Consider the following 144,179-nt stretch of genomic DNA (forward strand, 5'->3'; position numbering starts at 1 on the left):
TTTATTGCAAAGTGCTGAGCAAGGATAGTGGACAGCTAACACTATAATCCCAAACTCTCAGAAAAGCTACAAGTAAGGGTCTTTATTTAGGGTTTTATGTAGGGGAGGGAGAGCCTGTGGCCTTGCTGGTCAGCGTTGTCCCACCAGCCTGCGTTTGGCCTTGTGAGGCTGCTTGCAGCAAGGAGGATGGTGAGATAAGGGAGTCTATGGATGAGCGTCTTTGGTTGTCTGCCTGGGGTCGATGATGGATTCTGATGCTAGGAAGTCGAGGAGTTGGGCTCTGGGAAGCTTCAGCTTCTTGATAGTCTCTGGATATTGGTTTCCCTGTAATAAAACCATAAAGGACCTCTAACTAGCCAAAATATTAGCATGAGGCCATCTGGGTTCTAACAATTTGTAACTTCTATTTGCCCTGTGAAGTTCAGGGATACAAAGGTTTGAAACAACGGATATTTAAATATGAATGTAACTTAAAGAAGCAGGTGAGGGGGACAAGTGCTTTTGGTTTTAACTCCATATACGCTTGGTTCAATGTAGGGGAACTGATATCAGGGCCGGTATCAGGCCTTGTGTGAGACAAGATGTGGTAGATTCTGCTCAGAGCAGATAGCTACTCCCAGCTCTGTGAGAGTCCTGTCATGGTGGGAAGCTAATGTCTCTTTTTGCCTACTTCCATTCTTAGAGGATAAACTCCAGAGAAGCTGGCATCCTAGGGACTGATATCCATCCCAGGTGGAATCAGTCTTGGGAAAGGAGTCTGTCTCCATTGGGTTCATGACTCCGTAAAATTGAGTCTGTACAACTGGTTCTCAGATACTGGCTACCCCTGTGGTTTTTTTTTTTTTTAGATTTTATTTTTCCTTTTTCTCCCCAAAGCCCCTCACTGCATAGTTGTATATTTTTTAGTTGTGGGTCCTTCTAGTTGTGGCATGTGGGACACCACCTCAGCATGGCGTGATGAGCAGTGCCATGTCCGCATCCAGGATCTGAACCCGTGAAACCCTGGGCTGCAGAAGCGGAGCATGCGAACTTAACCACTCAGCCATGGGGCCAGCCCCTACCCCCATGTTTTGCAGGTGGAACTAGGGTCACAAATCTTCAGGAACCAACTTTCAGAGACTTCCATCAAAAATAGATACCCTAGGGGCTGGCCCCGTGGCCGAGTGGTTAAGTTCGCGCGCTCCGCTGCAGGCGGCCCAGTGTTTCGTTGGTTCGAATCCTGGGCGCGGACATGGCACTGCTCACCAAACCACGCTGAGGCAGCGTCCCACATACCACAACTAGAAGGACGCACAACGAAGAATATACAACTATGTACCAGGGGGCTTTGGGGAGAAAAAGGAAGAAAATAAAATAAAATCTTTAAAAAAAAAAAAAAAAAAAAAAAAAAAAAATAGATACCCTAAAGGAAGAGATGGATGAAGCTGGAAATAAAGTAGAAGAGTGCAAGGTAGGAGAATTTCCTAATAAATATGTACTTACATGAAAATTCATCAAAATTTTGTTCCGCAAAAGACCCTGTTAAGAGGACTCAAAGACAAAGTACAGACCGAGAAAAACATTTACAAACCACATATCTGACAAAAGAATTATATTTATAATACATAAAGAACTTTGAAAACTGAACAGTAAAAACAAAAACAAAAAACAATTAGAAAATGGGCAGAAGGGATGAACAGACATTGCATTAAAGAAGATACACAGATGTCAAATAAGTACACAAAAAGATGTTAGCCATTAGAGAAATGCACATTCAAACCACAGTACTATCACTATACATATATTACAACAGCAAAAATAAAAAATAGTGCTAATACTAAACGCTGATGAGGATGTAGAGAAACTGGATCTCTCATGCATTGTTCATGGGGGCATAAAGTGGTGCACCCACTATGGAAAACAGTATGGCAGTTTCTTATAAAACTAAACATACACTTGCCCTATGGACAAAGCGGGTGCACTCTTGGACATTTATCCCAGAGAAATAAAAATGTATGTTTATACAAAACTTGTACCTGAGTTTTCATAGCCACATCACTCATAATAGCCCCAAACTGGAAACAGCCCAGGGTCCTTAAATGCGTGAATGGTTAAACAAACTGTGGTACATCCACACAATGGGAATAATCCTCCACAGTAAAAGGGAACAAATTATTTATACATATGACAACTTGGGTGAATCTCAATGGCATCATGTTGAGTGGAAAAAACCCTAGTATCGCAAGGTTACATATCTTACAATTCCATTTATATAACAATTCTAAAATTGATAAAATTATACAGATAGAAAACAGATTAGTGTTTGCCAGGAGATACGGACAGAGGCATTGGTGTGACTATAAAGTGGTACTGTAAGAGTCATAACTCTCTGGTGATAGACCAATTCTGTATCTTGATTGTGGTGGTGGCTACACAAATCTATACATGGGATAAAACTGCATAGAACTATACACGCACACACAAATGAATTGCATGTAAAAACTAGTGGAACCAAAGGTCTGTAGGTGCCTCACAGAAGTGGAATCATACAATATTTGTCCTTTTGTGTCTAGCTTATTTCGCTAAGCATAATGTTTCCCAGGTCCATTCATATTATAGCATAAATCAAAATTTTACTTCTTTTCATGGCTGAATCCATTGATTGTATATACTGTGTTTTATTTATTCATTCATCTGTAGTATGTATATACTACATTTTGTTTAACCTTTCATTCATTGAAACTTGGGTTGTTTCCACCTTTTGGCTGTTGTGAATAATTCTGCTATGAACGTTGATGTAAAATACCTTTTCGAGTACCTGCTTTCAATTCTTTTGAACATATACCTAGGAGTGGAATTCCTAGGTCATATGGGAGTTCTATGTTTAACCTTTTGAGAAACTGGTCAACTGTCTTCCACAGTGGCTGCATCATTTTACATTCCCATCAGCACTGCACAAGGTTCTGAATTCTCCACATCCTTTCCAACACTTGTTTTCTATTCTTTTATCATCCCATCCTAGTGGGTTTAAGGTGGTGTCTCACTGTGGCTTGAATTTGCATTTCCCTAATGACTAATGATCTCAAACATATTTTTCATGTACTTGTTGGTCACTTGTATATCTTCTTTGGAGAAATATCTATTCAAGTCCTTTGTCCTTTTTAAAAATTGAGTTGTCTATTATGTTGTTAAATTATAAGAATTCTATATATATTCTGGATACTAGACTCTTATCAGGTATATGATGTGCAGATTTTTCTCCTGCTCTTTAGGTTGTCTTTTCACTTTCTTGATAATATCCTTCAGTGCACAAAAGTTTTTGATTTTGATGAAGTCTAGTATACCTGTTTATTGTTGCTTGTGCTTTTGGTGTCATCTTTAAAATTCCATTGCCATATCTGTATGTGATGGAGATTTATCCCTGTTTTCTTCTAAAAGTTTATAGTTTTAGCTGTTACATTTAAGTTTTTGATCCATTTTGAGTTAATTTTGTATATGGTATAAGGTAAGGGTCTAGCTTAATTCTTTTGTATGTGGATATCCAGTTTTCCCAGCACCGTTTGTTGAAAAGACTATCTTTTCCCCATTGAATAGTCTTGTTACCCTTGTATAATTGACCACATATGTAAGAGTTTATTTCTGGGCTCTCTATTCTATTCCATTGATCTTTACATCTGTCTTTATGGCACTGCCATGCTGTTTGACTACTGTAATTTTGTAGTAAGTTTTGAAATCAGGAAATGTGAGCCCTCCAACTTGGTTCTTTTTCAAGATTTTTTTTGGCTATCCAGTGCCCTTTGCAATTCCATACAAATTTTTAGGACCAACTTTTCCATTTTCCATCCTGCAAAAAAACATGCTGGTGGGATTTTGATAGGGATTGCATCAAATCTGTAGATTGCTTTAGATAGTACTACTGCCATCTTAACAGTTTAAATCTTTCAATCCATGCACATGAAATGTCTTTCCATTTATTTAGATCTTCTTTAATTTCTTCCAGCAGTGTTTTGTTGTTTCCAGTGCATAAATCTTGTACCTCTTTAGTTAAATTTATTCCTAAATATATCATTCTTTTTGATGCTATTGTAAACGGAATTGTTTTTCTTAATTTCGATTTTTGGATTGTTCATTGCCAAATATGTAGAAATACTATGGATTTTTTTGAGGTTGTCTTTTTTTTCAGCTTTATTGAGGTATAGTTGACAAATAAAATCGTAACATATTTAAAGTATAGAACATTATGATTTGATATAAGTATCCATTGTAAAAGGATTCCCATCACTGAGTTAATTAACACATCCATTACCTCACATTTACTCTTTTTTGGGGGGGGGGGTGAGAACACTTAAGTTCTGCTCTCTTAGCAAATTTCAATTATACCATAAGGTATTACTAACTGTAGTCACTGAAATACTATTGATTTTTATATAGTGATGTTGTATCTTGCAACCTTGCTGAACTTGTTTATTAGTTCTAATAGTTTTTAGTGAATTGCTTAGGATTTTTTATACACATACAAGATCACATCATCTGCAAATAGCTTTACTACTTCCTTTCTAGTCTGGATGCTTTTTCTTTCCTTTCCTTGCCTAATTGCCCTAATCATGTATAAAGAAAATGTGGTATATTCATATGATGAAATATTATTTATATGAAATGTCCAGACTAGGTAAATTTATAGTGATAAAAAGTAGATTACTAGTTGCTTTAGAGGTGGGCTGGGCAGAGGTGATGTGAAGATAGGGTGCAATACCTGATGGCTATGGTTTTTGTTGTTTTTGTTTGTTTTGCCTGCATACAACTCAGCATTTATTACACGTAGGGGAGGAGGGTTTCACTCTGTCCAGCAGTGGCCAAAGCATGGGGCCCTGGTAGTACAGGCACTTGGTGTCCTCCACCCTGGCATTGTGTGACTGGAAGAACACTGCCTCTTTGTGGCCACACTTTTGGCACAGGCGGTCCTTGTTTCGCAGCAACGTGGGGTCTTGAGACACTTCAGCGATGATCTGGATCAGGTTGTCCACTTCCTGTGTGATTTTTTTTTTAGCTTTTATTGAGATTATGATAGTTTACAACCTTGTGAAATTTCAATTGTACATTATTGTTTGCCAGTCATGTTGTAGGTGCACCAGTTCACCCTTTGTGTCCACCCCCACCCCTTTCCCCTGGTAGCCACTAATCTGTTCTCTTTGTCTACCTGTTTAACTTCCACATATGAGTGGAGTCATACAGAGATTGTCTTTCTCTATCTGGCTTATTTCACTTAACATAATTCTCTCAAGGTCTATCCATGTTGTTGTGAATGGGACGATTTTATCCTTTTTTTTTTTTTTTAAGATTTTCTTTTTTTCCTTTTTCTCCCCAAAGCTCCCCAGTACATAGTTGTATATTCTTCGTTGTGGGTCCTTCTAGTTGTGGCATGTGGGACGCTGCCTAGGCATGGTTTGATGAGCAGTACCATGTCCGTGCCCAGGATTCGAACCAACGAAACACTGGGCCGCCTGCAGCAGAGTGCGTGAACTTAACCACTCGGCCATGGGGCCAGTCCTGATTTTATCCGTTTTTATGGCTGAGTAGTAGTCCATTATATATATATATATATACCACATCTTCTTTATCCAATCATCAGTTGATGGACACTTAGGTTGCTTCCACATCTTGGCTATTGTAAATAATGCTGCGATGAACATAGGGGTGCATGTGACTTTTGGAATTGCTGATTTCAAGTTCTTTGGATAAATACCCAGTAGTGAGATGGCTGGGTCATATGGTATTTCTATTTTTAATTTTTTGAGAAATATCCATACTGTTTTCCATAGTGGCTCCACCAGTTTGCATTCCCACAAACAGTGTATGAGAGTTCCTTTTTCTCCACAACCTCTCCAACATTTATTACTTTTTGTTTTCAATATTTTTGCCATTCTAACAGGTGTAAGGTAATAGCTTAGTGTAGTTTTGATTTGCATTTCCCTGATGATCAGTGGTGATGAACATCTTTTCATGTGCCTATTGGCCATCCATATATCTTCTTTGGAGAAATGTCTGTTCATGTCCCCTGCCCATTTTTTGATTGGGTTGTTTGATTTTTTGTTGTTGAGTTGTGTGAGTTCTTTATATATTATGGAGATTAACCCTTTGTCAGATATATGACTTGCAAATATTTTTTCCCAATTGGTGGATTATTTTTTTGTTTCAATCCTGTTTTCCCTTGCCTTGAAGAAGCTCTTTAGTCTGATGAAGTCCCATTTGTTTATTCTTTCTATTGTTTCTCTCATCTGAGAAGACATGGTGTCCGAAAAGATCCTTTTAATACTGATGTCAAAGAGTGTACTGCCTATATTTTCTTCTAGAAGCCTTATGGTTTCAGGTCTTACCTTTAGGTCTTTGATCCATTTTGAGTTTGTTTTTGTGAATGGTGAAAAAGAGTGGTCAATTTTCATTCTTTTACATGTGGGTGTTCCGTTTTCCCAGCACCATTTGTTGAAAAGACTTTCTTTTCTCCATTGTATGCCCTCAGCTCCTTTGTTGAAGATTAGCTGTCCATAGATGTGTGGATTTACTTCTGGGCTTTCGATTCTGTTCCATTAATCTGTGCACCTGTTTTTGTACCAGTACCATGCTGTTTTGATTACTGTAGCTTTGTAGTATGTTTTGAAGTCAGGGATTGTGATGCCTCCAGCTTTGTTCTTTTTTCACAGGATTGCTTTAGCAATTCTGGGTCTTTTGTTGCCTCATGTGAATTTTAGGATTCTTTGTTCAATTTCTGTAAAGAATGTCATTGGGATTCTGATTGGGATTGCATTGAATCTGTAGATTGCTTTAGGTAGTATGGACATTTTAACTGTGTTTATTCTTCCAATCCATGTGCAAGGAATGTCTTTCCATCTCTTTATGTCGTCATCAATTTCTTTCAGGAAAGTCTTGTAGTTTTCGTTGTATAGGTCTTTCACTTCCTTAGTTAAATTCACCCCAAGGTATTTTATTCTTTTTGTTGTGATTGTGCATGGTATTGTGTTCTTGAGTTCTTTTTCTGTTAGTTCGTTATTAAAGTATAGAAATGCTACTGACTTATGTAAGTTGATTTTATACTCTGCAACTTTGCTGTAGTTGTTGATTATTTCTAAAAGTTTTCCAATGGATTCTTTGGGGTTTTCTATATATAAGATCATGTCATCTGCAAACAGTGAGAGTTTCACTTCTTCACTCCCTATTTGAATTCGTTTTCTTCCTTTCTCTTGCCTAATTGCTCTGGCCAAAACCTCCAGTACTATGTTGAATAAGAGTGGTGATAGATGGCATCCTAGTCTCATTCCTGTTCTCAGGGGGATGGCGCTCAGTTTTTGCCCATTGAGTATGATGTTGGCTGTGGGTTTGTCATATATGGCCTTTATTATGTTGAGGTAATTTCCTTCTATCCTCATTTTGTTATGAGTTTTTATCATAAATGGCTCTTGGATCTTCTCAAATGTTTTCTCTCCATCTATTGAGATGATCATGTGGTTTTTATTCCTCAATTTGTTGATGTGGTGTATCACGTTGATTGATTTGCAGATGTTGAACCATCCCTGTGTCCCTGGTATGAATCCCACTTGATCATGATGTATGATTCTTTTGATGTATTGCTGAATTCAGGTTGCCAAAATTTTGTTGAGAATTTTTGCATCTACGTTCATCAGTGATATAGGCTTGTAGTTCTCCTTTTTCGTGCTGTGTTTGTCAGGCTTCGTATTAGAGTGATGTTGGCCTCGTAGAATGTGTTAGGAAGTGTTCCATCCTCCCTACTTTTTTGGAATAGCTTGAAAAGTATAGGTATTAAATCCTGTCTGAAAGTTTGGTAGAATTCCCCAGGAAAGCCATCTGCTCCTGGGGTTTTATTCTTAGGGATGTTTTGATTGCTGTTGCAATCTCTTTCCTTGTGATTGGTCTGTTCAGATTGTCTGTTTCTTCTTGACCTAGCTTTGGGAGGTTGTAAGAGTCTAAGAATTTATCTGTTTCCTCTAGGTATCCATTTTGTTGGCATATAGTTTTTCATAGTATTCTCTTATAATCCGTTGTATTTCTCCTCTTTCATTTCTGATTTGTTTATTTGAGCTTTCTCTCTTTTTTTCTTTGTAAGTCTGGCTAGGGGTTTGTCAATTTTATTTCTCTTCTCAAAGAACCAGCTGTTTGTTTTATTGATCCTTTCTACTGCCTTTTTTGTTTCAATAGCATTTATTTCTGCTCTGATTTTTATTATTTCTCTCCTTCTGCTGACTTTTGGCTTTGTTTGTTCTTCTTTTTCTAATTCAGTTAGGTGTAATTTGAGATTGCTTATTTGGGATTTTTCTTGTTTGTTAATGTGTGCCTGCATTGTGATGAATTTCCCTCTTAATACAGCTTTTGCTATATCACATATGAGTTGGTATGGCATGTTATCATTTTCATTTGTCTCCAGGTATTTTTTGATTTCTTCAATGCTCCATTACTTGTTGAATAGCATATTGTTTAGTCTCCACATCTTTGTCCCTTTCTCAGCTTTTTTCTTGTAATTAATTTCTAGCTTTATAGCATGATGATCAGAGATGCTTGTTATTATTTCAATTTTTTAAAATTTATAGAGGCTTGCCTTTTTCTCAACATATGGTCTATCCTTGAGAATGTCCCATGCGCACTTGAGAAGTACATGTATTCTGCTGTTTTTGGATGGAATATTCTACAAACGTCTATTAAATCCAACTGTTTTAGCTTTTCATTTAATTCCACTGTTTCCTTGTTGATTTTCTGTCTGGATGATCTCTCCAATGATGTGAGTGGGGTGTTGCGGTCCCTTACTATTATTGTGTTATTTTTGATATCTTCTTTTAGGTTTGTTAATAGTTGCTTTATGAACTCTGGTGCTCCTGTGTTGGGTGCATAGATATTTATAAGCGTTATTTCTTCTTGATGTAGTGTTCCTTTGATCATTATATATTGCCCCTCTTTGTCTCTCTTTACCTGGCTTATCTTGAAATCTACTTTGTCTGATATGAGTATTGCAACACCTGCTTTCTTTTGTTTGCCATTAGCTTGGAGTATCATCTTCCACCCCTCCGCTCTGAGTCTGTGTTTGTCCTTGGAGCTGAGGTGTGTTTCCTGGAGGCAACAAATTGTTGGATCTTGTTCTTTAATCCATCTTGCCACTCTGTGTCTTTTTATTGGAGAGTTCAATCTGTTTATGTTGAGGGTGATTATTGATGTATGAGGGCTTAATGCTGTCATTCTGTCACTCATTTTCTGGTTTTCCTGCATTTTCTTTTGTTTCTCGTCCTGTATGTTTTGGTCTAACCATTGATTTCTGCAGTTTCTTATGTTGTGTTTCTTAGTTTTTTCCTTATTTATTTTTTGTGTCTCTGTTCTGCTTTTTAGTTTAGTGGCTACCCTGAAGTTTGTATTAAGAATCTTATGCATAACATAGTCCATTTTCTGATGGCCTCTTATTTCCTTAGTCTAAACTGATTCAGTTCCTTTCCTCCTCCCCTCCTAAGTTATTATTCTCATATCTTATTCCAACTTGTGTTGTGAGTTTGTGGTTAAAGTGACATGATTGTCATTATTTTTGGTGTTTTCCTTCCCTTTATGCTAATGTTGTTGTTGAATATTTGCTATCCTATTCTGATTCTATTTGTCTCCTTACTCTGTGTTTTGTGACCCCTTTCTCCCTTTTTTTCTTTTTTCAGGTATGAGGGCCTTCTCGAGGATTTCTTGTAGGGGGTGTCTCGAGACTATGAAGTCCCTTAGCTTTTGTTTGTCTGGGAAAGATTTAATTTCTCCCTCATATCTGAAGGATATTTTTACTGGATAGAGTATTCTTGGCTGAAGATTTTTATCTTTTAAAGTTTTGAATATGTCATTCCATTCTCTCCTAGCTTGTAAGGTTTCTGTAGAGAAATCCGCTGAAAGTCTGATAGGGGTTCCTTTGTAGGTTATTTTCTTCTGCCTTGCTGCCCTGAGTATTCTTTCTTTGTCATTCATTTTTGCCAGTTTTATTGCTATATGCCTTGCAGTAGGTCTTTTTACATTGACAAATCTAGGAGATCAGAAAGCTTCCTCCACACATATTTCTCTCTCATTCCCTAGATTTGGGAAGTTCTCCACTATTATTTATTGGAGCATGCTTTCTGCTCCATTCTCCTTCCCTTCACCTTCTGTGATACCTATAATTCTTATGTTACATTTCCTCATTGAGTCGGATATTTCTCAGAGACTTTCTTCATTTCAATTTAGTCTCACTTCTCTCTCCTCCTCTGTCTGAAGCAATTCAGCATATCTATCTTCGATTATGTTGATCTGCTCCTCTATGGTGTCCACATGAGCATTCAGGGAATCCATATTTTGTTTTATCTCTTCCATTGTGTCTTTTGTCTCTAGTATTTCTGATTGATTCTTCTTTATAGTTTCAATCTCTTTTGTGAAGTAGCTCCTGAACTCATTGAACTGTTTATGAATATTCTCTTTTACCTCATTGAATTTTTTGACGATAGGTATTCTGAATTCATTGTCATTTAGTTTACTTATTTCTGCATGCCCAGGACTAAATTCTGGGTGCTTGTCATTTTCTCTCTAGTCTGGAGTTTTGGTGAACTGCCTGATGCTGGAAGTATGGGTTTTTCCCATTGTGATATTATTTGGTTGTAGTTACAGCCTATTGCCACTGGATGGGGGTTGAGAGCCGTGTATTCTGAGCCCGTTGCCTTCAGCCGAGATGGCATGGCACAGCACTGGGGTGGGGGTGGGGGGCATTTTCTCTAGCATGCAGTCCCAGGTTTCCTGATCAGCTCTCACTATCTGGTCTTCTGGGGTCTTGGCTTGATGAGGTCACCCCACGCAAAAGCTTTCGCCCCATTAGAGGGCTTCCCTCTAGGCTGCAAGGGCACTACAGAGTCCTGGGTGATCCTGTGGATGTGTGACCTCTCCTCCACTCCTTCCCTCACAGAGCCTCCCACGGCAGCAATCCCAGTCTTTAGGGGAGGGAGTGAAGTTCTCTTATCCCATTCCAGCTCCTCCAAGGGGGGCTCCAGCCTCTCTGCCCTCCATCATTTGGCTGTTGTGACTCTCCAAGGATGCCTGTGATATTAGGATATTTTCTGTTGGAATACGGTTGCTTCTTTTTGTTGTATATTGGATGGGAGAGCCCTGGGCAAGCTCATTCTGCCATGACACTGATGTTCTTCCTGCATGATTTTAACGACCTAGATGCAGCTGTTATTGACTTCCTGCTAGTAATCACAATTTTGGCACTTGTAGAGTGCGATTTTCCTTGTCCTCCTTGGGGCAAAGCATGTTGTTACATATCTGGTAGAACTGAATACCCATGAAGCCAGGCTTATAGGTCCTGTCTGATTCCATAGCAACACCTATGGGTTTTAAAAAGGTTTTGGTAAAATACACATAAAATTTGATATCTTAACCATTTTTAAGTATACTGTTCAGCAGTGTTAAGGACATCCACACTGCTGTGCAAACAATCTCTAGCACTTCTTTTCATCTTGCAGAAGTGAAACTCTATGCCTATTAAACAAGTCATTTCCCTCCTCCCCTCCCCTCTACTTTCTGTCTCTGTGAATTTGACTGCTCTAGGTAGCTCATGTAAGTGGAATCACACAGTATTTATCTTTTTGTAACTGGCTTATTTCACTTCGCATGTCTTCAGGGTTCATCTATGTTGTAGCAAGTGTCAGCAGTTCTTTTTTCTTTTTTTAAAGATTTTAGTTTTCCTTTTTCTCCCCAAAGCCCCCCGGTACATAGTTGTATATTTTTAGTTGTGGATCCTTCTAATTGTGGCATGTGGGATCTTGCTTCAGCATGGCTTAATGAGTGATGCCATGCTCTCACCCAGGATCTGAACCAGTGAAACCCTGGCGCACCAAAGCAGAGCGTGCCAACTTAACCAGTTGGCCATGGGGCCGGCCCCTAGAATTTCTCTCCTCCTTAAGGCTGAGTGATATTCTATTGTATGTAGGGGGTCCCCATTCCTAGCATTTCTGATTTAGCAGGTTTGGGGTGAGGCTGATGCTGCTAGTCTAGGGACTATACTTTGAGAATCACTCCATTAACTCACAGAAACAATAGTTTCCTGAGGAACTTCAAAGTAGTTTTCTTTCACCGTCCTTCAGAGACACAGGGATAACTGTGGTTTGTACATGGTTCTTACATCCAGGTCCTGACATATTTTAATCTTATCTCAGTTTTCAAATAGGTGGGTGTTTCCAGAGGAAGCTTTCTTTGGTATGTCTTCAAAGGTCTATTGGATACATGGTAAAAACACTTTTCACTTCATAAAGAGACACTGCTTAAAAAAGATTGCATATAATAAACTTATTTTAATAGTGCAAAAAATAATCTGCTTCCAATAAGTGAAAGAAAAACTTCCAAAAATGTTTAATAAAAACAGCCAATACTTTGAACAAATACAAATAACTAGGTAAATAATACAATTATGTACTCCAAACCCAAGAAAGCAGAGACCATCTTTACAAGCCAAATCATTCGTGGAGCTGGTCATTCTAGGTTACCAAAATGCAGAAAACAAAACTTCTACTTTTTAGGCTTACAGAAAAGAAAGAAAACAACTCTAGCAAGAAAAGTAAGTTTCACCAGAAACAGCCCATATTGATAACTTTAAAAGTTTTTCAAGGCGTTCATACAAACGGAACATTTACATCTTTATTTTTATGGCAAATGACTTCTGTGTTCATTTTTGAAGTTTAAAAGACCATGTGATCTTTTGACTAATAGCTCAGAAGTAAAAGCCAATCAAGAGGGAAGATAACATTCATGGGACCCAGAGGACTTTAACCTGATCTTAAAATATAAAGCAAAATTTTAAGATGAATTAGTTTAAAAATCCAAATACATTGTAGTTTAGAATTAAACACAAAAGAAACAAAAATTACCATGATTAGGATTTGAATGAAGTTTGGGTAAAAGTTTTTTCATATTTATCTATCTCACAGATAATACTGATCATTCAATATCAATGAATATGTTCATTTTTGTGTATGCAAAAGGTATGGCTTCAGAAACCAATACTCATATTAAGTTCATTACTGCTGCAGGAACTTGACAGAACTGGCATTTTGAATGTGGCATATAATTATTTAAGAAAAGGAGCTTGAGAATTTTGCTGTAAGGCATACTTCAGAAAGACAGAAACTTCCAAGGTAGAAGGGTATCTCTCTATACATCTCTGCGCATTTCTATATATCTCCTTACTACATCACAAATACAAAAACAATATTAATATATTTACATGTATGAGTTGGACTAAAATGAATTAAATTTCCTACAAAATTATACTTATTAAGAAAACACTAATAGACACTATATAATAAAAGGAGGCAAGGCCCTCAAGAATAGATCATTCCAAAGGTTGAGTGCTATTGCTTTCTCTTAATATTTCTTGAATGGAGAAAAAAGAGGATGAGTAGTTTGTAGACAGACCTGTGTCTACTCTAGAAATATCTGCTAGACAGAAGCCAGGCAACCTAAAAATCATAGCTCTACATATGGGGAAATGGCTAATATTTTTGTCCGTGGTGACACCTTCTCTTACATTTAAAAGTTACTCCTTCAGGTTTGTACTAAAGCAGAAAGCACCACTTTGGTTAGGGGAAACTTTCCCTAAGTGTTCTATTACTTAGACTTTTGGTAGAAAGATGATCAAGTTGATTAGCAGGTTATTTGAGGCCTTTCATCATTCCTGACTGTAGAGATTTAAAAACTAACCATACAAATTAACTATAACATCATCAGAAGGAATTTTACTAGGCTTCTCTCCATGACCTAAAGACAAAGATTAAACAGCAGTGGAGATTCTGACATAATGTCATTATTAAGTATACTGTGCTTGGTTGTTACAGCTGTGGTCCATGGTTCTAGTGGGAGAAATGGCAGTCCTGAAGAAGATCTCGGTAAACTTGCTTGACTACATTCTTTAGGTAGTTGTCCTCCAGTGGCACTTTAGATAGAATGGTAGTGATTTCATTTTGGCTGGAAAGAACAAAATGTTAATTAATTTTTCTGGAAACTTACACTTATCTCCATTTCAGTGGAATTCATGTTTTTGGGTACCTTCTCTGAGTCTCCTAGGAAGCACAAATAGGATTTCCAGAAATAATTAGACTGTCCAGTTTGAACTTAGATTCCAAAGCAAGGCCTAAGAACCAATTCTTATGTAAGTGTGAGGTATCTTGACCTAATTGTTTTCCCTGGCTATAAAAATCTAAACTGTTGGTGTTTCCTGATGGATTTGAGGTGAGCATATTTTAAGCTCTGCCATCTTACAATCTGTCAGCAATGTGTCTAAAGGGTCACAAAATATATACTAGACATGAAATATTTTTAGTTCTGGTTCCACAGACTAATTGAGAAAAGCATTATGACTGCACAGATTTTTAAGTGATTATTCTGTTAAGGCCATAAAAGTTATTCACATATGATCTGGGCTAAGCTTATGCAAGACTTTTTTCCCTTCTTGATTCCTATTTTATGTAGGAGTGTTCAAAAAGTAGAACAAGTATAGAGCTAGGCCATGTGCTCACTTCGGCAGCACATATACTAAAATAGAGCCAGCCCTGATGGCTTAGCAGTTAAAGTTCGGCGTGTTCTCCTTCAGTGGCCCAGGTCCTGTTCCTGGGCGCAGAACAACACCAACTTGTCTGTCAGTAGCCATGCTGTGGTGGCAGCTGACACAGAAGAACCAGAAGAACTTATAAGTATAACCAACTATGTACTGGGGCTTTAGGGGGGAAAAAGAAAGAAAAAAGGAGGAAGATTGGCAACAGATGTTAGCTTAGGGCAAATCTTCCCTTGCAAAAAACCCACAAAAAACAAAAAGTGGAGCAAGTTTAAAAAAAAAGACCAATGGTCTCCAGCAGCCACTGGAGATAGCAAAGTTCACTGACTTTAAAAGAACAAATTCTTCAGAATGAAGTCAGAGAGAAGCGACATTTGGCTCTCAGTATGGTCTATCCATTTGCTGACCACTTTGAGGGATCTTTCAAATTATAATGTAAAGTAAAAAAGTAGTTGGGAGCCCCATCCTGCTGGCCTTTTACTCACCCAATGTTTCCAATGTGATTTTGAATGGAAAAAGTTAACGGGACAGATGGATAAAGGGCTGAGAGAGACAAAGTTATCTCAAACTTTGAAAATGCTGCAGAGCTGGAGAATAAAAGCCTCAATCTGTAAAAGACAAGATCCTCAATTAAAAATACAAAACAAAAACAGAATGAAACACAAGTACATTTTTTTTTACATTGGCATGTGCAACTTAGGTGTACATTATTTCTTGTCCTTATCAAATGGACAAAAGGTAAAAACATCTAGGACAAAGTAGTATTATGGTTGTTTTTTTCATTGTTAGTCATAAAACTCATTAACAAATTATTTTAACAAGTTTTTGACTAATTACTTATTGTTATGGGTTGAAATGTGTATCCCCTCAAAATTTATATGTTGAAGTCCTAATCCCCAGTACCTCAGAATGTGACCTTATTTGGAAATACAGTCATTGAAGATTTAATTAGTTAAGATGAGGTCCTACAGGTGTAGGGTGGGCCCCTAATCCAAAATGACTGGTGTCCTTATGAAAAGGGGACATTTGGACACAGACATGCACACAGGAAGAATGTCACATGAAGATGAACGCAGATATTGGGGTTATGTATTTATAAGCCAAGGAACATCAAAGATTGCTAGTAAATTACTGCAAGTTAGGAGAAAGGCATGAAACAGATTCTCTTTCACAGCCCTCAGAAGGAACCAATCCTGCTGACACCTTGATCTCAGATTTCTAGCCTCCAGACCTGTGAGACAATAAATTTCTGTTGTTTAAGCTGCCCAGTTTGTAGTACTTTGTTATGGCAGCCCTAGGGAACTAATACACTTACTCAGTATTATTTACATCTATGTTCATTAAGTTATAATTTGGTCCCCATCTCTTTAAAAACTCAATCTCTTCTCCAAGGAGTCTGCAGTGGCTCACTACCAGTGAGATTTCTTGAAGCATCTGGGAAAACGAGGAAAAAAAAAAAAAAGATGAAATTATGAAAACATTTCAGTGTTTATGGGTTTTTTAGAAAGAATGCCCCAAAGTTAAATAATTTAATATATTTATGATTTCAGGATCCACTATTACATATGTAAAATTTCAAGTCTGCTTTTTGGAACAGATAACATAAATTTCCTTTAAATACTTCAATCAGAATTTACCTTGGGTACCTGATGCTGTGTTGTACATTTCTTTTTCCAGGATTCTTGTTCCTCAATGTACTGGAAAATAAGCTTATGAACTAAAAGGGAGGAAGGAGGAGCTTTGTCCTCTGAGGAGGAAAAAAAGGAAATCAAAAGCAGTGTATTACTTATTCATATAGTATATATACAAAAGCTATAAATATTATATAAACTAGAAATACCTTCAAATTACTCGTATCTAAATACCTTCTCTGTTTTATTTTCAAACACCATAGATCAACATATATGGTGAATATAAGACATTCTTATAAAAACTCAGCCTTTATCACATACAAAATAGAACTTGGTTAAGAGCATGGGATTAAATGTTAACATAAACCTGAGTTTAAATCTTAGCTCTCCTTAATAGCAGAGTGATCCTAAGCACAACACTTCTTTTGAGCTGTAGTTCCCTAATTTGTAAAACATGGAATAATACCTACTTCACAGTGTAGAGGTAACACACATGTCTGATACAGAATAAGTACTCATAATGGTAATTTTTATATTATGGAAATAGCTATTATTAATCATTGCTCAAGATCTAGTAATAATTAAAAAGAAAAAAACATTTCTTTTAAAACCCACCTAATATTTGGAACATTACCTAGCAGTTTTTTAAATGTGTTGAACTTACCATCTAATAAAGATTGAAAATTCAGGTCAACAATCTTCCTATGAGCATTGCCCAGGAAAGAGAGACCAACTAGGAACAAACAAAATAAGGACAGTATTTCTTTTTATTATGTGATTTTAAGCCACATAAAATTCAGTACTTTAGAATCCTATTCTTTCTGGGTAGCAGGGTTTTTTCATAGGCATTTGAAGGTTTATCCTTGAATCATATTATTCTCTGTCCATGGCAAAGGCTCCCCTGAGACGGCTGGACTACACTGATTGGCAGCCCTTTGAAGGAAATTGAAGGTGTAGTATATTTGTAGTAAATTTATCAAGCCTCCACCTTTGACCCCTAGCTTCTGTGCAAAGATATTATTTTCATGAACCATATAAGGAAAATGGCTATGACCTCTTACACCTGCTGTCTTTGCACAAATACAATAAAAATAATTTGTGCTTTTAGTATTATAGTAATGAGTTTTAGGTAGCCAGGATAGTTGCTTGTTCCTCCACACTCTAGAGTTATCTCCTGTCTCTCAAATTCTAATTTTTTTCACCTTGTTGAATATTTTCTATATGTTAGGCATTGTGGATACAATAGTGAGACAAACAGACATGATCAACCTATGCTCTCAAGAAGCTTACAGCTCAGGAGGACTCACAGATAATTGCACTACTAAACACACCAAGAACTACAAACTCTGATAAGTGCTATTAAGGAAAACTGCAGGAAGCAATGAGAGCAAATAACAGGAGGGCAAGTAACAGAGGGAGTAGGTAAAAGGAGAGTCATGGAAAACTTTCCTGAGAAAGTGATAGCTGAGCTGAGCTCTTAAGGATTATTAGTAGAAATTTATTTAGTGAAGAGGGGGTGCTATGGTCTGAATGTTTGTGTCCCCCTCAAATTCATATGTTGAAATCCTAATGCCCAATGTCTTGGTTTTAGGAAGTGGGATCTTTGGAAGGTGCTAAGGTCATGAGGGTGGAGCCATTTTAAGTGGGATTAGTGCTCTTATGAAAGAGACCCTGGAGAGCTAGCTCAGCCTTCCATCATGTGAAGATACAATGAGAAGTCTGCAACCTGGAAGAGGGCCTCACCTGACCATGTCGGCATCCTAATCTCAGATTTCCAGCCTCTGGAACTGTGAGAAATAAATTTCTGTTGTTTATAAGCTATCCAACTTATGGTAATTTTGTTATAGCAGCTTACACGGACTAAGACAGGGGAAAGAGCTTCCAGGCATAAGAAACATCAGTATGAAGGTCCTGAGGTAGGATGGAATATGACTGAGCATGAAAGGCTATGACCTTTTAAGGAAATGAAAGAAATTCATTGTGGCCAACGTGCAGAGAACAGTATAAGATGAGGCAGGAAAAATTCAATTCATGCAGGACTTTACAGGCTATATTAAATCTTTTGATAATTAGTCTAAGAGTAGTAGGTACATGATCAGATTTTCAACAACCACTGTAGTTTCAGGAAGGAGAATGAATTGGAGAGGAAAAGGAGAAGATCCAGAAAGACCAGCTGGAATGTTACTGTAGTCATCTAGGTTAGAGACGACTACTGACAGAAGAGATGAAGAAAAGTGGTTGAATATTAGGAAATTAAAATTTATGTCTTATTGATGATTTAGATATGCCTAGTGATGGAGAAAGAGGTATAGAATGATTCCTAAGTTTTAATTTTGGACCCAATGGAAGTTGATGGTATTCTTTGAGAAAAGGAACTTTTAAGGAGAATCAGGTTTGGGAGCTGGAAGATTGTGAGGATTCTCAGTTCCAATTTGGCCATGTTTAATCATGGTTGGCCATGCTGAAGCTAAGTGTTTCAAGAGAAAAGACCTAAACATACTGACAGGAAACCCCAACAAAACAGCTAGGACTCTGTCTAGTCACCATATGGTGATGTCTACCTACTGTGATAAGCCCACCAATAAACAGAGAACTTCCAATTAACCTTTTAGGTTAATTTAAGTAAAAAAACCAGTCAAGAGTCACCAGCCATTAGAGTAAATCCTCTATCACAAAAGACAGATGGAAAAAAGGAACTCAGAGTAAATAATGTGAAGAGCATGTTGATCCATTGTTTGGATAGGCAAAATTTCTACAGTCTAATGTAATTCAACAAAGGGCAACATTCACTAGCCGAATTTTCATTTTACTTTTTATCTAACAAAATAAAATACTATAATCACTAATTAAAGTGATTGCCTCTTCTAAGAATTTCAGCAGTGCTTTCATTATGTCAATAGTTATTATTGCATTAAAACAAAGATTTGAATCTTTAGTGAGTTTGAGCCATACATTTTTCTGCAGAAGAATTATCTTACTTTTGCTACTCACCTACTGGCTCTCCAAATGTGATGGTGAGTTCTATTGTGTCATAAAGAAAGGTGAATACAGCTTGATCATCACTCCACTCAATGACATCCCACTCAGACAAGCTGGAAAGAGATAAACAAGACAACCATTTTTGGGGGATAAAGAAGAGAGTTAACTTCTGATACCACCCAAACAGTATCAGCAGCAGCTGCTGGAGTTTTTCTACTGGCTTGGGAGACAATCAATATTTTAATTCAAATATTGAGAATGTACAAATTTATGCTTTTGAAAGAAATAAGAATTGATTCAATCTTGAGTTGTATATCGGAGAAAAACCAAGTCTAGGCAATATAAAGTGTTAAATATTTTAAAATTATAATTCCACAGCACTCCCACCTTGTATATTTTCAGCTTAGTGTTGAGTACCTTGACTCTTTTTGAGGCTGCATTGTACTGTAGGTTAGAATCAGTGATACACATTACAAACACATGCCAACTGCTCTAGTTGGTTTAGATAACCATGAAGGCACACGATAAAACACAAACTAATGACATCTGCTTTTCCTTACCTCAACTGATCCAGTAGCTCTTCAGTTCTATTTGTTTGTTTTTGCACAAAGTCTATTTGAGCTAGGGTCTGCTCTTTCTGTACCTCCAGTTCTAAGAGATTTCTGCAAACCAAATCAGGTATTCAGAGAAAGGTAAGGCCATCACTAAGAGAATTTGAACTCCATTAAAATAAAAGGTTTATGACAAGAAGCCACATGCTAGAAGGCTCCCCAGTGAGATGAATGGCATCCAAATTTTTGCACTCTTAGTTTTTTGTTTGTTTGTTTAAAGATTGGCACCTCAGTTAACAATTGTTGCCAATCTTTTTTTTTTCCCCTTGCTTTTTCTCCCCAAAGCCCCTCAGTTGTATATTTATGTGTATATATAGTTGTATATTTTAGTTGTGGGTGCTTCTAGTTGTGGCATGTGGGACGCCACCTCAATGTGGCCTGGTGAGTGGTACCATGTCCGCACCCAGGATCCAAACCAGCGAAACCCTGGGTCACCAAAGCAGAGCGCGCGAACTTAACCACTAGGCCAAGGGGCCAGCTCCTCTTTTAGTCTTATACTTAAATAAAATCCATAAGTAGAAGAAATATATACTTCATTTTATATGTACTTATGTATAATATAAAAAACAGTTTAATGCTAGGTTTATTTTCTTTAAAAGGATCCTGATATCATTCAAGCTTGAGAAATACTGCTTTGGATTAATGCCCTGTAAACAATAAATGCTTAGAAAATATTTTTGACTAAGATGGCCTCCAGGGTCGAGTTCAAAGTGGAGCAGAAGCCCTGAGTCAGCTTTAGCCAATACTCATGTCCACAGTTTCTGAAGGTAAGAAGTCATTTAGCCTTGTGAAGTTTAGCATGTTTTCTAACACTCAAATTGAAGGCTGACCTTTGAAGCACTTCTTCTTCAGTTTTCAGCTGTTCCAGTTCTTTGAAAGGAAAAACAAAAACAAATCTATCAAAATGAACACATTAAAATGTCGCAACAAAAATCATGTATTATATTGAAAATTCTATCTCATTTAATCTCACCTAAATAAACAAACTAGCAACAAAAGTGTTTTTTTTTTTTCATTTATCTACTTAATTAATTCAGTTACCTTTCTCTGCAGCTCTCATTTCAGAATCCCATTCTTCCACAGGATTGTCTTTCTCTTCATCTTCCAAATTCTTAGTTTCTAAAGTAGACAACGAGCATTAGAATAACTCAGTCAAAAATAAACAACCAGAGATAAAAAGAATAGATGGTCACAAACACTCATTTTTCCCCACTTTTCCTTGCCAATATAGTGAGGAGCTATAGTTATAATTTCATACAATGACTTGCTTCTAGTGGCAGACAAGTGAACTTTGAGCCATATGGCAATGATCTCCAATAACAGCTTCTCAGGGGTCACTTTGAGATGGAAATTGTTTATGTGTAATTTGCATATATCAAAGTTATTGTCAGGCAACATGGACTAAGCAGGAGCAGATACTCATATATAAACACATGCACACACATTTTAAAATTTTGTTTTTGAAGGATTGGGAATCATCCTTAAAATCCCCCCTCTCTCCCCACATCCAAACCAAGCTTATTTTTACCTCAAAAATATTTTTTGAATCTACTTTTTTTCTTTACCACCAGCTTACCTAAATATAAGGTACTGTCTTTTCTAAACCATACTAGTCCAATAACTACTTAACTTCTTACAGTTACTCTTGATCTATTCAAACCCAATCTCTACACTGCAGCCAGGGCTTGACATCCTTCAAATGGCTCTCACTATTCTTAGAAAAAGTCAAAACTCCTTAAGAGGCTGTCCTTGGCCTAGTCCCTAGTAACATCTCCAGCTTTATCTCAGACCATGTTCCCTTTTGCTCTGTTCTAGCTACATTAGCCTATTTCAGACCCTTATAATTGGTATTCTCTTTCCCATAGAAGGCCTTATGCGTGTATTATTCATTTTGAATAGTCTGCTCTCCCTTCCCTTCTCACTTTAACTCCTACTCATTCTTTAGATCTTGGCTTAAATGTCACTTCCTCAGAGGGAAGCCTCTCCTGACCTGACTAGGTCAGATTTCTGTTTCAGGACCTTATAGCACCATGTAACCTCTCTTCCACAGCACTTACCTTAAAATTATTTATTTAATTCTTATATTCTCTTCTAGGCTAGAAGCTCCATAAGGGCATAAAGTTTTTGTTTTTAATCACCATAATTTTCTTAGCACTGAGCACTGTACATGGCATATAGTATGTACTCAGTATATTTGCTCAAGGAATAATGATGGACAAGAAAGAAATAGGGAGCTATTCAGTGGTACTGGAGAGGGAAGTGTGGTTGTTGGTATTTTTAAAGACGAGAGAGAGGTGAATATATCCAGTAGAGGAGGCAGAGAGGTTGAATACCCAAGAGATAAGGGAAAATCAGTGATATACAGTTCCTGAGAAGGGGATTCAAAGTTTACATGGAAAGATTGGTCTTAGGGAAAAGAAAAGAATGATGCAAGGATAGATATAGACATATTAAAAAGTTTAGTTTGTTTGGTAGCAGAGAGTTTAGAAGTTCTGGCCTAACGGCTTCTCTTTTTTTTCCCGTTAAGTAGAAAGCAAGGTAATAAATAAAGGAGTGGGGCAGTCTACAACAATGGAACTCATATACTTATCAATTCATGGAACTCATAAACTCATTATCAATTCAATGCAGAAAACATGTACTAGGCACTTATTCTGTGCAAAGCACAGTGCTAGGAACTTCAAAGGATATGGAGAAAAATAAAAACTTACCTTTGCCCCCACAGAGCTTACAACTTAGTTAGGAAAATAAACTATACAAAAGTAACTACAATTACAAGTAGATGTGATAGGTACTATAAAAAGTAATAACAAAATAGCCATAGAAGCTCAAGGGAGACAGAGACCACTTCCTTTGGCAGAAACCAGAAAGAGAATGCATTAGCAAAGACCAAGTGGCAGGACTGCATAGAAATGACAAGACTTGGTGGGAATTTAGGATGTGTACGAGAATAATAGTAAATCATGTAAGAAAGGAAGATCTGAAAAGGATTGTAAAGAATGTTAAATGTCAAGCTCAGGAATTTGGACTTTATTTGGTAATAAATGGAAAGACAGAAAGTTTTTCAGGGTAGTAACATAATGAAAACTGTCCTTCATAATTATTAATCTGGCAGCAATGTATAGGCTGGACTGGAAGGAGATAGAATGAAGTTAAGAGTATAGAAAGATTAGTTAGAAGACTTGAAATAGCACATTTCAGAATTAATAATAGCCTTAATGGGAATGGGAAAGAATACAAAAGATGTTGAAGAAGCAGATATGACAGGACTTGATAAGAGAGACTCTAAGACTGCAAGTTTTGAGCTGTTTACAATGTGTAAGAATGGTGATGCCATCAATAGAGATGAGAAACATTATAGGGAGAACAAATTTTCAGATTTTATTTTGGAAATGGGAGATGACAATAAATTCTATTGTATTCACACAGAGTTTAAGATGTTCAAGGACACTGAAGCAGAGAGGTGCCATAGGAAGCTAGAAATGTTAACTCTGGAATTCAAGAGAAAGAGGCTAACGATGCCCTCACCCTAAATAATTACAAGCTACTTAACGGCAAAATCTGTGTTTTATATATCTTTTTTCTGATGCTAAGCACAGTATCTGGCATGCAGTAGGTGCTCAACATATGCTTGATGAATTTAACTGAATTTGGGAATCATTCATATAAAGAGAATTGTTAAAGCAGATGAAAACATTAGGGGAGAGAATATAGAAATGAGTAGATGATAAAATCTAAATGCTTACACAAGAGGTTAGTTAGAGAGAGGCCAACAGAGGAGCTAGAAGGAATAGCCTGGCAAAAAGAATAGGGTCAGGGTGCAATATCATGGAGGTTTAGGGAGATGAAAGTTTCAGGAAGAAAATAATCACCAGTGGTGTCAAATTCTGAAAGAGGTCAAGATGGCTAAGGACTGAGAGCTACCAAATTTGATTAGGTGGAATTTTGTGATCTTTGAGAAAGCAGTTTCTGGACAACAGTACTAACAAGTTAGGATTACAAGAGGTCAAACTGAAAGGATAGAAAATTTTCAAAAGGAGATAAGTTCATCTAATTTAAAAAAATAACAAGATTATGGTCTAGAGACTTATCTTGGGCATCTCTTGTTGATTGTGTTATGGACGGCCACAGCAAAGGAGCTTTAATTTTCTCTAATTTAATGTCTCAAGCTACTAACACAAGGCTTCAGCAAAGTGATACCAGAAATCTGTGCTATAGGGAAACATTTAGATAAAATTAAATTTTCTTTTGGAAAAGTATTCAAAATACTTTACCTATTTCCACCGCAGTGAGACAGTTATCAATCTTCTTAAGTATATTGTCCATCTCATCTATCCTCATGTGAAGTTTCTCCCTCTCATTCTAAACACACAATATTATAGACTGTCAAATTAAACCTCCAAACAAAACATTCTAACATTATAAATGGTTCAAATTGCTGACATAACTGCTATGTCTAAATCATGAACAGGCAAATCTCAAAATGAAGGTTAAAACTTCAAGTCTGGACTTAAAAATTTTTAAAAAGTAAAAATATCAGGTTAATATACAGTTACACGTTGCTTATTGACGAGGATATATTCTGAGAAATGCATCATTACACGATTTCATCATTGTGCAAACGCCAGAGTGTACTTACACAAACCTAGACAGTGTAGCCTACTACACACTTAGGCTACATGGTACTAATCTTATGGGACCACCATTGTAAATGTGGTCGGTCATTGTCCGAAACATCATTGTGTGGCTAATGACTGTGAAATCATTTTTTGTACTTTCCTTTATTCAGCATTTTCATGTAATATAAGGTGTTAATATACATTACTTTAAAAAAGAGTTCTTAAAAAAATGTTCTATGGTCAAATAAATACGGGAAACACTGGTCAAACAGAATTATAGCATTTTTTTCTTTTTAGGCTTAAAAAAAATGATTTCTGACTTTAGACTTTAATATGCTAGCTATTATAATTCTCCAAAGGGGGGATATTGCATGTAACATTTCTCAGACTGATTTGCCAATGGAAAGTTTTTTTATGCAGAGCCTTTCTTAAGGATGATCATCTTGGGAAATGCTACTTTAAACAAATACACACACACACACACAGAGCTGAGTATGGACTATGAAGAAGATAATACTACAGTATAGTCTTTAGCAATGGAAGATCAGAATCCTATATTGTTCTATTTCTATATGTATAATGGATAAGAAATTTGAGATAAGGCACAGGCCCGTATTAGTAAATATATTCTAGAATTACTCAAGATGCCAGGATTTGCCACTTTTGACAAATTGAACCCCACTTCTTATGAACAATTCTAAGTTTTTGCCCAAGTCTCATTCACTTGTCTCCTAAGGAACATTCTTCATATTCCACAACCACTATAAAGTAATTTTAATAGCTCTTTCTTTCTATGCTAACTGTCTCAAATTACCTGAGCTGACTGCACCAGCTTGCTGTACAGAGCCACTTTTCCTTGGTGAGTGAAGACTTTAGTCATCTTGGTAAAATGTGATTTCATTTTGTTTAGGTAAATTCCAAAGGCCTTCAGCTGCAAGGGAAAATCAAAAGCTACACTGCACTAAAACAAATGAGTTAGAAAAGGCAAATGGTCTGGGAAGCCTGGGTCAGCTGCTATGTGCTAAGCTTTGCCCATACTAGACTCTGATTCCTAAGGTAGGGCACTTTTCACTTGGAAATTTAATTCCATTTAATAGTTTCAGAACAGAGCCAAAGATTTCAATTTTGGTTCCTGCTTTTAATTTACTTATTCTTATTACAAATTAGGAAATGACAAGATTTTAGTTAATAAAACTCTTTTAACACAGTAGAGCACATATAAAATGCTTATTATTTAATCAATTAAAGTAATTCTTTTCCTCATGTAAGTCTAAGAGAAAGGCAAAAAAGAAGGAGGGAACTCTAAATAAACTTCAAATATAGTTCATATTTAAAATTGATCATTTCAGGTTTGAAAAGATTATATATTAACAATTCTCATGTATAATTAAAACTTACCTGAGAAGTAAGTTAAAGAACTCATCACTAAGTAAGTAACAGTTGCTTATTTCACAATAAAACATTGTTCAAAATATCTATACTGATTCCCATTCAGAAATGAGACCAAAGTACCTCCTCATCAGAGCAGTGTCTCATTTTTTCCCACAGATTCTTATTTACACAAGTCAACAGTTTATCTTGGTTTGATGCAGAAAGCTTTAATCTAAAATATAGAAAAGTTAATTAGCACAGAGTTCAGAAGTTAGCTTGAATGAATCAATTCAGATCTACAGGCACACTTAATTTAATTCTTCCTAGTTCTTTTCTACATAAAAAGAGCAGAATTCATTCAAGAACAGTGGCCAGCCTGATTATTTTAATACTAGTAGAACATGTAAAAAATGTTATGAACCAAAAACACTTCCCTCACAAATAGAATTCTCGTCTCAATGTATCAACTTGTTCCAACATGAAAACATATTGCTTAAGAATCCTTAAGGCCTGTCAGCGTATAACTGTTGTGAAGTTGTAGTTATTATTTTAAGTAACAGTTCCCAATTCAGTTCAAAGTCTTCTCTCACCTTTACAGAACAGCATTTATAAAAGCAGCAAAGTTATCTATTAGTCTTTTGTTGATAAGAAATAAACATCTATTAGAGTTAGAAGATACAGGAACACAGGTACAAACTCAAACAATAGAGCACATCTAAACAGACTGTTCATTGTATGCAAGATCCTATTTCATTCAAAATAAAACATTCTCAGACAAATCCTGAGACAGCCAACTCTTTTAAACAAGATGAAGACAAGAAACTTGTCTGTCTTGTTCAGTGATGAACCCCAGTACTTAGTACAGTGCCTGGCATATAGAAGGTGCTCAATATATATTTGTTAATCTGCAGTACTATAATTTAACGGCATCTTAATTTTCTTTCTTTTTTTCTTTTCCTGCTTTTTTCTCCCCAAATCCCACCAGTACATAGTTGTATATTTTAGTTGTGGGTCCTTCTAGTTGTGGCATGCATCTTAATTTTCTAATTTTAAAACTACAAAGTTATTAAAAGATTATTTTATTTCCTTTCTTTTTGTTAGACTGGTTCAAACTTAGTTGGATAGTTCTGGATAAGTACAATATAAACATTATTTTGGGTTGCAGGTCCTGATTTACCTGGGAGAATCTAGATATATCTAATTTGTAAATTAGTCTATAGCACCTACATATGCCAAAGCACTGAGCTACAGTCTGAGTAAAACCACGTTCTTTAATATATGCAAATCAAGGGTAAACGCGATAAAATATAAACCCAAAGGCAATCTTGATTTTAGGCACTCTATATAAATCTCTAAAGGGAAAAAAAAATCTTCTTTTGAAGATGTTCTTTTGCAATCAATTTATGATATCATAATCTAATAATTATTGTTTTTTGAGGACACACTTTTTGGTAAGAAAGGCAAGAAGACCTTTTATATACAGTACACTATTTCTACTGCTCATTTCTCCCTGCTGAATAGGTATTATTATCCCCAATTTATGGATGTGGAAATGAAGGTTAAATGACTTACATAAGGTTACATAGCTAGTCTTGTAGCCAGGATTGAGCTTCAATCTGTCTGACTACAAAGTCAAAAGTTTCCCACATACCATATCACATCGTCAATTAATGCTATAAACTTTTTCCTATGCCAGTGTTATTCTAATCAAAACCTTACCACACTGATTATTCACTCATCCAACAAAACACACACAAAAATGAAAACTTTCATACTCTTCAATCTTTTGGCGAAGAACCTCACAATCTTCTCTATAAATCTGTATCTTGGGTCGGTAAACATACTGACTTAACATCAGATCTTCTGGAGTAGGTGGTGTGTTTATAGTATACTGCAAAAAAAAAAAAAGTCAGTCTCTCAAAACTGGTATTTTGAGGACAAAGTCATGTTCAAGAACTGTTTCAAGTTTCAGAGTGCCTATTTTAAAAAGTTCTGCAAATAAATATTTGAATACTCTATTAAATTCATACATCCAGTAAGCTTCAAGTTGGAGTTTGAATTCAAGTCTTTGACATCAAAGTCTATTTCCCAAAGATGTTTAGGGGAACTGTACATGTTCCACTCACATGAGACTGAAAGTGATTTGAAAATGGCTACGCATTATCTGTCAATTATACTTCCAAAAGCTGGAAAAAAAAAAGAAAATGGCTATGCATTATTTTAAGAAAATCAATTCATAAAAATTCAAACTTACCAGGAGCCCCTTCATTAAAAGAAAAAAGATGCCAGTTTCCCAGTTTATCCTTTTCTCTTTCCATTCTCTAGTCCTGATCCTTACCTTTATGCCAGGTCGAACTCAAAATGTTCTGGCATATGTAAAATAAGTCAGTGAAAATTTGTAAAATAAGGCAGTGAAAATTTGGTTATTTTAAAAATGTCTTACAGCTCTAATCCAATGACTTTCTCATGTCCTTGATGCAGTATTGGAAAAATCAAGTCAGCTCCTTGCGTCATATCACATATAAAAACCAAACCAAACAAAACCCCCAAACCGTCCATTATTCATAGGCAGTGTGGCACAGAATAAGTCATTTTACAACTCTAAGCCTTGGTCTCCTTGTCTATAAAATGGGCATAGTATTGACCAGCCTCTTCAGATTGTAGCAAAAGTTTTTTTTAAAGGTATTGAAGCCCAGGGGCTGCTAAAGTAACCTAACAAATGTTAGTGTCCTCTCACGCTCCTCTTTTAGTTGATAAATTAAAAGTAACTGAATGAGGTTTTAATCTCTTTTCTCCATCCCTAACATATCTAGCAGATATGCTAAGAAAGTGCATAAACATGCTAAAAGCAATTATAAGTGAAGTTGACTTTCTTTCTAAAAAATATTTATAAGGCTAGATTTATAAATAAAAATCAAAGCTCTAGGCACTAGCTCAAAAAGAAATGGCAACGCTGGAACCCAGATTGTGTTTTTTAAACAGTTTTCTCACTAAAAGAAATCAGGCCTCCTTGGGAAAATGGCTGATTGCTTTTCATATAGGAGCCAAATACTTGGAGGAATATTTCTGCTTATATAGAAGTATTTGGACACTAAGTGAAAAAGGAACGATAGAATTAGGATATAATTACTTTATGACTTCTAATGAATTACTAGATCTAGATAATGATCATTAATGGCTGCCTACACATCATCACCAGACATTATCTATCTCCTGATGAAAGTACAATTATAAAGTAAACTCGGAAAAAAACCCTGAATCTATTAAAGCCTCTGCCAATTACAAAAAATACAAAGGACAGAGGAACATGTTGAACTGAAAGGTTGGGTATGCACAACTAGCAAAATTCATCCTATGGTAAATTTTATAGGAGAAACCTGGTTTCTTCACTTAAAAAAAAAAAAAGAGATGGAAGGGGACCTCACAATTTAAAAAGACAATTAAGAGAGAGAGATTAACGAATTATCATTGCAATGTTTGGACTTCACTTGGGTCTTAATTTAACAAAGTAGAAAATAATGCATAAGACAATCAGGGAAATATAAATACTGACTGAATAATTAATCATCTTAAGGTGTGATTATGGTATCTGGATATGTTTTTAAAATAAGAGTCTTCATCTTTTTAGGGATACATATTGAAATACTTATAAATACAGGTAAACTGATGATGCCTGGAATTTGCTTCAAAATAACAGGGGTGGGGAGGTAGGGCAATGTAGAGACAAAACAGGAGTTGATAATTTTTTAAGTTTGATGATGGATACATGGGGAGTTCATTAAACTATTCTCTATGTATTGTATATGTTTGAAATATTCTATAATAGTAAGCGTTTTTAAAAAAAAGGGTAGGTTTCCTCCTGAACATTCATAACGACAAAGTGAAACACAGGACCACATTCCCAGAGATTCACCAGGAATGCAAGTGCCAATGGATATTAGTACACATTGGATGCAGGTGCCCATGCTGTATGCACTAGGTAGGTTAATACGCTGCACCTTGAGCCAAGGACGACGTGCACAGCTACCTTCTCTCCTTGACTTACCTATTTTGATTAAGTGCCCAATTTATGCACAATCAGCACTTGGGTATTTCAGGTCTGGCAAGGTTACTTGCAATAGTTCCTCAACCTCACTGAGGGAGTGTAAATTATAGTACTTCAGGCTGAGCCACTTGCTGGACATGCAGGAGGTCATGAGGCAGTACAATATCACCTTTTGCTGGTGCTGCTAGCTGAGTTCCTACAACGGCACACATATGGGTGCTGTACATGTGTCTATGGAGGCTGGCACACATCTCCCTACTTGCCTCAAGAACACTCTCTTCACTTCTACCCTAAAGGAAGATCATGGTCATTTAAGTGCCAAACAGATGCCCACAGCTGTGAAACTCATTTCCTATGGTCAATATACATTCCATCCCTTTGGCCTTTCCCTACTATGGGATTTTTAGATTTCTTTCCTGAGATAGCAAAAACTCTCTTTCTATCTTGATGGGTTTGTTCCCAGATCTATTTCCCCAACACTGGTCCTCCTGACCTCTGTAAGGCCTGAAATGAAAGGATAAAGTCACACCCTCAAGAGTTAGCTCCTGAGGTATCCTCTCCCTTTTCCACCCTGCCAGCATCCTCTCTGCCTCCTATCCTTCCCCTCTGCTCTCCTCTGTTTCTCTTGGTCCCTTAGTACTTTCTGCTTTTCCTAAGAAAGGTATAGACTCTGGATACACACCTAGGCACTTTTCTACCCCCCATCTACAGCTGAGGCAAGAGGATTCTAGTGGGTAGGAGCAGCTATGGTGATAGGAATAATGAAGTTGGTGACCTGAAAGATGTGTGCCCATCTTTCCAGTTTCGGTCTTTGATTTACTTTTCACATTTAGACATATAATACTCCTGGAATTGATTTCCTTCTTAACAGCTTTATTGAGATTTAATTCACACACTATATAATTCACGCATTTAAGTATACAATTAAATGATTTTTTTTTTTTAAGATTGGCACCTGAGCTAACATTTGTTGCCAATCTTTTTTTTCCTTCTTCTCCCCAAAGCCCCCTAGGACAGAGTTGTATATTCTAGTTGTAGGTCCTTCTGGTTGTGCTATGTGGGATGCTGCCTTAGCATGGCTTGATAAGCGGTAGCATGTCCGCGCCCAGGATCCAAACCAGTGAAGCCTGAGCTGCCGAAGTGGAACGTGTGTACTTAACCAATGCGCCACAGGGCCGACTCCAAGTCCTGTCTACCTTTTAAAGAACAGACTCACACATACATAGACATTTGGTTTATGGCAAAGATGCCCCTGAAGAATAGCAGTCTTTTCTATAAATGGTGTTGTATCAGTTAGATAGCCATAGGAAAAAAATGAACCTTGACCCATACTTCACACTATATACAAAATTCAATTCTATACAACACCAAAAGCACAAGTGACAAAATTAAAAATTGGGCTTCATCAAAATTAAACCTTTGTGCTACAAATGATACCATCAAGAAAGTGAAAAGACAACCCACAGAATGGTAGAAAACATTTGCAAGTCATACATTTTATAAGACCTGTATCCAGAATATATAAAGAACTCTTGCAACTCAATAATAAAAGGACAGCCCAATTTAAAAATAAAGGATCTGAACAGACATTTCTCCAATGAAGATAAGCAAATGGTCAATAAGCACAGAAAACATGTTCAGCATCATTAGTCATTAAGGAAATGCAAATCAAAACCATAATGAGTTACTACTTCACACCTGCTAGGATAGCTGTAATCAAAAAGACAAGTGTAGGGGCTGGCCCCGTGGCCGAGTGGTTAAGTTCGCGCGCTCCGCTGCAAGCGGCCCAGTGTTTCGTTGGTTCGAATCCTGGGCGCGGACATGGCACTGCTCGTCAGGCCACGCTGAGGCAGCGTCCCACATGCCACAGCTAGAAGGACCCACAACGAAGAATATACAACTATGTACTGGGGGGCTTTGGGGAGAAAAAGGAAAAAATAAAATCTTTAAAAAAAAAAAAAAAAGACAAGTGTAATAAAAATAAGTGTTGGCAAGGATGTGGAGAAATTGGAAGATGGGCATGGATGTTAGCTCAGGGCCAGTATTCCTCAGCAAAAAGAGGAAGATTGGTAGCAGATGTTAGCTCAGGGCTAATCTTCCTCAAAAAAAAAATAAATAAATAAAATAAAATAAAAAAGGTAGACAGGACTCATCTGGTCCTAATGACAATTTTAACGGTAAATTTTAAAATAATATTTTTAATGGTAATTAATGAAAGTTTTCCACTTCTTGGGTTAACTTTGGTAATTTCCATTTTGCTAAAAAATCATCTTGGTCTTAAAATTTGTTGTCAGAGCTGATGGATTTTTAAAAAATTCTTTTAATTTCTCTCAATCTGTAGACATGTCTTCTCTCTCAATCTTCTATATTTTAGTTCCTCTTTTTACTTAATCAGGCCTTTAAGAGTTTTCTTAGCTATTGTCTTTTCAAAGTACCAGTTTTGGATTTGTTAACCTCCCTACCATTTTTTGTTTTCTATTTCATTAGCTTTACCATTTACCCGCATTAATTCTGTCTTCTTGCCTTGTTATGGATGTTATTTTGTTGCTCGTTTTCCAATTTCTTAAAGTGAGTATTAAAATTTTCTTTATTTTTAGACTCTCTTCTATAATAACATTGATATCTAAGGCTTTTAATTTCCTGCTAATTTTTGCTGTATGTCCCATAGATTTGGTATTAAATGTTCTCCTATACTTTGCTTTCTAAATAGTTTTGATTTCCTCTTTGATCAAAGAGTTACCCAGAAGTGCATCTTAATTTCCAAGAAGCTAAGAATGTTTCAGTCCTTTTATTAGTTCTAATTTTACTGGATTAAGATCAGATGATGTGGCCCATAAAATCTCCATTTTTTTCAATTTGTTAATGTCTTCTTTGCAGCCAAGGGCATAACTAATTTTTATAAATGTTTGACTGAAAAGAAAAAACATTCTTACATAAATGATACGTTTTTCTATTGATCTTTTACATTAGTCTGTTGATTATATTATTCAACTATTCTATGATCTTACATATGCTGATTTTGAAAAATGTTTATTACAAACTTCTGCTATATTTGGATTTTTATAACAGTGGGGAAAAGTATATGTTCAGGAAATCACAAACAAAAATGGAAAGGAATGAGAGAAAAAAATAAAATTTTACCCTATCGAAATTCATGATGTAAAAAAAATCAATTTTTATGCTAACCATAAATGTACCTACTACAGGAAAATTTTTTGTAGGAAAATTTGCTTCCTTAGACTCTTATCATTTTTGAATAAATGCTTGCTTTGATGCAGTTTAGTAAACCAGTACAATAAATTTTAACTGAGATAACTATTTTGCCAAGAAATTGCACTTACTTTGGCTGGGAGATTGCTCTGTCGGGGTTTCTGTATCAAAATGTGAACCTGAAGAAGTATAAAGAACTCCTTTATTGTTATTCTCCCATCTTTGAGTTTCTGAGGGAAGAAAAAAAGTATGCATGACCATTCAAGGTGAGCTCATTTTGACTATAATCACCTCATTTTTTCTAAATAACATAAAGTACTTTGCATATATTTGTGGAAATATTATTCAGATATTTGTAGGATACATATGAGCCTACAAATCTTTAAAATATTTTATCTAATATAATTTCTTAAGGTTATTCAGTAACAGTGGAATTGGGAAAAAACAACAAAACAAAGGTCTTCTAATTGTGCTTTCGACTCCACATAATTAATTGCCATGTTGAGTCCTTAACAAAAAAATTAGGCTCCTGTATATTTGAAATATTTCACAATTCCTTAAAAATTTTAAAAAGATAAAAAGACCAAGGAAATTAGTTGCATTAGAAATGAGAAATATTTTAACATACCTCCTTCAAGCTCTCTTCACAAATAGTGTCTCTGAGAAACTGTGATTCCATTTGACTACTGCGGTGTGCTAGGAGTAAAGCAAATTCAGGTGATAAGTCAAAATTAAATTGTAAACTTTATTTTAGTTATCCTTTAGGTTTACATGTGGTTCATGCTCCTGAAGCTATCCACTAGGATCTTTCTGGGAAGATAGTCATTTGTAGAGCAAAGTATATTACAGTTTTAAGGCTCCATTCAATGTTTCTCTACTAATTATAAGCCTGTTAAAGGAAATCACTCTACCACTTGTAGTATTAACACTTCTCAATTTATTAAGTAACTAAGAATTAAAAATAAACTGAATATTATTTTACTTATGAACTATTTATAACTCCCCAAAAGTTTATACAAATTTCAAATATCTCCTGCATTTAAATACATTTATTATTAGTCAAGTAAGCAGATGACTTCTATTATTTAGCCTTCCTAAAGATCTTACTGCTGAAGTCCAAAGAAGTCCCATCAGCTTTGATTGAATCCAGAGAACTGCTGCAACTAGATGGGGTCCTGCTCAGGCTTTTTATCAATACACTGGTAGCATTTTTATCTATTTCCCCTTCAGCATGGTGATCCAAAACCTGAAATTATCAATTAAGGAACATCATCAGGATAAAGTTATGACACTGTATACTTATAATAACTAAATATTTGTTGAACACTAACAGCAATACTACTTCTAACATAAAATTTATCTGTAATTCACATGAAATACCTTAGTAAAAAATTAGAATAAGTAAGAAGCAACTTAGGCCTTTAGAGTTAAAATAATTTTATTTAAAAATATGTAGAAATAATTTTGTGCATTATATTGTATAAGGAAATTGTTTCTCAGATCTATCTAAGTTACAGCCAGATCCTACGAGCTACCAAATGTTGACCTATCCAATTATTCAACTACCAGCCACCAGAGTCAGGGCTACTACACTGCAGAAAACCAGAATAGAATATTGGCTATATATGGTAGACATAGCCAGAGTACAGAGAAGAAACTTATTTCCAGGCTTTAGTACTTCTTTCACCAGACCGAGACTCCTTTGGCTGAAGTCAAATAAGTGATGTGGTCCTGCTTTTACCATTTGAACCATTTGACTTTACAGCCTTAAATGCCATTTTTATACACCTACTCACATATGTTTTTGAGGACAATCTATTCTTTATCTAAATACTAGAATGTAAGCTCCACGAGAGCAGATTTTTGTCTGTGAATTCCCATTGACACATTCCCAGCACCTAAACAATACCCAGGACATAGCAGATACTCAATAGGTGTTTATTGAACAAAATAATACTAATTTTCATAGAACCTATTCAGTTACAAATTTTACATTACTGTTACTACTTTCTCAAAGCTTCATAGACGAACCATTTCCTCAGGACCTCATCTTATAGAACCACTGAGTCATCTTCTAAACTTACTTACATATTTCTTTTTTTCTTTTTTTGAGGAAGATTAGCCCTGAGCTAACATCTGCGGCCAATTCTCCTCTTTTTGCTGAGGTAGACTAACCCTGAGCTGAGGTCCGTGCCCATCTTCCTCTACTTTATATGTGGGACGACTGCCACAGTATGGCTTTACAAGCCATGTGTAGGTCCGCACCTGGGATCTGAACCGGTCAACCCAGGGTCACTGAAGCAGAATGTGCGAACTTAACTGCTGCGCCACCAGGAGAGCCCCACTTATGTATTTCTAAATGGAGTTTATACTTTGTTTTCTGTGAACCTCTGATACTTTTAAAATTTTATTTCTCCACTTACAAAACTCGGTTAAAGTGACAGGTTTTATTCTCCTCAAGTTATCCAAATCAGTGTTCTCTCAACTTCTTACAAAATCTATGACCTCTTTCATAACTACAAAAATCTTCCTTACTTTACTTTTCTTTTTGAGGAAGATTAGCCCTGAGCTAACATCTGCTGCCAATCCTCCTCTTTTTGCTGAGGAACACTGGCCCTGAGCTAACATCCGTGCCCATCTTCCTCCACTTTATATGTGGGACACCTACCACCGCGTGGCTTGCCAAGCAGTGCCATGTCCGCACCTGGGATCTGGACCAGCAAACCCCAGGCCGCCGAAGTGGAACTTGCAAACTTAACTGCTGCGCCACCGGGCCTGCCTCTTTACTTCACTTTTGAGATACTGGGCTTGACCTAGGCATTCTCCCATCCACTAATGAAACGGACTCTCAGCTTCTACATATCCTCATTAGCCAAGAAAAAAAAAATTTTTTAATGAAGTGTGCATAATAAAAAGGCTTTTTATCCTCCAAACATTTATAACACTGAAGATGACTTTTCAAACTAAATATACCCTTCCTAGAGATTCTCATATGCAAAGCCACAATGCCAAATCACTAGAGATGACAAAATATTTAGAATTACCTATTAATTTTCATACTACTTTCCATTTCATTTTTGTGACCATTTTTCACTTCAAATTGTTTTCATATCTAGCTTGATTCTATATAAAAATATTTCACCAGACTTATAACTGGAAATAATCAATTCTTGCTTACCCAAGACTAAAATTCAAATTCAAAAATACTCATAATTTTTAAAAAATCAAGAACATTCCTAAGTTCAAGACAGAACTCACCTCCTGATCTTGTGCAGTATCACTAACCCTAATCTCACTTTTTCTGATTTTTTTCTCATTCGGAATATCATCATCTTCTTCTTGTACCCAGGTTCTTTTTTGGCTATTGCAGGTTTCTTCCATTTTATTTTCAGATGGTGAAATCTCTTTTTGGTATGTCTCAATCAAGGCCTTCTCCTCAGTTTCTATACTAATAGAGTCTGAGGAATTAATCTCACCAGGATATATAGGAAGATTTTCCTCATTTATATATTGAGATGGACTTAAGTTCAGTTTAGCTGCAACAAATCCAATGCTTGAATCCTTAATGGAGACCGGCTGAGATTCTAAGTGATTTAAATCAGTTGTGTCTGCTGGAATCTGCTCCAGGTCATCAATACCAGTGACACTACAATTTCTCTTGTTTGGCAATCTGGGCAAAAATATTCCCAAAGAACACCTCCTCACTCTATCTTTTACACCTGTCATTAATGGTACAGAATTGGTTTCAGTTCTATTATGAGAACTTTTATTTTCTTCATCTCTATCATCTTTAACACTGCTGGACACTATGTTATTGTTATGTATTTCTGTGGCTTGCACTATACTCATATCATTGTGTGCCTTATTTACTAATTCAAGTAATTTATCTGGAGAAGGTGGTATATGAACAGTTTGGAAATCTAAAAATTCTTCAGTTTTTCCATTCAAATTATTCAGATTTGGTTTGACACTACTAAAACTTGCAGCAGTAGATGCAATTACAGGATCTGATGCTTCTCTAGGATTGGCATGAGTTTGAATGACTTGCTTAGTCAAGTCTGAGTTACTGTGGAAATCTATAGCTGTGTTACATTTAGCTGTTTGAATCTTCTCCTTCAGTTCTTTTTTACAGGCTATAGTAAATTGTTTCTCATTATTGAGCATTTTGGACTCATTTTCACATGTGAGTACAGAGGAATTTCCTATAACAATATTTAAATTCTTATTTCCAGCTTTAGACAATATTGTTGCATCTTTATTGATAAGACCCTGTCCTTGTTGAGGTAACAGAGGTAGCTGGGTGGAGAGATGAGGCTGAGAAGCAACACAAACATCATTAACAAAGGTCTTCTTTAAACTGTATTCTGCCTTGTCAACAAAGGCCTCCATTTGATCCTTTGGAAGCTTAAAAGATACTCGCTTTGAATTAAGTTTAGTCATCTCTCCCAGATCTTGACCATATACTAAAGTCTGATTAGCTAACAGATTTTGGGGCTCCTTAATCAGATCTTGGTCTTTCAGCACTTTTATGACACAGTCTAACTGTCCTTTGGTATTGGCTTGAATAACTTTTTCTTTCTCTAGCAAAGAACAAGGAGCAGAGACAGCCAGTCCCTCAGATTTCAAGTGATATTCACCGGCTAAATCGTTTGCATAAGTAAGATCATTTTGTACTGGGCAATTATTGGCTTTCTCATCTTTATCACATAGGGACATGACATTCCCCTCTACATTATCAAAACAGGAAATGACATTTGGTAAACAGGAATAATTATCACTGGGTCCACAAATAGCAGATGCATGACTGTTTGTAAAATCCACGTTTCTTCTATCTGTACTATTTAAGTGACAGCTTTCAATTTTGGCTTTTTCCAACGCATAGGCCTGGTGTACAACTTTCCCCATGACCTCTTCATCGACAGCAGTACTATGGAATTTCATTTCTATCTCACCTTGACACCCAGACAACGTATTAGTAGGAACAAAGGGAATCATATGATGTTTTTGCTCAGTGTGAAGAACATTTTTGTCTTCTACAGCCAGTGTTTGTTTTTTAGTGATTTCTTGAAAAGTGCTACCATCCTTAGGAAAAGAAACACCCAAGATTTTTCCTTTTGTTATTCCAAATTTAGGGCACTCCTGAAGTATTTTCTCCGTGGCTTGACAATCAATGAAAACAGTATGGGACTTGGTGACTTCCAGATCATTGTGATTACCTACAAACATTACAGTTTTGTCTACAGGCCTAGTGGTTATTTGATCTGCTGAGACAATTTTACATTCTAAGGCACTTGTGTGACTTCTGGTGATCTCCATGTCATCCTGCCCACAGGTATACAAAACAGTTTTAGAAGTTCCTGCGAAAGGCACCAAACGGGAGTCTTCTCTGTCTTCCAGGGCACTTTGGTTATTTATTTCCACTGTACAACTCTGGGTGATATCCATATCATTTGTATCATTCTTTGAAAAAACAACGGTCTTGTCATTTTTGAGTCTAAGGCTTTTCCTTCTCTGACTTTTGCCTGATAGAGGTTCATTCAGAAATCCAGGCTTTTGTACATCTTTGTCATTTTTCCCAATGGTTGATTTAGACACTTCCATGTTATCATCAGCTATAAATGCTACAGCTTTCTCTGTGGGACCACTATTAGACCATTCTCCCAGTAGTGTTAGCTGGCTGACTTTTGCTGCTGAATGGTCACTTTCACCATTCTTTGGAAGGAAAACATTCTCCTCAGCAGGAATAGATGTCACTTTTGGTTCTTCAAGGCTTTTCCTTTTGGATAGTTCAAAGTTAGGTCTGTCTGGAAGTACAGTTTTCTCCTTTGCATGGTAGTCAATGAGAGCAGTATGGGACTTTGTCATTTCTAGTTCACCATGATTATCTACAAACATTACAGTTTTGTCCATAGTCTTAGTAGCTATTTCACCTGGTGAGACTGTTTTATATTCTATGGCAGTTGTGTGACTTCTAGTGACCTCCACATCATCCTGCCCACATGTATACAAAACAGTTTTAGAAGTTCCTGCCAAAGGCACCAAATGGGAATCATGGCCATCTAATAAAGGTCTATGATTTATTTCCTCTGTATGACTTTTGGTGATATCCATATCGTTCTCATCACCCTCTGAAAATACAATAGTCTTATCAATTTTTAGTCTGCCAATACTTTTCCTTTCACAAATTTTAACATCTTGCTTTTCATTCAAAAATCCAGGTTTCTGGACACTTTTGTCCTCTAACACATCCATGATATTATTAGAGATAAATACTCCTTCAGTTTTCTCTATAGGACTTTTATTACATTTTTCAACTTTTACAGCTACCTGTCTGTTTACTGTTGCTATCTGGCTGTTAGTGTTTTCTAAATTGGTCTTACCAAGTTCTTGTACTTCAGAAGGACCAAATCCAATGGCAATAGTGTGACTTTTGATTAGATCCATATTTTGCTCCTCCTCTGAACAAATAATTATCTTGTCACGGGAACATTCAGTGGTAGGATTGCCTAAACTTTTCCTCAGTGGCTCAGGCAGTTTAGAATTCCGGCCTGGTATAGATTTCACTGTATGACTGTTAACAGCAGTATTATGATTTTTCATGGCAGATTGTCCTTCTGATAAAAATAATGGCTTTGTGGCAGGAAACAAAGATTGCTCACATGAAACTGTATTTCTATCATTTGCTAGCATTACTTGTTTCTTAAGGTCTCCACTAGAGTATACTATATTATGTCTCATTGCTATGTCCTGGTTAATATCAGCTGACTGAGGAGAATCTTTATCAAGATAGGGTGAAACCTTCAAAACTTGATCTTTTTCTTTGCCCCAGGTGTCAGTTAGGATGTTTTTAGATATTACGTTTGGTTGTTGGGATGGTTCAATATGACTTTTGGTCATTTCTTCCCATTCATCTAAAGGGCTTTTGCTCTGAGAGTGAGATTTACTGGTATTCTCAGATGCTAGATTATAAGATGCAAGACAGACTTGACTTTCTAAATTAGTTGTGTGACTTTTAGTCAAATCCATATCTTCACCTGTGAAGATTTCAGTCTTTTTGTCAGTCAATGAAATAGATAAAGGATTTGTCAGGCTTTGCTGTAATCTTTCCTTAGATACATGAGGAACTGAGCTACAATTTACATTCATTTCCTGAACTTCTGACACAGTTATGTGATTTTGGAACATCATTTCTTTTTCAGGTATTGGTGCAGCTGCTATCTGTACATTTGTCTGATCTTGCTTAAAAATTTGATTATCTATTGCAACCGTGTGACTCTTGGTAATGTCCATGCTATCCTCTCCTGAATAAGTAGTTTTCTCTATGAGAGGAGTGATGGCATCTGGATTGGGATACATTTTAGAATAATTACTGTCATGCTTTAGCAAATTTTTCTCCTCTCTCATACTTGAGAGACACTTGGTGAGGTCCATAGCATTATTACAACTAGAATAGAAAAATGTCTTATTATCTTGAATAGCTGGACTGGAACATACAGATTCTTCGATCATGGTCAATGTTCTGGCATCTTGGTTAGAAGGCTGTGTGACTGTGTGAGTTTCTGTCCCTGTAATATGACTTCTGGTAACATGTACTTCACCTTTAGGGTTTAAGGAAGGGTATTGAAAAGGAACATTCAGTTTATTCTCAAAGACTGTCGTCTTTCCTGCAGCTATAGTTCCATATCCTGTTGTAACATCTGTCACGACATTCTGAGTTTGATTTTCTATTTCAGATAAATTATCTGAGGGTAAAATCTGTATAGTGTGGTTAACTGTCAAGTCCATAAAATCATTGCCATAAACTGTAATATCATCACCTTTAAATTCCCTTAAGCTGACCTCACTGGATGTAGGAACCAGAGTCTGAATATTGGCTGTATGACACTGGGTGAAATTCATCCCATCATCTTGTTCTCTAAAGATTCTAGTCATATTACTGCTATTTTCATCTGTATTAACAGATACATGCATTTGATGTATAGAAGAGGCCCTATTTGATTCTTTGGCATGAACAGATATCTCAGAATTTTCTTTATCAGGTCCCGTAGAAGAAGCCTTACATTTTCCTTCTTTCAATCTTTTTATAAAGTCATTGAAATTTATTTTCTTTTCTGAAGAAGTGTTTTGATCCATGGAAAAATTTAATTCTTTCTTCATACTTGAATCCTCAGTGTGGAGCTTCAGGTTAGCCAGAAATGATGTGGTATCTATTTTGGTGGACGTTTCACTTTTGGTACAATCTAAAAGGCCTTTGGTAATCATCACGGTGTGACTTGCTGTCAGATCCATCTGGTTTTCATCTGAAAAGATGACTGTCTGGTCATTTGCATGTTTCTTTTCATCGTTGTGTTCTGTTATTGAAATCTATAATGAAAACAAAATATAAGAGATCAGATTAAACGCAAACTTTTAAAAAGGCATTTTACAACATGTATTATATAGAGAATACTATATAAACAATCCTCAATGATGGTTTCACGATACATTGATTTGTTTGAATCAGTGGTGTGGTGTGCAGCCCGTAATTTGTTATTAAAACATTTTCTAAAATCTGTGAACACTTTTAGTGTTTCTGGACAAATTAAAAATTCAAGGTTAATTATACACCCAATAGAATGACTAAAAAATGAAAAAGACTGACAATACCAAATGTAACTGTAATGAAAATTCTAGTTACTGTATTAGATAGATATTCTCATTCTAAATAAAAAAGACTTGGAAAGGGATAAGTGTATGATGGCTAATTTATGTACACTCTGTACTCTTGGGAGCTGAGTTCTTTTTGAATCTTAATGCAGTGGTTTTATCTGTAACGACATGGTCTAACTCCTTGCTACTCAAAGTATGGTCTGTGGACCAGTGTACTAGTATCACCCAGGACATTGTTAAACGTATAGAATCTCAGGGCCTACCCCAGATCTACTGGATAAGAATCTATATTTTAACAAAATCTTGAAATGATTCATATGCCCATTAAAGTTTGAGAAGTCCTGATATAAATAATATATTTCTCTCTCATTTAAACTGGCAGTGATTTAACTGTTCTTGGTTAACTGGAAAGGTAGGAAGGTTTTCCAGTCTATACTCGTCCATTTTCGTAAGTAATCCCTAAATCATACCATTACCATTAAATTTTTTGTGTTTTTAAAGTTTTAACTGTCAAGGGAGATTAAAATATAAAGGCACTTGCATGAACTCATACCTCTCTCTGTTGCCTCTGGATCTGAATGGGAGCACAAAGCAATGTGTCCATCCCTATTGAGGAAAAACAGAAAACTATAGTCAATGACAAAGATATGTAACACCAAGAGCCTGATTTTCCTTTTCTTAGGTTCTTTATCAGTTACAAGTATTTAGTGAAGTTTAATCAGTTACTAAGCCCTTCGTAAGGACTTAGGTATTAAATTTCAATAAGACTTTTAATTGTCTCATCTCAGGGACAGAGAGATCAGTGATTATTGTATTCTCTGTATGACTGAAATATTTTTAGAATGTGGTGGAGATTTTAAAGGTAGAATTTTAAGGGTGGAAAGTTTGGACATGCTTTTTCCCCCTTCATTCCTCCATTTTTATTTCCTGGATAATAGAGGTTACATGGTAAAGAGTACCAACTGATGAGACTGAAACGTTAGGGTAAGATTTTGAAGCATTTTTTATTCTATGTTAAGGAATCTAGACAGTCCCATGATAAGATGTGTATTTTATAAAAATAATTCCAGAGAAGGAGAAGAAAGTAGATTCAAAATAAGATGAACCAATGAGGAAGCTACTGTAATAGTTCAGATACAAAATGATGGGAGTTTATGTTAGGGCAAGAGACAATGAGAATGGAAGTAAGGGATTAGATTCAAAACATTTTAGAATTGAAATATAAAGGTTTAGGTAAGCAACAAACTAGACTTTGGAAATAAGGCAGATATTGAAGATACTAAAACAGAAAACATTTAAAAATACTTAAGTTTAAAAGCAAATCCTTAGAATATTTTAAAGAATTTATGGCAACCTCGGCTGAGTATGATGAAGTAATTATAGGCTTTTTATTAAAAGCCTTATTTATATATCAAGCTTCCATTCATTTGTTCAACAAATATTGATTCAGAACCTATTATGTGCCCCAAAAGTCAACTATCTACTAAAGCAGAAAGAACAAGACAAAATTTCTGGATTCAGAGTTCCTAGTCTAACAAGAGAGGCAGAAGTAAATACCTAAAATACAATGTGATAAATCCTACAATAGACTGAGAAATAAAAGGGGTGTTATGAAAACACAGGACAGAATGACTGACTCCTTGGTTTTGTCAGAGAAGGCTCCATTTAAACCACTACAGTACTACTTAATATATGGTACCAGTCTGTGAACTGCTTGTTATCAATTCATGATGAAATAAGGAGCTTGCAGCCAATGTAAATCAACTAATATTTCCTTCATCAAGAAAGCTTTGCTAAGAAAAAAAAAATGTCAGCTAAACTAAACAGTAGTTTACTGCCATAGTTGATTCACATTCTAGTGCAAGTTCCTTTTTTTGTCATGGACTATAACAGTTTATGGACTGGCTAATCTGAAGAGCTCTTAAGTTAAGCTAAATGAAAAGCCAAATTAAGTGAAAAATGAGAAGACTGCTAGGCAAATTGGAGTAGGAAGAGCACTTTAGTAGAGGAAATAGCATTTACAAATGGATACAGGTAGAAAAAAGTTCACATGGGGAACTGCAAATAGTTCTTCATGGACTAGAGCATAGGCTGCCTATAAAGGGCAAGAGATAAAGTTGAAGACAAGCCAAACTATAAAGCCCTTTCTAAGTCTATCCTAAGGAGTGTGGGTTTTATCCTGTAAGCAAAAAAGTGTCAGTGAACAATTTTAAGCTGGGAGGTAACATGATCAGATTTATAAATATGTAGAATGGATTAGAAGGAAAAGAAATTAAATACAGTAGCCAAGAAAGAATAATGAGGAAGTCAAACAGTGGCAGGAAGAATAGAGAATAAGTAACAGCTTTGTAAGATATTTAGGAGACAGAAGAGGAAGACAGTAGGGCCAAATGGATATGGGGAATGAAAGAAAATTTGAAAAAATGACTCAATTCCTGAGTTGAATGAATGACAGAGTGAGTGGGAGTACAAGCTAGAGAAAATAAGAGGAACAGTAGGTTTGAGAGAAATAATAGTAAAGTTTGTGAAATTTTAAATTGCAGATTTTGTGTAAAGAACAGAGCCCTCTTCACATTTTTTTTTTCATGGTTCTTTTACATATTCCTTTCAGGGAGTCCAGATGAAGAGAAAAGGAGTATGATAAGAAAAGTATTCTGGTCATACTTACCAGTAATCTCACAGCAGTTATCTTCCGGATTCTTATTCCTAAAAATTAAAAAGTATTTTCAAAATCTATAAGACAAACAATTACCAAGAATCATTAACAGTTGAAAGAGTAGGGAAGGCAAAAGGTTTTCATAGGGTGACTGGCAGAAAAACACAAAGACAGCTTTAAAAAAAGACTTATCTAATACCGGTCGAAGAAATTACAAGGCAATTAACAGGACCCTTTTCAGATTGGTCTTAATGGTTTGTTCATTTCAAGAATACTAAAAAAATATGTTTAATACATGCCACTTGCTTATTATTATTTTTGGTTTTTAAAAAGAATGACTGAGTCAGCCCTGATGGCCTAGTGGTTAAAGTTCAGTGTGCTCTGCTTTGGCAGCCTGGGTTGTTCCTGGGTGCAGAACCACCCACTTGTCTGTCAGTAGCCATGCTGTTGTGGTGGCCTGCACAGAAGAACTAGAATATACAACTATGTACAGGAGCTTTGGGGAGAAAAAAAAGAGAGAGGAAGATTGGCAACAGATGTTAGCTCAGGGCAAATCTTCCCCACCTGCCCCCCCCCGCCAAAAGAATGACCTATAAAGTAATTCATTTTCTAGCAATTTAGCCTAAAAAGTAAATAAAAGGAAACAACTCAAATGTCCATCAATAGGGAGCTAACTAAATGTTGGTGCAGACATATAATTTATTATAATAGACTGAGGTAGATCTACATGTAACAACATGGAAAGTGCTACAAGACATTATTAAGTGATTCCATTTTTGTCTTGTCAAAAAAAAAGATAAGGATAAACATGTACTTGGATATACATATAAAATTTCTGTAAAGACATCCAAAATTATCCACAGTGGTTATCTGTGAGGAGCCTATGTAATATGGCTTAGAGATTTTTCTCTATCAGTAAGCATAAAGAGAATCTTTTTTTCCCCAGCTCAACAGTAGTCAATTACATGAAAAAATTGCAATTTATTTAACTAGTCCTTTACTGATGAACCTTTAGTATCTTTCACATCTTTTACTATTACAAAAAATGCTGTAGTGAACAACCTTATATATTCATTATTTCAAACATTTACAAGCATATTGATAAGATAAATTCCCAGACACAAAATTGCTGAGTCAAAGGGCATGTGCATTTAAAATTTTGAATGATATTGCTAATTGCCTTCTACAATTTATACAAAATAGCAATGGATGACTCTTTACCTATACTCTTAATTGATTACATGAAAAATCATATCTTAGTATAGTCTGAGTTTGTATTTCTTTTATAACGAATGAAGATAAGCATCTTTTCCTTTGTCTAAGAGCTATTGGTATTTACTTTTCTATGTACTAATATTAAAACAAAACTAATTTAATGAAAAAATCTGAAGACTTGATATTTGTTGTTTTGTACTAGTTGATGCATTTAAGGATTTATATATGACAGGAGAGTGTTTCATCACTTTATTAAAAGGATAAGCTACACAATGCACATATTTATCAGATATAGCAGTATATTAAATTCTGCAAAGAATTTGTTTTCTGAATTAATCCTAAGTATTCCACAAAGGGACACAAAAAAATAAAAAAAGAAGACATTTAAAAAATACTTCATTAATAGGAATAAACAGCTTTTAAAATATAATTTGAATCACATTTTCCTTACTTACCGTATAAACAGAGCATTTTCTCCTGCTTCTGTTTCTAAAAATAAAATAAAAATTAAATTTGTTCAAGGATACACTGAGAAAGCATTAGAAAAATTGCATAAGGACATTAACAATAACGACAACAAAAAGAAATCACTAACTGTCCACCTTACTTTCTGCCTCCCATGCCTCAAGCTGTACTTTTTAAGCAATAAGATAGACAATAAGTTATATCAACTATCTGGTTAGATAGCTGCAGTAAAATTTTATGGAAAACAGATTTAGCAGGGATTGCAATAACATATTTACCTTCAATTTCTGACTTTCTTACTATTTTCTTATATGACTCTGTCTGGAATACTCTAGAAGAGAAAGCAAACATTACTGAAAATCTGCAACTTTTAATTAGAATCCCATGGTGTTAATTTATAGTCTGTTTTGAGATGGGTACAGATAACACTTTGATTTCAGCTTCTTTTTGCTACACAGCACATACTATTAATATTTCAAAGGCCAAAATTAGTTTACTACATTAAAATCTGTTATGGTTTGTTTGTGTGTGTGTGTGTGTGCGAGGAAGATTAGCCCTGAGCTAACATCTGTGCCAATTTTCCTCTACTTTATACGTGGGACGCCTCCACAGCATGGCTAATGAGTGAAGTAGGTCTGCACCTGGGATCCAAACCTGCGAAGCCAGGCTTTCAAAGCAGAGCAAGGGTAACTTTAACCCCCTTGGCCATGGGGCTGGCCCCTGTTATGGGTTTTTAATGAGCTTTCATAGAATCATTATTTTATCCCTCTCAATAACCTAAAATTTTCATTTTATTCAACAAACATTTATTAAGCATTATCTACCTGGTGCTATATGTTAGAGTCTGACACATGATCCTTGACCTCAGGGAGCTTTCGCTCTAAGTAGAGAGCTGGATTATAAACATTACTTCACTGACTTTTGTTATTAACAGTTCAGATAAGGTGGCATGGACTCCAGAGGAGGGAATCTCTTTTCACTGGGATGATTAAGAATAAGCTTCTTGGGGCCAGCCCCGTGGCGAAGTGGTTAAGTTCACGCACTTGGCTTCAGCGGCCCAGGGTTTCGTCGGTTTGGATCCTGGGTGCGGACACGGCAACGCTCATTAGGCCACATTGAGGTGGCATCCCACATACCACAACTAGAAGGACCCACAACTAAAATATACAACTATGTACTTGGGGGATTTGGGGAGAAAAAGCAGAAAAAAAAAAAAGAAAAAGAAGATTGGCAACAGTTGTTAGCTCAGGTGCCAATCTTTAAAAAAAAAAAAAAAGAATAAGCTTCATGGAGAAGTAGCACTTCATATCTGCCTTGGAGAATCAGACCAGTTCATTTTCATTCTGGTAATATTAAGTATCATAGAGATATATAGATATATATATATAGATATATATAGAATCTCTTAATTAGAAGGAGAATTTTATTTCAATTACAAAAAAGCAGCAAACATTTGTATGCATGCTGTGTGCCAAGCACTTTGTTACGTTCTTTACATGCATTTTTAATGATTATAACAATTACCATGTTATTTTACAGATGTAGATATTGAGGGTCATAAAGGTTAAGTAACTCTCAAGGTCATATAATTGATAAATGGCACAGCCCAAATGCAAACCCAAATTTGTCCAACTTCAAAATCTGAATTTATAACTACAAAGTTATACTTGAAACAACTTTTCTTCAAATAATTTATAATAGAAAAATAGAAGCCTTTTTATTCAACATGAGCAGGATCAGTTAATCAAAAAATATCTTTTAAAATAAGGAATCATAAGCAATCCTTACACACCTTAAACATTTAAAAAAAATTAAAACACATAAATGAATTTTAATTTGCAAATCTCCTAATGTCAATCTGAGGTCTTTACTCTGAGTGTGGATCTATTGGTACAATTTTAATGTATTTATAAAGTGGAATAAACACTTAAAGAAACTTTGAAGCAATATAAACACAGAATCTTTCTAAATTTTTATGAATGATTTCCCTATCTTTTATGTTGTCTCACCCATACCAAACCTGAAAGCATTTTTAAAAATAAATTCACCTTTATCAAGTTTTTCCTAGCCATTCAGTATAATTTTCGTAGAAATAACTATCTTTGTCTTTTGAGCTCATTTTCATTGGTTTATGTAATATTAAATTAAATTATGTAATTACAACAACTTCAACTAGATAAACAAGATAAACACTTCTTGGTAAGCCTACCAATCAACTCTCAGGATTTGAAGTTTATGGACATGACAGAGTGTTTAGTGTGCTGTAGGTATCAGTATGTTTTACAAGGGGAATGAAAAATATAGGTTAAGTCTAACAATTCAGTTAGGTGGGAGTTGTTAAGAGAGCTTTTACTGTACTTGTTTCTATATCTAGAATCCTGTAAGTTTTTCAATTATCTATTTTAACAAAGAATATATTTTTGAAACATTACTTATACATCGTTTATGACATTTTCTGTCATAACATACACTATCTCATTTTGGCCATGCAATAACACTATGAGATATGTAAGGACAATTACTTCCATGTTAAAAAGGAGGAAACTGATGCTCTGATAAGTTAAATGACTTAAACTAAGGGCTATTTAGTAATAAGCCAGAACCTGTTCTGGGTTTTTTTGGGTTTTGAATCTGAAATTCCTTTTAATATCCCAGAGCCATTTTAGGAAAGTAAGTATAGTGAATAGATTATTTCCAAAGAATGGAAAGGGTAGAAGAGGTATAACAGCATTTGGGAAAAGTATTCAAAAGCAGTGCAAATAGCAGTAGACTAGGAATTAGGAGACCTATATTATAATTGAGGTTTTGTCACTACCTATATTACCTTGGGAAAGTCATGCCACCTCCCTGGCTTTAATCTTCTCATCTAAAGGATGAAGAGTTTGGACTCGATTCTCTAAGGTTCCTTTTAATTTTAACATTCTATCATCTAAAACACAAATTTGAGTAGAAAACGCTTAATTTTCTCATATATCTATCCCAGGCACTCCTTCTTGTCTCAGAACTTCCCTGTTGACTTCTGGGAACATGTTTTTTATTAGCCAAACTCATTATAAAACAAACAAAAGAAACAGAATAAGCCAAGTGATCATTAATAACACAGCAAATCGGAAAAACAAAGAAAACAGCAGAATTTAAAACTTATATTTATACAGGAAAACACCCAATAAGCAAAATTAATATGGGTAAAAAAATTTGCAATACAGATGAAAAAGGGCTGTTGATATCCTTAATAGTTAAAGAACTTTAACAAGTCAAAAGCAAAAGAGAACTATTCACATCAAGAAGAAGAAAGACCTAGAAACAATGACTAATTAAACAACAAGGAGAACCTAATAAGCATCCAGATTGTGGTCTCTAAATGCCATTTCCTACTAAAAAGAACTGGGCTCACTCCTTGGAGAAAGGGCTGATTCCACGTCTGGGACCGATAATACACAAGATGAACATAAATATCTTGTTATACTATAAAGCAAAGAAGCTATCAAAGATTACGGGGTTATGTCAAAAGGTTAGAAACCAAAATGAAGAAATTCCACTGGTCAAAGATACAGTAATTTGAGTATCAATAAAAATAATAATTACAATGTACTGAAGTACATGAAATATAATTAAGATGATGGTCTTGATACTTAGATTTAGATATTTAGATAAAGATAACAGGGGAAAAAAAGCTCATTAGTCAACTTTGAAGGATGCTAGGAAACCAACTCATTACACTGAAAACTAGTAAATAATGGGGGGAAAAAAACCCGGAATTTAACCTGACTTTCGTTTTATAAACCATAATTCAGAGTAAACAAACAGCTATTATGGGAAAGTCCTCTCAATAGAAGTGCTGTTAATAAATGAGGAAGGAATAACAGAATGAGAATAATATCAATTAACAAAATCTAAAGAAATAATGGATTTAGGCAATGATCATCAATGGCTGTTAACATCAGAAAAAGAAAGATAACTGAACATTAGGTGACATCTGATGGAAGCACAGGATGCTACCTATGAAGTATTCTTGTCTAAAACAGGAAATTTAAGTCAAATCAAGCCTTCCAGATCTAACAACCAATTGACTGGAAATCTAGAGTAAAAGAACATATTAAACAGTATTATCCCATGGGGATACAACCAGCAAAACCCAGAATGTGGGACACTCTATAGAACAAACAACCTAGTTTCTTAAAAAAATAAATTATAAGGAAAAAAAAGGGAGGAAGAGCCTACAGATTAAGAGACTGAAAAGACATATCAACCAAATGGAATGTGTTAACCTTGTTTGGATACTGAGTTACACGGATCATTTAGGGAAAAAAATTGAGACAATCAGGGAAACATGAACACTGACTAGATGTTTGATGACATCATGGAATTACTGTCAGCTTTTCAAAGATGTGATAATAGCATTATGAATATGTTTTTAAAAAATATTCTGTCTTTTAAAGATATGGAAAAATATTCTGTATCTTTTAACGATATAACTAATGCACTATATCTGGGATTCACATAAAAAGAATCCAGTGGGAGAGGTACGGAAACTAAGTGGGGGTGTAGTGAAACAAGAGTGGCCTTGTACAACCAGAGAGACTACAACTACAATATACAACTATGTCTTGGGGGTTTGGGGAAGGAGAAGAAGGAAAAAAAAAAAGGAAGATTGGCAACAGATATTAGCTCAGGTGCCAATCTTTAAAAAAGAAAAAGAAAAAAAAGACTGGCCATAGCTGACAATTGCTGTAGGTAGAAAATGAGTACCTGAGTTTTCGTGATACTATTTTCTGTACTTTTGTGTATGTTATAAATTTTCTATCATAAAATGGGGAGGGGAAAGGAAAAGGAAACTGTAAGTTTTCTTTTTTTTTTCCACTTCCCAATGACCTCTTTTTTTTTATACCTCCACCTTCCTTATACAAGTTTGTAACCCAGACCTTTGCACTGTTTCTCAAGAGTTTTTGCAAATTTAAACTCTTGCTTCTAATTATGGAACAAAAGGCTTTATTTAATGTTTAAAAAAAAGATAAGGATGAAAATAAGCAACACTAGGAATAAGAAAGTGGACTATAAATACAGAGACTATTTTGATTGTCTAGGAAAATAAAAATGATCAAAATGAGTTAAAGAAGCAGCAGAAAACCAGAATAGATAGTAAACAATAAACAACATTAGGAATAAGAAAGTAGACTATAGGTACAGAGATTATTTTTAAAAAATTGTAAGAGACTATCACGTAGAACTTTAAGTCTATATTTGGAAAAAAACCACAATGATTTTCTAGAAATATATAGATGATCAGAATCAGCAGAAGAACTACAAAACCAGAATAGATAGTAAACAGAGTAGGAACTGAAAAGGTAGTCAAAGATGTACATGTTATAAAAGTACCCGGCCCATTAAAAAGAAAAAATGGGGCTGGCCCCGTGGCCGAGTGGTTAAGTTCGCGTGCTCAGCTTTGGTGGCCCAGGGTTTCTCCGGTTCAATCCTGAGCACGGACATGGCACCAGTCATCAGGCCATGCTAAGGTGGCATCCCACATGCCACAACTAGAAGGACCCACAACTAGAAATATACAACTATGTACTGGGGGGCTTTGGGGAGAAAAAGGAAAAACAAAATCTTTAAAAAGAAAAAAAGATCTATCCATAATGTTAAAAAAAAAAAAAAGTGGGGGAAACTGTTTATGTATTGATACGCAAAGATCTCCAAGATACATGTAAAGTTAAGGGAAAAAAAAGCAAATACAGACGAACATGGATAACATGTTACCATTTACGTACAGAAGTAAGAAACAAGAATGCATACCTGTGTTGGCCTGTATATGTATGAAAATTATCTAAAGGAACAATAAGACCTATTTACGGGATAGAAGCTGAATAGATGAGGCACAGGAGTGGAAAGGAGACTAAACAGTTTTGAAGGTCACTTTGAATAAGCTTACATAAGGGGTTAAGAGCATAGAAAATAAAAAGCTTTCTGATTGATTTTTATACGACGTACAGAACACCAACAGTAAAACCAAGTAAGAATAGCACACAAAAAATCAAGAGGCCAATCTCACATGTGAACCTTACTGCGAAAATCCCAAAATATTAGCAAACTGAATCTGGTAATGTTTTAAAAGAATATTTTATGACTAAGTTGGATTTATCCTAGGAATGCAGAAATAATTCAATATCCAAATAGTTATTTTACCACATAAAAGATTAAAGTAGGAAAAATGCTACAGTTCTTTTAATAGATGCTCTAAAAGCATTTAATAAAAGCCAATACCCATTCTTTTTTTTTTTTAAAGATTGGCCCTGAGCTAATATCTGTTCCCAGTCTTTTTCCCTTTGTTCTTCCTCTCCTTAAAGCCCCCCAGTACATAGTCGTATATTCAAGTTGTAGGTCCTTCTAGTTCTGCTACGTGGAATGCCGCCTCAGCATGGCTTGATGAGCGGTGCTAGGTCTGCGCGCATGATCCGAACCTGCCAAACCCTGTGCCACCGAGGCAGAGCATGCGAATTTAACCATTTGGCCACAGGGTCGGCCCCCCAATACTCATTCTTGATTAAAAACAAAACAGAAATCTGCAACGAGAGTTAAATTTACCCAACAATAAAGGGAGAATAGGTATATAATTTTGACAAATGTAAATAGGCTGAACTATTCTATTAAAAAATGGCTATTGACAATTAAAATTTTTTAAAACTCAATCTACAACCTATAAGGTACAAACTGAAAATTTTCAAAGTTAGGAAATTATCTATCGACAAACATAGAAAAGGTAAAGATAATTACGAAGTTATACAACACATTTTTTTCACAGCAAAAAAGTATTAGCACTAAACAAAGTTGCTATCATACAATAGAAGGAAAATAACAATGAAAACTAATAATAATGAATGATCCAAATTACAAATTAAGAAAAAGATGCCAGAGGAGAAAAATTAAAGAAATATAAAGAGGAAAATGCATAAATATATTTCCTAAAAATCGAAATATTAGAATGCCACATATTAGGCAGGCAAAGAGTAAGTGGCAAACCAATATAATATAAATAACAAAGCATATTTAGTAAACATATGGAGAGACCTAACCAAAAGGGCAAAATAATTCTTTCCTCCATTTTTCAGTAAATTTATCTTAATTATGTTTGTTCCTTGCTTTCTCTTTCTCTTTTTTTATCTACATAGTATCTATGATATAAGGAAAGCTTTCAAAGGTGTAATCTTGCAAAAATTATTTATGAACCAAGAAAGACACATGCTTTAGCAAATACAAAATTTAAAGGGCTCAATCACACAAAAACTTTAAGATATTTTCTTCAATATTGCCTAGGTAGATGAGAAAATAAAAAATGAAACATTTCAAAATGAGAAAAAAGCATAAATGAACAAAATATAGAAAAATGGTAATGGCAAATAAAGTACAAATTAAAACAAGTAAGAGATAACATTACAATCAATCAAATCAGCTAAAAGTAAGTGCTAAAATCTAATGCTTACAGTATATTGGGAAAAAATGTACATTACTATATAGTTTAGTGGTACTAAAACCAATAACAAAAATGTAATAATGGCTAAACAAATGCTTCTTCCTTTAACCCTGGCAATTCTATTTTGGGGAATATAATCCCAAGAAAGTAAAGCAAAAGAAAAAATGTAATGTGTACAGAAATATATAACACAGCACAAGAAAGAATCAAATAGCCAACAGAAAGTTAAAAATTATTACTTTTACATTAACATGAATATACCTAAAGAAAACATGTGAAAGAAAGGTCAGTTTGAAACAAACAGGAGAAAATGAGTTATTAAATCAAACTTGGCCAAACCATTCAAGGAGTATACAAGTAGAAGCATTCAAGGCTTTGCAATAGATGTGTACATGTGTGCTACTGTGGAGATGGATTAATTAGGTTGAATTGATTAGGATTAATTAGCTTGGTGCCATTAAACATTATGAAACATTCAAATAACTAGTGGTTCAGATTCTGTGATCAGCAAGTCATATTTATATTATAATTTACTTTCTTAGATAAAACGCCTATAAACAATGTACTGATCTACTCAAACAAGTGTTTTGATTCATTTGATTTATTTCTCATGATATATTTAGCAGTATATAGAATATATGTCATGAAATATTCTATTTATACACAAATCTCTAGTGAGTCTATTTAGTAAAAGCCAGATCAACTCATTTTGGGTATAGACAAAAACAATATAGAGTCTGCAAACCCAAAGGCAAGATCCAGGAAGACAATCGCAACTTCCCCAAGGAATATACCGCCTAGGGAAGTGTACTGGCAGGCAACAGCTAGTCTTCCCTGATTATACCAAATCTTATTATGCATCATTCGTTTTTTTCCCCCCAAACTCAACACGTCAAATATTGACAACTCATGTTTATCCAGGAAGACTTTAATTGATTTATGGATAAAAGATGAATAGAAAAAAGTTATAAAGCAATTAAATTACTATCAGTCTACAACAAAAAACATATTTCAGAAGGTACTTTACCATTTGGAACTACTCAGTCACAAAAATGTCACTCATTGTCTACTGCTAAGTGGGAACTCCTTTCTTGATACCTTACCCAATATTTACTTATTACTCCTCTAAGGAAAAGAAGAAAGTAAGTTCCTAATAGCCCCACAACTGGAATCCTGGGCAACTATAAATTTATCCTAATGCAAAATCATGTTTTATATGGCCACTGTAGAACTGGAGTTACTTAATTTGTCTGATCCTAAAGGCTGGTTAAGGTAAAGAGTTCGGGGGACAGAGAGGAACAAATGAGAAATGGAAACCAATGCAGATCAAAACCCATGACTTTGCCAGGAAGATTTCTGGACATGAAACAATCAGGCCTCATCTGAAAACGTTTAAATTCAAGGTTAAATTGATCTAGGAACTCACCTCACAAAAGGTCAAACTGAAGCAGTCTGAGGTATACAGAGAATAAAATTTGAAGAAGCTGATATTAAATAGTCTGTTTTTATGATAGCTAAAAAGAGAGTCTCTGTTTACAAAAAACAGCTACCCTGGAATACCAGCACATCCCTTCCCGCTCCACAACAATGTCTTGAAAATAGTTGGTTCAGGAAAACCCAACCCATTCAATTATGAGTAAAAAGCATAGAATCTACAAAGACACCATAAGATAAAAGGGAAGAAAAGTGCAACATACTTTATTAACATAAGAAAAACACTCATCAGAAAAATGTTGTCCCAGAGCAGACAAAAATTGTATATGGATTTAAAAAGCATAATAAAGCAATCATCTCTATGAAAGAACAGAAATGAAAGCAAAAATACAAGAACTCAAGGAAGAGACAGTAAGACAGCAGGAAATGAAAAACAAATAGATGAAACTCATGAAAGCAGCAGAAACAAAAATATAATCACCACAGGAAGGAGGCAAAACTAGAAGGGGCACAAGGGTGAATAAGCAGTTTGGAAAATATATTTAAGGACATAAAGAAAATTTTAAAAATGAACAAAGTTAAAGAAAATAAAAAGAATTAAGAGAGAAAACAATACACACAGAAGAAAAGCAAAGAATATTTATGTTCATAAATTATTGAGTCCCTAAAGAAATCTAAAATAATGGAATAGAAAAAGATACTTAAACGTTAATTCAAGATTCAAGACCCAAAACAGTCAAAATAGAGATATATCCTCGTAATGTCAATAAACTTCAAAGACAAAGAAAAAAAATCTGTTAGGCAGCCTGTGAAAAAGATACAGTCACTTATGAAGGGGAAAAATCATTCACTCCTCAGATTTGTTCATAGAAATATTCAATGCCATGGGGCCGGCCAGGTGGTGCAGCGGTTAAGTTCGCACGTTCCGCTTCTCGGCGGCCCGGGATTCGCCGGTTCGGATCCTAGGTGCAGACATGGCACTGCTTGGCAAAAGCCGTGCTGTGGTAGGCGTCCCACATATAAAGTAGAGGAAGATGGGCATGGATGTTAGCTCAGGGCCAGTCTTCCTCAGCAAAAAGAGGAGGATTGGCAGTAGTTAGCTCAGGGCTAATCTTCCTCAAAAACAAAAAAAAAGAAAAATATTCAATGCCAGAAGACAACAGAATCACATTACGTTTCTTTCCTTAAGGAAAGGAAACGTGAACTGAAGATTTTATATCCAGGTAAACCTTCCTCTTCAAGTATAAAGGCTATAACTAACAGTTTTGAGCACCCAAAAACTCAGGGAATATTATTTCAATAAGCCCTTCTTGGGGAAACAATAAGAAAACACACTTCAATCAACCAAGAGATAATTACGGCAACTATAGCAAAGGGAATGATATGAACACTTAAATAAATATAATACAACTAAAACAAACAAATGTGACAAATGCCCTAATGTCAAACACTAAGAAAGAAAGAGAGAGAAAGAGAAAGAGAGGTGATACAACTAAAAAAAGTTGGGAAGGGAATGAGGATGGGCAGAAGTATGCTAATTATCTCATCTATTATAACTGCCAAAGGGTATCATATAAAACAATGAAGTTTTACTTGAAGTTTAAGCATATTTAATACTACAAAGATATATTATTGACTAAAATTGGGTTGGGGGAGAGGAAATAGACTAATTTTACCATTGTTAATACATGGTGAAACAATACACAAAGGCATACCAGGCAAATGAAAACAAAAATATAGCAGAGACAGGTCTTAATATCAGTCTAGGTAGAATTTGGGTCAAAAAGCAATAAACAAAACAAAGATGAGTATCTCATAATGCTAGAAAGTACAATTCTGAAGATATAACAATGATGACTATGCACCAAAGAACACAGAAATCAGAATTCATGAAGAACTATCGGAAATAAAAAGAGAGAGTGAGATGCACTACCAATAAGAGACTAATTTACCTCTCTCTTATAATTCATGACAGATTAAAGTGACTAAAACTATATAACAGAAGACCCAAATAACATAAGGTATAAAGTAGATATAATTGATATATATCAAACCCTGCCCCCTAAAATACAAAATATATCTTCTTTTCAAGTATGTACGGATCATTCACAAAAACTGATCATATACAAGATCACAAAGAAAATTTCAATAGAAATCAAAATAATGATTACAATTGTAATCATGATTACAATATCACTAAAAATTAATGACAACAAGATGCCCTTACCACCTAGATATTTTTAAATTCTTTAATAAACAACTCTGGAATCAATGAGGAAATACATATATACTGTTTAACATCAAGAAAATAATCATAAAGACACTACATCTAAGAATTACGTTAAATTAATAAATTAACAGGGGGAAGCGATGATGTTGAATCTTTTTATTCAGAAACTTGCTATATCTTCATTTGTACAATTCTTCTTTAGTATCCTTCAGGAACATTGCTTCTTTATACACATTTATTATTAAATTTACAGCAACAAAATATAACATAATGAAAAAAAGACATTTATCTTCTATGTGTTTATTATTTATACATAGGAAATATACTGATTTCCATATATTAATTTTGTTTCCTGCTACTTATTGTCTGCAGAGGTATTTCAATCGATATTCTTGGATTTTCCTAACATACAATCATTTAACCTGCAAAAGGTAATTGATTTACCCCCATCTTTCCAATGTTTCTAACTCCTCTCTCTCTAGTTTATTTTTGTTGGTTAGCACCTCCGATACAACACAAATACAATACAAATAACAGTGGTAAGACTTAGTTATTTTGTTCCTGACCCTAAAGGGAATGCTTTCAATGTTTCTCTTTTAAGCATAATGATGAGTAACAAGCTTTTAAGTAACATTTCTCTAATACTTATCTAATTGAAACACAGATTATCAGAGTTAGTACTAACATATTTGGTTTAACACACAAAAAAGCATTACCTGTAACATTTTAATTATTTCTCCTTTTAACTTACTTTATAGTATCTGCAAAGCTGACTCGACGAGAGCTTTTCTTATTTCTCAAAGCATTGGATTCCTAGGGGCAGAGTATATATGGTATGATTCTTAATGAAACCACTGTGATTAGGTCTCCAGAGTACTACAGACAGAGACTAAGTCTTACTCTCAATTAATTTGATATTATTATAAATTTTCATAAAGTATTAATTTGATTCTCCAAAATATCCAAAGCCAGAAGCACTTAAAAATGAATATGATTTTCAGTGTGAATGATAATAAGCATACTGACACAAACAACATACATTTAAGGAAGGTGATTGCTGTCCCTTATCTTTTCTCTCTTTTTAAATGAATGGGTTATTTTACTATCAAGAAGAGGAAAGACTGGGGACAAACCAAGTGATACGCTGCCTGTTATGGGAACCTTACTATACTATTTTTAAGATTTAAAAAAAATTAATTGTAGTAAAATACACATAACATAAAATTTACTGTCAACCATTTAAATTTTTTTAATTTTTATTTTATTGTGGTAAGAACACTTGATAAGTGATCTACCTTCTTAAAAGATTTTTAAGCGTACAATTGTGAACTATAGGCACAATGTTATAAAGCAGATCTCTAGAACTTACTCATCTTGCATAACTGAAACTTTATACTCATTGATTAGCAACTCCCTGTTTCCCCCTCCTCTCTGCCCCTGGCAACCACTATTCTGCTCTCTGCTTCTATGAGTTTGACTATTTTAGATACCTCATACAAGTGGAATCATGCAGTATTTTTCCTTCTGGGTTGCTTCCACTTTTTGGCTACTGTGAATAATGCTGCTACGAACAGGGGTGTACATTTCTTCAAGACCTTGCTCTCAATTCCTTTGGGTATATTATACCCAGAAGTGGAATGCTGGATCATATGGTAATTTTATTTTAATTTTTTGAGGAACCACCGCACTGTTTTCCATAGTGGCTGGACCATTTTACATTCCCACCAACAGTGCACAAGGGTTCCAATTATTACACATCCTAGCTAACAGTTGTTATTTTCTGTTTTTTTGATATAGCCATCCTAATGGGTATGAGGTAATATCTCATTGTGGTTTTTATTTGCATTTCCCTAATGTTTAGTGATGTTGAGCATCTTTTCATTATAATAATCTATTTTTATTTTCCCTCATCTTCTTTAACAAGAGCAAACATTTTTACTCACATTGATATCAAACACAAAAAGCAAAAGAGAGAGAAACAAAAAAATCCACAGAGAATTTTACTGTGTTAATTCTGAATACCTAAGCATAAGTCTTATTACAACAAAGAATTAGGAATGTTCATCCTCTCTGTTAAGACCCTAGCAGACACTACAGGGGGCCTTGAGTTTAATATGACAATAATACTGACATAGTAAATACTGGGACTAATAGAGATTAATATATTTCTTACTAAAAAAAAAACACCCCAAACTGAAATTCATGTGGTATAGTGGAAAGAGCACTGAGCTAGAAATTAGGAGAGTAGAGCTCCAATTTGAAGTATGCCCCGAACTAGCTGCATGAGTTTAGACAAAACATTTAACCTCTTTGGACTTCATATTTCTCATCTATAAAATGAAGGACCTAGAGTCAAGATTACTGATGAGCTCCTGTTGGTTTTAAAGTTCTCTGAGTCTATGAATAGGTCATTTACTCATTCAACATTCATTAAATTTTTAAAAAATACACACACACACCCCAGATCCTGTGCTGAGTGATGGAAAAATGGTGGTAAAGGAAACAAATACAGTCTCTACTGGGGATTAATAATGAGACAGATATTAAAACAAAAAATCCACACAAATATAAAATTCAAAGTGTGATGAGTGGTATGAAGGAGAACTATATAAAAAAAAGTAATTTAGCCTGAGAATCAGGGAATACTTCCTTGAGGAAGTACATCTAAGTTGAGACCTGAAGGATTAGTTAGAAGTTAGTCAGATGAACAGCTGGGTAGAGGGAAAGCATTCTAGGCAGAATGTGTGCAGAGGCTCTAATGTATTTGACAAATAGCAAGATCAAAGATGCCAAAGTAGAGTGAGCACTCAGAATTATATGTCTCCAAAACTATATGCATTTCATCAATCAACAAAATGTACTGAAAGTCAACTATGTATGGGGCACAATAAATTAAAAAAACACATGATAAAGTTCCCACCCTCAGGGAGTTCTCAATTTAGACTAGACATTAGTAAACAAATACAATAGAAGGTGCTAAGGGATGATTTTCTGAGAAAAGTGACATGAAAGCTGAGTGTTGAAGGACAAACAGGGATTATCAAAGAAGGCTACAGATTTATGATAAAGCAAGTATGATAAAACATTAATTGTAGAAGCTAGGTGATGCTATATGAGCACTGTAAAATTCTTTCTACTTCTCAGTATGTTCGAAAAAAAATTTTAATAAAATGTTGGGAGAAAAAAGAATAAGGGACTAGCAATCTAAATGGAGGGTACATCACATGTAAATATTTGCAGGCTTGACAGTTCAGGCCTTGTTTGGGGAATAGTAAGCAATTCCAAATGGTGAGACATATGTGTGAGAGTGGCAAGAAAGAAGGCTGGAAAAGTAAATAGAGGTTAAAATTCATGAGTGCCAGCTTACTCAAGCATTTGGATTTTAACCTGAGGGCCATGGGATGTTTACTTGTACACAATCAATTGAGAATTATTTATGATAATCTCTCTTCATATAGCTAATAAAGCTCCTGACTATTAGAAATATCACTGAAAATAATCATCTATAAAGCATTTATATAAAGCTTATATATATAAAGCACTAGAGACTTACCTGAACTATTTCATTCCCATTTCTGAGGTCCTGAAGAGGACTCCTTGGGGGTTTCAAAATCTAGAAGTAAGAGTTAGAATTATTCAAGAAAATCTGGCATACCTATATTTTAATAATCAGTTCATTTCAAGTTATACCATGAGTAGAAAGGTAGAGATGCTAAATATCCTGTAAAAATCTCTAAACTCCTCAAATGCAAACTGTTCAGGGCTATATTTTGTGGCTGGTTTAAATATTTGGCATCTATTACCTTCTCCCTGCCCACCTTCCCCAATTATTTTGCCTATTCTCATTCCATGTGGTCTGGGTAAAGCTCCACCCCAACGGTAGGGTACAACACGTGGCCTAGTATAGAAGAATCTGCACATGATATTCTGTCATCAACAGTGATTGGTACAGGAATGAGGACTTGACCCATATCAAGATAATCAAGCCAACATGATTCAATTCTGAGTCTTTCGTTTTTTTATCTTGAGGAAATAGACACTATTTTTCATGTAGGACTTGAACCTGGAAGTTGGAGAGCTAGATGATATACTGTAGTAACTACAGAGAGAGAGCCTGTCTGATCATGCCCAGAAGAAGCAGTCAGAATAGGAAAAGTGAAAGGAAATCCTAGTACTAGTGATATTGTTGGATATTGTGGTCACCAAGTAGTGCCTAAAGTCATCTCTATCTTTGGATTTTTCAATTTTATAACCCAATAAATTTTGTGCTTAATTCAGTTTGAGTTGGATTTTTTGTGTCTTGCTACAGCTTTGTACATCAGTTTAAATATATTTTTAAACAGCTCTACTGAAGTATAATTTACAAGGCATACGATTCATAAAATTACCATGAAATTCGTAAAATACAAATTCTAGTATATTTACAGAATTGTGTAACCAGGTTAAATATTTGAGTGTTTATCCAGAGAGCAACTGGAGCCAGTGGGGGTGGATGGTGATGCCACAGCCAAAATTACTGTGGTATATGATTATTACTCAATAAAAGGTAACAATTATTGACTTAAGTGTTTCTTACTGAGGAATGTCGTCTTCTAACAGGTCTTTCTGTATTGTCACTGAAAGAGGAAAAAAAAGTTTACACACACATTGGTAAAAGACGGAATTTTCAAAAGCCATCATCACAGCATCCCTTACATGCTTTTAAATTGGCCATCACTTTAACTTAAAACTTGGCATCATTTTCACTTAGAAAAATTTATATTATAAGACTTTAAATTCAGTAGTTAGGAAGTCAATATTTTAAAAGACATATTGTATAATACAAGACTCTCTCTTGAAAAACAACCAGTACAACATAATTTACCATAATTACAAAGGTACAATTATAAGATATATCGGCTATAAATCAAGAGACTCTAGCTCTGGTTTTAGTACTGCGTGATTTTTAGACCAGGTGAAAATTCAAACGCCTGGGGAGGTCAAACAGATAATTTAGTAAGTGCAAGAAAAAGAAGTGGTTTCAAGACTATAATGGAGAGTTCCTGCTTGGTTGAAAGGTCACAGCTATTACACTGCTCAGGTTAGTTGATGCCAAGCAAAAATATGACCCCTGTTTTGCCACACTTGATTTCTCAAGAGAAAGTGAAAATCTAATTGTTGTATGGAATTTTGAAATTTTGGCAACTAATTCAAAAATTTAAAAACATTGTTTAGGCAAAAAAAAAAATTAGGTCTATAGGCTGTAAACAGGCCGCCAATTTGTGAGGCCAATTCTAGACAAATCATTTCATTTTCTTAGGCCTCAATTTTCTCATCCTTAAAATTGAAGAGACAGGAGGTGGTCTCTAAAGTCCCTCCTAGTTTTAACTCTAGATGAGTTTATACAAAGACACGGCAAGGAGGTTGATGACTTTGTAACATTTACTTCTTTTCCCTGGAACAGAATGGAAAAAGATTTCAGAAGCTATCAAATAGGTATTACTAGTAGGAAAAGTACCTTTCTCTGATAAAGAGTTTAACATTTTCAGCTGCCTTGCATGAACTTACTTTTCTTCATTAGCCTCTGAAGACGTCCCATCCATTTTTGAAGAAAAACTTTTTCTGTAACAAATACACAATATTAGAAAAGAAGAGAAAGAAGGAAGAGAAACTACAGTCTATGAAGAGATATGAGCAGAGTTGAGACTTCAGGATTACTTTCTGGGGAAGACCAAAAAAAGGAAGGAAAAACTACACTAATGAGACTATAAAACATGAGAAATTTTGAGGAGTTTAAACTATTCTGTTATAATTAATGTTCCTGGTAAATTCTCATATTCAAAATAAAATCAGTGACCAACTCTGATGGGGATGATCTGAACTTTTAATGATTCAAATAAAAATTCGCCGTAGTTTATAAGAGTTTATGGATTACATAATAATTCAGTCTCAAAATGAAGTCAAAATTGGGTATCAAAATACCGTGGATTTGCATAACATGCATATTTATTTATGAAAATTCAACTATAAATACTCAGCAAAAAATTTTAAGACAGAAAAATAAAGTTTTAAATAGAGCAGCTGATTATGCTTACAATGCCACTCAATGAGTATTTGTCTTGGAAAGACTGAAATAAAAGGCATACCTGAAGTTTCCTCAGTTGGTCTTAGTTCCTACCTATCCATAACTATTTTAGATTTTCACTTTATGCATTAACTTTACAACCTCACACCTAGGTAAGAAAAAAATCCATTGCAGATTTCAGAAAAGAGAACAGCTAGAGATTTTAACTCAACAATAATTAGTATTTCTACCAGAACATTAAATTAACACTATATACATAAACTGTTAGAATCAATGTTCTTACTTTTAGCAGTAAGTAAAAAAAAAAACAGGTACTTTAAAAGATATCTTATTTTACACGCTTTCATCATACATAACAAAAGTCAAATTAGGAAACAATTCTTCAGAATAAACCTGAACTTCAAACTGAAATAAAAGTCTGCTTATTTTTAGTATCAGTTTATTCAGTTAGCTATCAATATAGACAAGATGATGGGCATCTTCTAGGATTTGATCTCTGATCCTCTTCTTTTGTCCTTCATCGCTTAATCAGTCTGCTTATCCATTCTTGTGGCTTCACTTACCTCCTAGTCACAGATAACACTCATATGTACTTAATATTTTTAATTCTTAAATTTTAGCTTTTATGTACACAGTATAAGAAGTTCATTTTACAAGATTGTTTTTTTTAAAACAGCAGCCCCCTGCACTTCAATATCCTCCTTCCCCAAAGCAACCACTTTCACTACTTTAAGCTAATTATTCTGTATTTAAAGAAATCTCTCCAGCCAGCCCTGATGGCCTAGTGGTTAAAGTTTAGTGCTCACCACTTATGTGGCCCGGGTTCACTTCCTGGTAGCGGAACCCTACCACTCGTCTGTCATGCTGTGGCAGCGGCTCACACAGATAAACAGGAACAACTTACAACAATGACGTATAACTATGCGCTGGGGCTTTGGGGAGGGAAAAAAAAAAGAAAGTTCTCTTTTCTGCAAACACCTGTCACTCACATACACACATTTAGACACCCCCCAGACCCAGATAAATACAGTACAAGAAAAGAAAGATTACATGCCAATTTCACAATCATAAATATAAAAATCCCAAATAAACAGCAAAAAGGAGTCAGCAATTTGTAAAAAAGGATAATATATCATGGTTATGTTGGTTTTATTCCAAAAATGCAAAATTAGTTTAACATTAGAAAATCAATTTTACAATTTACCATACTAACAGATTAAAAGGGAAAAATCATCTCAACAGATAAAAAACAAGTTTGATGAACTTTAACATCCTTTCTTTTTTTTTTTTAAGATTTTATTCTTCCTTTTTCTCCCCAAAGCCCCCCAGTACATAGTTGTGTATTTTTAGTTGTGGGTCCTTCTAGTTGTGGCATGTGGGATGCCACCTCACCATGCATGGCCTGATGAGCGGTGCCATGTCCACGCCCAGGATTCAAACCCGCGAAACCCTGGGCCGCCAAAGCGGAGGGCGCAAACTTAACCACTCGGCCACAAGGCCGGCCCCTAACATCCTTTCATGTTGGGAAAAAAATTTGGCAAACTAAGAATAGAAGGTAAATCCCTTAATCTAACAAACAGCATCTATTTAAAAAACTGACAGCAAACATCAACTTAGTGGTGAAACTCTGAAAAATTTCCCTCTGAGACCAAACAAGTATGATAGCTACTTCCATTTCTATTCAATCCATCATCAAGTCTTAGTAGTTCTGTTCCCAGTATATATTCCAAATCCTTTCACTTCTATCTTCAGTGCCACTACTATAGTTGAAGCAACCACCATCTCTCACATAGAATACCGCAATATCCACCTCACTGGTCTCCTTGCTTTCACTCTTATCTCCTTACAGTCCCTTCTCCAAATAGTAGGCAGTTACCTTCTTAAACATAAATCACATTTAAGACATTCTCCTACTTAAAACCCTTCAATGGCTTCCCATCATACTGAGAACCAACCCTTCACCGGGACTTACAAAGCTCTACAAGATCTGGTCCCTGCTAGCCTCTCAGACTTTATACTTTATTTCATACCACTGTCTTCCTCACTCACTATGCTAGTCACACCAGCATTACTAATTCCTGCACACACAAAGTGCTTTCCCAAGTCACTGAATTTATATTTGCTATTCTCTCTTGGTAAGAAAGCCAAGAAAAGCACTCTTTGTAGCACTGTGTATGTCTCCTTTGCAGCATCACCACCACTGTAAGTTAAAGATCTGTTATGTAAATTAATCATTCCTGTTATCTCCCCAAACTACCCTTATTCCAACGTAAAGTCTCTGAGAACAGGACTGGTGTCTCTTATGTTCACTGTTATACACTGAGAACCTAGGACAGTGCTTTGTAAATAACAGGAGCTCAATAAATATTTGCTGAATGAGTAATTAAGAAACAATTCTTTAAAGTTAACTATATGATCACTGACTTGCATATTCTCCTTTTGGGAATATTTTCAAATTTAGTGACATATTAAAAATTCACAGATAAAAATATTAAATACTATCAAATCAGGATCACCTAAACATCTTTGCTGTTTGAAATAGTCATTGAAGCTGAAATATAATGATGTACACCTGAAATTTACACAATGTCATAAACCAATGTGACTTCTATAAAATAATAAAAAAACCCAACTACCTCCCCCAAAAGAAATAGTGAACATCGTTCCTGTCTAACCTGCAGACTAACTGGCACGTAATTCAGCGATAAGATTCAAAGCTTATTGAAGCCCTCTTTTTAAAATATCCTATTTATTACATAACTATAAGTTCCACCTTCAAGAGAAATGAGACCCTAGATCTTCACATTATTTATAAAATTTGTAAGCCTTATTTGTAAAATGCAGTAATAGTTGAATGCTTGATCACTGACACATTAATTGACTATTGTTTGGTTCCAAAACTGTGCACCTGGCACAACTCAGGGCTGCTACAGCATACTCACAGAGGTATCCTGGGATATTTTAAATTTTTGAGAGAAACAGCACTTCTTGATATCTGTCAGGCACTGTGTGAACTACTCTCTCAAAATAGTACCTATTCACATTACATCAGTTTTGATAAAACATTATTGCAAAGCTGGATTTTTGGCAGATGTTGTGATATAAAGCAAGTATTTTTTATCCACGTGGTACAGGAAATGAGAGTGGCAGTGTCCAACCTGATTCTAAGACTTGAGAAGTTGTGCAGTGTTCAATAGGCACACATATCCAATTAGTAGATAATTGTGATTACTTAAGAATAAAATTGAAACATTATCTTTTCCTTCAATTTATGCATATTTTTTCAAATGGCTACTAAGTGGTTAGGACATAAATTTATTTCAACTTAATAACAACTTATTAAGTTGTTTGGACCTAACTACTTAATAAATGGAACTGTTAGGTATTTCTTTTGGCCTAAGGGCACCATGAGCCAAGAAAGTTTGGGCACTACTAGCAAACCACCACTACTGGGCCAAATGGGCCCTTAAAAGTGTTTTTTTTTTTTTTTTTTTTTTACATTCGAATGGGTTGTAGAAAACAAAACAGAATATGTGACAGAGACGATGTCAATGACCACATAGCCTGCAAAGCCTGAAATATTTACTATCTAGCTCTTTGTCCACTCCTGCATTTTACACTACCAATATCTGGAGTTAACATATTCCATAGTGTCCAATGATACAGGCTCTAGACCTATGCTGTCCAATACAGCAGCTATCTAAATTTAATTAAAATAAAACTTAAAACTCAGTTTTTCACTCACAAGAGGCACATTTCAGGTGCTCGACAGTCACATGACTAATGGGTACCATGTTGATAGCACAGATATAAAACATCACCATGATCACTGAAAGCTTTATTGGACAGCACTGTTCTATTATCAATATCTAGAGTATCTTCTACAGTCTCTTCTTTAGCACCAAACCCATCATTAATACCATTGCAAACATTTTTACTCGGTTTCCATCTACCTATTGGTCATCTTGTAAACATTTCCAGCCGTTCACAGAGTCAAGAAGAATTATACTGCTTGGACCGAACTTTTAATTAGCAAAATCTTCCCAGACATTAACTCCTTATCTCCGTAAATCAGTCTTCCCTTCGAGTTCCACCTCAAATGCCACTTTCTCTGTGAAGCCTCCACTGCCAAGAGCATCAAACAAGCTCTCCCTTCTCTGCGCGCCCACAGTACTCTAGAACGTCCTATAACCCTCATTCTCTTGTATTGCAGTTATTTGTGTATATTAATTATTTCCCTTGCTGGACTGTAAACTCCTCTAGATTAGCGACTCTGACCCATCCGCTCCCAGCCCTAGCACAAGACAACCAGGAACCCAGTAAATAAACAAGGAATTCGATTGATCCAACTCAAGTGGATGAAAACTGCAATCTTCATATCTGCAGGAAGCCCTGCTTTGGTCTTCCCTGTCATCTCTCTATAAACTTATTTTTAAAATTCCAATCAGCAATTAAAAAAAATTTTTTTTTCTTAAACTCTAGTACTGAAAAAACAACAAGGAAAGGGTCTTTAACTCTGAGCTAATAACGGGCAGAGGAAGCTTCTGCAAACCTCATTCGCGGCGTACCAATACTGCCTTTATTTGTTAATGTTCAGATGGCTGCGGGGTCTGTTCAGGCTGCTAGCGCTCCGATCAGACCCTGTGCACAAACTACGACAGGCCGAGACTTTGGAACCACTGACTGATGTCGCTCCATTTACAGCTGAGGAAAGACGGGGTCACAAACACACACAGCGGGGAGTTCCCCGGGGAGGAGCGGCAGGGCTGCGCGGAGGGGCCCGGGCCCTGACAGACAGCGGCGCGGCGGACCCGGACGCCCCGAGAGCCGCGGACAAGCAAGCCGGGCCGGCCGACGGGCCCCGGGGCGGTGCTAGGGAGGAGGGCGGCGGCACAACGTGCAGGCCCAGGTGAGGAGAGGAAGAGGCCTGCACCAGGAACAAGCGTCTCCTCTGGGCCCGGCGCCTCCGCAGGCCGCCTGGCCGAGGGAGCGTCCCCCACCTCCCGCCGCGGCGCCTTCAGAGCGCTCAGACAATACCTAAAGCCCCCTCGAAGCCCAGAACGAAAGGGTCATTCTCTTTACCCGCCGCGGCTCAACTGCTTGACAAATTCTCTTCAGACTTGTTTGGGGTCCGCGCGCTCCTCAGATCAGCAGCTCCCCGCCGTCGCTCCGCTTCACCTCACAACGCCCGGACAGCTTCAGCGAAGTATTCAAATCTAACCGCCTCGCTGGCACGCATGCGCAAAGCCGCTCATCGCGTCGGCTCCGCCCCCTTGGACTCCACCCCATCCCTAAGACGACTCTAACCAAACTTCCTTTCCAGCCTGTATGCCAATTTTATTTCCTTCAAGGTTATCTCATTTTCTACGGAGTTTTCCTTTGTCCCTCACCATTGCAGATCGCCTGTATCATGGGAGCGGCCATCTTCTTTTGATAGCTTGCTATTAAAATGATCGGATCTTTGTTTCCGTACAAAATGGCAGCCTCCATAACATTGCGTCACATCCCCCTCGTATTACTCCCTATAGCTAGCAGGAAAAGGTAGGCTTCTGGGACGAGGTGGCCGAGTGGTTAAGGCGATGGACTGCTAATCCATTGTGCTCTGCACGCGTGGGTTCGAATCCCATCCTCGTCGGGAAAGCTGAATTTTTTTTTTTTTTTTTCCCTTGCCTCAGATTTGAAATTTATTCGCGGAGTAAATTCATTTGTGGAGCGGAAATAGTTGAATATTCCAGTTATGATTTGCTAGTCAATTTAGCACCATCACTCTCAGGTTTGAGATATGTGAAACCTTTTGGAGCGTTCCGACCTCACAGATAAAGAAAAGCGAGGAAAATGAACAGAAAATGTCTATGCTGTATATAATTCCTTTTTATATGAAGTAAACAACAGGGCATAGAATTCCACGATTATTACCATTCTCATATGTTCCAATGCTGGTCTGCTCCATATTAATTAACCTAGCTCCTGACTGAGGGGTTTCAGTTATTGTGGACTCTCAACCCAGGGTTTAAATACGTACCTGTGCTTACTATGAAATATCAGGTTCCACTTCAAAAGCTACTGCGAGACAGTGTTCAGGATTCTCCTACAGTCCCTGGCAGGCTGCAGGCGCTCAAGAAAAGTATAACATTAAAAAACATTAAAAAGATGTTGACGTGTAGAACCTTAGGAGTACTATCTAGAAGCCAGACACTGGAGACCTGATAGATGGCTACCTTCCCAGAAGTGTTAAATCCTCTCTTGGATTTAAGCAGAGAGGGACGAACAGGGAGCAGAAAAAGAATAGATTTCCCTCTTGAAAGGTCATCAGGCAGATTCACTCAACTCAGATTAACAACCTTTATTTATCCAGTATTTATTATCCGCAGGCACCACATGAATTACGTCACTTTAATTCACCATTGCCCTATGGTCATGATAGACATTTTTATTAGCCCATTTTACAGATGAGGACACTGATATAAGCTTGCCCAAGGTTTTACAGCTTTTCCATAATTGCAGAAAGGGCAGTGTTACCCAATCTGTCGAGCTCCGGTGGCTTTCACCACCATCCCATACCGCGCTAGAAATGAGTACACAGCGCGCATCAATCCCTTGTTCTGTCACACCGCACGGCACCCCAGAACCGGCACCTGGCAGGTGCTTCAGCAAGGCAGCAGCCCCTGCTTAGCCAGCTCCTCCCTCTTAAATCCAGACCCCTTGGGAATGTTGATACCTCCCTGGGCTGAAGACTGAAAGTCACCCCTGCACGTGTCTTCAGCCTTGCCTCCGATCTGTTTGCCACTCGGCTGCTAGGAAGCGTTTCTATCCGGGTTCCACTCACTCGCAAGGGGTCCATGGATAGAATTCAATTGGTTATTTGGTTGGGGAAAAAACTGCATCTTTGTTTTCACTAATCTGTAATTGAAAGCACTTCCTTCAATAAAGATAAGCAACAAGCTACAGTAATATTAACCTTACCTGTGACTTCATCACCAATAGAAATCATGGATATTTTTATATTACATTACCGTTATCGCTTTGTGCTCATCACTACTTCAAAATAATGGTAGTTATTAGACCTGCCATTAGATCTTGTAATGTTACGCATTCATAAAGAAGTACTTACATTATTATACTATTATATCACAGATTTTAAAAATATTTTGATAACTATATTCTAATGTAATTGGTTGCCTTTGTATTCCAACAAACTTAATTTTATGCGTTTTAAGACAATATTCTGAGAAAGGACCCATAGGCTTCAGCAGACTGCCATAGGGGTGTAGGCCACAAAAAAGGTTAAGAGCCCCTGAGGGACTTTTGTTAAATTCCCTCAAGACACTGATCTTAAGGTGTTCCTGAACCAGGCCTTGCTTGCTCTCCCTGAGACCTTTGCAGATACTGTCCCTATTCTCCCTGGAGGATGCTCCCACTCCCCCACATCTTCCCATCCACCTCTGCCTGGCTGGGTCCTGCTCCTCCTTCGGATCTCAGCTTAACTGTCATCCCCATCAACACCTCCCCCAGCCCTGCAACCTGCAGCCCCTCTTTGGATTTCCCTCAACTAGACCCTGTGCTTTCTTCTGCTTCTGGGGCTTTGCGCCCCTCCTAGATGCTCCTGTAGCTCCCTGGGTTTTCTCCGACACTTGCCAGATAGTATTTAAATTGTCCATTAGTGCTGCACCCTCTCTAAAGACTGGCAAGGCTGCATCATTTTTCTGAGTTTTGCCTCCTTCTTGCTGTGATGACTTCCTATAGAAAATTGATAAGGCCTATCAACGTGTCCAGGCCACAAATGAAAGGTGAGTGGATTATTTTCTCAAAGGAAAATCTTCAGCTGTAGAAATTCTGGAAATACAAAGCACTGGAAGTGTCTAGAGAAAAATAAAATAAGAAATTGTGAGTAGACGCTAACTTTACTGTTCTTCAGTTCTTTACCTGTTTTCATGCTTAGTTCATTTGTAGTTTCTTTCACATGGAATTGCAGTAAGACTTGTTATGGCAGACCCAGTTTTTTTGCATTGCTGTGATCTCTTGACCTACGAGAATCATGTTTATTTTACCTTTTCTAATTTTTCTAAGAGAATCAAAAGAATCAACAGCATGCTAGATTATTTAAAAGCCCAGAAAAAAAATACTTGGATTAGTAGTAATGGAAAAAGAAATTTAAAAGCTAAGGCAGTAAAAGAGTCAGAGGCGCCATCTACCGGAGCAGCTGCAACTGTAAGACTTGGACAAGATAGTTCCACAGGCGTGGCTTCTATGTTTTGAAAGATCCCCGTTACTCCCTCAAATTTGTCAACAAATCAAAGCTCAGGGAAGCCATTCTCCATCAGCACCAGGGTTCTTCTTCACAAGTCCTATCCTGAACTGTTGCAGGACCCTTCAACCTCTGGAAAGAACCATTGCACAGTCAAATGTATTACCAAGCTACTCCAGCTCTCTTACTACTTCAGTGCCAGAGAATGTGTCCTTATTCTTCGAGTCCAGCTTCAGGAAGACCCATCACATCTGGAGAACGAGGTGCTCTGGGAAGAACTGTCCATTGTTTAGTTGGTAATGTTCTGCACCCCAGGCAGGCCCATATATGTCAGCAGTCCTTATATGACGTAGCTCTGAAGGAAGAATTGAAATCCAATGAATTTTTTTGGTCTGCCTACAGTTTGTTTCTTAACTCTTGTAAGAAAAACCCAGACCCTGGGCTGCAAGACTTGCAAAGATTAGTTTTGAGAGGCAGGCAATGACAGAAGTGAGTTCAGTCTGTTCCTTATTGTTAGATAGTGTGGTCCCACTGGAGAACCATCTGTGGGAAGAGAGTCGTGACAAAGCCTGGAGAGGGTCAAGAATGAATCTAGGCGTTCTCACAGAGTCTGCAACATCAACCTAAAGCATTTTTCTTTGCTCAAATCATTCTCTGAGCTGCATGCTATTGTGTGAAAACTTTGACCTTGCTATAACAGCTTATAGGAATGTCTACCGAGCTGAAAATGAAGTAGTTTTTTTATATTGAAGATAAATAGAGTAAAAACTGAAATCTAGTTTATAATTATCTTGCTTAGGAAAGACAAAGTGAATGAACACCAATAGACGAGGGAAAATGGGGAATAACACCCGTGATATCCCATGCTTTGTATCTTCTGCTGAGATAGCTATGGGTAGGTAGCAAGCAACACCAGTTATGCCTTTCCTTCTCATCACATTGGGGAGGAGCAATGTCTCAGATTTCAAATTTCAGAATTTTCATGTGAAATCTCAAGAATGAAGTAAAACTGGATCAAACTCAACTCCAATAGAGTGAAGTTAATGGATGAAGGCAAGACCTGAGGACATGACCCATGATTTCACGGAGTTAGAAACAGAAGCAGTAGGGGCCAGCCCCATGGCTGAGTGGTTGAGTTCGTGCACTCTGCTTGGGTGGCCCAGGGTTTCACCAGTTGGATCCTGAGTGCAGACCCAGTACCACTCATCAAGCCATGCTGAGGTGGCGGCCCACATGCCACAACTAGAAGGACCCACAACTAAAATATATAACTATGTACTGGAGGGTTTTGGAGAGAAGGAAAAAAAAAAGAAACAGAAACAATAACTCCTTTTTTGATTGTGATACTATGGAATAGTAAATTTTTCATATTTCTCTTTGGCCTAAATAAAAGGTCATTGACTCTGGGCACTTTTTTCTCCTCTGGCTTTCTCAAAGATTCTGACTTTCTTGAATATTCTTTTCTGAACGTTTTGATTTATATTTATCAATTGTAGATCAAATTCCTTCAGTAAATGCTTACAAGTGTTACAGAAGGCTACATTTGTTCTGGACTGTGACAGCATATGGAGTGATAAAAACAGACCATTAAAAAAGCCCAAATCATCTCAATGATCAACTTTCTGTTGATAGCTAATACATATAACTATGGATTTAATATTCTGATTTTTAACATCTTGAGCGACACAGAAACTTGACAACTGAAAAAATTTTTTTTTCTTTCAGCTTTTAAAAAATTGAATGATTCCTTGACAATGGTTTCTGTGTAGTCACTGAAAAGATCACTTCCAATCAATTCTCCTTTCAATGACTGTCAGTAATCACTTCTTGTTATAACCTAGCAAGTAACAAAGGCAGCCTTTATTTTAGCTCATGATGCAGGACTTTTAGCTCATGATGCAGGACTTTAAAAAAAAATTTTTTTTGGCTTAAACAGCAGAAATTGTCTCACAGTTCTGGAGACTAGAAGTCTGAGATCAAAGTGTTAATAGGGTTGGTTCCAGCTGAGGGCTGTGAGGTTGAATCTGTTCCACACCTCTTTCCTAGCTTCTGGTGGTTTTCTGGCTGTCTTTGACATTCCTTGGCTTGTAAAATTCTTAATCCTTACAATTTTGCCTCAATTCTGACTCTGGAAGATGTAGCTTTTGGGGTGATATATAGAGCTATTCTTTTAAAATTCTTAACCTACCTTAACTTCGACATTTAGAATGTTGGAAAGTTTACAAGAAAAGAGAACCAGGAGCAACCTTAGTAGCCTAGTGGTTAAGTTCAGCACACTCTGCTTCAGCAACCCAGGGTTCAGTGCCCGTTACACTACTCTGTTAGTGGCCATGCTGTGCTGGCAGCCCACATACTAAAAACAGAGGAAGACTGGCACAGATGTTAGCTTAGGGTGAATCTTCCTCACAAAAAAGCCCCAAAACAACAACAAAAAACCCCCCAGAAAAACTGCATCGTTTATTACTTGAGCTACTGAAGTATTTTCAAGAATCTTGTATCTAGATACCATGGTAATGAAGTGTTAGAAAACGCAAGGCACAGGGCTCTCTTTGTGTCTGAGAGTATGCCAGATCTAGAATACTAAAGCCATAGACTGCTTTTAGGTCCCTCAGTTCTTTTATGATAAAGAAGCAGTAATTGAATCTGCTAAGATGTATTAAAGTGGTCAGTCACTTTTGCAAGTTATTATGTATTGCTTGTCATTATAGTCTCCCAAATACCGAACGTACGGTGTTCTCTTTCCATCCCTGATAAAAGTGACCATGGCCTAGGCAGTTGGGAGCAGTACCCACCAGCTGTATGGAGGTCAAACAGACCTTAGGGTTGTGAGGTGGGTGACTAAAAGAGGAGAGTCACTATTTCAAAGATAACCAAAGATAAAAAAGACAGAGATCTTTTAACATTTTTTATTTAAAAAACTTCATCTTGAAAGATATCATATAATGATACAATACATACATATGTAATATATAGTGCATGTACAGTTGAAAAGAACAATAAAACCAATGCTATGTATACATGACCCAGTTTTAAGAACACAACATTACCAGCACCTTTGAAGCTTCATGTGCGCCCCTCCTGCTGCATCCTCCCACCAAGGAGATAACTACTTACTGAATTTTGTGTTAATCATCCTCTTGCTTTTATTACCAAATATGCATGTAGAGATCCCTAAAAAAATGTTTTATCTTGTCTGTTTTGAATTTTATGTAAATGGAATATTGTATTTATTCATCTGTGACTGCTTTCACTTAACACTGTTTTATCCATATAACTCGCTCATTTTCACTGCTGCTTAGTATACAATCTTCTGAATATACAACTATATATCCATTATCTTATGGATGGATATTTTGGTTGTCTCTGGTTTTTTGCTATTATAAGAACGCTGTTGTGAATGTTCCTATACATATCTCCTGGGCTAGGTGTATGTGTTTCTCTAGGTATATTGCTAGAAGTACAATCATTGGTTATGTGCATCTTCAACTTTACTAGGCAATTTTAAACTGTTTTGATGTGGTTAATGGCTGATAAAAATGTTGCAGTTTTGAAAACATGGACAAGCTTCAAATGAAAGGAAGAGAGCACACACAGGGCTTGAGGGGAAGAAAACAACGGTCATAATCATAGACAATGTTGTTTACCATGGCAAAGCAAGTGTTCTAAGCAGAATGAGTGCCTTGGTGATGATACCTCCGATTGCAGTAAACTTATCCATCCAAAACCTGGTCACATTCCTTAGGCTGCTCTGCTTCCATCTTTGCTGTCCAATAATCCTATGTTCTAGAAAATCCTCAGTCCTGAGGACCAGTGTTCCAAAGCTTGAAGAGGCTCTGAAATGAGCCCATTTTCTCTAACGCCCTTGGGAACAAAATTCACCCAAACGAATCTAGGTCATCCACTGAGAAATGCAGACATTCCAGGAAACTCATGGTTCCCACCCACAGCTGGAACGAAAGCCAACCTTGAAAATGCAGCTGTCTGACCAGATGTCTCAGTTACAACATTCAGCAGTCTCTGCCTCTCACACTGCTTACTGGAGGAAATGTAAATTGGTATAATCTTTTTGGAGGGCAGTTTAGCATTACCTATGAATCAGTATTTAAAACTATTGACACCATAATTACACTAAAAATTTGTTCTACAGAAACACTGGTACAAGTGCGAAAGGATATAAGGATGTTCACTACAGTCTGTAATCATGAAAAATTGCAAATACCTAAAATTCCACCAATAGGGGATGGATTAAATTATAGTGTTGTGACACAATGGAACATAATGCAGCTATTTAAAAAGATGTTTTAGAAAAAAGCAAGTTGTGGAACAATTTGTCTGGCATGATCCCATTTTTATTTAAAAAATACATATAGATTTATGTGTCTATTAACAGAAAACAGTCAGGAGGAGACCATTTAATTATTAATAGTGGTTACCTCCAGAATAGGGGTAAGGAGGCGGGGGCTATAATAAGAATTAAATTTTTAAAAAGGATATCATTTGATTTGAGCTGCCGCCACAGCATGGCCATTGACAGAAGAGTAGTGTAGGCCTGCGCCCAGGAACAGAACCAGGGCCACTGAAGTGGAGCATGCCGAACTTAACCACTAGGCCACCAGGGCTGGCCCCAGAGTGGACTTTTATTTGAAGAAAGTTTATTGTAGTCTGAGAGTGTTTAAAAATCACTGACCTAGGATTGAGGATTCCAAGATGGCGCCGTGAGTAGTCCTCTTTGCCTCTCGCCCTTCGAGTCTACAATTATTTGGACACTTATCGCTTGACAAAGGATATCCAGACAGCATCTCAGGACGTCTGAGACACCCACGCGACTATACATCGGAAGGCGGACGGACTTTCCTCCGGGAGGATGTGGAAATAGGTGAAAACTCTCCGACCCCGACGGGCAGCCTAGTACCCGCAAGCGGCTTTCTTCCAACGGACGCCCCCAGAGGATCCACACACATCTAGGGCAGGAGCGAGAACACAACAGAGGAGCGACGGTGGAAACAGGTGACCAGAACCCTACTTAAACCCCCCGCAATTACTCCTAAACACAGAGGGAAACTTTGGAGTTGCACACCTGAGCCCGCGGGGAGAGTCTCTCCCCGCCATTGGCGGGGAGACCCGGCCTGGTGCTCGGGGCGCCCGGAGGGTCCCAGAGAGACGCCCGCCCCGGGGGACTAGGGATTGCCGGAGATCTCGGAGAGGACCGGGGCGGGGGAACTTTCAAAGGCGGGTCCGGCGACCCGGTGGGGAAGCGCCGGAGCTCCGCCAGGCAGCAGACAAAACTCTCTGTCTGCCGGTAGCAGAGGGGCCACGCTGAGCACTCAGGGCTCCCGGCAGAGGCCCGGACAGAAGCCCAGAGGGCGGGGCGACCCCCAGCTGCCGTTGCCCGCCCCGTGGGACTAGGGATTGCCGGAGATCTCGGAGAGGACCGGGGCGGGGGAACTTCCAAAGGCGGGTCCGGCGACCCGGAGGGGAAGCGCCGGAGCTCCGCCAGGCAGCAGACAAAACTCTCTGTCTGCCAGTAGCAGAGGGGCCACGCCCAGCATTCAGGGCTCCCGGCAGAGGCTCGGACAGAAGCCCAGAGGGCGGGGCGTCCCCCAGCTGCCGTTGCCCGCCCCGGGGGACTAGGGATTGCCGGAGATCTCGGAGAGGACCGGGGCGGGGGAACTTCCAAAGGCGGGTCCGGCGACCCGGAGGGGAAGCGCCGGAGCTCCGCCAGGCAGCAGACAAAACTCTCTGTCTGCCGGTAGCAGAGGGGCCACGCTGAGCATTCAGAGCTCCCGGCAGAGGCCCGGAGAGAAGCCCAGAGGGCGGGGCGACCCCCAGCTGCCGTTGCCCACCCGGTGAGGCTAGGGATTGCCGGAGATCTCGGAGAGGACTGGGGCTGGAGAGAGTTCCAGAGACCCAGCTTAGTAGCCTAGGGGGAAACCCTACAGGCTCACAGAAGCCTTAGGGAAAGCCTCTGCACAGCATCAGTAGAAGGCACCTAGCCGCCAGCCACAAGGCTGGAAGACCCCAGGGCAAAAGCAGCATAGCTAGGTGTACTAACCACAGACTGTAGAAGATGCCAATAGCTCTCCTGCGACCCATAGAGGACAAGTGAGATTTGGTGGGTGCCGACAGCAACCGAGCGACAAATAAAAGTGATCCCACCCCTGGCCACTGGAAAAGCCCATAACACCGTTGCAGACCCCAAGGAGAGAGCGCATCTAGGTGGGCAACAACAGTAGGCACCTGCAGCCTGAAGCCCCCCGTGACGGCCCCCACGGCAGAGGAGGGAATCCAAAGGGCCACTGTGGCTACGAAGAGGGGCCCAGGCCCAGTTAGCAACTACGGACAGGGTTCCTGGTTGGTGAAGTATAAACAGCTGCTCCCCCCACCGCAGCAGCTGAAACAAGTGAAAGGAGCAACTAAACTCTATCTCCATGCGGAGGCACAAATCAACATCATCAAGCAATATGAAAAAATACATTAAATCTCCAGAACAGAAAGAAAGTAACAAATACACAGAAATCAATCCCAAAGAAAATGAGATATATAACCTAAATGATGATGACTTCAAAACAGCCATCATTAAAATACTCACTGAGTTAAGAGAGAATTCTGACCGACAACTCAACGAGTTCAGGAGCTATGTCACAAAAGAGTTTGATACGATAAAGAAGAACCAAACAGAAATACTGGAAATGAAGAACACAATAGAGGAGATTAAGAAAAATCTAGATGCTCTGAACAGTAGGGCCGATAATATGGAGGAAAGAATTAGCAATTTGGAAGATGGCAATATAGAATTGTTGCAGGCAGAGAAGGAGAGAGAAGCAAGACTTAAAAGAAATGAAGAAACTCTCCGAGAATTATCAGACACAATTAGGAGATGCAACGTAAGGATTATAGGTATACCAGAGGGAGAAGAGAAGGAGAAAGGGGCAGAAAGCCTATTCAAAGAAATAATGGCTGAGAACTTCCCAAATCTGGTGAGGGAGATGGATCTTCAGGTGACAGAAGCCAATAGATCTCCAAACTTTATCAATGCAAGAAGACCAACTCCACGGCATATAGTAGTGAAGCTAGCAAAAGTCAACGACAAGGAGAAAATATTAAGGACAGCCAGGCAAAAGAAACTAACCTACAAAGGAACCCCCATCAGGCTATCAGCAGATTTCTCAGCAGAAACTTTACAGGCTAGAAGAGAGTGGAATGATATATTCAAAAATCTGAAGGACAAAAACCTACAGCCGAGAATTCTCTACCCAGCGAAAATATCCTTCAAATACGATGGAGAAATAAAAACTTTCCCAGATAAACAAAAATTAAGGGAGTTCATCGCCACCAAACCTCCTCTTCAGGAAATCCTCAGGAAAACCCTCATTCCTGAAAAATCCAAAAAAGGAAAGGGGCTACAAAACCAAGAGCAGAGGAGATAAGTAGAAGGACAACAACAGAGAGTAGCAGCTCTACATCAGAACAGATTAAACCATGGGACGAGAAACAAAGGAAACTGAAGAAAACCGGAAAACAAGACACAAAATGGTAGTGGTAGGCCCCCACGTCTCAATAATCACTCTAAATGTAAACGGATTGAACTCCCCAATCAAAAGACACAGAGTGGCAGGATGGATCAAAGAACAAGATCCAACAATATGCTGCCTCCAGGAAACACACCTCAGCCCCAAAGACAAACACAGACTCAGAGTGAAGGGATGGAGAACAATACTCCAAGCTAATAATGAACAAAAGAAAGCAGGTGTCGCTATACTAATATCAGACAAGGTAGATTTCAAAGCAAAACAGATAAAGAAAGACAAAGAGGGACAGTATATAATGATAAAAGGGACTCTCCACCAAGAAGACATAACACTTATAAATATATACGCACCCAACACAGGAGCACCAAAATTTGTAAAGCAACTCTTAATAGAACTAAAAGAAGACATCAACAACAATACAATAATAGTAGGGGACCTCAACACACCATTAACACCAATGGACAGAACATCCAGACAGAAAATCAACAAGGAAATAATAGAATTAAATGAAAAATTAGACCAGATGGACTTAATAGATATATATAGAACACTTCATCCAAAAACAGCAGGTTACACATTCTTCTCAAGTGCACATGGAACATTCTCAAGGATTGACCATATTTTGGGAACCAAAGCAAACATCAATAAATACAAGAGAGTTGAAATAATATCAAGCATCTTTTCTGATCATAACGCTATTAAACTAGAAATCAACTACAAGAAAAAAGCAGAGAAAGGTGCAAAAATGTGGAGACTAAACAACACGCTTCTCAACAAACAATGGATCATTGAAGAAATTAAAGAAGAAATCAAATATTATCTGGAGACAAATGAAAATGAGAACACGACATACCAAATCATTTGGGATGCAGCAAAAGCAGTCCTAAGAGGGAAATTCATCGCAATACAGGCTCACCTCACTAAACAAGAAAAAGCTCACGTAAGCAACCTCAAACGACACCTAACAGAACTAGAAAAAGAAGAACAAACAAGGCCCAGAGTCAGTAGAAGGAGGGAAATAATAAAAATAAGAGCAGAAATAAACGATATTGAAACAAAAAAGACAATAGAAAGGATCAATGAAACAAAGAGTTGGTTCTTCGAAAGAATTAACAAAATTGACAAACCCCTAGCCAGACTCACCAAGAAAAGAAGAGAGAAATCGCAAATTAATAAAATCAGGAATGACAGAGGAGAAATCACAACAGATACCAATGAAATACAAGAGATCATAAGAGAATACTATGAAAAACTATATGCCAACAAATTGAACAACCTGGAAGGAATGGACAAATTCCTAGACTCCTACAATCTCCCCAAACTGAATCAGGAAGAAATGGAGAATCTGAATAGACCAATCACAAGTAAGGAAATAGAAACGGTAATCAAAAACCTCCCCAAAAACAAGAGTCCAGGACCAGACGGCTTCTCTGGAGAATTCTACCAAACATTCAAAGAAGACTTAATACCTATTCTCCTCAAACTGTTCCAGAAAATTGAGAAAGATGGAGAACTCCCTAACACATTCTATGAAGCCAACATCACTCTGATCCCCAAACCTGACAAGGACAACACAAAGAAGGAGAACTACAGGCCGATATCACTGATGAACATAGATGCAAAAATCCTCAACAAAATTTTGGCAAACCGATTACAGCAATACATCAAAAAGATTATACACCATGATCAAGTGGGATTTATACCAGGGACACAGGGATGGTTCAACATCCGCAAGTCAATCAACGTGATACACTACATTAACAAAATGAAAACCAAAAACCACATGATCATCTCAATAGATGCAGAGAAAGCATTCGACAAGATCCAACACCCATTTATGATAAAAACCCTCAGTAAAATGGGTATAGAAGGAAAGTACCTCAACATAATAAAGGCCATATACGATAGACCCACAGCCAACATCATACTCAATGGACAAAAGCTGAAAGCCATCCCTCTGAGGACAGGAACAAGACAAGGGTGCCCACTTTCACCACTCCTATTCAACATAGTTCTGGAGGTGCTGGCCAGAGCAATTCGGCAGGAAAAAGAAATAAAAGGAATCCAAATAGGTAACGAAGAAGTAAAACTCTCGTTGTTTGCAGACGACATGATCTTATACATAGAAAACCCCAAAGAATCCACAGAAAAACTATTAGAAATAATCAACAACTACAGCAAAGTAGCAGGGTATAAAATTAACGTGCATAAATCAGTAGCATTTCTATACACTAACAATAAACTAACAGAAAAAGAACTCAAGAACTCTATCCCATTCACAATCGCAACGAAAAGAATAAAATACCTTGGGATAAACTTAACCAAGGAAGTGAAGGATCTATACAATGAAAACTACAAGACTTTCTTGAAAGAAATAGGCGATGACATAAAGAGATGGAAAGACATCCCTTGCACATGGATTGGAAGAATAAACATAGTTAAAATGTCCATACTACCTAAAGCAATATACAGATTCAATGCTATCCCAATCAGAATCCCAAGAACATTCTTCACAGAAATTGAACAAACAATCCTAAAATTCATATGGGGCAACAAAAGACCGCGAATTGCTAAAGCAATCCTGAGCAAGAAAAACAAAGCCGGCGGAATCACAATCCCCGATTTCAAAACATACTACAAAGCTACAGTGATCAAAACAGCATGGTACTGGTACAAAAACAGGTCCACAGATCAATGGAACAGAATTGAAAGCCCAGAGATAAAACCACACATCTATGGACAGCTAATCTTCGACAAAGGAGCAGAGGGCCTACAATGGAGAAAAGAAAGTCTCTTCAACAAATGGTGCTGGGAAAACTGGACAGCCACATGCAAAAGATTGAAAATTGACCATTCTTTTTCACCACACACCAAAATAAACTCAAAATGGATCAAAGACCTAAAGATTAGGCCTGAGACAATAAGTCTTTTGGAAGAGAATATAGGCAGTACACTCTTTGACATCAGTTTCAAAAGAATCTTTTCGGACACTGCAACTCCTCAGTTGAGGGAAACAATAGAAAGAATAAACAAATGGGACTTCATCAGACTAAAGAGCTTCTTCAAGGCAAGGGAAAACAGGATTGAAACAAAAAAACAGCTCACTAATTGGGAAAAAATATTTACAAGCCACTTATCCGACAAAGGGTTAATCTCCATAATATACAAAGAACTCACACTGCTTAACAACAAAAAAACAAACAACCCGATCAAAAAATGGGCAGAGGACATGAACAGACATTTCTCAAAAGAAGATATGAATATGGCCAATAGACACATGAAAAGATGTTCATCATCGCTAATCATCAGGGAAATGCAAATCAAAACTACACTAAGATATCACCTTACCCCCGTTAGATTGGCAAAAACATCCAAAACCAAGAACGACAAATGTTGGAGAGGTTGTGGAGAAAGAGGAACCCTCATACACTGTTGGTGGGAATGCAAACTGGTACAGCCACTATGGAAAACAGTATGGAGATTTCTCAAAAAGTTAAAAATAGAAATACCCTATGACCCAGCCATCCCATTACTGGGTATCTATCCTAAGAACCTGATATCAGATATCTCAAGAGTCCGTTGCACCCCTATGTTCATTGCAGCATTATTTACAATAGCCAAGACGTGGAACCAGCCTACATGCCCAGAAACTAATGATTGGATAAAGAAGATGTGGTATATATACACAATGGAATACTACTCAGCCATAAAAAAAGACGAAATTGGCCCATTCACAACAATGTGGATGGACCTCGAGGGTATTATGTTAAGCGAAATAAGTCAGTCAGAGAAAGACGAACTCTACATGACTCCACTCATAGGTGGAAATTAGTATATTGAGAAGGAGATCTGATTGGTGGTTACCAGGGAAAAGGGGGGGTGGGGGGAGGGTACGGAGGGGGAAGTGGTGTACCCACAACATGACTAACAAAAATGTACAACTGAAATCTCACAAGGTTGTAATCTATCATAACATTAAAAAAAAAAAAAAAAAAAAAAAAGGATATCATTTGAGGGCCGGCCCCGTGGTTGAGTGGTTAAGTTCCCACACTCCACTTTGGTGGCTGGGGTTTCACTGGTTCGGATCCTGGGCGCGGACATCACACCACTTGTTAGGCCATACTGAGGCGGCGTCCCACATGCCACAACTAGGACGCACAACTAAAAATATACAGCTATGTACTGCGGCGCTTTGGGGAGAAAAAGGAAAAACAAAATCTTTAAAAAAAAAAAAAGGATATCCTTTTAGAAGGGGGAAAAAACACATTCAATCACAGCCAACTGTTAACTGCAGGAAAGATCAACAGGACTCAACCTGAACTCCCTTATGGGCAATACCTTTTTCACAGGTTTTGTATAATATCTTGGCACGTAGCACAGCATTTGACTGGCACAGAGACCGATTACTAGACTAGTATGCGCAAGGTGGAAGAACACATGCATATGAATACACACACACACACACAACACCTCTTTTTTGAGTGTGTGCAGACTAGTAGAGTCATTGCAAGTCAGGGACTCTTGTTTTTAATAGAGACTCTTTGAATCAATGTTGCTGCATAGAACTTTGTGTGATGATGGCAGTGTTCTGAATCTGTGCTGTCCAACATGGTAGCCACTAGACCAAGTGGCTTTAAAAGATTAGAAACGTGGCTGTTCCACATGTAAAAGAATGAAAATTGACCATTCTTTCTCACCATTAACCAAAATAAACTCAAAATGGATCAAAGACCTAACGGTGAGACCTGAAACCATAAGGCTTCTAGAAGAAAATGCAGGCAGTACACTCTTTGACATCAGTAGTAAAAGGATCTTTTCGGACACCATGTCTTCTCAGAGAAGGGAAACAATAGAAAGAATGAACAAATGGGACTTCATCAGACTAAAGAGCTTCCTCAAGGCAAATGAAAACAGGATTGAAACAAAAAAACAACCCACTAACTGGGAAAAAATATTTGCAAGTCATACATCTGACAAAGGCTTAATATCCATAATATATAAAGAACTCTCACAACTCAACAACAAAAAATCAAACAACCCAATCAAAAAATGGGCTGGAGACATGAACAGACATTTCTCCAAAGAAGATATACGGATGGCCAATAGGCACATGAAAAGATGTTCATCATCGCTGATCATCAGGGAAATGCAAATCAAAACTACACTAAGATATCACCTTACACCCATTAGAATGACAAAAATATCTAAAACTAATAGTAACAATTGTTGGAGAGGTTGTGGAGAAAAAGGAACCCTCATACACTGCTGGTAGGAATGCAAACTGGTGCAGCCACTATGGAAAACAGTAAGGAGATTCCGCAAAAAATTAAAAATAGAACTACCATACGATCCAGCCATCCCACTACTGGGTATCTATCCAGAAAGCTTGAAGTCAGCAATTCCAAAAGTCCTATGCACCCCAATGTTTATTGCAGCATTATTTACAATAGCCAAGACATGGAAGCAACCTAAGTGCCCATCAACAAATGACTGGATAAAGAAGATATGGATATATATATATATATATATATATATATATATATATATATATACAATGGAGTACTACTACTCAGCCGTAAAAAAGGATAAAATCGCCCCATTCACAACAACATGGATGGACCTTGAGGGAATTATGTTAAGTGAAATAAGCCAGAAAGAGAAGGACAACCTCTGTATGACTCCACACATATGAGGAATTTAAAAATATAGACAAAGAGAACAGATTAATGGCTACCAGGGGAAAGATGGGGTGGGGGGTGAGCACAAAGGGTGAAGGGGCGCACCTACAATATGACTGACAAACAATAATGTACAACTGAAATTCCATGAGATTGTAACCTATCATTAACTCAATAAAAATTAAAAAAAAAAGAAATGTGGCTGTTAAAACTGAATAAGTGTATATTAAATTTTATTTAATTTTAATTAATTTAAATTTAAATAGCCACATGTGGCTAGTATTGGACAGTGCAGATTCGAAGGATCTGTTGAAATATATAGACTTTCCTCAGAAAAATGCAAACATACACAAACTTTTGCATACAATTTCAAGAGATCCAAGACCCTTCCAAGTCCATCCACGTGTCCTTACATTAGGAACCTCTGAAGCTGACTAAAAGAACAAGAATAAGATAAACAGGAATAGAGAGGGAAAGAAAATGGGCAAAGGCTAATGCTTCCATTCAGAACCCTAGAAGGCCACAGACCAGGTATGGAGGTCTGTTGCCTCCCAACTCCTCCCATCACACAGGTTTACCTCACTGTATGTCAACTGTTTCCTGGTCTTCCCCACATTGTGCTGTACACTGCAAACTGTATACTCTCTAAGAGCGGAGACCACATCTATCTTATTGACCATTACATACTCAAAGCCTATGTAAACCTAGCACGCAGTTGGAACTAAATGGCTGCTGAATGAATGAGTTTTACCAGGCATCTGATTCTTGCCAGTCCTAGGAAACCAGAACTCCTGAGTTAAGAAGGGTCTTAGTGATAAGGAGAATTGTCTGGCTCACGAGAGATAGAGCTAGAGTTTTCACAAAGCTGAGCAGATAGATATTCAGATCCATGAGAATCTTGTCTCACCTAGGCTGTTCCTATGCCTTGTAGTTCAGAGTCCCTTGCTGATATACAAACCATGCAGAGTTCAGCAGTCAGTGACAGTGAGCCATACACTGAGACCAGAAGGCCAAATATCTCCAAAGCCTTTCTCCTTGGGTGTCTCCTGCCTTCTCTAGCTCTGCAATATGCCTATCTTCTCCAGCTCTGGAACGTGGCCCCCTCTACCTGGAATTCCTCTCATGTCTCTATTGGGCAAATTCTAACTGATTGTTAAATGCCTCTTCCTCTGGGAAACCTGTGCTGGCACTTTCAGACAGAATTATGCCATATTTTCACTTTTTCTCTTTTTATTTGGCACATTCCATCATGTGTGCTCTACCAGAGCAGGGCCTAGTCATTCATTTTTGTATCCCAGCATTAAATAATGTTTGGCGTGTAATAGGTGGTTAACAACCACGACAGTCCACTGAAAGAATATAAACTCAATTGCTTTTCCTCACCCAGACTACTACTGCTCAGTATGTGTTGGTCAAAGGCTACAGACTAGTTGGGTTTTTTTTTTTCTGCTTTTTCTCCCCAAATCCCACCCCCTCGCCCCCTGCCACCGTATATAGTTCTATGTTATTAGTTGTGGGCCCTTCTAGTTGTGGCATGTGGGATGCAGCCTCAACATGGCCTGAAGAGCGGTGCCGTGTCTGCGCCCAGGATCTAAACCAGCGAAACCCTGGGCCACCGAAATGGAGCCCCCAGATTAGTTGTTAATGAGCCTGTTTCATTCACCCTGAGGGAGCCTGAAAACAAAAATCCAGGGGTCTCTTTATGGGTATGCCAAAGAAATAGTAAGTACATGACAGATGTATAACAGAAGGAACAGAAAGGAGAAAGCTTCTGCCTGAACAGAAGTCAAACAAGGCAAGAAACAAGTCAGTAAGAACGTCCGCAGGGCAAGAAACAAGCAGTAAGAATGTCCTCAATATGGTAAAGGGGATTTACAAAAAGACAACAGCTGACATCACACAATGGTGAAAGACTGAAAACTTTCCCCCTAAAGATGCCCACTTAAGTTATGCTACTTCTATTCAACATTGTACTGGAATCACAATGAGGTATCCCGAGCAATTAGACAAAAAAAGAAATAAAAGGCATCCAAGTATGAAAGGAAGAAGTAAAATCATCTCTATTCACAGATGACATGAAAAAGAGATACACACATACACATACACTTTAAGAATCCACAAAAAAGAACTATTAAGCTAATAAAGTCAGTGAAGTTGTAGGATACAAAATCAACACAAAAAAATCAATTGTAATTCTAACCACTAGCAATGAATAATCCAAACATGAAATTAAGAAAACAATTCCATTTAAAATAGCACCAAAAAGAATAAAATACTTAGGATTAAATTTAACCAAGGAGGTACAAGACTTATACACTGGAAATAACAAAACATTGCTAGAAGAAATAAAAGAAGACCTAAAAAAGTAAAAAGATATCCCATTTTCATGGATTGGAAAACCTAATACTATTAAGATGGTAATACTACCTAAAAACAACCTACAGATTCAATGCAATCCCTATCAAAATCCTATCAGCCTCACAAGCAACAAAAGCAAAAACAGACAAATGGGACTAGATCAAACTAAAACTTTTGGGGATCAAAGGACATAATCAACAGAACAAAAAAGCAAACTACAGAATAGGAGAAAATATTTGCAAATCATATATCTGATAAGGGGTTAAAATATGTGAGGTGATATCTTACTGTAGTTTTGATTTTTTTTATTTCTCTGATGATTAGTGACATTGAACATCTTTTCATATCCTTCTTGGCCATTTGTATATCACTTAAAGAAGTGTCTATTCAAGTTTCTGTGCATTTTTTAAATTGGATTTGATTTTTTGTTGTTGAATTGTAGGAGTTCTTTACATATTCTGCATGTTAACCCCTTATCAGATATATGATTCCATTTATATAAAATGTCCAGAATAGGCAAATTTACAGAGACAGAAAGTAGACAAATGGTTGCCAGGGGCTGGGAGGAAGGGGAAATGGGGAGTAACTATTGAATGAGTGTGGGTTTCCTCTTGAATTTCACCTCAATAAAAAACAAAAAGAAAAAGAAGCAGTAAGAAAATCAGACACACAAGCTCTTAGAAAAAGGGATGTATTTACAAACCAAAAAGTTCCCACACTCTAGCTGGAGAGAAAGGAAGGAAGGAGGTAGCACGTATGAGCAGGTCCTTTAAAAACCCAACCTCACTCCTGTAGAAACCCTGAGTACCAGCCCATGAGGTCAGCTCCTACCCATGGCCCATCCCTCTTCCAACCCAAGAAGCAGGCCCTCCATTGGCCACAGCCCTCAGTCCTCTTGCCAGTCATCCTGTGCCCAGGCAGGCATGGGTGAAAAGTACTCAAAGCCTGGCCCTTTATAGCGCAGGGCATGCAGGAACATCACAAGATCCTGGGGCAAGGGGTCCTGTCGTACCAGCCGGCATTCTGCACAGAGAGGGTCCATCTCTTTATTCACAGCATCTGTTTCAGTTGCGTTCCCTGGTGCCAAGGCCATTTTATCCAGATCCTGAGGGGCTGCCTCAACTGCTCCATCCATCTTCTGGGCAGATGCAGTCAACTCTTCTAGGCAGTCCTTGCCCAGCTCTGAGGAGGGAGCTGTAGTGTCTGAGAGTCCTGGGGACAGGTCGCCCTCACAGAGATCTAACACATCCAGGCTCTGTTTGGCTTGGTGCTCTGCCACAAGGTCCCGAAGCAGTTGTTCATCTGTCTTGGGAATGTGGCCACCCCGGCCCCGGGAGGGGCCCCAGGCAACTGAGTTGTAGATGGGGTCATTGAGGATGGGATGGCCCAGGAACTGTAGGTGAACTCGGATCTGGTGGGTGCGGCCTGTAAGTGGCCGGCAGCGCACCACACTGGAGTGGCCATTGTAGCTCAGTCTCTGGAACACTGTCTCACAGGGCTTGCCCCGAGTATCTACACGGCACACCCCCACCTTGTAAGACACTACCAAGATGGGTTCCTTGCAGGTCACTTCCTCAGTAGGAAACTCCCCCTCCACTCGGCACACGTACTCCTTCTCCAGCTGCACAGGAGGGAAGAGCGAAAAAGTCAGCACAAAGCCTAAACTCCTGAAGCCCAGACCCTCTGCAGTGATGAGAAATGTGCCAGTGTCAGACAGGAGAGGATTCAAACCCCAGCTCCACCATTTCCCAGTTTCATGATACTCAGCCTCTTAAATCCCATTAAGTTGTCTAGAAAACACAGGACTAGAAAAGCATTTACCTCACCGGGCTGTTATAAGGATTCAGTAAGTTTGGCTCTAATGTACTTGGCATTGAGCCTGGTATACAATAAGCACTCAATAAACGTATCACAATCAGATCCAGAACTACAAGTCTCAAGACCACAATCATTACCATTTAACTCTTCTACCCAAGCCTCTTCCAACTTCATCCAAAATCTTTCCACCAAGTAGGCTCTCCCCACAATCTCAAAAATCTTGCTTGGCCTGTCAGTACTTTAAAACTCCAAAACAGCCAACTACTAAGAGAAGCAGTGTACGCCATCTCCAAAAGTCTTTTGAAACATGAGAGATAATAACCTGTCTTTGGCACTTTAGGTGTTGACCTTTCTGAAGGTAGGAAGCTTGGCCAGATAAACGTGAAGGCCCACTTCAGTTAGAACTCAGAGATGCCCTTTTGACACAGAGCATTTGTGTGCCCAGGAAGTGGCCTGCAGGAGACAACAGCCTGGCTCACCTGCCGGTCCCGAACCTGCTCATGAATTCTCTCTGAGACGGCTGCTGTCTTGGCAAACATAAGGACTCCTGAGGTAAGGCGGTCAAGCCGATGCAATGGGTGTAGCTCCTTGAGTTGGTGCTCTTTGCCCAGGATGAAGATGACCGTGTTGTGCCTGAAGCGGCCACAGGGATGGACAGGAATGGAAGAGGGCTTGTCTACAACCACCATGTCTTCATTCTCAGCTAGCAGGCGGACAGGCTCTGCTGTGACTGGTGGCTCATGCCTATGCACTGTGTTCCGCAAGAAGTCATTGTCCTGCCAATGACATAGGCAATCAGTCAGCCCAGGGGCCAGCAACCTGTATTCTGCACACACAGCTTTCCTTTTTATTGACAAGAAGAATGGTGACAGTCCATCCTTATGCAGAAAAAGCAGTGTGCATAGTGTATTCTCATTTGGTAAAAATACAGACACACAGGCAGATAGCAGGCATTGAAAAAGTATTAGAAGGGTATACACAAAAATGTTAACGGTGATATCCCTGGGTGGTGGAATTATGGATGTTTTCTGGTTTTGCTTATTTTCTGTTTTCTCTACAATAAAGTTACATTTAAAAGCCAACTTTTTCTAAAGTAGAGGGAAAAAATCATCACATCGTGAACTTGAACAAATACCAAGCTGCCAGTCCAGAGATCTGGGCTCTAGAGCTGGGTTTCCCACAGGTTCCCTGCATGATCTTGGGCAAGTCACTTAACTTCTCTGGGCCTCAGTTTTCTTATCCATAAAGTATAAGGGTTAGACCAGATCTGTGCTTCTCAAAATTGGGATGAGAAAGGGGATTCAAATCACCCCTTCCCCAAATGCTGAAACTGCCTTGTCTCCACAACCGTGGCGAGCCAGTGTTACTGACAGGGGTGTCTGGGACCTCTTAGCTGTGATGGAATTTTAAAGAATGGTCAAAGCACTGGGCTAGACAGTTCTAGTCTCTATCCCTGACATTTCACAATTCTATCATATCAGCCTCTATGATAAATAATTTAAGTAGTGGTTAAAAGAACACAGGTTGTGAAGGTGACACTGCTGCCTTACCTTTGTGAGTTTTACCTTAGTTTGGTTTCCTCACAGGTAAAATCAAGTAGTAATACCTATCCCACAAGGCTGTCGATAGAATTAAATGTTGAAGTACTTAACTGTGTCCCCAGCACACAGTAAGATGTAAGTAATAGCCTCTATTATTACTATTTGTACAGTGCCTAACAGGAGCTATGAGAATTCCAACTTCTGTCCCTTGGAAACAAGGAAACCGCAGTGATGGAGGGGATAAACGGGCTGAGTTTTGAAGCACAGAGGATACTTGCGGAGATAAGGTGGCAGGAGGGCGCTAAAAGAGTGTTCCAAGTGAAAGCGAGAACGCTTCAGAATTACCCCGGTTTTACTCTTGTACCTATGCCCAGTAACTCTTGAAAAACCCCTGCTCCCTTTCCTCGCCCGCTTCCGGCCGGCCCCATCATGACTCCACCTTGAGCACAATGCTGAGGTCCTGTACCGGCTCCTCGTTGAGGTGCAGGCGCCCGGCCCGGACCGCGGCCTCGTAGTAGGCCAGGGGCTGGGCTCGGAACTCGGTGCTGAAGACGTGCAGCAAGCTGTGGCCCACCCAGCGGCCCTTGCAGTAGGTCTGGAAGTCAAAGTAATAGGGCCGCACTTTGCGCAGGCCGCCCTCGAAGTAGTAGCTGGTCTCTGCAAAGTGCTCATCGCCGAAGCTCACTCCAGCCCGCCGCTTCTTCGGGGGCGGCACGATGCGCTCCCCGGTTGCGCCCCGCCGCTTCTTCCGTTTGCCTGGGCCCGGGGCAGCAGCCGGAGCCTGCTCCCCGCTCCCTGTGGCTGGCTTCCCGTCCCCTGGGGCTGGCTCCACTCCCGCGCCCGCTGGTTCCGGGCGCCCTGGGGTCCGCTCATCCGTCGCGTGGCCACCCGTGTCTCCATTTTGCTGAGTCGGAGCCCTCAGCTCGCTAGCTGCCTCGGCCTCGATCGAGGGTGTTTCCGCCATCCGGCCCTTATGGCCACCACAAGTCCCGGCAAAGCTGAGGCGCCGGAGGTTCAAGCACTCCTGCACCAGAACCGAGAGCCAGCGGCGGCCGGTCAGCCACATAACCGCGCGGCCGCAGTTCATGGGTCGCGATCTGAGGACGTCACTCAGCACCAGCCAATCAGTGAGGCCCAGTGCGAAGCCGGGACTGCGAAGAGAAGCTAGGGAGAGAGTTAAAGGAGTTGAGTGAGTGGCGAGTTGAGAGGCTGCGAGGATGTCTCACCGAAAGTGTGGATTCCCTGTAGATATGCTCAGAGCCCTTGGGTCTGGAAAACTCTTGAAAGGAGTTGTTTAAAACAAAACAAAACAAAACAAAACAAAACAGAATGAGGATTGCTAGACTCCAAATATACTAAGAAGCCCTGCGTTGTATACTTTAAAAGGGTGAGTGAATATTATAGTATGTGACTTATATCTCAATAAAGCTGTTAAATATGTATTTAAAAATACACACACCCCAGAAGCGATGTTTTCACACCGCTCCCCCCAACAGCATGAGAAGGATTAGAGATCTCCCGTTTGCTCCTGTCCTGAGATTAAAACAGCAAATGGATCAGAGGATATGTTTATCAGAGTTCTTAAATGCAAAACACTGAAACCAACTCTGATTCACTTCATCAGAGAGGGAATTATTGAAAGGATATTAGTACCTCACAGAATTCACAAGAGAGCTGGAGAGGAGGCTCAGAAAAAGAGCCAAATCAAGAGAAACCAAGGCTTCTGAGAATCAGCCACATGGCAAAAGGGTGAATTGTATTTCAAGAAAGTCATTATTTTTTTTAAAAAAGAATGCTTTTCAGAATGTGTGCGAAGCATGGACAAGAAGAGAGATGTGAGAGAGGTCTAGAGAGGGAGTCCTTGTGGGATTATCCAAAGCCTTGCCACTCAAAATGTGGTCTGTGGATTAGTAACCTGGACTACACCTGGCAACTTGTTGGAACTGCAGGGTCTCTTTTCACTGACAGTGGGGTGTTCCCTGAGCAGTCCCTCAGTGAGATTTAGACACTGTTCCCCGTTTTATAGACCCCAAGCCTGACTCTGGCCCATCTTGAGATTCTGTGAACTAATTAACATCCTTTAATCCTGTGCTGTACAATATAGTAACCATTAGCCACATGCGGCTATTTAAATTTAATTAATTAAAATGAAATAAAATTTAAAATTCAGTTCTTCAGTTGCGCAAGTTGCATTTCAAGTGCTCAATGGCCACATGAAACTAGTGGCTACCTTAGTGGACAGCTCAGATACAGAACATTTCTGTCATCACAGAAAGTTCTATTGGAGAGAGCAGTTTTAATCAACTCCTTTTACTGCTTAAACTGGCTAGAATGAGTTCTACTGTTTGAACAAAGAACTCCAACTAACTACTATGATAAGGATTTAAGTCTATTTTAAGAGCAACGGGGAATCATCAAAGAATTTTTGGGGGGTGTGTGTGTGATATGATCTGATCTCCATTCCAAAGGATCACCCTGGTTGAAACATAAAGAAGTGACCGAAGAGGGAATCACAAGGTCTAGCTCCAGTTCAGTGTGGTCCTTGATCGTGAGGGTTCTAATTCAAACATTCACACACCAAACAAACTTTGAACATTGCCAGGCTGATTGGCTCTGGAGATACAGAGGTAAGAAAAACCTGGTTCCTGATCTTAGTGAAAGCGTAGGCTCGTTGAGGATACAAATAAGAAACCTATTTGTGCTAATCACACTGCTGCAAAAGCAGAGAGTCTGAGATAAAGGGACGCTGACCGCCCTCATGTGGCTTCCTGGTGTGAGCAGTTCTTGAGGAAGGGGAGATTACCATGGCTTATAGTTTCAGTTTTACAAGTCCAGGATCTGGTTTGGATTTATTTAGTGAACACACCAACTAAACTCAGAAGACATGGGTGAATCGGTAAGGGTGCCAATTTGTTAATTTACAGCTGTAACTTTAAGTCACAAAATATATTCCATTTCATGCCAGCAACTATTTATGCCTACTGTTAAACACACCCTCATCCTTCTACCAAGATATTTAAGAAGCCAAATCTGAAATTAAGAGTATGTTTGGTGAGCAGGAAATCAGAGAAAAGGGCATAAGCAAGTTGAGAGGCCATGAAGTAGCTTGATGAAGCACCCATAACCCTATGATGCTGCCCCTTTCTGTGAATCAGATGCTGCCAGATAAATATTGCCAGGTTGGGTGGTAGTCTGAGGATCCCTCACTGGGAGACTCCGCCCCCCTCCCTATTTATTCCCCAAAAATAAGCACTGCCAAAATCTTGCTCCTTTGTTTTCTAACTTCCTTGCTTTCCACTTCCTTCTGTTTGCATATTCTAAGAATGGTTATAAATGGGAGCAACGGAGTACCTTGTAGTTCCCTTTCACAGGGTGGTAGTTACTACCACCACAGCCACATAGACTGACTTTGCGCACATCTAGAGACTATATCATCAGCCAAGTTACTTCTACTGATGATTGGTTGATGTCTTTCAGCACATGTTTCTTCGAGAGAGAGTAACCGGCCATGGAAATTAGAGGTGGATGGGGGAAGAAGGGTTGCATCTCAGCGCACTGATAACCCCTTTAGGATATCAAAGGTCATCTCCTTTAAAAAAGCGTTTCTGACCCGTCCTTCCCCCTCCCCCCGCCCACCCCTGCCCATGCCGTAACCACTGTCGCCTTTATGTATTCCTGCCAGACTTCCGTCGTATCCTCTATAACTCTTTGCTGTTATTTGTAAACTTGTCTGAAGACCTCTGGAACCCATACCAAGTCTTATCTGTCTTGAATTCCCGCTTAACACAATGCCTAGAACACAGCAGGAGCTTGGCGTCTATTGACTAAAGGAATGAGAGAAAGCTTCATAACTTGGTGAGTGGGACACGGGTGTCCTGTGACAGTTAAAGAAAGAAGTCGCCTTCTTCTCCATTTGAACCATCGATGTGCTATAACTTGGTTAGAGAAGGGCTGAAATTTTCAGAAACAAACACTGGCTCAGAGAATTGTCCAGAAGATGAACTTGCTCAGGGAACCAAAAAAAGTCAAAGGCCTTGGAAACTAGGCTTCTCCCTCCGAGGAGAGTAGGGTCGGAGGTCGCCGCCCGCGCGGCTGGAACCCGCAGGAGTAAACGGAATCAACCCGGCCCCAGGGAAGGCAGGAGCCAGTGCACGCGATTCCACCGTTCCCCGGCGACAACAATCCCGCCCACCGCTTCCTCGCACCCATCTCCCCACTTCCTCACCCTGTTGAGCTCCACTCGACCAATCGACGCACAGAACATCGCCAGCTCGGGCGGTGGTTGGAGGGCTCCCGGGATCCGTCACTTGGAGACTCCGCCCTCCCGCTTCTTCCGGTTGCCAGCGACGCAGCTGAGCTGAGTGTTTGCAAGCTGCCAGGCAGGTGATTGCGGTAGGTGAGGAGGGACAGGGTGCCCAGCGTTTTGTATCCCCGGCTCCCGCCCCATCCTGGGATCCGCAAAGGGGCCTCGGGGCCTGACTCACCCCGCTCAGCTAGTGCTTGAGGACAGAGTGACTGAGGCCCGGGGTCTGGACCCCAGGGTTTCCAGCGCTGTTCCGGACTTCCTAAGGGGAAGAGCGGGGACCGGGGCGCAGGTGCGAGCAAAGTTCTGATTTGGGTGGGTTCAAACGACTTCGGGATGGGGGTGGAGGGTTCGTTGTGGCCTCTGGCATCAGTTTATCCAGGGCTGCCGTGACGTATCTACCCCTTTTACTTCCGGGCCCTTGCACTGGCTGGGCTCCCTGTCTTGGAATTATTCAGACCTTTCTCCAGGCAGCCTTCCTAATCTCAGAGATCCCTCCTGAAAGAAGGTGTCAAGCCATCCTGTGAGATTAGATAGTTCTGAAAGCCCCCAGGCTCTGTGCGTAGCCCTTCCCACCTAGCTCTGCTTGGGCTACTTTCAGTAAATTCCCAAACAAGCAGAGTGGTGTTGGGTAAAAACATGGATTTTGGAGCAGCACAGGTCCAGTTTCCAATCAAGGATTCACCATCTATCAGTAGTGTGCCCTTGACAAGTTACCCACCTGATCCTCAGTTTTTTCATCTGTTAAAATGATGAAAATGTCTCTCTCTCAGTATTTCTGAGTATTAAAATAAGAACATGAGGCGTATAGCCCAGCTTCTACGTGTAGTGCGTACGTGGGCCTTTGCATATGACAGTATTCTCTGACAGAGTTTTCATCACGAAGCACCTTTATTATCCTTGTGTATATGGAATGTGTGCAAGATTGTTAGTCTGTGCCCTAATGAAAACAGAATTTAATAGCCTGATGACAGACTGGTTGCATTTTGGAGAACCTTTGGAGAGAAGTGCAGGGTGGTTGTCCTTGCTGGAAATATCCTAGAAATTCCTTTGTGTGTGTGTTAACACATATATAATGTAAAGTTTACCATTTTAACCATTTTAGATGTCCAGTTCAGTGGCATTTGCATGGTTGTGCAACCATCTCCACTGTTCATCTCTAGAACTTCCCACACTGAAACTCTGTACCCATTAGACAATAACTCCCATTCTTCCCTCCACAAACCCCTGGCAACCCCCATTCTATTTTCTGTCTCTAAATTTGAATCCTGTAGGTACCTCATGTAAGTGGAATCATTCAGTATTTGTCCTTTTGTGTCTGACTTGTAGAAATTCCATTTTGAAAGACAAACTTCATTATGAAAACTACTTGAGGGCAGAGCCAGAAGAGGAACCCAATTACCCTCTTGCCATCTTTTATCTGTAACTTAGGAATTGAATAGAAGACACTTTAAGTTTGGTTAAGGGAAACTTCTTAAAAGGCTATTACCTTCCTTCAATGGGTAAACAAATAATCTGAGTACCTCATAGTTATACTGTGTCCTTAAAGCCAGTCTTTACTCACTCAAGCTTCTGTTTTTCAGCTCAGATTCCAAATGAAAATGTTTGAGAGCATTGACTCTACAACCACAAGATCTGGCCCGGATCTTTGGGCCGAAATCTGTTCCTGTCTACCAAATCCTGACCAAGAGGATGGTGCCAACACTGCCTTCTCAGACTCCTTCGTAGATTCTTACCCCGCTGCTGCAGGCCAGAGGGCCTCAGACTTTGCTGTTCAGCCAGCTGTAAAGCCATGGGCTCCCTTGCAGGATTCAGAAGTGTATTTAGCATCTTTAGGTAAGTTCAATGGCTTTTTTCTTCTTTAAATCAGAAGCTGGTGGTTTTAAGGAAGCATACTGAAGTTCTGTTACATCAAACCTGGATTTTTATTCTTAGGTGTTTTTTTTTTGTCCTCACCACATGTATCTATCAGATGTAATTCTAGCGGATGTTTCAGGTTGATTGTTGGAAAGGAGCCCCCTTTTCCTTGTACATCTCTTAAAACAGTCTTTGTTGCCTCCTGCCTCGGACTGTTTCATCTGAATTCTGCTCTATTTCTTGGCATTCTCTATAACCCTCTTGCCTACTATTAGTGGCCTATATATTCAAATAACTCAGAAGTATCAAGTCTTATGCAATCCTGAAAGAAAAGATCATGGCCCCAGAGCTACATGTGGATTTCTGATGCTACACTTTGAAAAACTTACATTAAATAGATTGATTGTTGTAATGGGTGCATGTTGACATAAAATTCATTCTGCCTCTGTTAGTCATTTTATTTTTTTAACATTTCCTGAACACATCTTCACTGTCCTGTCCTGTGGCCTTAAGTGTAAGTATTTAGAGAGACTCCAAACACAGGAAAGAGATTCACATTGTCCCATGCAAGGGAAAAGAAAAATATCATTCTAGGGAAGTGATGGCCAGTCTTTAGAATTGTGGTATCTTTTTATTATTAAATATCCATGAGACCCATCTGTGTGTCACAAAACCAAACCTGGGAGGAAAGACAATTTAGGAAGAAGCAGCTTTTGAGGAAGAAGAAAAAGAAGAGTCAGAATGATAGTTTATGTGATTGCTGAGAAATATCTTGAAAAAATAAAAGGAATTTTGTTAATGATGTACTGGAGGAAAAAGATGTGAGAAAAACACGGGTGGAATGATGCGTAATGAGAAAGATGAGGGTGTAATGTGAAATTTGTCAGGAAGCCACCGAAGATAGGATAGTAATGCTTGCAGCCGTGGCTGAGGAGGTTGACAGTTCTGTTTTGTGGTAGTCGGAATGCCTGTTTAATGATGATACGGAGAAGGAGCAACAGTCTGAGAAATCTGAAGTACCAGATCCTTTGCTTGTTGGTGCTCTGCGCCCAGGGGTTATAAGAAACTTTCATGGATTCGGTGATGATTTTGATTGGTGAAGACTGGTTCAGAAAGTTAAAACTCCACCGATCATTTTTCTGAAGTCAGTTAAGAGGATGATTAAAATTTCCTTCTCTGAGGAAAATAAGAGCCACTTCTGTTGCCTTTGGCGGAGTCTGGGAGAGAATGGGAGGCAGGTTTGGAGTATGCAGTGGTGCATGTTTCTGCCCGCCCCCCTTAAGTCACAGCTGATCAGAGACTCAGCACACTCGGAGAGAGGAAGACCCTTTCCAGCCCAAAAGAGTACCTTGCAGCTTGACAACCAAGGTCAGACAATATAAAGATTGTTTCTATTGCCAAATAAACCTGTATCAAAGAGAATCCGCTAAGAGCAACAATTAAAAACATAGCCAGTTCAATGTGAGATGTGCATAATCCTTTTCAGGTCCTCAAGGTGGAAAAAGCTCCTCAAATATTTAACATTTGTCAACTGCGGGCTTTTTCCATGCGTGAGTTCTTGGTGGTAACTTGCAGCAACAAAAAGTGTTTCTTGTTTTGATCTGTGGGTGCTAGCTGATATGGCTTGTTTAGAGATGAAAACTGTATTGCAAATCATAAAGTTTCTTTTGGTTCCGGGCTTGATGTTCCCCCTGCCCCCTCCAAAAAGCCATCATTTATTCATGTATTATAGTTGAAGGCAAGACTAAATGAAGGCAAAAGGCAAATGGCGATACCCCTTCTTGCTTTCTTCAAAGGGGGATATCTGTTCAACAATTATACTTAAAATGCAAAGAAGAGTAATTAAACATCCATCATGAGGAAGCCGTATGGACCACTCTCAAAGGGATTACAAGACGTTTGTTTTTGTTAGGCTCTTACATTCAGGCTGCAAGTTGAGCAACTTTAAAAAATGTTGGGAGATTCTTTTTCTTTAATCAAAAATTTAATCACATATAGAGATCTTAAATGTCTTTTGTTATTGAATTCTCATCTAGTCCATGTTAGTGTCTAATGAACCATTGGATCTCTCATCATTTTCTCTAATTCTTTCTCATGAGGTTTGGAAACCGCTTCATGTCACTATAGCAAAAAGAAAAAACCATTTACTCCTCAGAGAGACTGTTTTCAAGGAGTTGAAAAAAGATGGTAGTACACACATGTCAAGCCAGGGAAAACAAGCATTCCTTGGAGAGATACCTGCTGGCCTCTGTGATTTCAAAGAAAACATGCCATCGATTTATTTATGAGAATCTGTGGCTGTTCCCTTTTCGGGGTTTAGACATTTATTTAATACAATGCAAAGTGAAGACATTGTGAAGGAAAAAGAAAAATGTGCATTTACCCGTCCTCCTTAGAAAATGAGCTCTTGGCCATAACCCGGTGGCATAGTGGTTAAGCTCGCACACTCAGCTTCAGTGGCCCAGTGTTTGTAGGTTTGGATCCTGGGTGTAAACTTATACACTGCTCATCAAGCCATGCTGTGGTGGTAGCCCACATACAGAAAAAAATGGAGGAAGATTAGCACAGATGTTGGCTCAGGGCTAATCTTCCTCAAGCAAAAAGAGGAAGATTGGCACAGACGTTAGCTTAGGACCAATCTTCCTCACCAAAAAAATTTTAAAAAAAAAGCTCTTTGGCAGGGAGTATGGACGTACTCCTCAGTGAGAAAATTTTCAAGTTGTCATTTTGCATTTTAGATTTAGTTTTATTTCATACTCACTTTCCTTGTTAAGCTCTACTTCTCTCTTTAGAGAAGAAACTGAGACGAATCAAAGGTTTAAATCAGGAAGTGACTTCCAAGGACATGCTTCGAACCCTGGCCCAAGCCAAGAAGGAATGCTGGGATCGGTTCCTGCAGGAGAAGTTAGCGTCAGAGTTCTTCGTGGATGGACTTGATTCTGATGAGAGGTAATTGATGCCCAGTCCAGTTCCAGGTGACAGTCTGTTTCACTGAGGGAATTTCTCATTCTCTAAAGAATTCAGGGAGAGTGACATATGAGTCCAGATATGAGTTGATACCAACATCAGCTTTTCTGAGCTAAAATCATCCTTTGTAGGGTTGCTCTATTTGCTCTTAGTCCAGCAGCAGATTTCTGAGAATGGGTATTTTTGCCAAAATATAAATACCCCACCTACATTTTGATTACAGGTTAAAACAGAGTTGAGGACAAACCATTGTCTTCATTTCTAAGTACACAGTTTACTTGAGAAAGTAGTAATCACTGAACAACTGAAACTGCATCTTCTTAACCTGTGAATCTCCAGTGCCTCCGGAGTTTCTGTCATGTTATAGGCACTCAGCTTTGTGTAGACTAAATGAATGAATTTCTTAAGCATCAACTGTGAGAAGGCATGTGCTTGATGCCATGGGGCTGGGGGAGTAGGGTGGAGGGGAAATGTAAGGAAGTTTTAGACCCCTTTTTTTGGTGCTCAGAACTAGGGGGAGAGATGACAAATATATATATATAAACACACACTTAACAAAACGAGGCCGCATAAGCTCCAGATGCGTGGAAGTGACAGAACATGCTTTGGGAGTTGAGAGACCACTGAGCTCCCTCTGGGCTCTGGTGTTTGTGCTGGAGAAAGAGGCAGGACTTGCACAGTACCTGCAGGTGAGCCGAATGCAGACAGGAGGAGAGGACATTCTGCCACAAACAGCAGCATGGCACTTGATACTCGGGAAGGTGGCTCTGCCACTCCTGCTTGTGTATTCTTGGGTAAGTAATCTGTGTGTGCCTCAGTTTCCTCCTACCTCATAGGGTTGTTATGAGGGTTATTTGGGTTACTATGTACAAAGTGCTTAGAACAGTGCCTGGCACATGGTAAGTACTATGTAAGTGTTAGCTACTCTTAGTATTATTCTTCCTAACAGAATTTCTGAGTTCAGTAAGAAATTATTCAAAATGAAAATTGGTGAGGGGAGTCAAAACCTGAATTTTAACAAAAGGTTTTAGGGGAATATAATTTAACCCAAGTTTGCAACATATTACTAACATTGATTTTGAGAGTCCCGTGGTGTCAGATGAAGATACTGCTGCTGAAATCATGGACGGTATGTGAATAAAACTTCATAGTTACATTTTACTTTTTAACTTGCAAAATACTTTCACTTCCATTATCTCAAAGACCGCATTGGCATGCCCCCAGATCCAATAGAAATCATTGTGGCATCTCAGGTCAGGCCAGCTATCCTCTGAGGGTTCAGAAAATAATATACATTTTGCTCTTTTCTGTCTCTAAAAGCTCAACCCAGTTGAGCCTTAAACACAAAAGACTTGCAGACGCACAGATTCCTGAGCCACTAATAATTTGGTGTTATGTTCTCTCTCCCCTTGAATGTTTCCCTCTTCTCCAGTTCTGAGAAGAAAAGACAAAACTTTTTCCTGCATAGTTCTCAAGTAGGAATTCATTATCTCTGAAATCAGATCACCACCAAAGCTCAAGAGAATGTGTCTGTGTGTTTATCAACACACCTAAAATAATGTGGTTTTCCCTTCTCTGTAGAAATAATTGAAACAATCCTGTGAAGAGTGTGGTAGATGAAGATTAGATGCCGGTGTAGCCCCCGAGTCCTCTGAGCTGTGGGCCCTTGTTCCCCTGAACCTACATCTGTGGGAATGTGTCTTTCTATAGGGTTCAGGACAAGCACCAGGAAGCAGTAGATATGCATTTTTTTTCAAACTTCAGTTTGTGTTTTAAACAGAGGCCATTCTGTAATGGAATTGTGTGGTTCTTCACGTATGTGAAGGCCAGGTAGGTGACCCTCCTCATGGCGTGCTTTTGGCAAGGGAGGCATAGGCTGAGAATCTGACTGTCCACAACATGATTCCCCCGTCTTAGGTGTCTAAAATCTGCTAGTTATGGCTTTATTTCTTGGCTTCAGACTTTGTGCTATTGAAGAGCGTAGAATGAGGTTTACGTTATTTCTAGTCATTTGAACTTTACCGTGAATGTCTAATAGCTTTAGAGTGGAGGATCCTGGGTATTTGAGGAGGGTGGAATGGGGACACTTTCCCCCTCCCCATAGATCCAAACCAAACAAGAGCCCTCTGGCATAGTGGCCATTCCTTTGTGGGGGACATTGCTGCTCCGATATTTCCATCTTGGGGACTTACTACAGGATGGACTAAACAAACAAAAACCCCACAATTAAACCCCCAAATCATGCTTCAGGCAACTAAGTGCTGTAAGTATAACTGAGTCTCAGACTGCAGCAGATATAAGATTTCAAGATGCTCAGGTTTCTGCCTCACTAATAATTTGATATTTATTTGAATGTTTCCTCCCCTGGACAATTTCTCTCCTTTCCAATCTTGAGCAAAAAAAAGACAGGACTGGGGCATAAGCTCTTAGCTGTTCTCATCAAGCCTTCAGGGGCTCTGCATTTGAAGGGGGCTCGGTGCTGCGTATAGCCAAAGTGCCCACTAGGGGGTAAATTATGCCACGGAGCTGCAAGGATGCACAGCTGTCAGAGGAGTATCATCGTTCTCCCCGTGTTAGCAGTGAAAAACAATTGTAGGAAGAAATTGGTGGTGGGTGGGAAGGCAGTGTTTGAGTAACTGAGATAATCATCAAGTAATTAATCAGTGAGGTCTGATGCAGCCGCCTTTTTCTCCTGCTCTTTCCTAGCACCTTGGAACATTTCAAGAGGTGGCTCCAGCCAGATAAAGTAGCCATCAGTACAGAGGAGGTCCAGTATCTGATTCCTCCAGAGTCACAGGTTGAGAAGCCAGCGGCCGGGGACGAGCCAGCAGCAGCAGAACAATAAATTACACACACGCACGCTGAGCAGCTGTCTTGGGTCCAGAGGGAACATTGGAGAGCTCGGCAGCAAAAGCGAAGGAGAAATCTAGGGAGGGAAAAAGCCCAGCCTTCCACCGCACAAAGCAAACAGCTGCCGGCCCCTGAGGACTTGCTTGGAGCTGGCATGTGTGACTGTCTTGGATAAAGTGACTGACCCAGTGCTGGATCAAAATACTGCTTTCCTCTGTGTCTCGCAGCTTGCCTGAGCACTGTTGGTGCAGGTGAGAAGTCTGCTAAGAATCTAGTGCACGACCAAGTGTGAAAGCATTTGGAGAAACTGATGCCCTTGTGTATAATGTATAAGTTAAGTGAGCCATATTTTTTCTTGCCTTTTCTGGATGTTCCCGCCTGTGTCCCAAGCATTCCCTTGGGAAATTGTCAGGGGTGCGTGGGGCCAAGGAGAGTGACGTCTGCCTGCTTGAATCCAAGCCCCATCTGGGGCTTCTCTAGCAAATCCATAATAAATGTAGGGACTTCAGAAAAAGAGGCTGGGCTTTTCCTTCGTCTGATTTGTTCCTTGTGGGGAAAAATGGACGAAAAGAAGTGTGAAAATGTGAGTGTTTCTGTGTGTATGTTTTTTTATTTCATGCATGGTTTCTCCCCTAACTTCCTTCTGCACTTAAAAAGGGCCAGGTTCCAAATTAGACTTGTAAGTGTGGTGTTGGTGTTTGACACCACTCCTGAAGAGTTCCAAGCTTGCTGCTCGCAGCAGCTTTCCTGGCTGAGCCTGTGCTTCCTCCTTATTTGTGGTTCTTCTTGTTCAGTCTGGGTTGTCCATATAACTTTTCTCATCATAAGAGCTGTGTGTGTGGTGCTATTGACCTGATTCCTTCCAGAGAGATACTCTGAGGCAGTGGGGAGGTAAGGAGAAAGGCATGCGGCCATAGGGGAGCCGGTAATCTTTGCTAGCCTCTTGTTTTTAACATGTGCCTTCTGAGAAGCCAAATCTCGGTGTTCTGAGGGCTGAAGTCTGAGGCCACGGCTCCATGGAGCTTCTTCCTGGGTAGTAGCTTCCAAATCCCTAATGATGAGCAGGATGGCCGTAAAAATCTTCAGAGAACATTTGCTCATTTATAAATCAAGTATTTGTCCAAAAGGATGGGAACCAACCAGGTGACTCCATATACTTGCTTAATTATATGAATATTTTTGTTGTAGTTTCCAGATATATTTTCCTTTTTTTTTTCATTGTCTAACGGTGTTAGCTTTATTCCTACTGCTTTTTATTAGAAGGCTACCTTTGTTGTAGAGAGTGGCCTTCTGTGTTCCCCAGACACTTGGAGGAAGCCAGACACTGACAATCACCTGGCTCGGACCGAGCTTGCAAGCTGCCATCTCCGCCTGGGGTTCAGATGCCAGCCCTCACTCTTCCTACAGGGTCATCTGATGGCTTTCCTCTGGATGCATAGGTTTTAAAAAAAAACTAAGATTGTCTTTTCCCTGCGTGATAAACAAAAATTATTCTTCCTCGGTAGCAATTTAAGAAAAAAAGAAATAAGGTCCCCGAACACTCTCCCAAGGAGCAGCTGGTCACAGGATGGTTAGAGAATGTATCTGTACCAGAAAATAGTGTTTCTGTAATTCAGGCAAGAGTTTAGCTTTGCCTTTCCCCTACCTCCCATTTTCTACCTAAGAAACAGAAATTTGAGTATGAGAAGGTGGGGAGCTGATTTAGAGGAACCGAAAAGCAATTGTAGAACTGAAAGGCTTTGCCCCATGTGAAAGAAAACCTGATGAGGTATCGGAGGAAGGCCCCAGATCTCTGACTGCCTTCTCCCTTAACTCTTCAACAGAGACAAGTTTCCACAGAGGGAGTCCAATGAGTCGTAACTATGGTTTCTTAATTGGTTTAGAGGTGACAACTTAAGTGATGGCTCTAGTAAAAGGTGAAACTCCATTTACCAAAACAAATTTGATATTAGTTCTCAAAGCTAACTTAGAAGTAGATTTAACTTAGGGTATTGAAGTGGCACTAAATTTGAAACCAAGAGTCTTGGGTGCTATCTTTATCTGTCTTGTGGCTTACTGTGTGATCATAAATAAGTCAAATGACCTCTTTGTGTTCCAGTTCCCTTTCAGGAATTGAACTAACCATAGGAAGGATAGTATTGGCCAAAAATGCTGATCTGTTTCCTTTGACCCTGGAAACTTCCAAAGAACTCCAGTTAGGATTTCCTCAAATTGGTAAAATTTGAGCTGAGAGAACCTTTCTTAATACCCGTAACTTTTTGCCTTCCTCATGTCCTTAGTGAAACAGACAGAGCAAATGGAGAATAATTAGTGCTAAACCTTAGAGCCATGTAAGGGCAATTACCAACAGGGGCAAAGCAGTAATGACTGGGTATACCCAGAGAAGGTTGGGGTGGAGCCAAGGAGATAAGCTAAGTGACTGCCACTGTTCTCTCCTGGCACACACACTCATCACCCGAGGCTTGGCAAGATCAGTGCTGGAATGGTGCAGGCTGTGTCCAGTACCTGCTCTAGAAATAGGCTCTGGATGTAGGACAGCAAATAAACAAACATCCTTTCAGCAGTTGTGAGGTGTGTCCCTCTCGGGCAGACCTGCCCACCAGGACTATTGCTGGAAGAGGGGAGACGCCCTGGAGCCACTCCCTGGCCCTGCCTTGACAGGAGTCCCCCAAGGCTGAGAACAGCTCCAGCCATGAGAAGCAGCCTATATTTTCCTGAAATTCCAAACTATCCCAACTAGCTTTGGCCCTGCTTCAGTTATAAGATTCAAGACAAGACACTGCCATAGAAATCTTAGGTCTGTGGGAGGTCTGTTTGCTTGAACCCAGAAGTGGGTTGGTTATTTAAGGCACAGATTTCACTCATCTAACCAAATTTGTTGAGCCCCTACCCTGCATCAGGCATTGTGCATGGTGGTGAATAAAATGAAACCACAGCTTCCCGCGTGGACTGATGGAGGCGGAGATATGGCCTAGCTAATTAGTGCTGTAATCACTAGTGCTGTAGAGCCTGGGCAAAGCACAGGGAGCTTTGAGAGCGTATGGGAAGGAGATCGAGAGACCCAGACCAGTCGGGTGGGAGGTAGGAGAGGTTGGGTTACGGAAGCCGAGTCCAGAAAAATGAGTAGCAGTTAGAACAGAGGGATAAGAGCGTGGAGGCAGAGAAAAGTCCTAGAAGAGGAAAACTGCATGCACCAAGGCCTAAAGGTAGAAGAAAGTTTGGAGGCTGAAAAGGAGGTCAGTGTAGCTGAAGCGTAAAGGACAAAGGAGGAAGCATCAAAAGGTGAGGTTGGAAATCAATAAACAAGGCCAGGTGTAAAGGGCCTTATTAGCCATGTTAAGGAATCTGGAATGTATTGTGGGGGCATCAGGGAACTAAAGGATCATTTTAAGAGAGGCATTGACAGGACCAGATTTGCATCTAGAAAGGTGGTCATGGCTGCCATGAACTTGACATGATTAAATTGATTAGGGGAGCACAAATTCACACTTGGCAATGATATGTCTACATGAAATCACGCAATTAGAGGGCTCATGGTTTTCCTTTGTTTTTATTTTCCAGCTTGATTTCTTTGAAGTTATTTTTCACTGTTACGGAACCAATAGACTCATGTATGGCAGGTTGTATTTTCTAAAGATGGCCATCTCAATATATCACATCCCACACTTTCATCTTACAGTGTGATGTGGACACTTCTCCAGTGAGATGTTGGGTCAATGTTCCCTCCTCTTAAACCTATGTGGCTGCCTTGCTAATGGAGTACAGCACAAACTGTGACTTCTGAAGTGAGGTCATAAAAACATTCCACCTGGGGGAAGATGTGTGTGTGTCTCTCTCTTTCCCTGCTCCTTACTAGCTGTGAACCAACGTGTAGGAAGTCAGCCTACTTTGAAGCCACCATGCTAGAGAGGCCATGGAAAGAGAGAGGTGCTCCCAGCAGTTCAGTCCTCAGCTGTTTGAGTCTTCCACCCCAGGCACCAGGGATATAAATGATTTCAGGCCCCAGCCTTCAAGCCGCCCCAGCTGACAGCAAGTGGAACAGAGACAAGCTATCCCCACAAAGCCCTGCAGGTTCATGAACAAAATAATTGTCACAGTTTAAGCCACTAAGTTTTGGGTTGGTTTGTTACTCAGCTATAGAAGACTGGTACACCGTAACCTAGGTTTCATATTTTATGTAGCTAATTTCAAGTTTTTTATTTTGCAGTCCCTTCTAGTTTCTGATAGAGAATTTTAGTACTTATGCTGAATGCATAAGTATGTATGGAGAGGAGCGAAATTGGATGCAGGGGAGCAGCTGTGAGGTGGTTGCTGTTTAAGAAAGAGATGACGGTGACTTGAGGACTTCTGTTTCTACTTAGGATGTAGGATGCTGCAAGAAAATGTTACTCCCTAACAATGAGAAATAGCCGGATAATCTACAAAATGATAGCTTTTCTGGAGCTCTCAGAAAGCTGAGGTCATAAGGCAACCAGGTAAAGCCTCTTCAAGGAGAGGGACTCGTGAACCATTTCAGCTTTAGCAGAGCACAGGAGAAAGGGCTGGCTCTCATACAAGCAGGTAAGAGACCAGCAAAAATTTTAACAAAACTTTACAGGCTACCCGTGGGCTAGCGTGTCAGTTTAGCTGGAGACCAGCCCAGACACAGGGGAGTTTGTACTCACAGGCGAGGTTTTTCATGAGAAAAAGTGGGAGCAGGGCAGGAAATGGGAGAGAGCTCTCCTCTTTGTGGTGCCGGCAGGTAGGGGTTGATTAAGGCAGCTGCTAGGGGAAGGCAAAAAGCCTCAGCTGCGGCCACGGGCCTTCTCTCCTGTAAGCAAAAGCCTGGGGGAGGGGCAACAAACTCTTGCTTCACAGGGAGGAATAAAAGCAAAACTCATCTGTTTCTGGGTGAGGGCTAAAAACCTCCTGCCCTTCTTGAGCAAGGCAGAACCCACTGCTTCTGGGGAAATAAGAAAAGCAAAAAACCTCTCCCCCAAGGGGAGAAGCAGGAAACTGTTTTGGGTTGAAAATTCAAGCGAAGGTTTGCTCTGTTGGGGGAGAAGGCAAGAAACTCTGGTCACCCAAAACCAACCACAGATATAAGGCAGGGTTTGGCTGTCATAGGGAGAGGGGCAGACATACTGAGAAAACCCCACTCCTAAAGCTCAGGAGCATAGGACCTGTCTAAGACTGAAGTTGAACCAGGATATCAGAGACCTTGCCCTGTCCCCTCACACTAGCACCAAACAGCAAGTAACAGCAGTCTGCTGGTGGAGGGCAGGCCTGCAGGGATGGGGAAAGCTGAAGGTGGAGCAAGAACACAGAAAAACCCTCTGACACTCCAGTCTTTTTGCACCATCCTCTCACCTTCCAGTGCTATATGAGACAACGCTCCACTGCCATTCATAAGGTTTTCATGGCCAACTTTTTCGGAAGTGGGTGTCCAGGTCCTTCTTCCTAGTCTATCTTAGTCTAGAATCTCTGCTGAAACCTGTCCACCATGGGTGACCCTGCTGGTATTTGAAATATTTGTGGCACAGCTTTCAGCATCACAGCAACATGCAGCTGCCATAGTATGACAACCCACACATGGGTGGTGTGGTTCCCTGACATGGAAACGAACCAGGGCCACTGTGGTGTGATCGCCAAATCTTAATCACTAGACCACCAGGGCTGGCCTGAGATAATGATAACAACAACAAAACCTGAACCCTGCCTGACTCCTAACTAGATTGATTCAACTCCCAAGGCCAACAGGCTGGCAGAGGAGGCTTGCCCACTTCCAGGCGTAAATACTATTCACCTCAGTCTCTGCTGTTCTACACATGATAGGCATTCAATAAAAATTTACAAAACAACAACTCAACAACAAAAAAATCTAACAACCCCATCGAAAAATGGGCAGGGGACACGAACAGACATTTCTCCAAAGAAGATATACAGGTGGCCAATAGGCACATGAAAAGATGTTCATCATTACTGATTATCAGGGAAATGCAAATCAAAACTACACTAAGATATCACCTTCACCCATTCAAATGGCAAAAAAGAACCAAAACAAAAAGTAACAAATGTTGGACTGGTTGTGGAGAAAAAGGAACCCTCATACACTGCTGGTAGGAATGCAAACTGATGCAACCACCATGGAAAACGGTATGGAGATTTCTCAAAAAATTAAAAATAGAAATACCATATGTTCCAGCCATCCCACTACTGGGTATTTATCCAGAGAACTTGAAATCAGCAATTCCAAAAGTCCCATGCACTCCTATGTTCATTGCAGTATTATTTATAATAGCCAAGACATGGAAGCAATCTAAGTGCCCATCAACTGATGATTGGATAAAGAAGATATGGTATATATATACACAATGGAATACTACTCAGCCATAAAAAAGGATAAAATCGTACCATTCACAACAACATGGATGGACCTTATGTTAAGTGAAATAAGCCAAATAGAGAAAGACAATCTCTGTATGACTCCACTCATATGTGGAAGTTAAACATGTAGACAAAGAGAACAGATTAGTAGTTACCAGAGGAAAGGGGGGGGGGGGTGAGGGTGGGCACAAAAAGTGAAGTGGTGCACCTACAACACGACTGACAAACAATAATGTACAACTGAAATTTTACAAGTTGTAAACTATCATAATCTCAATAAAAAGTTAAAAAAAATTTACAGAACATACAAAAAGGCAAGAAAGAAAAAAAAAATGCATTGTCAAAAGATAAAAAATCAACAGAACCAGATTCAAATAACACAGAGGTTGGAACTACCAGGGGGCACTTTAAAGTAACAATGACTAATATGTTAAAGGGTCTAGTGGGAGAAGGTGGGCATCCTGCATGAATAGAAGGGGAGTTTTGGCAGAGGCTTGGAAACTATAAGAAAGTCAAATGGAAATGCTAGAGATAAAAACATGATATCAGAGATTAATTCCTTCAACAGGTTTTTCAACAGCTAGGCGCAGCTGAGGAAACAACCAATGAACTTAAGAAAGATCAGTAGAAATCATCCAAGCTGAAACGTAAAGAGAAAAAGGCATGGGGAGGGGGCTGGCGGGGGAAGAAAGGAAAACAGAACAAAACCAAGTTTTCAAGAGCTATGGGACAAAGCAAACACTCTAACATACATATAATTTGAATCCAGAAGGTGAAGAGAGAGAGAATGGGGCAGAAGAAATATTTGAAGAGATGATGGTTACATGAACGAGGATGTGGCAATGAGGCTGGAGAGAAGTGGATATGAGAAGCATTTAGGGGGAAGAACCATTGGAACTTGGTAACTGTGTGGAATGAAGTATGAGAGAGTGGGAAGAGTGACGCATGGCACCCGAGTTTGGCTCAAGGTAGTGGGGAGTGGTTAGCAAGTGGTGGTGCCAGGGTTGAGAGCCAGGCCTAGCTCTCTCCAGAGTCTGTGCCCTCTATTGCTGCACCATACTGCCTCCTCCAGGCCAGACTGGAGTGACAGTGGGCCTCTTGCTCCTTGATCCCCCGCCCTCCAGCGCCAGGCTTTACTAAGCCTTCAGTGGGCTGCCCCCATGAGTCAATGTGTGGCTAAGAGAGATTCACCTCCTTCCACTCCCCCCACCTCCCTCTCCGAAGAGCTCCGTGTCACAGATTGTTCTGAAGTAAAGGATTTCTCTTCCTGAACAGACTCTCTTCTTCCTTCATGTTGACCTAATCCACTTTAAAAAATCGGTTCTTTTCCAGATGAGATAAGTGGGGAGGGAGGAGGCAGAGGCGGGAGTGGGTGAGAGGGAAAGTGTCTATGTGTGTGCATGCATGCATGCATGGGAAGGGAGATGGGTTACTGAGAATTTATGGCTATTTTCAAGAATAGGACCAGTTTTGGCTTTTTAATCTTGTGTCCTTTTTGGACGAGATGATCAACCGCTAGCTCAGCAGAGAGCCAATATGCAACTTGGTCTTCAGCATGGTGCTTGATCAAATCACAAGATCTGGAAGACAGGATGGAGGGTGTAGGCTGGATAAGAGTACAATTGGGTAGATTCACAGTTATTTGAACAACCATCTAAAGAGTACACTCATTGATTGATAAGCTGACATGATGCTGTTTTTTTCTTTTCTTTACTCTATGCAGCTCAACATTTTTATCAATGATTTGTATAAGTGCATAGAAGCCATCCTCATGAAAAGTGAGAGAGATAGGTAATTGATTGAATAACAGAATCAGAACTCTAAAATTTTTCTATACACTGGAATGATGGGACAAAATATGAAACCTAGTAGGGATAAATGTGAAGAACTTTTCTCCTAATTTATCATTTAGAATAAAGAAATTAACTACACAATTAGGAGACAAAGAAAAACTATGTATTAGTTAGTATGTTCTGGTGACAGAAGCCAGACTCAATCTAGATTAAGCTGTAAAGGGACATTGATTGGGAAAGACAGAAGTAGAGCTGGCCTCAAGTTCAGCTGGATCCAAGGACTCAGACAGTATCTTCAATCTCCTTTCTTTCACTCTTAGCTTCTCTGCATGTTTCTCTGTGTGTTGGTCTAGCACAGAGAGTTCTGGAGCTCTGTACATTGTCACGGTTTAGCAATTCTAGAGCTAGAGATCTTCCTTCCAATTCCATATAATAAATCCCTGGGGAGGACTCTGATTGGCCTGGCCTGGGTTACATGCACATAATTGAACCACTTACTATGACCAGGGAAAGGATACTTTTATTCGCTGGGCTTAGGTCATGGGCCCGCAACTATGGCTAGGGGTACTGTGGTTCGCAATCCCACCAGACCTGTTTGAGAATGGGAAGTGGGGGAGAGTTGCTGTTACCTGAAAAAAAGCAAAAGGGATGCTGAGAAGCCAAAACAACAGATGTTCAGTGTCTTCACAGTTCAATTGAGTCAGTAGTGTTGTGTACCTGCCAAAAAAGTGACAATGCTAGGGATCAATAGTAGAAATGTACTTAGGGACATAGTAGTGTAAAAATACATTCCACACTGGCCATACTATTCTGAAGCATCATCTGTGCACCACATTGAAACAGGAACATTGACAAACGCACAATGCTCCCTGGAGGAGGGGATCCAGGATGAGGAGCCTCAGGACATCGAGTCATTTGAAGAAAGTTCAAGAAAATAAGATGTTTTGGCCTGGAAAAGAGAAGATATAATAGACACAGTTGGCCTTAAAATATTTGGAGGAGTCTTCAGTAGAAAAATGAGACATTCAAGTACAAAGGACAAACTAGGACCAGTGTGGGTAAGTTTTGGGGAGATAATTACCATTCGGTATAAGCAGAACTTTCTAATAGCTGTCCAAGAATAGATAGGGCTGCTATGTAAAAGGTAGTGAGTTCCCTGTCATTGGAGATGTTTAAGCAGGTGTCAGGTTGTAAAGAGGATTCCTGTATTGCATAGAAAGTTGGATCAGGTGACCCCCTAAGGTCCTTTCCAGTCATGAAAGTATGTGGTTGTCCAATGGACACCTATGGGAGATTGCTACTAATAAGTCGGCCCTGGCCTCCCCAACATCTGGGAGGGAGAGCTGGTTAGCTCTTTTCCCTCCCTAGATGATAGTGACCCCTTCTAACAACCACCTGATCACCTACCAACAAGCAGCTAGAGGCAGAGCCCTCCAACACTCCTTATCTTAGCCCAGCCCTGTCAGACAGACTCTTTGGCAGGGAAGATTGCAGAAAGATAGCCCTTGTGTTATTTTATGTCCTCTGAACACATACCATAAGATAAGGACTTGGATGTAGGCAGTTTATTTTAGGGGGTGAGCTGGAGTGAGGGAGCAAGGAGAATGAGATAAGAAGGTGCAGTGAGTGGTCCACTGTGGATAGTTAGTGCTCAATCGCCCTAGGAGCTCTCTGAGGAGCCATAATAATCACAGCTGAGAATTTCCCCATTGAGTGATGGGCAATCTGGGGTATAATTCCAGCAGTGCCCATTCCTCATTGGCTCAGGTTTGCCCTTTGGGAATGTTAAGCTCCTGCTACTTCCAGGCTGCTGTGTAGGGGCTGAGAAAAGCCTCGGCAGAGAAGGAGAGAGGTGGGAAGCTGTGAGCATGCACCAGAACTGTCCACTGCAGCTGCAGTTGGCCACAAAGGTGGGTGAAGGTATGTGGGGCAGGGCATCCACAACGTCTGCCCCAGTCCCTTTCCCGCCCCTTCCAGGACCCATCTTCTAGGGGCAGTGTGAGAACTTTGATGTTCACATTCCAGCCTCTGTGGCCCAGGGTGTTCTCCAGGTTGGCTAACTCAGCATAACCTCATCTGAATGTCCACCCACAGCTCTCTTGGGCTCAAGTCTCCCTTCTGGGTCTAACTCCCTCACTGGGCTGTCAGGGCTGAGGGCGCTAGGGCAGTGGGCTCTCCAGGCTACCACCTGTTCTGTTCTACACCCACATGTGTGCTTAGAACATGGTGACAACAGGGACACTGGCTCCATTGTCCTCTCTACACTGTGGTCAAGGTCAGGACAGGCTGCAGGTTGGATGGGCTCCAAGATTCCCCTGCTGATAGACTCATTATTTCTTAAGAAAGAAAGGCTAATAAGGACCAACAACTCAAAGACCGTGAGAGACTTCACTCAAAGCCTCAGAGACACTTCGAAGACGGGAAATCATGGCACTAATGTTGGAGGCGGGGTTCCTGGCCAGACCCCGAGGACCAATCCAAGCCGGCCTACCACTCCTGTTACTTCTCCTCTGGCCTGCCTTGGTCAGAGCTCTGGACCCATCTCTCTCTTCTTCCCTCTGTTCCTCTCATCCTCTTGCCCTCATACTCCCATCCGGTACTCACTGTGCAACCTGTTTCTTCTCTCCTCTTTCAGGTCAATTTCCTGCCAGGGCTTCATCATCTCTGATGAATGATGAATGAGCGCTCATTGCTCCCTAATTTTGCCTCATTTCTTACCATCCCTGCTTTGATGCCCATTTCACCAACTGGGAGAGGTGAGGCTGAGAGCAGGTATTTATCATGAGTCTGCGGTGGAATGGAACCAACGGCCTCCCTAAGGCAAGGAGAGTGGTGTATGTGTGTATGCGTGCGTGTGTGTGTGTGTGTGTGTGTGTGTGTGTGTGTGTGTGTTGGAGTGGGGTGGGGTTCAATTTTACCATTGTTATCTTATGGCCAGGTCCCTCCTAATGTGGTAAATGATATTCAGCCGGAGGAAGAGCCTGGGGAACAAATCAACTCAAACCCCACCTGAGACCTCAGAGAGGATGAGATAAAGAGAAATATGGGATCCACACCCTGCTCAGAACATGGTAATTTATGGGGATGGGAGCGAGGGCAGCGTGAGAGCTGATCCTCTCACACCTCTCCCCACTCCTCTTTTCTTCCTCCCTCGGGGCCTCTCCATTATCCTTTTAGCCTGGGGTTCTCTCTCCCTCTGTTGTAATGGGTCCTCTGTATCTCTTTGTCTCTTTTTCTTGGTTCCATCTCAGAGTCTGTTTCACTTTATTTGTCCCTCATTCCTGCATCACTGAGGCTCTGTCACCATCTCACTTTCTTGCGTCTTCATATTCTCTGGGTCCCTAAGTATGCTTGATTCTCTTTGCCTCGGTCAGTGTGTGTGCCTCTGACTTGGTCTGTTTTTCTGTGTCTGTCTGTCTGTCCCTATTTCCAGAAGCCCCATAACTCCGGAATGCCTGGCAGGAGTGACTTTTCTGAGAATGGAGCCTGGGACAGCCACCCAACGTGCTGAGTGGAGGTGGCTAAGGACATTTCCAGCCCAGCAGTCGTCATGGTAACAGCCAGGGCGGGCCAGGCAGGGGACGTGCGGAACCACGTGGGCTTGACCTTTCTGTGGGTGTCAGGTTTGAGCGGGAGCTGGAGAAAAACAGCAACAACTGCTTCCCTCTGGCCCAGCCCTCGGGCTTCCAGGCTGGGCTGAATGGAGAGATGGAGAGAACGAGAACCAGGACAGCTGGCAACAGAGTGAGAGGAGACACAGGGGTTAGCCATAGCCATCTAGAGAAACCACAGGAGAAAGGGACAGGAGCACAGGCACACACACATGCATGCACATACACCCTGCCAGGTTTGTCACGAAGACTCTGGTTGTGAACTGACCTGTGGAGGGCACCAGACATCATTCCTGGAGGCTCAGCTCGCACTTCGCCAGCCAGTGGCTCTGGGTGGGTGGTTACTAAAGGTCAGTTCCCCACACTCAGAGCTCCCCTCCAGACTCCTTCAGATCAAATGTCACTTCTTCCATATTGCAAAAGCCTTTAATGCTCTAAGGAGGATACATTAAAATAAAAAGAGCCAAATGATTCTTTCAAAAATAGATATACTATAAATGCAAAAGTCCAAAGGAAGACGCTCAGAATAAAAGCAATTCTAACCCTGCCTGCACTTCCCTCAGCTCTGAAGGTCCCTCCACAGTTGCTTCCTACGCCTGCTAGGTCAGTTGGGAGAGACATGGCTGGGCCCCAGTGTCCACTTCTCTGACAAGGGCACAAGGAGGGAGCCAGGTCAGCTGTTGCCTGTGTGTGAAGGGGGCTTGGACTCCCAGCCTCTACACAACCTCTCCACTCCTTCTCTTTCTCCTTTTGGGGCAGACATACAGGCAACAGGAAGAGGTGCCCACAAGTGCCCTGTTAACCCCATGACCCTTTAAGGGAGAGACAAAGGGTACAGGGCAGACTCAGGTTAGCTCCATAGAGAACACAGCTCAGCTGTGGATCTCATTTCCAGACCTTCAAGTCATGGCCATGTAAGAGATCTCAAGCCTTCTGAGACACGCTGTGATGGAATCAAGACCACAAACTCAGAATGAAAAATAAGGTCTTGTTGTGTACTGAAAATCAGCAGGCAGGAAAGACAGGGAGGGGGCACACACCAGCCAAGAGGGGGATGACTTACACCAGCATTCCAGGCTTTCTTTTTATACAGCAGCACAACCCAAAATCCCCTTAGAGAACTGCCATTGTGTCACTCAGACAGGGGAAGAGGATTCTTGTGATTCTTGGCAGCAGAGGGGATGGCAGACCCTGTGGTCATAAGTTAGCGCGCTTCCAAAGGCTATTTGAAATGAGTTCTGATTATACCTATTTGAAAGTGGTCACAGTGTTACCAAAGATCCGGCATTTTTGAAACTAATCTTTCTTTCTCTGACTCACAGGTTTATGTGTTGTTGACCTCCGCTTTGGAGTCGATTGACGTCACCTCCTAGTTCTGCCCCTAGGTTCTGTAAAACCATCACTGAACCTTCCAGCCCCTTCCCTGGAGACAGAGTAGGTTCTGGAAACCTTCGGGTACCTGTGATTCCAGGGCAGCAGGCAGTGTACTGGAGGGCGATCGGGGCTGTGTTGCCCACACCTGAGGCCCAGACTCCACACACACTGCACCATTTCTCTCCCATAGTCAACCATTCTTGCGGTTGCTTCCCTGTGGGGGACTCAGCCCAGTGCTAAGTCCCTCCTTTTTCATTCTGCCTAAGCCCCTTCCTTCCAGCTCTGCCTTTTCTCCATCAGCCCCTCAACTCATCCGTGATCCCCTCCTCCCGCTCAGCACCTGGGGCTGGGACAGCTCCCCAGGGACGCCGATAGTCTCAGAGCATCTGCCCAGCGCCTGAACTGGTATGAACTGGAGAGTGTGGGTCAGCCTGACAGTTGCTCCTGCCAGGCCTGTGACCTCTAGAATCCATCCCTTCTCTCTCCACTCATGCTCTGAGCCAGGACTGCCACATCTCCTGGATGCTCACTGGGCTAGGACAAGCCACCCAGTATTTCATGCCCCATGTCTTTGCTCACTCTATTCCCTTTGCCAAAAACATCTTTTCTGGTGAATCCCTTTTCTGCTTCAAGGCTCAACTCGAATGCCACTGTGCAAGTAAAGCCCTCTCAATCTACCTTAGGCTACTCTGTTGCCCATTGAACTTTTTCTTATCATTATCATAGCAGTTATGTCTCTGTTTTCATGTCTGCCTCCCTACTGGAGGGTGTCTTTTCTGGAATGGACTGGGTCATATTGATCTGTGGATCTCCAGAACTTGGTTCCGTGTAGCTCATTGAGTATTTGTTGTTGCTGTTGGCCCTCACCTAGAGTAGATCCTTGGTCTGGGATGTGAGTTGGAGAAGGTCTCAGACTCCCCAGAGACAATGGTCTACCTGCATGGCAATGAGTACGGGTGGTGTGTGTCATGCCTCCTCTTCCTTGCCAGGCCACGACCCCATCCTACTGCAGGTCCTGTAGTGCCAGGCTGGTTGCAAGACACGGTACTCCTCACCTCTGACAAAACCACAGCTTGGCCCATTGGTACCCCGTGGGATGGAGCAGCCACATCTGGCTAACATCTGGATGCTTTCTCCCCAGCTCTGGGCAGCTGTCTCCTGTAGTTGTTCCCTCCTCCTATGGCTTTACCGACTCCTCCTGCTGCTCTAAGAGAGCCCTAGAGAGTGGGCTCAGAGTGGAAAGAGAGGGCAGGGGGCATCTCCCTGTCTTCCTCCCTCTCCTTCCTCCTGGCTGGCTGCAGCTGTGCTGCGTGATGTGGAACTGAACACAATCTTAATTAGTGCTCAGCCCTGCTCATTATTGCCTCTGGAAACCAGAGAAGCTCCAAGTTAGGAAGTCTTGATCTCAGTGGAGGCCAGGGCCCCAGATGTCCTAGTCCTACTTCTTGTGGATTGGGTCTGTACGACCTGGGATCCCTTTTTGGGCCTTTAAAGGGAGATGCCCCTCCCTGGAATGAGGAAAGGGCTGGAGCTGGAGGGAGGAGAGGGAAGCCTAGGCCCCTCATGGACTCTCACTCTGTGCAGAGCATCTCCAGGACAGCGTGTCGTGGAACATGTGAAACTCCACTGCAATCAGAGAAAGATGAACGAATGATTAAATAAAGCAAATGTGCTCAAATCCAGCACACTGGTGACTTGCCTGCCTTTAGAGGGACTAAAGCAAGAGGACTGATGCATTGTTCAGCATTCTTTTTTTTTTCTTTCGGTGAAATGGAATAAAGAACTGTGAAGTGCCTGAATACTAAACAAAAGGAAGCTGAGCGAAGGAGGAGAAGAGGGGCGGACCTGGAAATTATAACCCATAGGCCTGGTTCCAATATCTGGGAAAACTCCTTCACAAATATCAACTTGTAAACAGCCTAGAAGATCAAATGAGACAATACACATGAAAGCCCTTGAACTGTGAAGGGCTTTATAAATTTAAGGTGTTATTATTGTAATGTTTCTGCTCAGTGCAGACTATCAAACAGATGCTATTGGGAGGCTGTAGATTTATGATAGTGGCTCGTCACCCACAAGGTACTCACAGAATTTAGGCTGTTTCATTTAATTAGTCATTGCCTGTCACAGAAGCTACTGCAGAAGCCTTCTAAGTGGACTCCTCACCTCCACCTTTCCGTTTGTTCTGTTTATCTTCTGTGCCACCGCCCGCTTAATTTCCCTGATGCAGAGCTCTGATCAAATACTTCAGTGTTCCTCTGGCTGACCGCACAGAGCCTGGAGACTTCGGGTTAGCAGTCAAGATCCTCCATAATGTGGTCCCACACGACTTTCCCAGTCTGCTTTCCCTCCTTCCATCCTGGGGGACATAGGCTCAGGAAGACCAAGTCACTTATCCAAGCGCACACAGATACCAAGCGGCATATCCCCAAATCAAGCCTTCAAACCCCAGACACCAGACTCCAAAACCAACTCTCTTTCTAGCCCGCCACTTCTTCACTTCGACGCAGCCACATGCAGTGAAGATTTTCCCACATAGAGCTTTTTCTCTTCTTTGGAAAAATTTTCTCAGGACAGATTCCCAGGAGTGGGATTGCCAGATCAAAAGATATTAATATTTTTATGGCTGCATGCACTGACACATGCTTTGCAAAAAGGGGCTGAGTTGATTTATATTTTAGCCAGTGATATAAATATATAGCAGGCCCTCCTTTCCACTGGGGGTAACCTTTGAATGAATGGCTTATTAAATAAGGCATATCTTTGTTTTATTTTGCGTTTCTTTGACTATTGATGTAGAATATTTTCCATGCTTTGGTTTACTATTTGTATTTAATCTTGTGTGAATTACGTGTTCATATCTGCAGCTCATATAATTATAAAAGCCTTCACATTTCAGAAGGTGCAATTTAAAAAAAAAACAGAAAAGGCAATCTTGAAGAGCAGATATGGTAGACTCTGTGAAATCAGAGCAGAGGCCCCTATCTGATAAAGGCATGTAAATAAGATGCATCTCAAGTGAATCTTTAAAAGAAAATTGAGGGGCCAGCCCTGTGGCCGAGTGCTTAAGTTCACATGCTCCGTTTTGGGGGCCCAGGGTTTCGCTGGTTTGGATCCTGGGCACGGACATGGCACCGATCATCAAGCCATGCTGAGGTGGAGTCCCACATGCCACAACTAGAAGGACCTACAACTAAAATATACAACTGTGTACTGGGGCCTTTGGGGAGAAGAAGAAAAAAAAGAACATTGGCAACAGTTGTTAGCTCAGGTGCCAATCTGTAAAAAAAACAAAAAAACAAAAAAAAACCAAAATTGAGATCAACTAATTTAAAATACAAGTCTACATTTAAAAGGAGAACTTAGGAGAAGGCATTTCTTGGACTCAGACAAAACTTTTCCTGACTCTGTCAATGTGTCATAACACTAGCATTCATTATTTAATTTCTGAGTCATTTTGGTGACTATATAATTGTGCTGAAACAGCCAAGTTTTATTTTTTTATTTTGTGTTACAATTTATTTATTTATTTATTTATTTTTTTTAAAGATTTTATTTTTTCCTTTATTCTCCCCAAAGCCCCCCGGTACATAGTTGTGTATTCTTCGTTGTGGGTTCTTCTAGTTGTGGCATGTGGGACACTGCCTCAGCGTGGTCTGATGAGCAGTGCCATGTCCGCGCCCAGGATTCGAACTAACGAAACACTGGGCTGCCTGCAGCGGAGCGCGCGAACTTAACCACTCGGCCACGGGGCCAGCCCTAAAATTTATTTTTTGACTAAGTCATGCATACACATGGTACAAAGGTCTAAAGATATAAAAGGATATAGAAAGAAAACAACATCTCTCACTTTCCCATCTTCTAATCACCCTGTTTCCCTCCCCAGAGACAGATGCTATTCCTAATTCCTTGTGTATCCTTCTAGAAATGTTCTGTCCCTATATGAACCTGTTCGTGTATATTTTTAATAGCTATAATAGGATACAGTACATGCCAATCTGTACTTTACTGTTTTGAGAACATTCCGTAACAGTACATAGAAAGTTTAAATACATTTTTAAAACCATAATGTCAAAAAGGCGTGCTCTACCCTAAGAAAACTCAATAAACGAAAATATACATATATAAAGCAAATTTTCAGGAGGTATTTACTTCACTCACTGAGCCTCTATTTGTATAGAAATCTTCTAAATATCAAACCAAATTTGCCCATTTCAGTTATGATTCATTTCGTCGAAATTATGTTTGTATATTTACACAGAAACATTCTATGAAAAGCAAAGGCCATTTAACTTGGAAATTATTCATTAAGCAAATTGATTGTTAAACATTATCCTTCAGTCATAATGACATATCCTGACCTGGTCAGAAAGTGTGATTATATATTCGAAAAGTTGATCTTATGTAATTCTTGTATTTTTTAAGAAGCCACAAATGTAATAATTCCACCTGTCCAATTTGCAAGTTGTTTAACAAACATCAATGGCATAAAGTGTAAAGAAAAGGACTTTCAATATTAGCTGACGTGAGATACGCAGTCCCGGGTCATCTGGACTTCTTGGTAGGGCCCAGCCTACCGAGGTCCTGTGTCCTAACATGGCGCAAGACTAGATTTTTACCCCGGATCACATCAAAGGGTTGGGGCATGCTCTACAAATATCCCCAATTTCTTTTCATCACTGGCCCCTGAGCCTAGGTCTATGAGTTTATTGAAAACTGTCCTGCTTTCAGCCTATGGCATCTTTAGGGGCATAAGTGTCCTGTGTTTACTACCTGCTGTGTAAATCAGCTTTCTTTGTCTGCTCCGAAATTACTTTGGAGCAGCAAATTGGCGCTATTTATGGAACAAGTCATTGTTCACCCTATCTCTGCTTGGTATGACCTTCTAAATTTTAATCTTATCTCTCCTTGGAATTTATCTTTCCAAATTTGGGAGTTTAGCCCTACCAATGCCTGCTCTCTAACTGCATAGTTAGAATGTATCATAAAAGTCATTTTATTCATTCATTTGTTGGTTCATGTGGTATTCACAAGTCGTTCTCATCTCCTCCAAGGCTTTTCTCAAATGTTATCTCCTCCATGCGGCCTACCCCATCACTCTCTTTAAAATTGAAATACCCCTCCTCCTGTGCCTCCTATTCTCCTTACCCTGCTCCATTTTTCCAATTGCTGGGCACCTTATAACATAACATATACTTTCCTTATTTATTATGTATGTTCTTTATTGTACATCTCCCTGCCACGCAATGTTAGCTGCACTTTGGCTATGGAATTGGTGACGTGTCCTGAGAATCTAGAACAGTGCCTGGGGTGTAGCAGTCCCTCGATAAATACAGTATTTGTTGAAAGAATACATGATGTGTGCTCCTGCTATGTGTAAGACACTGGGCTAAGCACACTGAGGCCTCCAAAGATGAATCTGCTGGGAGTCCTATCCTCAAAGAGCCCAAAGTCTAGTCTTAGAGTTGAGACATGGAATTAATGACTACAATACAAGCTAGAAACTGCAGTACAGAAAAGGAGCTGTGAAGCAAGACAAGGAGAAAGAGAAAGCTCTCAGTCATGAAAAAGCCGAGGGAAGGCATGAGCAGAGGCACAGGGTGAGCTGAGGAGTCAGAGAGACTGGAATTGGATCCTGAACCTGCCCTGGTTCAATGAGCTTGGCTTGTTAGAAGCTCCTCATCCACAGGGGTAAAAACATTCATCTTAGTAGGATCACGAGGGTCAAATAAGCTAACACCTGCCTGTGGTGGATGGTGCCTGGCACCAACTTCGTGGTGAACTAATATCAGTCCCCTCCTTCCTCTTCAGAGTCCATCAACAGGAGAGCATAAATGATGGTATATAATAAAATATTGTAAGTTGTTAAAACGATAGTTACAAGGAATGTGTAGCAGCATGGAAACCAGTTTATGACTGATGTTAAGGGAAAAACGACAGACTACCAAATGGTCTATGATTACCACTGGGAAAAAATGATTCAAAATCTACACAAAACTTAAATCCATTCTTGGGCTAGTTAGGTGGGAATGAGAATAAGCTTAAATATGCGCCTTTGATTTTTGTAATTCGACTTTTTCGGCACCAATTTTGATACCATTTCAAACTTACAGAAAAGTTGCACAGCACAAAGAATTTCCAAATTTCTTTTACCCAGATTCACCAGTTATTTTCACGTTTGCTCTCTCTCTCTCTGCTTATATCTATATATATATGCATTTCCTAAAAATAAAGACATTCTCTTACATAACCACTGAGTAGATTTCCTACTATTTTTACAAATAAAAAGGCCGAGAGACTGTATCTTCCTGAGATCGTAGGCCGCATTCTCACTAGGTTCAGGACGCAAGGTTCTTGTCTGCAGTCTTCAGTCTCTCACATTTGAAAACACCACTAAACTACCAGGCCAGTAACACTGCTTGTTGGAGAGCCCCCTTAACACACCTGGCAGAGGGAGTGGTATATTGTGCCCCCCAGGTTGCAGGGGGGAGGGGCTGAGATGGCACCCCCTCTCCCCATCGAGGGAGGCTCCCATTTCGGGACTGAAATCCTGCAGGTGTAGGACCGCAGAAGTTTCTGTGATCCTGGAAGCCTGTTGCCTGGAGCTGAGTTTCCCTGGGGAATGAATGGATTCTCAAGGGAAAGATACTTAGCTGCCTGCTGGCTCCCCACCCAGAGTCTGCTGAGAATGATTCTTCAAACTGCTGAGTTCTGAGGACCAATCTACAAGTGCTGGAGCCAGAAGTGGTTAAACAAGAGTCTGTCCTTGGAATTCCTAGGCTTAGAGCCACTGTTGTACAAGGAGCATTCTTTAAGGGGGTGCTTCTATTTTGAGGAATGAGGTCTGTGCTGAGGGCCCTGGGCAGTGACTGGAGCAGCAGCCAGTTGGGAGGATAGAAGAGGTTTCCCGTCAGCTTGTGGATGAGGCCTGCACACATACAATCAATTCCTACACACCCCCGCCATCACCAGGGAAACAGTCCTCCCCACTCTTCCCTCCATCCTTCTGAGTTACCAGACCCAGGGCGTTCCTCTCTCCATATCTGCAGTGTCCACCTCATGCCCAAGCGGGACAAGTACAGGCAGAACAGATCCCACACACTGCAGCCCAGGGGAAGGCGTTTGGCATCATTCCTGGCCCCCACCCCCATGCCACGGCTGTGGCTCTGGCTTTGAGGCCCAGGTCTGGTTGCACCCAAGCCCCAGAGTTAATAATGGTTTTGCCCTTTTTACTCTTCCCTTCACCCTCAGACGCCACATCTTCCCTGGCTCTGTTACTTGTTAACTTTGTAATTTGGAGGAGTCAGCTTCTCCAGACCTGTTTCCTCATCTATAAAGGAGATAATGACATTTACCTTAGAGGGTGGTGGTGAGGGAGAAAAAAGACCTTGCGTGTGAAAGTACACAACTAACCCAAGCAAGTGTTCGTCAGATCTGAAGCTCTCCCATGGGAGCGGCTGGAGCTTGACCTCTCTTACTTTATACTCCAGAAGTGCCCTTTGCTGAGGGTCATAAACTGCTCAGTCAAGAGCAACGGCTGAGGCTGATTAAAAGGTGACTACCCATTTTCACCTATCAGATTGACAAAATTACTTATAGACCACAGCAGGCAGGGTCCTCTCATACAGCAGTAGGAGGAGAACAAATGGGCACAATCTTGATACCTGGGAACAATGATCAGGAATATTTAGAACATTCCCTTTAATCAAGCAATTCCCCTCATGGGAGTCTGTTAGAAATATTCACAAATGTCCACAAGGTCATATGACAAAGGCACTCATTGCAGCATTACTTGTAATAGAAAAGTATATGGAGAAAATCTGAATGTCTAAAGTTAGGGAACTAGTTAAGGAAATGGGGAGTTGTGATGCTGCCATGCTAGGGGGTACCATGCAGCTGTCAAAAGTAATGACAGGTCCCAAAGCCATCTACAGATGCAATTCAATCTCTATCAAAATTCCAATAGAATTTTTCACAGAAATAGAAAAAACAATCCTAAAATTTGTATGGAATCACAAAAGACCCCAAATAGCCAAAGCAATCTTGAGAAAGAAGAAGAAAGCTGGAGGCACCACACTTCTTGATTTCAAACTATATTACAAAGCTATAGTAATCAAAACAGTATGGTATTGGCATAAAAACAGACACATAGATCAATGGAACAGAATAGAGAGCCCAGAAATAAACCCACACATATACAGTCAATTAATTTACAAAAAAGGAGCCAAGAATATACAATGGGGAAAGGACAGTCTCTTCAACAAATGATGTTGGGAAAACTGGACAGCCCCATGCAAAACAATGAAACCGGACCACCATCTTACACCCTACATAAAAATCAACTTAAAATGGACTGAAGACGTGAATGTAAGACCTGAAACCATAAAACTCCTAGAAGAAGACGTAGGTTGAAAGCTCCTGGACTTTGGTCTTGGGGATGATTTTTTGGATTTGAAACCCAAAAGTTAAGGCAACAAAAGTAAAAATAAACAAGTAAGACTACATCAAACTAAAAGGCTTCTGCACAGCAAAGGAAACCATCCACGAGATGAAAAGGCAACCCACAGAATGGGAGAAAACATTTGTAATTCATATATCTGATAAGGAGTTAATATCCAAAATACATAAAGAACTCATACAACTCAATAGCAAAAAAACCAAACAATTCAATTAAAAAATGGGCAGAAGATCTGAATGGATATTTTTCCAAAGAAGATATACAGATACCCAAGAGGTACATGAAAAAATGCTCAACTTCACTAACCATTAGGCAAATGCAAATCAAAACTACAAGGAGAGTGGGTCAGTCCCTGTGGCCTAGTGGTTATGTTCAGTGGGCTCCGCTTCAAAGGCCTGTGTTTTGTTCCCGGGTGTAGACCTACGTCAGTCACCTCTCTGTCAGTGGCCATGCTGTCGCAGCAGCTCACATGCAAAAAGAGGAAGATTGGCAACAGATGTTAGCTCAGGGTGAATCTTCCTCAGCAAAAAGAGGAAGATTGGCAATAGATGTTAGCGCTCAGGGCAAATTTTCCTCAGGGAAAAAAAAAAACAAACCACAAGGCAATATCACCTCACACCTGTTAGAATTTCTGTCATTAAATAGACAAGAGACAACAAATGTTGGCAAAGATGTGGAGAAACAGAAACCTTTGTGCACTGCTGGTGGGAATGTAGATTGGTGCAGCTACCATGGAAAAAAGTATGTAAGTTCCTCAAAAAATTAAACAAAGAACTGCCATATGATCCAGGAATCCCATTTCTGGGTATTTATCTGAAGGAAATGAAAACACTCACTCGAAAAGATATCTACACCCCTATGTTCATTGTAGCATTATTTACAATAGCCAAGATATGGAAACAACCTAAGTGTCCGTTGATGGATGAATGGATAAAGAAAACATGGTGTTATATATATATATATAATGGAATATTATATATATATAATGGAATATTATTCAGCCACAAAAAGAAGGAAATCTTGCCATTTGCAACAACATGGATGGAACTTGAGGGCATTGTGCTAAGTGAAGTAAGTCAGGCAGAGAAAGACAAACACTGTATCATCTCACTTATATGTGGAATCTAAAAAACCCCAAACTCAGTAGAAGTAGAGAACAGATTGGTGGTTGCCAGAGGCAGGGGGTGGGGTTGGAGGGTGGGGAAAATGGGTAAAGGAGGTCAAAAGGTACAAACTTCCAATTATAAGACAAATAAGTTCTGGGGATACGATGCAGAACACAGTGACTGTAGTTAACAATAGTGTATTGTATATTTGAAAGCCGCCAGGAGAGTAAATCTTAAAAGTACTCATCACAAGAAAAAAATTATAACTAAGTGAGGTGATGGATTTTAACTAAACTTATTGTGGTGATCATTTCACAACATATACCAATATCAAATCATTATATTGTGTAGCTTAAACTAATACCATATGTCAATTATGTCTCAATAAAACTGGAAAAAATAAAATAAAATAAAATTCCCATCTTGCCACTGCTTAAAACTATGTAATTCCTCTCACGGCTCTTTACATGGCCTCCAACATCCCACGTGCTCAGGGTCCATCTTACTTCTCTGGCCCTACCTATGCTTCCACGTGATGTCCTCCAGCCCCAACAAACTCTCTTCAGTATCAGCTATCACAAAGATGTAGATCGTAAGTAGTTGTACTGATCTACCAATTTTTTTACAGATCCACACTAGAAAGCAAAACTGAAAAATGTTTTAATCCCTTAAGCCTATGACTTAGGTCCTATGCTATTGCCTAAACGTGGTTACCTCCCAAAGGCCCCATCTTAGAGAGTCTGTTCATTGCATCCTATCCAGTGATGGTGACAGAAATAGCTAGAGGTACTTTGATCAATGCCATATTTATCAGAGCATAAAATACATCGAAGTGGTAAGTGCACTAACGTTTTACAATGATAAAAAGAATAATGACAGATCATTGTGTATTGACATGGAAAGATTGTAGGCTCTTAAGCAAAAACTGCAAGTTGCAGAATTATTTTCAATGATCTAAAAGTGCCTAGCATAAAGTAGGTAATCAACAAATACTTGTTGAATTGAAAGAATATGATCGCAGCCCATTTTTAGAAAACAAATTACCACCCCAACACACACTTGTAAACAAGCCCATATATTTTCATGTGCCCAAAAAAAGTTCTGGAAGGACAGTGACCACTGTCAACTGTGTTTATCCTTGGGGTGGGAGCAGCTTTTGCTTTCCCTGGCTCTGGTCTACAGAGCCCATACTGTGTGAGGTGAGGCTGCAGGGGGCAGCCCACGCATATACCAGGCAGCTCACAGGCGTCAACGTTGTTGGAGGAGTCTTCAGTCCTGCTCTCTCAGCGGGGAAGAACAGGGAACCACTCCCAACCACTATACAAGGTAACTTCCAGGTCAGGGAGAAAAAAGCCAAGGACAAGATGTGCAATTATTCAGGACATTGTTTTATTTATACCTAAGGAGAGACACCAGAGTATGAACCCCCAGAAGCCTAGGCCTTGGGTGGGCCAGACATTGTGGGTGGGTGGCTTTTAAGGCTTGGAGAACCCAGGCCAGAGCCAGCCAATATTCCCTGAGCTGGGGTCATGCTCCGGCAACTGAATCCTGAAAGTCCCAGGTCTCTGTGCTTAAAGCTTAAGGGAGAAACAAGGGGTGTCAGACAGGGTCAGCTCTGGGAACAATGTGAGGCCCTATTGGCACCAAGGCAAGGTCAGAGTGTTGAGGATTTTAGGCTGGTTAATTTTAAAAAACTGCAGATGAGAAGCAGGCTCTGAGGACTGGAATTTGCTTGCTCTTTGAGAGATATTTGCATTTGTGAAGGAATTGGGGATGACCTTGTAGGGACCTGAAATTGGCCACCCCAGGATATGTCTCTTTGGCATCCGGATTGTTTTGGGCTGATTGCTTTCGATAAACTGGGACAGGGAAGGAGGCTCTGGGGAATGGAACTTGCCCTTGTTGGGACACATTTACATTTGTAAGGTAAATCTCTATCTGTAAAAGGTGCCTCCCTCTCTGTACCAGGAAGAAGAAAAGAGATGACCTTGTCCCTAGAAACCCTTAATCGGGAAGGCAAGAACTTGGGTTGGTTGCTGTCTGGCAATCTCATGTAACTGATATAGGGTGGTGGCTTCTGACCTTTACTTAATCCGATTTGATTCTTGTCTAAAAGCAATGGGATCACGCAATGAGCAGACCCCACCTGCACTGATACCATTATAACTTTTTTCATGTTCTTTCCTTTGTCTTGTAAAGAGATGACTCACATACCCACGCCTTATAAAATTAGCCCTAACCCTCAACTCGGGGTAGCAGCAGTGGCTCCTCCTGCCCGTGGGCCCTGTCCCCATGCAGCAGGCTGATTGCCCATGGGTCCTGTCCCCATGCCAGCAGCTACAGCAACTCTGACTGCCCATGGGCCCTGTCCCCATGCTATTCTACACTATTCTCTAAATAAAAGAGCACTACTGCCAGATCTTGAGAGTCCAAGAAATCTTTCTTTCGACTCCTCGGCTCACCGACCCCGCATCTAGAGGAACACTTGAGTATGGGTAAGAGGTCACTTAAGAGGAGCAGGATTGGTTACAAGGGCCTGAAGAGGACAGGCAGGCCTCTCTGAGATTTTGGAAATGGGTTCAAAACAGTATGACTTTGGAATATTCAGAAAGAATTTTTCAAAATTTGAGAGACATAACATAGTTTGGGGAACTCTTGGAGGAAGGCATCATAATTCGTCTCCAGTTTGCCACGATGAGGTCTGTCTTAGTGTGCCCTGGCTGCTATAACAAATTACAATGGTCTGGGTGACTTAAACAACAGACACTTCTCACGCTTCTGGAGGTTGGGAAGTGTGAGATCAGGATGCCAACATGGTTGAGTTCCCTGAGGGTCTTCCTCCCAGTTTGCAGACAGTCACCTTCCTGCTGTATCCTCACATGGCAAAGACGGAGAGAGCCAGCTAGCTCCGGTTTCTTCCTCTTTTTATAAAGACACTAGTCCCATCATGAAGGCAGTCCCACCCTCATGACCTCATCCAAACCTGGTTACCTCCCAAAGGCCCCATCTCTAAATACCATCTCATTAGCGGTTAGAGCTTCAACATATGAATTTGGGTGGCACACATTCAGTCCCTAACAAGGGCTATATGACAGTGGTGCAGTCAAGACAGCTTACAAATTTCCAGGTCAGTCAGAGCAAAATGCATCCTGGGCCCCGGGGGATAGCGGGGAAGAGGGAAAGTCAACCCCACTGCCCTGCAGGCTCTCAGAGGCCAGGCAGACCCCACAGTTCCCCTACCAGGCTCCAAGGAACCGGGGCCCTTCGGAAGGCGAGGCTTGGAGGTGACTGTAAACAAGCCAAGACCCTGGTAGGGGACAACCAGCGGGACCTCTCAGGCGTTTAGGTCAGGATTGTGGGGAGGCTGCAACAGCTGGAAGCCTGGGGGATCTCTGACTTACAAGTCAAGACTTTCTTGAATAGCCCGTCAAAGCTGTACTTGCATATCTGTTATCATGTTTGATTCTCACAACAATGCTGAGAGAGGCATTTATTAATTTATTGATCAATAAGTCTTTATTTCCATCAAGGAAGACCCATTTCTAACATTTATTATGATAAATAGTGACGCACTTGATACAGGTAAGAGCTAAAGATAGCTGAAGCACTTGTAATAGCCAACTCTGGAGTGTAGACATTATTTAATCAGCTTTATTGAGGTATGATTTACGTATAAAAAAGCACCCATTTTAAGTATACTAATTTTTATTACGAATGTATCCATTTTAAGTATATTAATTTTTATTACAAATGTATCCATTTTAAGTATATTAATTTTAATGTACATCAAATACATTAAAAGCAGCTCGATGATGCCTTTTCCAAAGGTATATGGCCATATGACCACTGCTCCAATGAAGACAGAGCATTTCCATCACCTCAGAAATTTCCTTCAATCTTCTTTGTGGTCAGTCCTCCCGCGCCCACTGTCCCCAGGAAACCCCTGATCCACTGTTACTTTAGCTTAGTTTCGCCTGCTGTAGAATTTCATAAAAGTGAAATCATCCAGTAGGTACTCTTTTGTGTCTGGCTTCTTTCACTCAGCATAATATTTTTAAGATTCATGCATGTTGTATCAGTAATTTGTTCTTTTATATTATTGACTTGTCTTTAATTGCATTTGACATACCACAATTTATTTATCCATTCCCCCGTCAATGGATATTGGATTGTTTCTGATTTTTGGTTATTGTGAATAAAATCGCTATGAAAATTCATGTACAAACCTTTCTGTGGATGTATGTTTCATTTTTCTTGGGTAAATACCACAGAGTGGAAATACTGTTATTTATGTTATGTATGTTAACTTTATAAAAAACTGCCAATCTGTTTCCGGAAGTGGTTACACCATTTAATACTCCCACCAGCAGTGAATGAGAGTTCTAATTGCTCCATATCCTCACCAGTACTTGGTATTGTCAGTCTTTTAAATTTTAGCCATGCTGGTGGGTGTGTCTCATCCTGGTCTTAATTTGCATGTTGGCTAATAATATTGAGCATATTTTCATTTGTTTACTGGCTATTTGTATATCTTCTTTTTTTATATATATAATTTTTTTTCTGCTTTTTTCTCCTCAAATCCCCCCAGTACATAGTTGCATATTTTAGTTGTAGGTCCTTCCAGTTGTTGCATGTGGGACGCTGCCTCAGCATGGCTTGATGAGCAGTGCCATGTCTGCACCCAGGATCCCAACCAGTGAAACCCTGGGCTGCAAAGCTGAGTGTGTGAACTTAACCACTCGGCCACGGGGCCAGCCCCTGTATGTCTTCTTTAATGAAGTGTCAGTTCAAATCTTTTGTCTTTTAATTTTTTATGAAGTATTTTTTTAAGAAATTGATTTAAAAAATACTTACTGCAGTGATTGAGGTAATCATGGTTGTTTCCTTTTTTACAGATAAGGAAAGTAAGTCCAGAGGAGAAGGCTTACCCCCAAGCTTTCTTACAGCAGAAAACCAGCAGTCTGTGGCAGCAACTCCAAGTTATTCTGAACAACCGTCCGTATTGTTATCCTCAAGCTGTACTGAATGACACCCATCTGCTTAGTAGGCTTTATTCAAGGTACCCCAAATGTTTGAGAGTGACCCAGAGCCATCTGATATTTTAGCTTCCTGCTTAGTAAAAATAAAATAAAAAAATCAGACGTGCACCTAATTAATAGAAAGACATCCTATGTTCATGGATCAGAAGACTTAATATGGTTAAGATGCCAATGCTCCTCAAATTGATCTACAGATTCAACATAGTCCACGTTAAAATCCCAGTTGGGTTTTATGTAGAAATTGACAAACTGATTCTAAGATTCATATGGAAATTCCAGGGACCCAGAGTTGCCAAAAGAATCTTGAAAAAGAAGAACAAAGTTGGAGGGCTCACACTTCCTGATTTCAAAACTTACTACAAATTCATAGTAATCAAGACAGCATGGTGCCAGCATAAGGATAGACAATAGAACAATAGAATAGAATTGAGAGTCCAGAAATAAACCTTTACATTTATGATCAACTGATTTTCCACAAGGGTACCAAGACAATTCAGTCAGAGAAAGCATAGTCTTTCAACAAATGGTGCTAGGACAATTGGGTATTTCATTGTAAAAGAATCAAGTTGGACTCCTACCTCTCATCATAAACACCACACATTTCTTAGAGGAAATATAGGAAGAAAATATAGGTATAAATCTTTGTGACCTTGGGGTGAGCAAAAGTGACAGAAGAAAAAATAGGTAAATTGAACTTCATCAAAATCCAAAACTTTGATGCCTCGAAGAACAACATCAGGAAAGTTAAAGGGACAACCCACAGGGGCCCACCCTGTGGCTGAGTGGTTAAGTTCACCTGCCCCGCTTTGGTGGCCCGGGGTTCACGGGTTCGGATCTTGGGTGCAGGCCTACACACTGCTCATCAAGCCATGCTGTGGTGGCATCCCACAAAGAAGAACCAGAATGGCTTACAACCAGGATATGCAACTATGTACTGGGGCTTTGGAGGGGTAGGAGGAAAAAGGAAGATTGGCAACAGATGTCAGCTCAGGGCCAATCTTCCTCACCAAAAGAAAAGCATACCTTAAAAAAAAGAGAGAGACGACCCACAGAATGAGATTAAATATTTGCAAGTCAGATGCCTGATAAAGGGCTTGTATCTAGCATGTATAAAGAACACTTACAACAGAATAATAAAATGACAATCCAACTAAATAATGAGCAAAGGATCTGAACAGACATTTCTCCAAAGAAGACGTGGCTGCTAGCCATCAGGGAAATGCAAATCAAAAGCATAGTGAGATACCACTTCACAACTACTAGGATGACTATGATCAGAGACAGTTAACAACAAGTGTTTTCTAGGATGTGGAGAAACTGGAATCCATATACATTGCAACAGGAAAACAGCCTGGTAGTTCTTCAAAAAGTTAAACATAGAGTTACCTAGGTATACACCCAAGACGAATGAAAACATGTATCCATACTCAAACTGGTACACGAATGTTCATAGCTGCACTATTCATAATAACCAAAAAGTGGAAACAACCCAAATAACCATCAATTGATGAATGGATAAGTAAAATTCCATACAATGGAATATCATTTAGCAATAAAAAGGACTTAATTATAGATATATAATATATAGATGACAGCGTGGATGAACCTTGAAAACATTATGCCAAGTCAGGTACAAAAGGCCATTTGATCCACTTATATGAAATGTCCAGAACAGGTAAATGTATAGAGACAGCAGACTAGTGCTTGCTTAGATCTGGGGAGGCAATATGGGGGGGAATGAGGAATGACTACTAATGGATAGAGTTTCCTTTACGGGTGATGAAAATATTCTAAAATTGAGTATGGTGATGGTTGCAGAACTCTGTGAATATACTAAAAGACATTAAATTTTACACTTTAAACAATTAGGTGAATTGTAAAAAATACATTGTGCAAATGTCCACTTTCATAAATTATTAAACATTTTCTTAATTCGGAAATGATTTTATAAACATAGTTACACTATTGTTTCGTAAATAAAGTACTTATAAGTCCACAGAACATAATGCAAAATGATACCACTATTCATACACTTCATATTAGTTATTTGCTGAAATTATATCAGTATTATAGTACATTGATCTTGCTTCCTAGGCAGGTATAGAAAAGATTTCCAATATGATGAACAACGTGTGGACTGAAAAGCAGAGGCAAAGATGGCATAGGATTGGGTACAAAGTAAATGTATTTCCTTCAACATTCTGTCCATGTCATTGTTCTGAAGTGAAAGAACAGGTTCCGAACACTAAAACAAGCACACGGACACCAACAAGGAAAATGACACAATCAGTAAAACATACAGCATACACTCTTAAAAACACATTTTCTCACAAACACACACACAGACACACACACACACACTCAATCTGGCAGCCACTGCCACATCTAGAGACAACTAGACCACTGTTGGTGGGGCAGGCTTCCCGGTTTCCCTAAGGAAAGGAACGTTTCCTGATTTTCCACCTCCACTCCCCCTCACCATTTGCGCCCCTCACCTAGGTGCAGAGTGGGGAGGGGGTACCCTGCACACCAGGTTGTCTTTCTTCTTTCAGTGGGTGTCCCTGTGTTTCCAGGGTAAGAGAGGAGCAGGGAGTGGAGGACATTCTCAGGAGGGCGGCAGAGAGTGCTCAGCCCAAGGAGACGACCTCAGCAAGCAGCACTGCCACCTTGTGGTTCAGGTTGGTCCTACTTTTGGATAAGGCCCCAGGGACCCTCCGTGGGGCTCCTTCATACTCCACAGAAGAAAACATCTGGGCACTCAGTAATATTCCTTCAAACATCATTTTTATTGTCCTCTCAATATAAAAGTAATTCAAGTTCACTTTATAAATTTCAGAAAGAAGAAATAAGCAAAAATAAAATAAAAATTTATTGTAAATCCAACACCCAGAGATAACCAAGCTTAGGCACTTGGGTGTGTATTTTTCCAGACGTTTTTCTAAGTTTTTTTTAAATGGGATTATATGGTACATAACAGTTTTTCATAAACTGAATATATTGTAGAAATAATTTTCCTCTCGTTAAACACTGTTCTGCAACATCTTTTTTTTTAAGGAAGGAAAATTTCAAAAATGCATGAAAGTAGAGAGCCTAGTAGAATGGATTCCTATGTACAAATCACCCAGCCTCAGCTATTATCAACACATAGCTGATCTCACAATATTTTTGACGGCTGAATTGTATTCCCTTCTTTGGGTGGCTGGGCCATAATTTATTTAACCAACTCTTTATTGTTCAGCAATTAAATTACACTCAGTTTTTCACTGATTTATTGTTATACTGGGTTGAACATCTTTGTTGCTGAATCCTCACAGAAATCCATGGTTATTTGCTCAAATTCACAAGTCAGAGCTGATATGAAGTTTGTAAGATGTTTCAAATATTATCCAGATACTTTCCAGGAAGGCTGAATTAGGAGCTCTTTAAAATATGAAAAAATTGAGGACCTTTTCTCCATATGATGGTGAAGAGAAACTGGTAGGGAAAATTTACAATGATTAAAAAAATACTATAAATTCAGCAACATTTTAAGGGAGTTTTATTTTTATTAATCACAATTATGCCTATATATTTTTCGTTCAAATTTTTTATTTTCAAAAATCCAAAACCACAGAAAAGTTGAAAGAATAGTATTATGAACACCCCTATACTTGCCACCAAGCTTCAACAATTTTTAGCATTTTACCACTTTGCTCTCCCTACATATATATATATATATATATATATATATATATATATATGAAAACATTTTTTGCTGAAACTTTTGAAAGTAAATTGCAAATATCATGTCACTTCACTCCTAAATACATTAGGATGCATCTCCTAAAATAAGGGCATTCCCTTACCTAACTACAAAACCATTACCACACCTAAGAAAATGAACAATAATTCCATAATATCATCTAATATTAATCTGTATGAAAATTGACCCCAATCGTGGCTTTTAAAAAAAATCAGATTCAATCAAAGCTCACGAATTATTATATCATTTAATCTGCATTAGTCATTCCTTTCTTTTGTCCTGACATTGTCCTTTTGAAGATGGCAGGCCAGCCTTCTTGCCGAATGTTCCACATTCTGGATTTACTGTTTGTTTCCTCACCAGTGATGTTCAACTTGTTCCTCTGCCCCCTGTGTTTTCTGCAAATTGGAAGTTAGGTCCAGAGGCCCTCTGTGAAAGAGGTGTACCATATTGGACTATATTATTTATCGGTCCTGATTGTATTCCATTCTTTCCTCTGAGGTGCCTGGCATATATAGTACTCAAGTATTTGCTAGACGAATTATCTTCTTACATCCTTGTGCTGTGATTTTCAAGAGCCAGTGTGTGGATCCCTCATGATCTTGAAGATATTTTCACCACACAAGAGGAAAATAAGGACTGTGGAGTGAGTTTTCCAAAAAGCCAATTTTATTTCACTTCAAAGATCCGTTAATTCACCTGACAATTACTGACCAATTCCAAATGGAAAAATAGTAATTCAACAGTGGAGAAACATAGTCGTCACCATTCTAACCAAGAGATCAAAGTTAGCATCTCTCAAAATAGGACAAACCAATGTCATGTGGCTCTTGATGTGATATACTGAGAAGGGACACATCATTTCTATGGTATTCTTGGCAAAAATGCGTTACCTGAATATAGTCATGAGGAAACATCAGACAAACTCCAACTGAGGGACATTCTACATAATAACTGGCATGTACTTTAAAAAGTCAATGTCGTGAAAGAGTAAAAGGTTGTGGAACAGTTCCAGAGTGAAGGAGACTAAAGAGACTTGACAACTAAATGTAATATGTGATCCTGGACTGGATCCTGGACTCGAGAAAACAATAGCTATTAGAAGACGAAGAAGAGGGAGGAGGAGGAGAGGGAAGAGGACGAGGGGAGGAGGACGAGGGGAGGAGGGAGCTGTGGCAGCAGGGGGGAGGGGAGATTATTGGGACAATTGGCAAAATTTGAATAAGGTATGTAGATTAGCTAATAGTCTTGTATCAAAGATATTACATTTCCTGATTTTGACAATAGTACTGTAGTATTTCAGAGTTAAGAGGTGCCATGTCTATACTTTACTCTCAGATGGTTTAAATAAGACATTTATGTCTATAGAGACTATTTCACTCTCTGTCTCTCTCTCTGTGAATGTGTGTGTATGGAGAGAATGAGAGAATGATAAACCAAATATGACAAAATGTTAGTAATTGGCAACTCTGAGTGAAGAGTGTACAGTTCATCATACTATTCTTGCAACTTTTCTGTAAGTTTGAATTCATTTCAAAACATAAAAAAACCACAAAATCAGTTAGTAATCCTTCAGTGATGTCATTCTCATATTTTTGGAATTAAAACTTTGCTTCTAAATGAAATCATCATGATAGTAGACGGTAGTTATTATCAATGAACTTCTCGACAAAGTAAAAAGTTAGCCATTCCCTCTCAGCCCCTCCTCCTATGTTTTTCTTTGTGCAAAAAGTCCCAAAACATGAGAAGCACTATTTTCGTGTGCATCCCTGAAAGGATGGACTCCTGTCTTCATCCAGAGGGAGGACGCAGTTTGTCCTCAGTAACGGGCCAAGAACAGCTCTGTGGAGGCCTCATGGCGCACGAGGGACCTGCCTGCACATATCTTCTTGGGCACCCATCCATAGCACACATCCTGAGTGCTTCTGGAAGGAGGAGTCCAGCCTACCTTGGTAGGTGACTGGCTGTCCAGCCTAGGTGTGGTGGAGTGCTCCAGAGTTGACTATAGGGACAGGACTGACATCACTGTCTCTTCTGGAGATAGCAACCACAGAGTGAGAAAACCACAGCAAGTGATAAAGGCAGGCTCCTAATTAAGCCCTCAGCTGCATGCGGCTGGGGGCTTGATGGGAGGGGTAGGATTTAGCTAAACCAGGAGAGAGGGTGACGCTCTTCTCTTCTGGGAGTCCCTTCGTACACTAGGTAGGTGCTCAGAAAATGGCTATGCTGCCATCATCAACTTCAGGAAATAGGGGCAGCCAAGACTCTGAGGATCAAACCAGCCCTTGCTTCTTTTACCAATTCTTGTTGGGAATGTTTAGCTGACCAGACAGTAAGCTCCCCTCCTCCTCCATCATCCCAGGAGGTCCTTGGAGGATGCAGGACCCTCAACGGCAGGTGAGATTAAGAAACAGGACTCTAACTCTTTGGGCAGAAAAAGCAAGAGCCGGAATCTGCCTTGTAGACCCCAGCAGGCCTGCCGGAGAGGAAGAGAGGATCCTGCCAGGCCTCTGGATTCCACTGATAGGTCTGTGAGCACAAGCAAGGGTACAGGCTGGGGTCAGGATCCAGAGCAGGGTAAGAGCTGCAGTCTCACGTAGGGACACAAGCAGGTCACACAAACTCCATCAGCCCAGGTCAGGGAAAAAAAAACTGCGCTGGACTGGGGCAGTGATCCCAGATTCAAGGGAGATGGGATAAAGGCCTGAATCAGGGACCATGGTGACTGCTGGGGGAGGGCATTGATTGGAGTTCATGTTAAGGATAGAGACTAGAGATGGTAGGGGAATAGGGAACCAGAAATAGCCACTGAATTGTGAAGACTGGAAAACAAGAATGAGAATGGGGACAGGAGCTGAGTACTAGGGTATTGCTGAAGGAGCTAAGTAAGCCTCAGCTGTGACGAGGGTCAGCTGCCAGGGGTGGGGCTGAGGAAAGGTCTGGGGGAGATTGGGTTACTGGGGAAGACAGGGTGATGGTGAGGAGGAGGAGGGGGAAGAGGAGAAAGGAGGACAAACACCGAGAGGGCAACCGGAGGTCCCTACAGAAGGACATTCAGCAAGCGAGGGTGGCGGAGCCAGGAGAGGTCACACCTATGCCCCAAACAGAGGTTGGGGAGCAGAGGCCTATAGGGTGCGGTCATGGGGAGAGGTCAGAAACTCCGGACCTCCTCAGTGGGTTGGAGGCTGCCTGCCCCGGCCTATCCTGCAGGAGGGCTTGGCTCTCGTGCACAGCTGCATCACCAGCTGAGCGCACTGGGGCTGTGTCCCTGTTTTACACACGCCTGTCCCAGATCAAGCAACATCAGGAGCATAGTCTCTGAGCTCCGCTCTAAAACATTCTGCTCCGACCAGGCAGCGCGCAGGCCCCAGGGGCGGCTCCCGGCGAGCTGGCGCGGCGCGGTCCAGGGCGGCCACCCAGCCGGCGGCGCCCGCCCTCCCGGCCGCCGGATCCACGCGGGCGCCCAGTCTCCGCCCCGTCGGCGGCGCGGGAACCGGCTGCGCGAGATCCGCGCTGGAGCTGCAGGCACGTTCCCGCCGGCTCAGCGCCAGAGGGCGGCGCTGCGAGCGGACGGAGCCGAGACCTTGACCCTGGCCCGGCCCCTGGGGAGAGAGCGCTGGGCCGGGAACGTGTCCCTCTGCTCTCTGCGTCTCGCACGGCGGAGTCCGGGCGGCCGGCGGGCGGGAGGCCAGAGTCACGAGTCAGAGGGCAGCAGTGAGGGAAGCTCGCGGGGAGCACAGGGTCCTGTCACCGGCCCGGGTTAGCGGCGCCTGTGGTCAGATCCCGGGAGGGGCCCTGGACCAGCGCGGCGCGGGCGAGAGCGCACGCGGGAGATTCCCAGCAGGCCGCGGCCGGGCGCGGCGGCTGAGAGGCTGCTCGCCGCTCCCTGCCCGGCGCCTACGACCGGCATGAAGCTAAGTGGAGAGTGGGAGGGAATAATCTGCGCCCCAAACAGGGAGGTTTTGCTGGTCCACAGGCGAGGCAGAACTGGAGCCTTCTCTCGCTGCATCCCACCCCACGCGCACCCACCTGAAGGCGCAAAGACGCATGAACACAGTCTGGAGCACTGCCCTGAGCCCACGGCGTGGAATGAGGCAGGTTCTTCCGCCAGACGTGTATACACGTGTAACACACACAACATAAAATTTCTGTCATTTATTAAGCATGTACCCTGAACCCAGAACTGTGCAAGGCACCAGGGTAACCCAGGTTTGGGTGTCTGCAGCCTACCTCTCCTTCCTATGCCACGCCTGAAGCAGGACTTTAGCAATTCCCCTCACTCTCAAAAAAATTCACTTACACAAGAGCCTTCGTAAGTCTTGCAGGGTTTTTTTGAAGGCTTATCGAGGAGACCAAGGAGAGGGGATTTTATACATACAGCACAGGGCGCAGCGTTTCATTCCTTTAGACATCTCTTCCCTTATGCGCCTTTTGGGCTGTTCATCCACCCTTTCTCTGAGAGCCTCTGAATCTTGCCCAGCCCCAGGCACTCCCTCCAAAATCTTCCTCTGGGATTCTCCGTCTCTCCCCCTTCCTCGTGCAGAGAAGAGCAGCTGGGTCCTGCCTTCCCAAAACCGTTGATGGGAACACATGCTCTCACCCACACCATACAGCCTGCTCAACAAAGACCCTCTCGTCACCAACATTCACCCTCTGCGGAGATCAGCGACAGTTTTTACTTCTGAAGCACGTACCTTCTCTCACCCAACTGTCCCTAAAATCCACACGGGGTGGGTAATTATTCCCATTTTACAGATGAGGAAACTGAGGCTTAGAGAGGTTAAGTAACTTCCCCAATATCGCATGTCATTCAGGCTGAACCAGTTTTCAGACTAGGCAGTTAAGCTCTTTCTCCCACCCCAGGCAGCCTCCCAGAGAGGCAGTTTAAATAGCCACATCTGATGTGATGTCTTCTGGTGCATCCATGAGCATTCGGCACAGAATTTAGCATGTGTGGTGTCCAGGTCATAAGCGTCTGTGATGTCCCTTGCATCCTTCTGTGCTTCTTTGGTATTTGGACTTGAAGCAACATTTCTCAGATATAGAAATTACATCAGACAGTTAAATTGGATGACTTAACTATCCATATTTATATTATTATTTGTCAAAAACAAAAGTAGCTGAGGTAAATGGCCCCATTTAATTCTGCCAACTCCCTTTGAGGTTGAGACAGCAGTAAACTGGTTCCTCTTCCCTCAGTGGGAATTCCTTTATGGAAAATTCTGACAGAGAGTACTTTAAAATGTAAGTCTTTCCCACAATGTCGCAGATTTCAGATTAATTATAAATACTATATATAAATGCTACATAAATACTACATGTATACTATAAATGCTATATAAATACTTGTATGGTAATATCTATGTGCCAGGCACTGTTCTAAATACTTTAGATATTCACTCATTTAATAATTACAACATCCCCATAAGGTGGGTACTATTATTTTGTCAAAGATATTTTTAAACTCAAGTTTAATTTCCATAAAATAAAACACGCAAAATTTGAAATATAATTCTCTGAGTTTTGACAAATGTATATGCTTATGTAACCTTCACCTCAATGGAGATATAGCATATTTCTATCACTTCAGAAAGTTTCCTCTGCCCTTCTCAGTCCATACCATCCCGAGAAACCAATGTTCTGATTTCTTTTTTTTTTTTTTTGAGGAAGATTAGCCCTGAGCTAACTACTGCCAATCCTTCTCTTTTTGCTGAGGAAGACTGGCCCTGAGCTAACATCTGTGCCCATCTTCCTCTACTTTATATGTGGGACGCCTGCCACAGCGTGGCTTGCCAAGCGGTGCCATGTCTGCACCCGGGATCTGAACCGGCGAACCCTGGTCTGCCGAGAAGCAGAATGTGCAAACTTAATCGCTGCACCACCGGGCCGGCCGGGTTCTGATTTCTTATACCATAGATTAGCTTTGCTTTTTCTAGAACGTTGTATAAATGGAATCATAGCGTCTGGCTCACTTGGTATAATCCTTTTGAGATTCGCTCGTGCTGAAGCCCGTAGCAGTAGCTCATCCCTCTTGTTGCTGAGGAGTATGCTATTGTACGAATACGTCTCCGTGTCTTCAGTTTACTTGTTGATAGACATTTGCATTGTTTCTAGTCTTTGGCAGTTATGAATGAAGCTGCTATGAACGTTTGTAGGCAAGCGTTTCGCTGGACATAGATTTTCATTTCTCTTGGGTACTTAGGAATTGAATACAGTGAGTGTATATTTAACTTTATGGGAATCTACCAAATAATTTTCTAAAGGTTATAAAGTTATCTATTATTATACAAAAGAGGAAACTGAGGCCCGGCCAGATTCACTAAATGCCCCCAAATAACTTGTCCAAGCATATGTGTTCTACAGTCTCTCTAGTTGAGAAGGAATTAGAAAAAGAGCCAGCTGGCGCTGGGAAAAGAAAAGGCTGTGAGGCCAGGGAGGAGGTGCTAAAACCAGGGGAGCCAGCCTGGACCTTGGGCGACCCTCTCTGTGTCCTGGGGAGGGGCCCTGTGCCGTCAGGGGGCAGCGCTGTCCAGGCTGGGCTCTGGGGGTGCAGCCTGGCTTTGGCAGACAACACCCCTCCTCGCCACTCTTCTCCGGCCCCCGGGCCCACCACTGCTCGCCCAGACTCCCCCGCTAGGAAGCTGCGGGCCGGCAGGGTGGTAAGCTCCCCTTTCCGGGGAAACACGCGGCTAGACCGCTTTGCCCAGGACGATTCTCCGCGGATCCTGCAGGGGGGACCCACTCCCACCTCCAGAGGCTGGTGGAGGGCAGGTTTCCACCTCTAGGAGGGGATCTGGGATCCACCTCTGGCCTTGGCGTGAGTCTTTCAGACTCGGCTGCCCCTACCACCACCAACCCCAGGGTCGGCGCAGCCTGTGCTGGACTCTTACCTATTTTTGTCTCTTCCCAACTAAGTGATTTCTCAGTAAGCAGCTCACAAGAAGGGAGATCACATTTGCATCGTAAAATCAGACATCTCGGCTGAATTATCCTTTGGCTCGAAAGACACCAACTTGCAGATTCTAACAATAGAGTTGTCGACATTGAAACAGGAGAGGGGGAAATAGATTTTTTTATAGCAAGGAAATAGATTTTTAAATGTTGGCATTTGATACAGACAGCCATTTGAATCAGAAAATACCATCCGACATACAATAGGTAATTGATTGACTAGAAAGCAAACGCATTTTCATCAATGAGATGGAAACTGCCTTTTTTTTTTTAACCTGAAGATATCCTCTCAGGAGGCCCAGTTTACCTGGCAATTTTCGACGTTACTTGTCCTTTCACTCTAATATTTTGATTTGCTTGAAAGGAAGAAGCGGAAATACATAAGAAGAGCTCATGATGAAAAGAGATGAGAGTCTGAGAGGCCTAATCAATCAAGAGGTTGTCCTCAGCCCCCAACCGGGTGCCCCGGTTAGGCACTGCAGACTCTCCGGAAGCGGTGAGGGCTGCTGGTTTCTTTGGGGAGACAGGACTTGGGCACAAGAAGCAATTAGTGAGCCACACAAACGGTCTGTACCATCCAGTTATGTCACTGGTCATGAAAATTTACATTTTCCCAAGACCATCATCATCCTGCCCAAGCTGAATTAAAATCAATGAGATCTTGTTACTTTTTAAAATTTAACGTATTGAATGCAACGCATTAATAAGGTTCAAACATCAGGAAATATTTGAAACATTTTCACAAACGTCTCCCTCCTATGGCATCTCTGAGCCAACAGTTCTCATCTGCTCTTCTCCACTGTTGTTAGTCTGATCCCAGAGTTTCTTTATGTACCAACAAGCACATAGGAATAATCTCCTCTCTTTTACACAAAATGTAGCGTACTGTTCACACTGTGCTGCATCGTGCTTTTTCCCCTTAATATAACTTGAAGATCTTTCCATATCAGCTCACAGAGAGCTTCCTCATTAAAAACACTCTTTTTCATAATATGATACTGTTCCACTGTATGAATGAGCCGCAAACTAATTATCTAGTTCTCTTATCTATGGACATTTAGGTTGTTTCCAGTATTTTTACTATTACAAACAATAATGCAATGAGTAACCTACATGTCACTTTGCACGTAAGCTATATCTTTGAGGTAAGTTCTTGGACGTGGAATGGCTGGTGGAAAGGTAAGTGTAGTTTTGGTTTGAGAGAGATTGTCAAGTTGCTCTCTGCAGACCTTGCGCCGCCATGTTTCTATTTTTCCCCACACCCTCACCCACAGAGTGTGATATCAAAGGTTTAGATTTTTGCCAAACTCTTATTAAAAAATGTTTTCAGTGTAGTTTTAATTTACAGTTACCTTATGGATGAGGTTGAACATCTTTTCGTATATTTAAGGCCCATTGTATTTCTTTCTTATGTCTGGTCTTTTACATCCTTTGCTCATTTTTCTATTGACTTATTAGTGGTTTTTGTTTTATTTCTAAGAGTTCTTTTTATAATAGGGAAATTAACTTGTTGTTATGCAAATTGCAAGTATTTCCCCAAATTTTACATTGTCTTTTGACTTTGCGTATAATATTTTTGCCATGCAGGAGTGTTTTCTTTTTAATGTGGTTAAATATATTAATATTTGATTAAAGCAGCAGAACATGCTAGATTTTTACAAGACTACTTAAAACAAGGCATTTATTGCATAATGTTGATCCCCTCTCCTGCCCCACATTAGTATATAAGATAAATAAGCATGATATCATCAAAAGTGACTGCTCTTTTAAACAGAAAAATGTCCGTTTTCAGATATTTTCTAGACATTTTTATTTATTATGGTCTAATCACATAAAGAACAGAAATTTAGTTCCTTTTCCAGTTGCCAGATTCAGACCTGGATAGTGGATTCAGGACTGAAGACATGGGAAGCTCTCGATTTAGGGTACATTTTTATAGAATATACCTCTTTCACATCAAAGAAAGAAGTAGCCGTAAAGAGGATTGATGCCTATAATATTTATAAAACTATTAAAATGAATATTTTAGAACAGAATGCTCAGGTAAGGCACAATCATAACAAACTCTGGATCCACCTTAATCCATGAAAATCAGTACACGTGCAGCAGGTGCCTGCTGTGGCAAGGCACTGTGGGGACTATGAAGAAACGGAAGGCTCATTGTTCATGTTTACCCTTTAACATAATTTTGCACGTGTTTATATGACAATTTAAGTATTAAGCTGTCTTCCTAAGGTATTTAGCTGAGAAGCCATGCAGAAACTTTGGCCAGGAGAGAGCAAATATGAATACCCATGTGATTTTTGTTACTGAAATTAAAAAAGGAAAACAGTTGATGCTTCATTTCTTTTTTACCACCCTGAAGGGTGATAAGGAGGAGGCCAGACTACAGCCCTCCCTCACATCGATTCATCTTGCGCTTTCTCTGCATCTGCCCCCAAATGGAGCAAAGAGATGTGGATGTTGGTCATCTCCCCGCTCCCTCCTTCATCCCCCATGCCTAAGTCATTCCATCTTAGGAGTACACTTTTATCACCATTGCCTTTGGTGCAAGTGTCCCCATAAAACATAAATGGCTACACAGTCTTTTATTATTCATATTATTTTATGCAATGCATTTTAAATGTTATTTAATGTGTTTGGGGACAGTGATAGTGGGTAATTGTGGAGAGTGGAGTCTGCAAATACATCTAGACATTTTTGCATTCATCCTTGTGGAAATATTTTCTACTTATAAGGTAGTAGAGATGAAGAGTTGTCTACAGGACTTCATGCTCCTCTTTCATAATATAGTGTATTTCTAGAAAGGGGCTTTCCATCCAGGAACTGTATTTCCAGTTCCCCTTATGTCTAGGTGGGACCATGTGCTAAATTTGCATTGATGGAATATGAACAGAAGTCATTGTGTACCACTTTCAGGCCAGGTTTAAGAAATGTCGCTGCCTTCTCCAAGTTGTCTCTTTGCTGATTGCCTGCAGAGCATGACAAAGCCCGAGGAGATGGCAGAGCCATGTGATGGAAGGAATCCCCTGGGCCTGAATTACCAGAGGGAGGCAGGATACTCACTGAGCACAAACATTAGCACTAGACTGTTACGTGAGAGAGAAATAAGCTTCTGTTGTGTTAAACGTCTGAAATGTTGGGGTTTATGCGTTACATCCGCGCTGGCGATACCCTAACTAAAACAAAAATCCTTTCATTGTAAGTTGCATCTTCTCGGAGTATAACTTCAATATGGAATGTAGATCAGTCCTCTATCTCAGCTATATAAGCCTGGTTCCTCTGTCCTTATGGAGGTTATAATTAAGTTGACTGTTCTGTCTTTAGCCATGTTCTCATTTAGTGACCTGAATGAACAATAGAGGGTCCAAAAT

The 144,179-nt window shown here is 39.9% G+C and overlaps 3 protein-coding genes and 1 non-coding gene across 19 annotated transcripts; 2 read left to right on the forward strand and 2 right to left on the reverse strand.

The window, feature by feature from the left end:
- Positions 1–12,297: 12,297 nt before the first annotated feature.
- KNL1 (kinetochore scaffold 1) lies at positions 12,298–68,670 on the reverse strand. 4 transcript variants are annotated; one of them, XM_070625263.1, is made up of 26 exons: positions 68,610–68,670; positions 62,703–62,756; positions 61,732–61,771; positions 60,709–60,768; positions 57,907–57,968; positions 46,302–46,354; positions 46,014–46,041; positions 44,356–44,393; positions 42,241–42,293; positions 36,297–41,402; positions 34,146–34,284; positions 33,667–33,734; positions 33,170–33,268; positions 27,559–27,674; positions 25,925–26,015; positions 25,227–25,343; positions 24,068–24,155; positions 20,835–20,912; positions 20,624–20,663; positions 19,743–19,844; positions 19,195–19,295; positions 16,868–16,936; positions 16,210–16,319; positions 15,888–16,006; positions 15,058–15,180; positions 12,298–13,986 (listed from the first exon to the last, which is right to left on the reverse strand). In XM_070625263.1, exons 2-26 carry the CDS (start codon positions 62,735–62,737, stop codon positions 13,872–13,874), a joined length of 7,050 nt encoding a protein of 2,349 aa, XP_070481364.1. In that variant the 5' UTR covers positions 62,738–62,756; positions 68,610–68,670; the 3' UTR covers positions 12,298–13,871. The 4 variants fall into 4 exon arrangements, with proteins under 4 accessions (XP_070481364.1, XP_070481353.1, XP_008538068.2 ...); XM_070625252.1 differs by having other exon boundaries at positions 46,014–46,047; XM_008539846.2 differs by having other exon boundaries at positions 68,302–68,651.
- A 102-nt stretch (positions 68,671–68,772) lies between these two features.
- TRNAS-GCU (transfer RNA serine (anticodon GCU)) lies at positions 68,773–68,854 on the forward strand. Its single transcript has one exon. It is a non-coding gene; the product is annotated as a tRNA-Ser (tRNA).
- An 18,850-nt stretch (positions 68,855–87,704) lies between these two features.
- On the reverse strand, positions 87,705–94,482 carry RPUSD2 (RNA pseudouridine synthase domain containing 2). Its single transcript, XM_008539853.2, has 4 exons — positions 94,142–94,482; positions 90,828–91,667; positions 89,327–89,623; positions 87,705–88,650 (listed from the first exon to the last, which is right to left on the reverse strand). The coding sequence occupies exons 2-4, from the start codon at positions 91,473–91,475 to the stop codon at positions 87,916–87,918; spliced, it is 1,680 nt and encodes a 559-aa protein (XP_008538075.1). The 5' UTR covers positions 91,476–91,667; positions 94,142–94,482; the 3' UTR covers positions 87,705–87,915.
- Positions 94,469–102,879, forward strand: CCDC32 (coiled-coil domain containing 32). Of its 13 annotated transcripts, none has more exons than XM_008539854.2 (4): positions 94,469–94,780; positions 96,275–96,527; positions 99,323–99,497; positions 102,222–102,879. In XM_008539854.2, exons 2-4 carry the CDS (start codon positions 96,287–96,289, stop codon positions 102,358–102,360), a joined length of 555 nt encoding a protein of 184 aa, XP_008538076.1. In that variant the 5' UTR covers positions 94,469–94,780; positions 96,275–96,286; the 3' UTR covers positions 102,361–102,879. The 13 variants fall into 13 exon arrangements, with proteins under 13 accessions (XP_008538076.1, XP_008538082.1, XP_008538083.1 ...); XM_008539860.2 differs by having other exon boundaries at positions 99,341–99,497; XM_008539861.2 differs by having other exon boundaries at positions 96,280–96,527; positions 99,341–99,497.
- The last annotated feature ends 41,300 nt before the right edge of the window (positions 102,880–144,179 follow it).

This window comes from Equus przewalskii, chromosome 1 (genome assembly GCF_037783145.1).
Source record: "Equus przewalskii isolate Varuska chromosome 1, EquPr2, whole genome shotgun sequence".
Classification (NCBI taxonomy): Eukaryota; Metazoa; Chordata; class Mammalia; order Perissodactyla; family Equidae; genus Equus; species Equus przewalskii.

What these genes read in the sequence shown, in the direction of transcription:
- KNL1 (XM_070625252.1), bottom strand. Translation starts at nt 62,737, where the DNA reads ATGGATGGGACGTCTTCAGAGGCTAATGAAGAAAA. An exon ending in GTGAAGAGAGCTTGAAGGAG is followed by an intron (nt 33,269 to 33,666) that starts GTATGTTAAAAT and finishes TTCTTCCCTCAG; the next exon opens with AAACTCAAAGATGGGAGAAT. An exon ending in CACAGCATCAGGTACCCAAG is followed by an intron (nt 16,007 to 16,209) that starts GTAAATTCTGAT and finishes TCGTTTTCCCAG; the next exon opens with ATGCTTCAAGAAATCTCACT.
- RPUSD2 (XM_008539853.2), bottom strand. Translation starts at nt 91,475, where the DNA reads ATGAACTGCGGCCGCGCGGTTATGTGGCTGACCGGCCGCCGCTGGCTC. An exon ending in ACCTCAGCATTGTGCTCAAG is followed by an intron (nt 89,624 to 90,827) that starts GTGGAGTCATGA and finishes TGTCATTGGCAG; the next exon opens with GACAATGACTTCTTGCGGAA. An exon ending in AGCAGGTTCGGGACCGGCAG is followed by an intron (nt 88,651 to 89,326) that starts GTGAGCCAGGCT and finishes CCTCCTGTGCAG; the next exon opens with CTGGAGAAGGAGTACGTGTG.
- CCDC32 (XM_008539854.2), top strand. Translation starts at nt 96,287, where the DNA reads ATGAAAATGTTTGAGAGCATTGACTCTACAACCACAAGATCTGGCCCG. An exon ending in AGTGTATTTAGCATCTTTAG is followed by an intron (nt 96,528 to 99,322) that starts GTAAGTTCAATG and finishes TTCCTTGTTAAG; the next exon opens with CTCTACTTCTCTCTTTAGAG. An exon ending in GGACTTGATTCTGATGAGAG is followed by an intron (nt 99,498 to 102,221) that starts GTAATTGATGCC and finishes GCTCTTTCCTAG; the next exon opens with CACCTTGGAACATTTCAAGA.